Genomic DNA, 144,179 nt, shown 5'->3' with positions numbered 1-144,179 from the left:
ATGGGAGACAAACTGAGAAAAAAAAATCCAGAAAATCACATTGTCTGGGTTTTTTTCATTTTATTTGCATATTATGGTGGAAAATAAGTATTTGGTCAGAAACAAAATTTCATCTCAATACTTTGTGATATATCCTTTGTTGGCAATGACAGAGGTCAAACGTTTTCTGTAAGTCTTCACAAGGTTGCCACACACTGTTGTTGGTATGTTGGCCCATTCCTCCATGCAGATCTCCTCTAGAGCAGTGATGTTTTTGGCTTTTCGCTTGGCAACACGGACTTTCAACTCCCTCCAAAGGTTTTCTATAGGGTTGAGATCTGGAGACTGGCTAGGCCACTCCAGGACCTTGAAATGCTTCTTACGAAGCCACTCCTTCGTTGCCCTGGCGGTGTGCTTTGGATCATTGTCATGTTGAAAGACCCAGCCACGTTTCATCTTCAATGCCCTCGCTGATGGAAGGAGGTTTGCACTCAAAATCTCACGATACATGGCCCCATTCATTCTTTCATGTACCCGGATCAGTCGTCCTGGCCCCTTTGCAGAGAAACAGCCCCAAAGCATGATGTTTCCACCACCATGCTTTACAGTAGGTATGGTGTTTGATGGATGCAACTCAGTATTCTTTTTCCTCCAAACACGACAAGTTGTGTTTCTACCAAACAGTTCCAGTTTGGTTTCATCAGACCATAGGACATTCTCCCAAAACTCCTCTGGATCATCCAAATGCTCTCTAGCAAACTTCAGACGGGCCCGGACATGTACAGGCTTAAGCAGTGGGACACGTCTGGCACTGCAGGATCTGAGTCCATGGTGGCGTAGTGTGTTACTTATGGTAGGCCTTGTTACATTGGTCCCAGCTCTCTGCAGTTCATTCACTAGGTCCCCCCGCGTGGTTCTGGGATTTTTGCTCACCGTTCTTGTGATCATTCTGACTCCACGGGGTGGGATTTTGCGTGGAGCACCAGATCGAGGGAGATTATCATTGGTCTTGTATGTCTTCCATTTTCTAATTATTGCTCCCACAGTTGATTTCTTCACTCCAAGCTGGTTGGCTATTGCAGATTCAGTCTTCCCAGCCTGGTGCAGGGCTACAATTTTGTTTCTGGTGTCCTTTGACAGCTCTTTGGTCTTCACCATAGTGGAGTTTGGAGTCAGACTGTTTGAGGGTGTGCACAGGTGTCTTTTTATACTGATAACAAGTTTAAAAAGGTGCCATTACTACAGGTAATGAGTGGAGGAAAGAGGAGACTCTTAAAGAAGAAGTTACAGGTCTGTGAGAGCCAGAAATCTTGATTGCTTGTTTCTGACCAAATACTTATTTTCCACCATAATATGCAAATAAAATGAAAACAAAACAGACAATGTGATTTTCTGGATTTTTTTTTCTCAGTTTGTCTCCCATAGTTGAGGTCTACCTATGATGTAAATTACAGACGCCTCTCATCTTTTTAAGTGGTGGAACTTGCACTATTGCTGACTGACTAAATACTTTTTTTCCCCACTGTATATACAACATATATACTACATGCAACATACATACTACATATATACTACATGCATGCAACATACATATATGCCACATGCAGCATGCATATTACATATATACTACATGCATGCAACATACATATATAATACATGCAACATACATACTACATGCATGCAACATACATATATACTACTTGCAACATGCATACTACATATATACTACATGCATGCAACATACATACATACATACTACATATATACCACATGCATGCAACATGCATACTACTTATATACTACATATATACTACATGCATGCAACATACATATATACTACATACAACACATTTATACAATACATACATATAGACATACAGTACATATAACATAGAGTACATACTCACCATCACTTGTCACTTTGATCCCGACGCCATTTTCATATGTGGAATAAATATTAAAATAACAAACCACCAATATACTTACCCCAGATCCGCAGAAGTCCATGAGTGTCCCACGACGATCTTGCGTGGAGAACAGCAGCATCAGCTGATGTTACCGTCCTCTACGGGCTCCAGGAATCCTGTGTCGGGAGGTAGTTATCCTTCCGCACTGTATTCCTCCGCCACTGTACAAAAAAAAAGTCCCTAGTCTCACTTTATGGCAAAAGCTGCGTGGGAAATTTCTCACACAGCAATGCCATAAAATGAGGCTAGGGACTTTTTTTTTGTACAGTGGCGGAGGAATATTGACAAGAGATTTCAACGCAAGATTGCGGATGTTGGATAAAGAACCTCGACTAACATCCAAACAAGTTCAAGCTGCCCTGCAGTCCGAGGGTACAACAGTGTCAACCCGTACTATCCGTCGGCATCTGAATGAAAAGGGACTGTATGGTAGGAGACCCAGGAAGACCCCACTTCTTATCCCGAGATATAAAAAAAAGCCAGGCTGGTGTTTGCCAAAACTTAACTGAAAAAGCCTAAAACATTTTGGAAGAATGTTCTCTGGTCAGATGAGACAAAAGTAGAGCTTTTTGGGCAAAGGCATCAACATAGAGTTTACAGGAGAAAAAAAGAGGTATTAAAAGAAAAGAACATGGTCCCTACAGTCAAACATGGCGGAGGTTCCCTGATGTTTTGGGGTTGCTTTGCTGCCTCTGGCACTGGACTGCTTGACCATGTGCATGGCATTATGAAGTCTGAAGACTACCAACAAATTTTGCAGCATAATGTAGGGCCCAGTGTGAGAAAGCTGGGTCTCCCTCAGAGGTCATGGGTCTTCCAGCAGGACAATGACCCAAAACACACTTCAAAAAGCACTAGAAAATGGTTTGAGAGAAAGCACTGGAGACTTCTAAGGTGGCCAGCAAAGAATCCAGACCTGAATCCCATAGAACACCTGTGGAGAGATCTAAAAATGGCAGTTTGGAGAAGGCACCCTTCAAATATCTGGGACCTGGAGCAGTTTGCCAAAGAAGAATGGTCTAAAATTCCAGCAGAGCATTGTAAGAAACTCATTGATGGTTACCGGAAGCAATTGGTCGCAGTTATTTTGGCTAAAGGTTGTGCAACCAAGTATTAGGCTGAGGGTGCCAATACTTTTGTCTGGCCCACTTTGGGAGTTTTGTGTGAAATGATCAATGTTTTGCTTTTTGCTTCATTCTCTTTTGTGTTTTTTCATTTAAGACAAATTAAATGAAGAGAATAATACCAAAGAATTTGTGTTTGCAATCATTTTCAGGAAGAAACTGAGTATTATCTGACAGAATTGCAGGGGTGTCAATACTTTTGGCCACAACTGTATGTTGCATGCATGTATTATATATGTAGTATGCATGTTGCATGTAGTATATATGTTGCTGCATGTGGTATACTGTATATGTAGTATGTATGTTGCATGCATGTAGTATATATGTAGTATATATGTAGTATGCATGTTGCATGGTGCATGCATGTAGTATATATGTAGTATGCATGTTGCATGCATGTAGTATATATGTAGCATGTATGTAGTATGTATGTAGCATGTATGTAGTATGTATGCAGCATGTAGTATGTATGTAGTATGTATTTTTTATTTTTTTTTGTACATTCAACACATTAGCCGGATGATGGGACTACTACTGTCCCATCATTGGCTAATGTGTCAATCACCGTCATGGTAGCAGGCATCGCCCGATGGGACTTGTAGTCCCATCGGACGATCCTGCACAGACCCCCGCAGCCTACACAGACCCCCGGACAGTCGGTATAGACCACCGGCAGGCCGACACAGCCCCCCGGCAGGCCGGTACAGACCCCCGCAGCCTGTACAGACCCCCGGACAGTCGGTACAGACCACTGGCAGGCCGGCACAGATCCCCAGCAGTCGGCACAGACCCCCGGGCAGTCGGCACAGACCCCCAGAAGGTCCGTACACCCCCCCCCGAGAGGCTGTACAAGGAGAAGAAAAGGGTTTTTCTTATTCCGATACCGGAAGTCCCACAGACTTGAATGGGACTTCCGGTATCGGAATCGGCGATACCCGATACTTTTTTCGTATCAGGCCGATACCATCCGATCCGATATTTTAGGGTATCGGATGTTATCGCTCAACACTAGTCACAATGCCCTACATGCACAAAACACCCTATTATGAGAGCCTTCATGTATCTTTATTAGCCACTGTGCCCCCCATGTAGCCACTATGACCTCCAAGCAGCCACAGTACCCCTTTTCTGAACACAATGTTATTTGCCAGTCAAATACAGTCATGGCCGAAAGAGTTGGCATCCTTGAAATTGTTCCAGAAAATTAAGTATTTTTCCCAGAAAATTATTAACATGTTTTGTTATACACATGTTTATTGCCTTTGTGTGTATTGGAGCAACACAAAAAAAAAACACAGAGAAAAGGCAAACTGGACATAACTTCAACTTCACAGAAAACCCAAAAAATGGTCCTGACAAAATTGTTGGCATCTTCAAGTTAATATTTGGTTGCACATCCTTTGGAATAAATAACTGCAATCAATCGATTCCTATAACCATCAACAAGTTTATTAAACCTCTCAACTTGAATTTTGGACCACTTTTCTTTTGCAAACTGCTCCAGGTCTCTCATATTTGAAGAAGCCTTCTCCCAACAGAAATTTTTAGATCTACCCATAGGTGTTCAATGGGATATAGATCCTAATTATTGCTGGTTACTTCAGAACTCTTCAGCACTTTGCTCGCATCCATTTCTGTGTGCTTTTTGAAGTATGTTTATGGTCATTGTTCTGCTGCAATACCCATAACCTAGGACACAACCCAGCTTGCTGACACTGAGCTTTACATTGCGACTCAAAATCCTTTGAAAATCTTCAGATTTCATGGTGCCATGAACATAGTCAAAGCACCCAGTGTCGAAGGCAGCAAAACAAACTCAAAACATTTTTAGACCTCCACCATACTCAACTGTAGGTACGGTGTTATTTTCTCTTTAGAACTCATTCCATTTTTGCTAAACAGGAGTATTATGTGCTTTATCAAAAAGCTCTATCATAGTCTCATCTGTCCACAAGATGCTTTCTCAGAATGATTTTGGCTTACTCCTGTAAATTTTGGAGAACAGTTGTCTAGCTTTTTTATATCTCTGTGTCAGCAATGGGGTCCTCCCGTGTTTCCTGCTGTAACGTTTAATTTCATTCAAATGTTAATGGATAGTTTGCGCTGACTCTGATGCATACCTAACCTGCAGGGTAGCTAAAATTTCTTTAGAACTTAACTGGGGCTGCTTATCCACCATCTGGACTATCCTGCATTGAAACCTTTCATCAATTCTTCTTTGCCATCTACATCCATGGAGATTCGCTATAGTGCCATAGGTTGTATACTTCTTGATTATGTTGCATGCTGTGGATATCTCTGGAGATGGACCGGTAACCTTGACATTGTTGATATTTTTCAATCATTTTCGCTCTCAAGTCCTCAGACAGTTATCTTCTCTTTCTGTTTTAGGTGTGAATTTCATATTTCCACACCTGTTAGGCTGGTTTCACACTAGCGTTTTATCGCGCAGTACATCGTGCGCTATTGGTTGCACGCGCACTTGTCCCCTATGCGTGCCTCAGTGTTTTTGTGCTCTGCACAATTTCCAGGTGTGTGACCAGACGCGCCGGACACTACATGTTGCATTTTTTGCTCCGCCCAACATCGTTAAAAAATCGCATGCGCACGTGTGCGCACAAAATGCACAAAAAAAAATCAAAAAATTGCATTAGAGTCTATGGGGTTGCTGACGTGCGCTGTGAAGTGCGCAAGTCAGCGCTTTGTGAGCATGCGAGATTTCAGAGTAAACAATGTCCAGACACTTGATTAATCCACTCCCTAAACAAGCAACATTGTTTTGGAGGAGTGTACATAAAAGAAGGGGTCTGTAGTGCCAGACCACACTCTACAAACAGTCTGCAAGAGATAAGAAGCCCTGCAAGAGAGAATACACCCACCCAGCAAGAGACAAGACTCAAGTTTGGATTACAGCTTCAGCAGCTAAAATGTGAGTATTATAAAATCTATATATGTGTGCCTGTCCTTTAAAATATATTATGTACTACTGTTTTTTCTTTTTTTTTATTCCAGCATGTCTTCTGGATCCGAATATTCGCCATCCCAAGAAGAACTGGCCCAAGCAGACCGGGAGATGAGGATTTTGCTGCCTTTGTGTAAATATAGCTGCCTCTACAAATGGGTAATAATTTGTGTTCTTTTTCAGACCTCAACATCGGAATCGGCAAGTGAGGTGGAACAGCAGGAGCAGCCTAGCCAAGTCACGGCGAGGAGACGCCATGTAAGTATCATGTCTTTGAAGGTCCCCTTTTAAAAAATTTTTTTTTCTATTCCTTTTTTTTGTCCTGTTTTTCATCTTCTATATCTTTCTTCTTTTCTGTTTCCTGTTTTTTCTATGTGATTCTCATCAATTTCCAAGATTATAATTTTTTTTTTCTAGGTTCCACACCGGGATGAAGACATCTATCTTGACAACGAGCACCTGATACGCCTTGTCCAGGAACGTGTCCCATTGCGGGAAAGCCGTGACCAGCAGTTCAAAGACATTGTGGTGACCCGGCAGCTCTGGAATGAGGTGGCCGCAGCGTTGATGGAGGGCTGGGACAGCGCCTCTGCAGCTTCAAAAAAGGCATTTAGTAAGTATTTCCCTGCTGTTTGATGCTGCATTGAGTCTTGTTCCTGAGGATACTGTTGTGTTTCCTGATAGATATATTCTTGCAGTAAACACACCAGTGTCATCAGGATTGACAGTGAATGCATTGTGTATTGTAATGCTGTATTGATCATGCTTTCACTCTTGATGCTGTTGATACTGGTGTGCTTCTTGCAAGATATATTCTTGCAGTAAACACACCAGTGTCATCAGGATCAACAGTGAATGCATTGTATATTGTAATGCTGTATTGATCATGCTTTCACTCTTGATGCTGTTGATACTGGTGTGTTTCTTGCAAGATATATTCTTGCAGTAAACACACCAGTGACATCAGGATCAACACTGACTACATTGTGTATTAAATTCTTTTGTGATGCCGCATTGAATGTTTGCCACGTTAACTCAGGTGTGTGTGATGATACAGATGTTGCCATCAGTGCATTGTATAACATTTTTTCTTTGCTTTTTCTACAGTGAACAAAGTCTGCACACCTTGGCGCTCAATGAAGGACCGCTTCAACACTGATGTTCGTGCTGAGGGACAGGTTCGCAGTGGTTCAGTGGCAAGGGCAAGAACAAAGTACTGCTATCATCGCGAGTTGGCTTTCCTGAGACCAATCCTTGCCTCTAGAGCGTAAGTATTATATATTTTTTTATTATATATTTTTTTTAATAACCTGTGCTTTTCTATTCCACAGCTGATGCTTCTAGTAAATGCATGATAATAATGTTTTACTTTTCTTTCCACAGCACCTGGAGCAGCACCCTGCACCCTGTCCCTGGAGCGGTCCTTCATCGATCGACCTCGGACCCGTCCCAGCCATCCGACAGCCATCCAACAACCAGGAAGCAACTTGCAGGTCAGCAACACGGACAGCTGCTGACCAGGAAGCTGGTCCATCAGGTGTTTCCCTGTCCCACTGGTTATGCGGCAGAGGGCCTCGGACAGGCCTGTCTTGCCCGAGTTCATGCATTTGAGCGAGGCCTTTCATGCCAGCCTCAAGTCGCTGTCCGACAGAATGGAAAGCGGTTTTTCACTCATGAAACGCGGTTTTACCCACATGGAACACAGCTTCCACTCTGTCGACCAGCGCGTTGACTGGCTGGAGGCCGACCTCAACAGACCAGCGCACCATTTCTTTAGTAAAATTGAACAGGGCATGGCGGAACACCTTAGTCCTGAGCAACAGCTGAATGTGTTACAGGCCTGCAACACTGCTTTCTTACAGGCTATGCAGCAGAACCAGTATGTGCAGCACTCAGTGGTGTCATTCCCACCTGTGCCACCACTGACTCACTTCACCACAGTACCGACTTCTGCTGCATACCACTGCACGGCCACCTGCATTCCTGGCCAAGCCGCCCAACAATACACCACACCAATGCCGAGTGCTGCTGGACACTCCACCCCCACCACCAGCATGGCAAGCACTGCTCCTGTCTGGAGCACCACTACCACCACCGTTCCACCATCTTGGCACACCACCACCGCACACCACCACCGCACAACCAGCTTGGGCCACCACCACCTATTCTCCTGGTCAGAGCACCGACACAACATCTCCATCTAGGAGCACCGCCACCACTCAGCATCAGCATGGGAGCACCACCACCACTCCCCATCATTCCAGGAGCACCGCCACCACTCATCATCATAGGAGCACCGCCACCACTTCGCCTCATAAGAGCACTGCCACCACTCCTCATCATCGGAGCACCGCCACCACTTCACCTCCTAGGAGCACCGCCACCACTCCTCATCACAGGAGCACCGCCACCACTTTGCCTCCTAGGAGCACCGCCACAACTTCTCCTACTAGGAGCACCGCCACCACTTCTCCTCGTAGGAGCACCGCCACCACTTCTCCAACAAGAAGCACCAAGAGCACTTCTCCTTCTAGGAGCACCGACACCACATATTCTCCTTCAAGGAGCACGGCCACCGCCACCACTGAGCAGCAGAGGGGTGACCCAAATTCCCTCTTTTTCTCATCACAGACACGTCCACCATCTCCAGGCGGTCAAGCAATGTAAGGCGGTGACACGGTGGTAGTCGGTCCAGGCAAGTTACTCCTGCCCCAAAGAAGAACAAGAAGCAAAAAACTTTGTTTGTCAGTCCCCCTCTCCTTCTAATGTTTCTCAACCTGCCTCCGTTTCCATCCCTGAGCTCCCTTCCCCCACTACTTTAGTTGCCCCTTCACCTAGAACCCCTTCCTCAACTTCCAGCCATTCCTCATCTCTCCACACCCACAAAGTATCCCACTCTTCTCCCAAATGTCCTTCAAAATATTTTTTTTAAAATAAATGTGCAATTCTGCTTTAACAAAATACTGTTTCATTAATGTGTCTTTCGCCGTCTACACATACTGTGCCGTACACACACTGCGCCGTACACTAAGCGTTTTTGCCACCACATAGCTCCATTACTGACACATGTTTCTTGTGTCAGGCTTGGAGATATGTGTAGTCAAAAGCACAAAACTATATGACTTGTATTTTCCCCACCAGTCTCTTGAGTCTGCTAATATTACATAGACTGAATAGAGGATGTTGTTGAGTGCAAGGTGTATCTATTGTTACCTTGCCAGGTATCATAAAAATTTAAATGACTATGGTGTGTTTTTACCATTATCATTTAGCTTTTTGTGATACAAGGCAAGGTGATTCTAGATATACCTTGTAAATAACCACATCCTCTATTGGTGTGTGTCACTTCAGAATGACACCAGGCCTGGATATTGTATTAGTTGTATAAACTTTATTAAGTCTACTGTGTATGTTCAAACTGAAGCCACAGTGATGATACTACAAATAATATTTATAGTCACAGCATTAGTTGCCATAAATAGTGAGGGATGCAACTGCATTCCCAAATCACGATTGATAACATCATGCCAGGTGACGCAAAAATTATTTGTATTATCTCCACCATTGCAGCAAATTGAACTCAAAGTGTAGAGATGATAAAGATCATACAACTTGTGTGTATGTATAGTCACCTGGTCAGGAGTACTAGTAAATTCATGATGCACAAAACACAGCATCATTAATTCACTGGTACACCGGGCCAGATGATTATTGTATTGAAGTGTAAGAAGACAGAGTGCACTCCGGTACAGGTATCAACACAGGTTTTTTATTAACATACAAACAAAAGAAAACTTTGTTACACCATTTGATTTTGCCATTCCACCCATCCCACATCTGAGCTGAAGTAGGCCGCAAATTGGTCCCTCATTTGGCCAACTTCAACGGATGACCTGAGAGAGTGCTGAGTAAATTCAGGCAATGGGTTAGGAGCTGCATCATCAAGTTCAAAGTTCGGGTGCTCTCTAACCAGATTTCAGATTAATGGCTGTGCTGAGAATGCGCCATCTGGAGACAAGTATACCAAAGGCACACACCACAGTTCTTCTGGCCCTGGTCAGCCTGTAATTAAAAAATTTTTTGGTGTGGTCCAAGTCCCGTCTGGAGTAGGGCTTGAGCAGGTTTTGGCACATCTGGAGTGCCTCATCCCCAACCATTACAAAGGGCTGTGGGGGACCTTCGGTGTTGGGAAGAGGCCGTGGCATGGGGAAATTGAACTTGTTGCCATACAGCCTCCGGCCCATGTCAAAGTTCTTAAAAGCCTGGGAGTCATTCCCACGGCCAAATGCCCCAATGTCCACTGCAACAAACATACAGTCTGCATCCGAAATGGCCATGAGTACTGTAGAAAAGTACTTTTTATAGTTATAGTACTCAGAGCCTGTTCTTTTTGGTTTTATAATACGGATGTGTTTCCCATCAACTGCACCCAAACAGTTAGGGAAATTGCAGACTGTCCAGAATCTTTCAGCAATTTCAAACCACTTTTCCACGGTGGGCAGGGGCATAAATTCGGGACAGAGAATGTCCCACAAAGCCCGGCAGGTGTCTGCAACTATTCCAGACAAGGTTGATATTCCAATATGGTACTGGAAGTGCAGTGAAGAGAGGCTCTCACCAGGAGCCAGGAATCTGTGAAACCAAGAAACAACAAAAATTAATATTTTTGTATATGGAGTGTTACAACAGCAAAAATACAATTAAACACAAGAAAAAAAAAGGCATACAAAAATACAGTATATGCAGCCTTTTCTTTACTACATGTCATAAAAAAATACTGCAGCCTTTGGTTAACTACATGGCAGAACAATAATTCTGCCAGCTTTGGAATAGTCCATGTGAGAACAAAGAAAATTATGCAGGCATTGTTTTTGCAATACTACGTACCGCGATATGACCAGGACCCTTTCCTCGGGAGGAATCGCACGACGGAGCTGTGTGTCCTGTCTCCGGATGGCATCTTGGACACGACCAAGCAAATACCTGAAGGTTTGTTGGGACATCCGTGTGTAATCAGTAAATTTATCTGGGTTTGCCTGGAGCTCGCTGTAGAGGGTGTGTTACGCTCCACAGGTCTCCCGGAGTTCAATAATCGGATGTAACCACAAACGCCACCGCTGCCGTTTTCACTGTCTCTCTCTCTCCCTTTGTTGTTGGCAAGCAACTGCATAATCCTGAGCCATCCTGATGTCTGTCACGGTCACGCGTGTCATCTAAATCCACCCTGCTGGAGGCGCTGTGTCCAGCCGCACGTGACCATGACAGAATTACCAACCATACATTTTTTCTGGTGAGCCTCGGGCCATGTTCAGACCTGTGAGCATTTGCTGCTGGGCCTCACAGAAGTGAGTGAGGAGCTGCATGGTGTGTAAGCAGTTCCAGCAACAGTAATCAAGGTCTGGGGCCTTCCCTCTGTCTCAACCGGAAAATCAAATAGCAGCTGGCAAAGAAGCCCCCTGGAGTCGCTGCTGGGGAGCAGGACTTGTTCATACAGGCGGACGTACCCAGACAGGTGGGTGGAGTTGGTCCCCATGGTGCTGTCTGGGGTTCCCCGAGGTGAAGGGGTGCGTCCCTGTAGTGAGAAGACGGGTGTTATAATCCGTGGGGCTCACGCCAAATCTTTCATACCACCAAAGAAGCCACCCCCTCCTTGTCATGTGGAGGAAGACGACCAGAGTGTGTATTTTTCCTCCATATCCCGGGCCCCTCCCTCTCCGGTGTGAGCAGCAGGTGTGCTGCGGGGGAGTAGGGGCAAATCTCTACCCTCGCCATTAGCCAACCCTGGGAGGTGCAGACCTTGTGGTGTAAAGGGTTTCAAGGGTGTTGTTCCCTTGGTGAATAGCAGGGGTGTGAGTGTGGTGACACAGGGGGATGCCTCCGTTGTCGATCCCAGAATGAGTTCACCGAATTATGACAAACGAATGTGTGGCAATAAACGTTCAGGTCCGGACCTGTGTGTGAATGAGCATGTATGGGTGGCCACCAAAAAACATTCTGTGGAAGTGTGCGGCGGAGTCTTACCAGCTCATACCGAACATACACATACATAACTCGTTCCCCAGGTCGGCGCTTTGGAGATGTGTGGTGCCTCCAGAACATACATTGCCTATACCAGCGGTGCGTTTGTCATTAACCTGAAATGCCAGGTAGTGGTTGGGGTGAACTCTGGATCTGGGCATTCCCACTTAAGGTGGTTCCCTAATGAGGAGCGGTCTTGAGGGTCCAGAGGCCCCTCATTAAGGGGAGGGTCCTGTCATGCTCCAGGTTGGATCTGACAGATAAATGCACAAAGTAACCTTTTTTTCCTTTGGCTGTGTGCCAAGGTTTGGTTTTTGCCCCCGGTGGCCATTAGGATTATTGCACGGTGGTGTCTTTTGTTCTAAATTTTCCCCCCGGTGGTGGTGAGCGTCATTGCACTTGGTTACTTTAGTTTGTGCACGCAATTATGTAACAGGTGTGATTGCTCTATAAGAGGGCGTCAAGTGTGTCAATCACTGTTGGTGATTAGTCCTCAGTTACTAGCAAGCCTGGGTGAAGGATGGAGCTGAAAGAGAGTCCCGGGCAGCTCAGTGAGAGTCCTGGAGTGGCAGCTATGGTGTCTGCGAGGAGGGCTGGCATGGCTTGGTGGAGTTGCAGCTATGGTGTCAGCAAGGAGTTCTTGCATGGCTTGGTGGAGTGGCAGCTATGGTGTAGAGCTGCACTCAGGATGCTGGATTCGGTTGCTGAAAAGCTGAACTCAAGATGCTGGACTCATATGCTGGACTCTGTTTTCTGGACAGCTGCATGTAGGTGGTGGACTCTGTTTGCTCCAAGGCTGCACTATGGTGTTGGACCCGGTCAGAGGAAAAGATGCACGCAGGTGGTGGGCTCTGTTGCTGGGAGCATAAGCAACAGAGCAAAGCTAAGTGGTGTTCCCCTGTTTTGTCTCTTTTCCTTATGTGTGTTTAGTGCAGTGGTGGGATTAGTTTCCGCACCATCCACTTCACTAGTGAGGGTTTAGGTGGAGGGCGAGCTAGGGTTTGAAGGTATCCTGAGTGACGCCCGGTGCGGAACCGACCTAGGGAATGCTAGGAGTGTAGAGACACTGACTCAGGGGAGTGCAGGAGGTCTCCTCGTCTCCATTCCCTATCGCAGGGGCACCATTGTTATTGTTACACAGGTTTTCCCTTTTTATTGTTTAAATTCGCCTTACTGGTGGCGGGGTTTCCAGACTTACGTGTATTTCCGAAATTCGCCTGTTGGAGGCGGCGTATCCAGCTGCACGTGTTATTATTTAAATTCGCCCAACTGGAGGCGTGTATCCAGGGTCACGCGTGTCATCTAAATTCGCCCTGCTGGAGGCGCTGTGACCAGCCACTCGTGACCATGACAATGTCCAGATCCAAGTTGAAGTGAAAACTCTTCCAGCGCAGATCCATGTTGTCAAGAGAAAATCCATGCAAATGTGAAGAATTCAGCTGTAAACTGGGTCTATATAAAGAATTTCCAAAACACAAGCCCACTGCTGTCCAATTGGTGGAGTCTGTTGCAAGAATTTTTCAAGGATTTTCCTCCTGGGATTGTGACACCATGCGCATAAGAAATGCAAACTCATGGAAAAATGCATAAAAACGCATACAAACGCAGAGTTTTTTGTCATAATGCGCATGATGATCCGACGAAAAAAACGCAGCGTTTACAAGCGATTGTAAGCTTTTTTTTCATGCGTTTCATGTGCGCTCGAAACGCTGCGCAAAACGGTGCAAGTGTGAAACTAGCCTTACTTGCCACAAGTGAGTTTGAACGGGCATCACATGCTTGAAACAAAGTTGTTTACCCACAATTTAGGAAAGGTACCAAAAATAACAATTTTTGTTGGGCCCAGTTTTCTGTGAAATTATGTCCAATGTGCTTGTTTTCACTGTTTTTTATGTTGCTCCAATACACATAAAGGAAATAAACATGTGGATAACAAAACATGGAAAAGAAAAACATTTCTGGGAGAGATACAGCTGTGCTCAAAGGTTTACATACCAGGCAGGATTTTTGCTTTCTTGGCATTTTTTCAGACAATATGAATGATAACACCACAACTTTCTCTCCACTCATGGTTAGTTGTTGGGTGAAGCCATTTATTGTTAAACTACTGTGCTTTCTCTTTTTAAATCATAATAACTCAAAACATCCAAATAACCAAGATCAAAAGTTTACATACCCTGATGATTTTGACCTGATAACATGCACAGAAGTTGACACAAATGGGTTTAAAATGGCTACTAACAGTAACACCCTTACCTGTGACCAGTTTGCTTGTGATCAGTGTGTGTGCGTAAAAGCTGAGTGAGTTTCTGAGATGCAGACAGACTCTTGCATTTTTCAGCCAGCCACTGATGTTTCTGGATTGTGAGTCATGGGTAAAGCAAAAGAATTGTCAATGGATCTATGGGAAAAGGTAGTTGAAAAGTATAAAACAGGAAAGGGATACAAAAAGATATCCAAGGAATTGATAATGCCAGTCAGCAGCGTTCAAACTGTGATTAACAAATGGAAAATCAGGGTCTTTGTAAAAACAAAACCACTGTCAGGTAGACCAACAAAAATTTAATCCATGACTGCCAGGAAAATTGTTCGGGATGCAAAGAAAAACCCACAAATAACATCAGCTGAAATACTGGACTCTCTGAAAACTAGCAGAGTGGCTGTTTCAAGAAGCACAATAAGGAGGCACTTGAAGAAAAATAGGCTGCATAGTTGAATAGCCAGAAAAAAGCCATTACTGTGCAAATGCCACAAAGTACCTCGCCTACAATACGCAGAACAGCACAGAGACAAGCATCAAAACTTTTGGAACAAGGTAATTTGGAGTGATGAAACCAAAATTGAACTTTTGTTCACAACCATAAACATTACATTTGGAGAGAGGTCAACAAGGCCTATGATGAAAGGAACACCATTCCTACTGTAAAGCACAGAGGTAGATTGCTGATGTTTTTGGGATGTGTGAGCTACAAAGGCACAGAAAATTTGGTCAAAGTTGAAGAAAAGATGAATACATCATGTTATCAGCAAATACTGGAGGCAAATTTGCAATCATCAGTCCAGAAGCTGCACATGGGACATACTTGGACGTTCCAACATGACAACAATCCAAAACACAAGGACAAGTCGACCTGTCATTGGCTACAGCAGAACAAAGTGAAGGTTCTGGAGTGGCCATCTCAGTCTCCTGACCTCAATATCATTGAGCCACTCTGGGGAGATCTCAAGTGCTCAGTTCATGCTAGACAGCCCAGGAGTTTATAGGAACTGGAGGCTTTTTGCCAAGAAGAATGGGCAGCTTTACCATCTGAGAAAATAGAGAACCTCATCCACAACTACCACAAAAGACTTCAAGCTGTCATTGATGTTAGAGGGGGCAATACACGGTATTAAGAAATGAGGTATGTAAACTTTTGATCAGGGTCATTTGGATGTTTTGGGTTGTCATTATGATTTAAAAAGAGAAAACACATTAGTTTGATAATAAATGGCTTCACCCAACCACTAACCATGAGTGGAGAAAAAGTTTTGGTGTTGTCACTTATATTCCCTGAAAAAACGCCAAGAAAGCAAAAATTCTGGTAGGCTATGTAAACTTTTGAGCACAACTGTACTTCATTTTCTGGAACAATTTCAAGTGTGTCAACACTTTTGGTCATGACTATCCCTAAGTGGCAGCATTATGCTTTTATTCCGTCTATTCAAGGCACAATACCCCAAATTCTAACCACTAAATCCCCTGCCAGCAATAATATCACATGAACTAAGCACCATGGATCATAGCAGTCAAAATGCCTCCATGACAGTCACAATGCTGTTGATGACACCTATGTCAGAATGATAGTCCCCACAGCTTACTTTATACAATATCATGTCCCTTACAGGTCTCCTATATGCAGCACAAAGCCCCCATAGGTCAATATATACAGTATGAAGCCCCACAGTTCCCTATATTCAGCATGATGTCCCCCACAGTGCCCTATATACAGTATGCTGTCCCCACAGCTCTCCATATATCATATGATTGCTCTCACAGGTCCATATGTACAGTATGATGACTACACAACTCGCTGTATACAGTATGATGGCCCTCACAGATTCCTAAAAATAGTATGATGTCCCCCACAGCTTCCATTTATTTTTATTTATTTATTTTACTCATATAGTGCCATTAATTCCACAGCGCTTTACAGACATTATTGGCCCTATACCCGAAGTGGCTCACAATCTAAATTCCCTATCAGTATGTCTTTGTAATGTGGGAGGAAACCGGAGAACCAGGAGGAAACCCACGCAAACACGGGGAGAACATATAAACTCCTTGCAGATGTTGTCCTTGGTGAGATTTGAAACCAGGACCCCAGCGCTGGAAGGCTGCAGTGCTAATCACTGAGCCACCGTGCCGCCCATTTCCTTATTTTGTAACATTTGATGGTCTGAAAGCTTCTGTTATACAGTATGTGTAGTGCCGGCATACCTGAATGTTTCCCCTTTCTACCAAGAGGGATGCCGACATACTCACCACCGCAGCCCCCATCCTGTACTTCCTTCCACTCCAGCTGTTGACTGGTGTTTTCACAACTCTAGCGCTCCCTCCTTTAAGGAACAGCGCACGCCATCCTAAAGGGTCTCTAGGAAAGGGCTGGGAGACACTTATTAAAGGCATGTCCACCTGCGCAGCATGTAATGTCAGTTGTCTGCATGCTTGCTAGTTCTCAGGTCCCCTGTACCTGCCAGTCAGTTTACCTGTCCTGTACCTGTTTGCCTTGTGTTCCGGTATTGCAGCCATGTCTGCCAGCACCTGCCTGTCTGTATATCAGCTGTGCAAACCAGCACTTTGTGCCTACCTGTACACTAGCCATATCAGCCTGCACCTGCCGTGCTCTCCTGTATAACAGTCACACCTACTTGCACTTGCCATGCTCTACTGTATATCAGGGGAACCTGCCTGCACTTGCCGTGCCCATCTGTTTATCAGCTGTACCTTCTAAGCTGTTCCTGTTTCCTGCCCCTTGAGAATCAGCTGCAGTGTATCCAAGGTCCATCCTGCTGTAGCACCTGGTATTCATCTGGGGCTAAGTCTAACACCACCATCAGAGCCTCTAGCATAGAGTCAATAGTTCACCTAGGTACATTCCATGTGCTGGCATAAGCTGCCAAATTATACCCAACCAGCTCCCACAATCCCTCTCTCCTGACCCTGTAGTGTGGCCTATATATGTAGTAGTTCCTAAGGGGAAGCACGCAGTGTGGGGTGCAGCACGCAAGCATCCCATAAGCAAAGCATCACAGAAGCTAAGCATAGGAAAATAGGCAGAAAATAGGCAGAAAATAGGCAGTTACAGTTAGTCTGGGAAGGAGTCGGGTAACCCAACCTTTGCTCTCCCCTTTAACCATGTGCTTTATTTTTATCCTCCTGTGTTCCCTTGCCATCCACATTCACCACCCTATCCCCCCTCCATTCATGACTCATACACATCAGCCCCTCTATACTTCCCTTTCCCATGTACAGCTCCCATGCACTCCTCACCTTCCTGAGAAACCTCAGCCCATCTTGCCCAAACACATCGCAGAAAAAAACTACTTACAATTATTACTATTATTATTATTATGCATTTATATAGCGCCATTTATTCCATGGTGCTTTACATGTGAAAAGGGGAAATATAGACAAGTATAATAAACATGTGTAAGACAAGGGAAACACAAGTACATAAGGAGAGGGGACCCTGCCCGTGAGGGCTCACAGTCTACAGGGATGGGTGAGGATACAGTAGGAGAGGGTAGAGCAGGTCATGCGGTGGTTCAGTAGACCGAGGATCATTGCAGGCTGTAGGCTTGTCGGAACAGGTGGGTGTTCAGGTTCTTCTTGAATGTTTCCGTTGATGGTGAGAGTCTGATGTGTTGCGGCAGGGAGTTCCAGGGTATGGGGGAAGCACGGGAGAAGTCTTGTATGCGGTTGTGGGAAGAAGAGATAAGGGGGGAGTAGAGAAGGAGATCTTGAGATGATCGAAGGTTGCGTGCGGGTAGGTACCTAGAGACCATGTCACAGATGTATGGAGGAGACAGGTTATGGATGCCTTTGTATGTCATGGTTAGGGTTTTGAATTGTAGCCTCTGGGCAATAGGAAGCCAGTGAAGGGCCTTGCATAGGGGGGAGGCTGGGGAATAGCGGGGAGACATGTGGATTAGTCGGGCAGCAGAGTGTAGGATGGACTGGAACGGAGCCAGAGTGCTAGAGGGGAGGCCAGAGAGTAGGAGGTTGCAGTAGTCGAGGCAGGAGATGATAAGAGCATGCACTAGTGTTTTTGTGGTTTCGTGGTTGAGGAATGAGCGGATCCGGGAAATATTTTTGAGTTTGAGGCGGCAGGAGGAGGCGAGGGCTTGGATATGTGGTTTGAAAGAGAGCGCAGAGTCGAGGATCACCCCAAGGCACCAAGCGTGTGGGACTTGGGTAAGAGAGCAGCCGTTGACATTGATGGATAGGTCTGGTGGAGGGGTAGAGTGAGATGGAGAAAGATGATGAATTCTGTTTTGTTCATGTTCAGTTTGAGAAAGCGAGCAGAGAAGAAGACTGAGATAGCAGACAGACATTGTGGGATTTCAGTCAGTAAGGAGGCGAGGTCGGGTCCAGATAGGTAGATCTGCGTGTCATCGTCATTCCAACAACTATTTACTCTTTATCTTCCTACTACTGATTTCAGGTGACATCTCCCCCAACCCTGGTCCACCATCTCCCATCCTCAACCCCTTCCCTACCTTATATCGAAACCATAATAATCTTATTAATATTACTTGCACTCCCTCATCTCCATCTTTTAATTGTGCCTCTGGAATCCACAGTCTGCTTGTAACAAGCTTCCTTTCCTACACAACTACTTTCTGAACAACTCACTTAATCTATTGGCCCTCACTGAAACCTGGATTCAGGATTCTGACACTGTCTCTCCTGCTGCCATTTCCTACGGTGACTTACAATTCTCTCACTCCCCAAGACGCACAAACAGACATGGTGGTGGAGTCGGCATACTCCTGTCCCCACAATGCACTTTCCAGGTCATCCCCCCAGACTTCAACATCCCCATTAACAGCCCTACTTCCACATTTGCATCCCAGCTTCTATCACTAACCACCTCTCTAGGCCTTTCGCAGTTTTCAACCTCTGAGACACACAAGGACGGTAACACCCTTGATCTCGTCTTCGGCCGGCTCTGTTCAATCTCCCACCTAAATAGCTCACCACTTCCACTCTCTGACCACAACATTCTCTCCTTCACGCTCACAAATCCTCGCCCACCCCAGCTCACTCCTACCTACCACACAGTATGAAATCTAAAAGACATTAACCCTCAGACACTTTCCGATTCCCTACACTCATCACTGTCCACAATCTCCTCTTTTTCCTGTCCTAATCTGGCTGTTCATCACTACAATGATACTCTTAGAAGCATACTTGACCAAGTAGCTCCCCTCACCCTCAGAACCTCCAAGCACAGAACAAAACAGCCCCGGCTCACATCGCAAACTCAACTTCTAGAGTGATGCTCTAGGAGTGCTGAACGCCTATGGAGAAAAACCCGCCCACCAGAAGACTTCATCCACTTCAAATTTATGTTAAGAACCTATAACACTGGCCTTCACCTAGCCAAACAGACCTACTTCACCACCCTGATCTCTTCACTAGCCAACAACTCCAAGAAACTTTTTGACACTTTTCACTCCCTCCTCAGGCCAAAAGCACAAGCCCCCATCACAGACATTTGTGTTGATGACCTGGCCTCCCACTTTACAGAAAAAATAGATAATATCCGTCAGGAAATCTGCACCCAACCACCAAGTGCTGTGACTCCCATCCCTTCCTGCATCTCCCCTGGCTCACTTTCCACATTTGATCCCATCACAGAAGAAGAAGTCTCCAGACTCTTCTCTTCTTCTTGTCCGACTACATGCACTACCGACCCCATTCCCTCACATCTCCTCCAGTCTCTCTCTCCAGTCGTCACAGCCCACCTAACTACAATCTTTAATCTCTCCCTCTCCTCGGGCATTTTCCCATCCTCCTTCAAACACTCCATTGTTACTCCATTACTAAAGAAACCTGCTCTCGACCCATCCTGCACAAAAAACTACAGACCAGTCTCCAATCTCCCCTTCATCTCTATACTTTTGGAATGCCTACATTACTCCCACCTTACCCGTTACCTCTCCACTCACTCCCTTCTAGACCCTTCCCAGTCTGGCTTCCGCCCCCTACATTTGACTGAAACTGCACTCATCAAAGTGACCATTGACCTACTGACAGCAAAACGTAACGATGACCACTCTCTGATCATAATTCTTGACCTATCTGCAGCTTTCGATACTGTTGACCACCATCTCCTACTCTCTAGGCTCCAGTCACTAGGCATTAAGGACACTGCTCTCTCCTGGTTCTCTTCCTATCTCTCTGACCGCTCCTTCAGTGTTTTGTTCTCTGGCTCCACGTCATCTCCTCTTCCTCTTGCTGTCGGGGTACCTCAAGGCTCAGTCCTTGGCCCCCTTCTTTTCTCTTTCTACACAGCCCCAATTGGACCGACCATCCGCAGATTTAACTTTCAGTACCATCTTTATGCTGATGACACACAACTATATACATCTTACCCCGACCTTACCCCCGCTGTACTACAGAATGCCAGTGACTGTCTGTCCGCAGTCTCCAATATCATGTCCACTCTCTATCGGAAACTCAACCTCTCCAAAACTGAACTTCTTCTGCTCCCGCCGTCTACTAACCTCCCTAAATCTGACAATTCCCTCTCCGTGGGTGGTACCGCAATAACACCTCGGCAGCAGGCGCACTGTCTGGGTGTTATGTTTGACACCAATCTCTCCTTCACATCCCATATACAATCTCTTGCCCGCTCTTGCCGCTTACACCTAAAGAACATCTCTAGAATCCGCCCTTTTCTCACCATGGAAATAACAAAAACCCTCACTGTAGCATTGATCCACTCCCGCCTGGATTACTGCAACTCTCTATTAATTGGCCTCCCCGTCACTCGACTATCCCCTCTCCAGTCCATACTTAATGCAGCGGCCAGGGTCGTCCATCTGGCTAATCGGTACTCGGAACTGTTCATCAGTCATTACACTGGCTGCCCATTCATTATAGAATCCAATTCAAAGTACTTGTTCTCACCCACAAAGCTCTCCACAGTGCAGCACCCCCCTTCATCTCCTCCCTCATTTCTGTCTATCGGCCTAGCCGATCGCTGCGCTCTGCAAACGACTTTCAACTAAGCACTGCACTAATCCATACCTCCCACTCCAGACCCGACTCCAAGACTTCTCCCGTGCTGCTCCTATCCTCTGGAATGCTCTATCCCAAGAAATTAGGACTAACCACAATTTGCATAGTTTAGGCGCTCCCTCAAGAAACATTTGTTCAGAGCGGCCTATCACGTTCACTAATCAAAGTCATTCTATGTGTAAGTGTGCATGTGTAGCCCATTCACTATCTCCATCCATCCTTCACTCCCTCAAGATGGCTGGACCTTCATTGTAAATACACCATTGTAAATACACACCTGTACTTTGTATCTCCCTCACCTCATTGTAGAGTGTAATCTCTCACGAGCAGGGTCGTCTTATTTCGTCTTATTTTGCTTTAATTATTGCATTGTTAACGTTGTTACTTATGACTTGTGTTTTGAAACTGTTAAACTGTAAAGCGCTGTGGAATATATTGGCGCTATATAAATAAAGATTATTATTATTATTATTATTATTATCCCTACAGGTTCTCCTCGAATCATGACACAGTGGTTCCACCACTCCCATTACAGTTTGCTCAGACCATGGAATCCACTAGCTCCCAATCTTCTATACCCAACCTGTACCAGGAGGTCTCCCACAAGAAAGATAGATAGGACAAGATCTTGTCTTATCTGCGGACAGTTACCACCTGCCTGGACACACTGCCACATCTGCCCCTCCCCAAGCTGCAGCAACTCGGTGGTAACCCTCCAGTCTGCCAACTATGTTCCTGGTCCCAGACCCCATTTGTCTGATTCACCACATTATGAAGGTGATCATGCTTTATGTCGAGGGTTCATCAATCAATGCATGCTGCTGTTTAAATTCTTGGCACACCAGTTCACTTTGGATTGAGCCAAAGTGGCTTTTATCATGTCCCATCTCACTGGCAAAGCTTTGGCATGGCTCAATCCCTTATGTGAGAAAGGGGATACTCTTGTCTCCAACCTTTAGACCTTCTTAGAAGCCGTCCACAAGGTCTTTGATGAGCCAGATTGTGCTTCCTCTGTAGCATCTTCTCTCCTCACGTTGCATCAGGATAATGTCACAGTGGGTCAGTACGCTGTCTGCTTCCAGACTCAGTCCGCTCAACTCACCTGTAACAACAAGTCACTGGTGACCACCTTCTTGGGGGGGCTTTTCCAGAAGAATTAATTATGAGTTGGATGCTCATGATATTCCCACCTCATTGTATGACCTGGTGTCCATGGCTACCTGGATCGATATCAGGTTCAAGGAGCACTCCAAGGAGGTGACCCATGAGAAAAGAGCTATGCACTTGGCTCCTAACTTTCAGAGGCTGGTCATGCCGCAGACCTCAGCTTTGACACCCTCCTCTGGGTGATGCTGGCCAAACATTGTCATGAGGTCTGTCATGCCGAGGGAAAGTGATTCTATTGTGGCAGTTCAGAACATTTATCCACTCCTGATCTGAACAATCAGGAAACTCCAGAGCCTAGGGTTTGTTAAAGAGGGTACCCTGGGCAAGGGCCACTCCCCTCCTTCTCTGATTCTGTCAGTATTCATTTCCTTAGGCAAAATCCTTTTTTTCTGAATCGTCATATTTGGACTCTGGTTGCACAGGAAATTTAATTCAAGAAGCGTTTGTGCAGCAGTGTCAAATATCGATCCAATGTCTGCAGAATCTGCTGGTGGTATCATCCACAGATGGGAGAGATCTATCTGAAGTCGTTCTTTATATTTCTGAGCCTGTGGAACTTCGGGTCGGAATGTAGCACTTGGAGAGAATATCTCTTTATGCTTGGTAGCTCTGTCCCATACCCTGCTCCTGGGACTAACTTGGCTATGAAAACATGAGCCTATCTTAGATTGGAGATCCAGATAAGTTCTCCATCTGGGCACTACCTGTCACGGGAGTTGCAGTATCGCCGTTTGTCCTGTTAGACCTCCAGCTATTGCATTAAATTTACCTAGCCTGGCCCTAGCTTATTGTACGCTCACAGATATTTTCGATAAAAAGGAGGCGGATAAACTACCACCACACAAGCCGTACACTTCCCCTATAGTCCTCCTTTCTGGCTCTTCTCCTCCAAGAAGCCGTATCTGCCCTCTGACCAAGCCTGAGATCTGAGCCATGTTTGAATATATCAGGGAGAACTTAGCCAGGGGATCTATCTGGAAGACCACAACACTGTCTGGAGCTGGGTCCTTCTTTATTAAGAAAATGGACTGTTCACTTCATCCCTGTATAAACTATAGGGGTCTCCATCTAATAAAGGTCAAAAATAAATATCCTCTGCCTCTCATACCAGAGCTGTTTGATCATATCAAAGGTCCAGAGTCTTTACCAAACTTGACCTGCGTCGTATGGTGACTAGTGTTGAGCAATACCTTCTGATTTCGGGAAATATCGGATCGGATAGGATCGGACCGATACCCAAAAAGTATCGGATATCGTCGATTCCGATACCGGAAACCAATGCAAGTCAATGGGACAGAAATATTGAAATTAAAATAAACCCTTTCTTTCCTTGTAGGTTAATTCTACATGAAGGAAAACAACTAAGAATAATGTAGAATGTATTGGGGGAGGTGGAGGAGACATTAAAGGCATAGAGGTTTAGCCCAATCAAATGGAATAGCAGGAATTAATTTTTTTTTAAGACGTTCGTAGTTACAAAGATATTGACTATGTTAAAGGGGTTGTGTAGCAATAGAGGGAGATGTTTAGAAAAGGCACATGTTGGCGGAGTGTTGGAACGGAGTCCTTCATCTAGCTTGGAGGCTGACTGAGCCCCTGACCTGGAGGACACGGCATGGATGCGGACACCTGTATGTACAACAGACAGTGACTAAAGCTTTAGAACTACATGCCCTGGTGTCCTCCAGTTATTCCTGCGCCAACACACTCAGCACTGCTACATCTCTGTGCCTGGCACTGCACCATCTATGTCTCTTCACTACCTCTCTATCTACACTGCCCTGGGACTACAGCCCTACCTGTGGAGCGCCACAACATCAAAGCTGCACCACACCATCTGTCCCAGAGGATCTGTCTGCAGCGTCGGCTTAACATCTTCATTGCCGAACACCACAGGTGGCGTCACGAATCATTCACTCATAAACTTTAATCATCATCCACGAGTTCAACATTTCCCTTTTACAATGGGCGCCCAGGGCCACGGACTGGGTCACAGCTACCGTGACAGCTCCCATTGAAACCAACGGGCCCGATACCGAGTACCCCACCAGCCCTGGTGGGCGATCCAACTTGGCGGAAATACATAACAGAACAGGTTGTCCGGGCTGTTCGCATAATCTCAGTGCATATCTAGGCAGCAGAATGCTGACAATAAGTAATTTGCCTTCTGTAGCTAGTCTGCACGGTTTCCAAGATATCTTCTCTTGCTTCTAAGATAAAACGTCCAGGGGGGGTGTTCTGGCATTGAAATGAGAACTGGTCGTTTCCTCCTCCCTCACTAGTTTCACTTTCCATAGATCACTGTTCAGCCTGTGTCTGGGGGAGGAGCAGCTGGGTGGTCTGCTCGCAGCCAATCACAGTCATGCCATTTGTTAACATGCCAAAATGCCTAACAGGATGTGCCCACACTTCTTAGGATTCCTCATTGGCTGAATCATATCAAACTGGCTCATAGCATTATGGGAACTTCCGATTCCGGTATTCGATATGCAAAAAGTATCGGAACTCAGTATCGGAATTCCGATACCGCGAATATCGGCCAATACCCGATATTTGCAGTATCGGAAAGCTCAATACTAATGGTGACCTGCAGTTTCTTCTCTAAAACCTTATTGACTCTAGAATACACCTATTCAATAGGCGATCGAGAACTGTTGGTGATAAAACAGGCTTTGGAGGAATGGTGCTTTCTAACTGAGGGAGCAGTTCATCCTGTAATTATCTATGTGGACCACAAGAACTCAGCCTGTGCACAATTCATAGATTAATAATATAGAATAGTCCCATTATAAATTTACTAAAGAGTTATAAATGATGGAACAACGCTAATTAAAGGGTTAACAAATACTCCAGCTACTGGGTTTGATGTCATAGGACTGTACGGAGCTCTCACGGCCGGCTGCTGCTTAACATAAGCTTGTTTCATGCTTCACTATTAGAGAGGAATAGCAGGTTATTCAATCACACCAAAAAGCCGACAGAAAATGAATCACCTCCTGGAGCCAAGAATAATGGAAAAGTATTCTAAGATCGGAGAACAAGAGGAGAACATTGATCTTAAAACTTGTATTTGTACTAAGTGAAAAATTGGGCTGTAACTGACTTTAATTAACCTCAACCACAATACATAAGGCAGGAAAAAACTTTTCATCTATCGCACTGCTTAAGTGTACACAGAGATCATTTTTTCTATTATTACTTGTGCTTGTTTTGTGATGGCAGAAAACAATCAGGACTCAATTTATCTATCTGTCTATCTATCTATCTATTATCTATCGATCTATCTATTATCTATCTAATTATCTATGTATTATCTATGTATTATCTATCTCTATATCTATTATCTATCTATCTATTTCTCTATCATCTATCTATCTATAATCTATCTATCTACCTATCTCTATATACTGTATATTATCTATCTATCTATCTATCTATATCTATTTCTCTATCATCTATCTATCATCTATCTATCCATTATCTCTATCTACTGTATCTGTCGATTGATCAATCTATATGTCTATCTGTTTGTACACATAACAAATATTACTGCAATCCACAGGTCCAAGCCCATTAGCACCTCTACAGAAACCACACCACATAACATATACTGCAAACATGGAAGACAAGTCCAAAAAGATAATTACTTTATTGGTTCATTATTAAAAAAATCATTCCAGAGACATATTAATGAGAGCACCTGGAATTTTACTATCCAGCATTATAAGTAGAATAGCATCAACACACCCTTCAGGTGTCTCCAAGTCTTTCTTTTGATTGCTGTCCTTTTGTTTTGTGTTGGCACTTTATACAGTGGCATGTAAAAGTTTGGGCACCCCTGGTCAAAATTACAGTTAAGCAAGTTGAAGATGAAACAATCTCTAAAAGGCCCAAAGTTACAGATGACACGTTTCCTTTGTATTGTAGGCAAAAACAAAAATACAAATTGTTATTTTTTACATTTTAAATATGACAAAAAGGAAAATGGGCTGATGTAAAAGTTTGGGTACCCTGCATGGTTAATACCCAGTAGCACCCCCTTTTGCAAGAATCACAGCTTGTAAATGCTTTTTGTAGCCAGACAGGAGTCTTTCAATTCTTGTTTAAGAGATTTTCATCCATTCTTCCTTGGGAAATTCTTCCAGTTCTGTGAGATTCTTGGGTCGTCTTGCTTCCTCTGCTATTTTGAGGTCTAGCCACAGATTTTCAATGATGTTCAGATCAGGGGACGGTGAGGGCCATTGTAATACCTTCAGTTTGCACTTTTTGAGGTCGTCTATTGTGGATTTTGTTATGTGTTTAGGATCATTAGCCATTTGTAGAAGCCATCCTCTTCTCAACTTCAGGTTTTTTTTACAGATGATGTTTTGTTTGCATCAAAAATTTGTTGAAATTTCAGTAAATTTATTTATTTATTTTACTCACTTATATAGCGCCATTAATTCCACAGCGCTTTACAGACATTATCGGAACTGTCCCCATTGGGGCGCATAATTTAAATTCCCTATCGCTATGACTTTGGAATGTGGGAAGAAACCGGAGTACACAGAGGAAAGCCACGCAAACACAGGGATAAATTCTTCCCTCCACCAATAAAGTGTTCCCAATGCCATTGGCTGCAAAACAACTCCAAAGCATTATTGATCCACCCCCATGCCTAATGTTTGGTGAGATGTTCTTTTCCTGAAATTCTGTGCCCTTTTTTCTCCACACATACCTTTGATCATTGTGGCCAGAGTTCTATTTTAACTTCATCAGTCCACAGGACTTGTTTCCAAGATATATCAGGCTTGTTTAGATGTTCTTTTGCATACTTCTGACACTGAATTTTATGGTGAGGACACAGGAGAGGTTTTCTTCTGATGACTCTTCCATGAAAGACATATTTGTGCAGGTGTCTCTGAACAGTAGCACAATGTGCCACAACTCCAGAGTCTGCTAAATCTGTTTGAAGATCTTTTGCAGTCAAGCAGGGGTTCTGATTTGCCTCTCTAGCAATCCTATGAGTAGCTCCCACTGAAATTTTGCTTCATCTTCCAGATCTTTTCTTGATCTCCATTCTGTCTTTTACTGCCATTTCTTAATTACATTTCAAAATGAGGGAAGGACAACTTGAAAGTGCTTTGCTATCTTCTTATAGCCTTCTCCTGCTTTGTGGGCCTCCACCATTTTAATTTTCAGAGTACCAGGGAGCTGCTTAGAAGAACCCATGGCTGTTGTTTTTTGGTTCAAGATTAGAGGAGGCTGGGTTTTTATAAAATTGGGGTGCGCAAACTTTCATATGACACTGCATATACTTTTTCAAATGATATGTCTTTTTATTTTTTTTAATGAACAAATAAATTAATTTTCTTTTGCCTTGCATTTATTTATGCCATATGCTATTTATTTATGCAGTGACAAAGCACTAAAAGGGGCTGTCTAGGACTAACTTATTGATGACTCTCTGGAGTAGGTGAAAAGGTGCAGTACATGCGAGTAGCAAGGTGCTCTCTTCCTGCTCCATACATAGTTTACATTTAGGTGTTGATGGAGAAGATAACATATGATTGGTGGAGGCGCCAAGTGTTGGACCCTCACTGATCTGATATTAGTCATCCATCCGATGGATAGGTCACAAATATGTCAGTCCCGGACAATCCCTTTAAGGCTGGTGAGAGTGACTGGCAGTGCATGAACCAGCAGTAACACAGACATGTACTGTACGTACAGTATATCAACTGTCCTGAATTTGTCAAGATGGTCCCTGCAAATTTGTGGTGTCTAAAGCCAAGTAGGTCAGCCACAAATGGGTGTTTCCTTTGTTTTCTGCCTTGACTGGATATGTCCTCAATGTCACCAGGGAAAGCCTGCAAACTGGAAAGGACAGCCCACTTTAAAACAATATACTCAGACACACACACAAACATATTCGCCAATTCACACACATACACACACATATACACACACATATACACCAATGCACAAACACACAAACATATACTGTACATCGATTCACACATACCTACACAGACATATACAACCATACACACATGTGCACCCATATATACACACATATGCGCCCATACACATGTGGGGAAGGTGACCTGACGGATATACTTGTCAGAAAGAAGAAGGGATGGTTTGTGCACTTTAGACAGATGTTAGTTATGACAGAAGGGAAACAGCTGGAAAAGTGTAAATTGAGTGCAGTACCTTGGGTTGACCACAAGAAAGCAGGGGAGAGTGTGAGTTCAGGACTTGACAGCAGCTTATAGCTAGGGAAACCATTGGTCATGGGAGGCGGAGTTACAGGGAACTGGGAAGGTTATAAAAAGAACAGGAGGGTTCCAGAAAGTTCCAGTCCCGGGAGGAGCTCTGAGGAGAGGAGTCAGTGAAGGAGTACATGCTGTGAGGGGAGCTCAACTAGGGGACTGAGGAAAAAGGAAGTCAGGGGGGTGGCACCGACACGAAGAACCGCAGTACAGACGAGGCCTCGGGGGAAACATACCAAATTGACGACAATCTCTGACTGGTAAAGTGCTGTTGGTGAACAGGCCTAAGGCGGCCACAGTGACCGAGCTGGGAGGAATGTCACTACGCTAAAAGTACGGTGTATGTAACCGTGCCTGTAAACGGAGGGCTGTGGAAGAATTGCGGTGTACTGCTGAGGTCGTCAGGTGGTTGACTTAATAAACTAGGACCTGTTGTACCAGAAATCTGCCTCCATCTTGCATCTGTGACGTCTGTGCGCGGTAAATGAGGGAACACCCCCCCCCCCTGTGCGGACGACCCCTGCTGCACACACATACAGTAGATAAAAAAAGTCTACACCACTATTAAAATGACAGGTTTTTGTCATGTTAAAAAACATACCAAGAAGAATCATTGTAGACCATTGTAGGACATTGTTTCCACCTTTAGTGTGATCCATGATCTGTACAAAACCTTTGAGAATCAAATTGAAATCATTTTGAAGGAAAACAATAAATTAATAAAAATAAAATAATCTGAATGCATAAGAGTGGACACGACCTTATTATTGGGGATGTGATTGTGTTCAGAATTAGCCAATTAGTTTTATACTCATGTTACATAGGAGTCAGTGCACTGCTGTCATCATTTACAGTGATTCTGATTAATTCTAAGTAAAGTTTCACTGTTCTAGTAGGATTTTCCTAGTTGCATTTTACAGGAAAAGCCATAGTCCATAAACAGCTGACTACACAGCAAAGGGTTCCCATTGTTTAAAGTTATCAGTCAAGAAAAGGGCACAAAAAATTTACAATGCATTAGATATACCATGAAAGAATGTGAAGACGGCATCAAGAAGTGGCTTAAATTTGGCAAAACATTGACATTACCTAGAATTCCTCAAAAATTGGAGAAAATAAAAGAACAAAATTGGTCTGGGAAAATGTCAAGAGACCTATACCAACAGTAAAAGAGCTGCAGGAATTTCTGGCAAGTACTGGTTTTGCACTACGTTACAATAATTTACCATATTTTTCATATGTCTGACCTGTGGGGTAGGATGACAAGATGGAAGCCTTTTCTTACAAAGAAAAACATCCAAGCCTGACTGTGTTTTGCCAAAACCCACATCAAGTTTGCCAAAACGACGTGGAAAAATATGCTATAGTGTGATGAGACCAAGGTTTAACTTTTTAACTTTTTAGCCATAATTCCAAAAGGTATGTTTGTGTCAAAGTCAACATTGCAAATCACCAAAATAACACCAAACCCACAGTGAAGCATGGTGAAGGCAGTATTAAGCTTTGGCACTGTTTTTCAGTAGCAGGAACTGGGGCTTTAAGTCAAGGTGGAGGGAATATTGAACAGTGCCTAATATCAGTCAATTTTGCAAAAAGCTAAAGATGAGGAGGAATTTCATGTTTGAGCACAACAACTCTGATCCACCTCCAAATCAACAAAAAACTGGTTTCACCTTAAGAAGAACAAAATTTTGGAATGGCCCAGCCAAAGCCCAGACCTGAATTTAACTGAAAATCTGTGGGTGACCTGGAGAGGGTGACACCCTCACAATCTGACTGGTTTTTTGCTACTGCAGGAAGAGGGTGGAAATATTGCCAATTCTAGATGTATCATCCTGATAGACTCCTTCCCAAGAAGACTGAATGCTGTCATAACTTCAAGAGGTACTTCAACAAAATATTAGTTTAAGGGCATGTTTCCACGGTCAGGAAATGCTGCGTGTTTGACGCTGCGTACAGCTGCAGCGTCAAACACTCAGCATCCAGATGCAAAGCATAGTGGAGGGGATTTCATGAAATCCTGTCTCCACTATGCGTTAAAAGATGCAGGCGGCATACCCACGTAAACAGACATGCGGCGCGTCTTTCCAGAACACAGCTTGTCTGTTTACAATGCAATGATGCTCCATCGCCGCACCGTAAATTTACCATAGACTATCATTAGATGCGTTAAAACCGCATCTAATGATTAGTCACATGCGTAATAACTGCGTAAATGCAGCTAACTATGCATATCTACTAATTTAAATAAGGTCTTACCTCCTCCCACCGCCGGAAGTCCCCGTCCACTGCAGTTCTTGCAAAAACATAGCTTACTGTGAGAACTGCCGTGTTACTGTGAGAACTGCCATGCACGGTTATCTCCGGTCACTAGGCTAGTTCTCACAGTCAGTCTATCACGAGAACTGCCGTGCATGTGACCGGGGGTTATCTCCGGTCACTAGGCTAACTCTCATGGTCAGCTGACAGTGAGAACTACAGTGTAGGTGACCGCCGGAGATCTCCGGTGGTCATCTACAAACTCTGCTATATCCGGATCTCATGCATCCAGATGTAGCAGAGCTGGACTTGTCGTGGGACACTCATGATTAAATGGACTACGCAGGAACAGGGAGTATACGGTTGGTTTGTTATTTTTTTTTTTTTTTCAGGTGATCGAAGGCCTTGCTTGGATTTGGACAGGCAATAAAAATATGGAAAACTGTGTAGTGTTTTATTTCAATAAAATAATTTTTTCTGGCCGTGTCTTTTTTAACCCTTTCATACTATAGGATTAATAATGGATAGGTGTCTTATTGACACCTATCCATTATTAACCGAGGTTAATGTCACCTGACTATCAAAGGTGACATTAACCCCTTATTACCCCATATGCCACCACTACACGGCAGTGAGAAGAGAGAGGCTAAGCGTTAAGTGCCGAAATTGGTGCATCTTACAGATGCGCCATTTCAGGGGCAGCTGCTGGCTGGTGTTTGTAGCCAGGGGGGTCCAATATCCAGGGACCCTCTCTAGGCTATGAATATCAGCCCGTAGCTGTCTGTGTAGCCTTTCTGGCTATAAAATATAGGAGGACCCCACGTAATTTTTTGGGGTCCCCCTATTTTAATAGTAAAGGCTATGCAGACAGCTTTGGGCTGATATTCATAGCCTGGGAAGATCCATGGGTATTACCCCCTTCCCAGGCTACAAATATTGGCCTCCAGCCATCGGCTTTCCCTCTCTGGTGCAGGAAATTGTGCGGGAACCCATGCCATTTTTTGGGGGGCCACCCTATTTTAATAGCCAGATAGATAGATATATCTATATGCAATTTTCTATGTATAGATCTATCTATCTATAGATCTGTCTGTCTATCTAGCTATCTATCTATCTATCTATCTCATTCCATCTATCTATCTATAGATCTGTCTGTCTATCTAGCTATCTATCTCATTCCATCTATCTATCCCATATCTATCTAAAAACGCAGGTGATCTGCTTGTGACCTCAGGTGCAGATTTGGTGCAGATTTTACCTGCATCAAATCCTGAGCAAATCATGATGCAATCCTGACCGTGGAATCATACCCTGAGGCTATGTGCACACGCTGCGGTTTTTGCTGCGGACCTGCTGCGGTTTTGGCCGCTGCGGATCTGCAGCAGTTCTGCAGACAGTGTACAGTACCATGTAAGTCTATGTGATTTACATTCTGCTGTGCACACGCTGCGGGTTTTCAAATGCGGAAAAGCTGCGGTTTTGAATCCGCAGAAAGAATTGACATGTCAATTCTTTCTGCGGATTCCGCTGCGGTTTGCCACCAATTCCATTGTCCAGGTGGCAAATTGCAGGGGAAAACGGCAGGCCAAACCGCAGGTAAAACCGCAGGTCATTTTACCTGCGGTTTTACCAGCGGATCCGCAGATACAAATCCGCGGGTGAATCCGCAGCTTGTGCACATAGCCTAAGGGTAAGTTCACACAGGACTTTTTTGCTGCGTTTTTTTTTCATTTCTCTATGCTAATTTTCAGCTGCTTTTTCCGTTACCAGCAAAACCTATGAGATTTCAGAAATCTCACGCTCACACATTGTTTTTTTGTGTGATCCGGATTTTGTGCTTTGCTGCATTTCTTTGGACACAGGGCTTGTCACTTCTTTCAGCGTTTTTGCTGCGTTTTTTCAGCATTTTTCACCCATTGACTTGAATGGGAGTTGAAAAAAACGCTGCAAAAACGTATCAAAAAACGCACCTAAACCTGCTTTTTTGCCGCAGCTTCTTTCCTGCCAAGAAAATCGGGTTTTGCTGCAGAACAAAAAAAGCTGCAAAAAATTCCTGTGTGAACTTACCCTAAGAGTGTGTGTATTTATGGAACCACATTATGTTAGTTCTTTATTTTTTATTTTTGCAGATTTCAGTTAATGTTTCAATTTGATTGTACAGATTATGGGTGACATTATATTTGAAAAAGTTTCGAAATAATTTTTCTTGGCATTTTTTACAGGGGTGTGCAGACTTTTTTTTTATCCACTGTACATATAGACCCACACACAAATACAAACACATTCACACATCTGTATCTCAAACCAAGTCAAAGGTCAGACAATTAAGGACATTTACCTCCTTCCCCCTCGGTGATGCCAAGCAGAAATTCGCACTACTGAGAAAATGACAAACAATACGCTGATAAGATTGAAATGTACTATGTAAAATATCTGGATGGCACACGTAGCGCTCCGTCTCAAGGCCTACAATCAGCAGCCTGCCAGGTTATTTGTAAACTCAACACTCCCAATCTCCGCCGCTCAGCACTAATGTGGCTTCTATCTGCTAAATTAAAAGCTGAAGAAACACAGAACTTTGATCCCTCGGACCTTTCTATGATACAAGGGCTTCTGTTGAGTTGCCAAATGCTCACTTGCCCTATCACTAATGCCTCAAAGAAAAATCTTAGGAAGATAAATGGCAGCAGGTCACCCAGAAGAAATCGTGTGCAGGTCACCACGTTTGGTTTAATAAAGTCAACAGAAATGGAAAAAAAAATCTACAACTTCCAGGCAAATAACGAACAGAGGTGCCATTTATATACATTTCACTTCCTACTAGTATTTATTTCCTTTGTCCCAACCTCTTTTTCTATACTTTTTACCTTCTTTCCTTCCTCATTGCACTTTGTATAATATAGCTTTGTAACCAGCTGAGCTGAAAAAGTAAATTAATGTGTATGCAAAACGTAAATGCACATTAACACATGACCTTTACACAGAGAAAACCAAAAGCAAAAAACAAATATCCTAAAATAAAAAAGTAAAAAATAAATTGCAAAAATTGCATGAAGGTAGTAATAATAATAAGGGTATTTAGTAAACATAATTTTGATCAAAATAATGTAGAAGCCATCCCGCCACGTCACGGCAACCCTTGTGGGACAATCCCTACACTAGTATTTAAAACCTTTTCACTTGTCAAGTGACGTAAATGTGAACAAGGACCGAGGGACTGAACCACCAGTAATAGTATAGGCCAGACAGGATGGATTTTCCAACTCAGAAGCAGGGCGGTCACACCCTTATATGCACAGAATGCACAATGAAACAAATGAGAAACTGGGTCTGAGCTGAAAAAGTGAATTAATGTGTATGCAAAATGTAAATGCATATAAACACATAACATTACATAGAGAAAACCAAAAAACAAAAACACAAATATCCTAGTTGGGAAATCCATCCTAAAAGTTGAGAGTCTGAAATGGATGACAATAATTGGCTAACTGCAAAGGTGATGACAAATACTTGGGTCTCTTAATCAGACATAGTGTTTCTTTCTTTCTTTCTTTCTTTCTTTCTTTCTTTCTTTCTTTCTTTCTCCTTCCCTTTCCTTACCTCCTCCTTTTTCCCTCCATTCTATCTTTATTACGTACCTTCCTTGCTTAATTATCTCACTTCTATACTTCCTTCTTTCTTTCCCTCCCTCCCTTTTATTCTGTCCATCCTCAACTCTTTATTTCCCTTCCTTCTATCCTTCCTTCGCTTCCTTCCTTTTGCCTTATTCTTTCCATTCTATTTTTCTCTTTTCTTTCCTTCTTCATACCGCTCCACTACTTACAGTAACTCCTTCTTTCTTTCCTGTTTCCCTAATTGTTCCCTTCTCTTCCTTTATTTCGCTCTGTTTAAACCTCACGTCACACTCTTTCTATCCTTTTAGTCCACCTTATTTTACACATTTTCTTCCACATTTTACGTACTTCACTTATTACCTCCTTCCTTCCTTATTTATCTTCCTTTTGTTCTTCTTTCTTTGTTCTCCCTCAATTCTTTTTTTGCTTCCCTTAATCTCATTCTTCCTTCTCTTCCTTCCTTCCTCCCTCCTTCCTTCTCTTACTCCTTTACTCTTTCATTTTTTTTAACCAGACATGTTGATCTACTTGGTTTTATAACTAGTAAACCTAAAAACTGGGAGATGTTTTAAAGAAACCAGGAAAAAATATATGTATCTGTTTATAAATAAATTAATAGATAAATATCCAGACAGGGAGAATTTAGTTAATATAAAATAATGCCTTTATTAGAAGTATTGGCAACAAAACAAGTGCTATAAAAAGGTGCACCACACAAATAACAAAAATACATACAAAACAAATAAAGATAAAATATAGTCGGAGCAAATATTAAAATATTTAATCTAAGGTGCAAAAATTGTTATTTCTATATAAATAATTAAATTATTAAATAAATATATTTGTATGACCTTAGATAAAGGTTTTTATGTACCCTTACATAAAATTACATGCTGAATATATTATAAAAGAATTACTAATAAATACTGATGAGCCATGTAGCAATATAATTATGAATAGTGCATATAAATAAATAATAGTTAAACCAGAAAATACAACAATTAATATACATCAAAATAGTGCATAATAAAAAATATGTGAAATAGCTCAAGAGTAAAAACCAAAAATGCTAAATAATGCTATTGCTATATCGCAAAAGCTAAACCAAGTGGATATGGCCTTAAGGCATGAGATTAGGAATGGCCAACATCAATAAAAGGTATCAGATTAAATTGAATGTTTGCAGCATGAAAAAGATTACCTAAGACAAGTGGTTGTCCCAGGAAGGCGCGGATGCACGCCCCGACGCACGTTTCGGTAGATTCCTTTGTTAGTTTTATAACTAGAATGGTCAAGAGTTTTTTTTTCCCATCTTCCACACCAGGACAGGAAAGCCAGATTCAGAACATTAATGCCTACTACTTGGATCTCTAAGCCACTTTCAGTAAGTCTCTACAATAATAGTCCATGGTCCATCGGTGACCTGACCTGGTCATGAATATCTCTACTACACCTTTGTTTCACTCCCCCCTATTCCATTTACATCGTAGGCTCTTTGGCCAGAAGCCCCTCTCTTTATATCTCATTGCTCATTTGTTATTGCCATTTCACTTGTTTATTACTTTCCCAATTGTTAAAAGAAAGCCCCAATGAAATCCTCACCGGCCTTACCATGTGTTATTTTACAGTATTTTTTGTAGAAATCCTGCTGATCACTTCCATCTTCACCTGGAGGTCAGCAGAAGTCCTGACCCTTTAGCCAAGGTGGGAGGGAGGTAATAAGTAATATTGTGTCCTGCTACAAAAAGGGCAGAGGGGAGAGGCTCCTGCTGCAGTCATACACATGAAATTAAGGAGGAGTAAGAGGGCATGATTGAGCTGCTGGGACACACAGAGAGGGTTTCTTTATATATTTCTCAGGTTGTTACATGATGCAAATATAGTCAAGAAAAAAAAGGAAATGAGGAGTGTGAGTGGTCTACAATTTGGGCAAATTTTGGTGCGCATCTGGTATTTAATTTTCTCACTTATGGACAGTACAAAATGTGCCAGACTTATTCAGAAATGGGTCACTAGTATATACAGTATATTGTGGATAACTTGTAATATATTCAGAGTAATTCAGCCCCCCAACTCCCCCCCAAAAAAAATAGCAGGAATATTGGGTCTAAGTTCCTTGAACATTATGGTCAAGAGATTTGCTCTGCCCTACGTCTTCTCGAATTAGAAGGAACATTTACTTTGAGAATTTTCTTTTTCCTTCATTCCAAGATCTATTCTTTTTGGGTCCCAAAAGATCTATGGAAAGGCAAATCTCCAATTGTATTGTAATGTAGCAATTCTTACTGGACAGCAAAGAATATCACCGGCCTTTGTTCCATGAAGAATGACTCTTTTTTTACCATTAGGAGCAGCCACAGACCTTTTGTCATAGTTTGAACTGATTAGATAAAGAAGAAAAATGAAATTCCCCTGGCCTTAAATAAGACAACTTTACCAACTCCTCCTAATATATTGAATTTCAGACATTTAATTGCAGGAAAATTAAAAATGACATTGATGATAGATATCGGTCTCCTGTGTCTTCTATGCTGTATTCATATCGTAAAATATCTCCAATGAGATATTTCTCACAAGGCTTATTGTTTAATATTACCAACAAGAACATTCTCAGTAAAGTAATGGAAACTGAAGGAGATAAGCAAATTGGAAATTAAAAACAGGTACCTTGAGGTAGAGCGGAGGAGAAAATCACTCAGCGGAATTACCTAATGTTAGATAAATGTGAGATACAATTTACAGTTGTGTCACCCCCTAGATACATTTATCATACATATTTCTTCTGTCAAATCAAGATTTAAAGCAAAGATAATTTAATAAAAGATAAAATTAGATAGTTTCAAAAAATAACTCTAGGTTAAAAAAAAAAAATTCACAATTTTAATCTATATTCAATTCATTCCAGAGATTTAGTCACACTTCAAAATGTATATATTATCAAATAGATATCTTAGACTTGATGGGAATGCAATATTCACTTTGAAAAATCAATGTAGGGATGGCTGTATAATCCTTTTTGAAAGGTTGAATTGTATGACTCTTCCTCAGTGTCCCTCCTCCCTTCTCAGATCTCACACCGTTCAGTATCAGCTGCAGCTGTTAATCAGGCTGAGTGAATGGAGACAAAATACACTTGGACTCATAAGTAGAGGTGAGCGAACCCGAACTTAAAAGTTTGGGCTTTGTACCTGAAAGTTAGTGTCCAGTGTTAAATGCTGAACATGAACGTCTCCCGGAAGTCATTTGAAATGTTCGGTGTTCCGGGGAAAGAGAGAGAGAAATTTTTTTTTACAGATCCAAAGTTTGGCTCTCTGTTGTTTTCAATAGGGTTTGGGTTCTAGTTCAAGTTCGGGCACAATTCTGATATCCGAACCAAACTTTGGACTAAAGTTTGGGACGTGTACCAGAACCAGACCTTCCATGAGTCCGCTCATCCCTACTCATGAGCTCTCTCTCTCACTGTATAACGAGACTCAAAAAATGCCTATCTTAAAGGGATTCTCCAAGAAGTAATCCAAGATGGCTGATGTCACCTTTTCATGCTTCACCTTGTCCTTACCATGACTAAGACCGCAAGAGGTTGAAACGCGTTGGTTGTTATGGGGACCCCATGCTTCCTTCCCTTTGTATTTTTGATACATAAATCTTAATATGTCTTGAATAAAAGAGTTGATTTTATTGGATTACACGCTGGAGATTTTTTTTTTTTTCCTCTTCCATTTTTCATTATGAACCACGCCTCTGATCAAGGCGGCTTCGTGCGTGCTCAATCAGAGAAACCTGCAGAAGACTGGTGAGCTGACTATTTTCCTTTTCCCCTTTACCCATTCTATTCACCTTGTCCTCGGCGTGTATTAGGATGAATTGAAGACTGAAAAGCTGCTGCTTGAGACAGATTTCTCCGAACATCTTTTTTTCTTCTGTTTCACATCCCAGTACAACTGGATTACACCACAAAGAAAAAAAGCAGCTTGAAAAAGCTGAGTGAGGCTATGTGCACACGTTGCGGAATTCCTGCAGAAGTTACAGCGGGAATTCCGGAACTCCATTCCGCGGGAAAACCACATTTTAAATTCCCGTGATTTTCCCACGTAAAAACTAGCGATTTGCAAGTGTAATAAGCTTGCAAAATGTTAACGTTTTCCAAGCGATCTGTAGCATCGCTTGGAAAACTGATTGACAGGTTGGTCACACTTGTCAAGCATAGTGTTTGACGAGTGTGACCAACTTTTTACTATTGAGGCTGCCTATGCGGCATCAGTAGTAAAAAGATATCATGTTAAAAATAATTTTTTTTAAAAATCGTGTTTTTCTCACCTTCCGACGTCCCACGCAGCGTTCCTGATCATCGCGATACTGCCGGCAGGTTCCATTCCCAGCGATGCCTTGCGACAATAACCTTTGATGACATCGCGGTCTCGCGATACCGCTACGGTGTCGCGAGACCGCGGCGTTATCAAAGGTCATTATCGCAATGCATCACTGGGAAGAGGACCTGCCGGCAGCATCGCTGAAGCCTGGTGACGCTGCGAGGGACATCGGAAGGTGAGAATATGATGATTTTTTAATTTTAATTCTATTTTTTACAGGGATATGGTGCCCAGAGCCCGGAGGACAGTCTCCTCTCCTCCGGACCGTGGGTACCATCCGCAAATGTTCTGCTAACTTTTCGCATGGTGGACACAGCCACATGCAGAAAGTAAGCAGAACAATGCATTCCTATGGGTGCGGGAGCGCCACGATTCCGCAAAATTAATGAGCATGCTGCGTATTTTTCCGCAATGTGATCCCGCCACTGAAAAATCCGCAGCATTAGCACAGCATAGTGCAATCCCATAGGATTGCATGGGATGCTTCTTTGTGTGTCTTTGAGGCAAAATTGCGCATTTAAAATCGCCGCAAAAACGCAAAAAACGCTACGTGTGAACACAGCCTGAGTCTCTGCTCTGCAGAAAACAGTCATTATTGCTGCAAGGCATTAGAGGGAAAATGGTGTGGTCGTACCTGTGGTCGTATCAGCCTACGGTGACTTATGCAATCTATGCAGAAGTATGATGATTGCTGGATTTAATCGTAGATAACCATTTACACTTGATTTTATACATCATGACCAAAGAGTGTTCCAAACATGGTTCCATCTAACCAAATATGTTACAGAGCATTAGGGACTGGCTTGCAAAGAATAATATGGCTACACCGACACTTCATGATCCAAAAATCAGGGTTTGGTGCGCAGCTATGGATCACAAGTTGTGGGTCCAATATCGTTTATGACAATGTGAATACAGCCATGAAGACAAGTGGAGGATTGTGTTTTTCATCAATAAACACAGTTATATTTGGCTCTTTAGGATACTGGTGTCTTATGTGGCGAAGGGGCTTTTAGAACTCATGGCCATAATTATAGGGAACAAATGGCCAGTTTATGGTCTATATCTCATTTTTAAATAGACTTCATATGAGCATCATCCATTGTCAGCAAATCCAATAAATGTTATAGTATCCCTCATACCCAGGGTTTGCATCATCAAGCCTCAAAACCGGGCAAGTGTAGGGGAGCCATGGAAACTGGGAGGAACATTTTACGTAGGGCGCAACTTGTACTTGATATGTACAATATATTTAAGGAATGTTCTTGGAAGATGAGACCACCCATACAGCATGGCTTCCAGCTGCGTTGCACATCTTTCATCAGAGTCAAACTTCTCCAATTGCAGCAATTTAATTTCCTAGATTCCACTATTATTAGTGACAGCATCATTTAGGAGGTTAGAAATGGGGGAATGTGTCTCTTTCAAACCCCATCGCCTCCCCGCAACATGAATGCAGGGTGCCAATGTGATTATCATTTATGACACTCGATTTTTTACATTTGAGAGAAGCCTTGGTGTGAATAAAAAACTTGCTTATAGATTCAAGATCTCATCCATTCCATGAGCACAGCCATGATGGAATTATTATGGCAGCCAGAGGGCCTTATTACGGTCCCCAAGCATGCTATGCTTGTACAACCGTGAACCACTGGGCTGGGCAACATTGGAGAATGGTAGTTTTACAATACTCTTTAATATTACAATATTTCAGTGTATTCTACAAGCAATTAAGTGACTCGGAATTCACGTTTCATAGAGGGACCACCAAAAAAAGTTCTAAAAAAAATGAAAAATAAATTTAATAGGGAAAAATTTTTTTTTAAAAAAAGTTCATAACAACCCACTTTTCCCAAAAAGTAAATAAAATCTAATAAAAATACAAAAAAAAAAATCAGCAAGTAATAATAAAATACCATAATATGTATACTACATGGTCAATAACAAAAGAAAAAGAAATAGAAATGACAAAGTCGTTGTTTATTGTTAACTCCGCCTCCTAAAAAATAAGAGAAAAAAAAAGGTTCCCAAAATGGTAATGATGAAAATGAAAGCTCGTTTGGCAAAAAAACAAAAAACAAGTCCTGATAGAATTCTTCGGACTGACAAATAAAAAAAAGCTTTAGCAATTGGAAGGCGATGAGGGAAAATAAAAAGCAAAAAGTTGCTCAGGGAGAGGGAAGACGTGTTGTTAATGTTACATGGACATGTGCACCGTTGACTGCCTCTGGGATTGGGCTGGTGGCACTTACAGATGAGCAGAGCTGAGTTTTTAATTTGTCACATTTATATGGATCTTAAAATGGTTTAAAGGAAAACTGATGCAGTTTCCCACCGTAGCCGATATGGTTGCTGCTTACATATTCCAAAGCTGAGATGTAATTGCTCTTTTTGGGGGCAGCTACATTTCTACCCTTGTACTTGGTGGTCTCGCAGCTGAGGTCAGGAGAGCGCACCTGGAATATGCAACTTGTGAAGGCAGAGATGATGACATGTGTGCGCCTGTCATATATCCTACTCTCTGATCGCTTTCATTCGACACCAAAAAAATGTTACAAGTCTAAAAACGTATGGGATATTATTATAGAGAGATTCCTGAAATAGGCTGGCATCTGATAATCTATTATTGGCTTATGGGGATGTCCACGATAATCTGCACAGCATCGGCAAATCTGCACCAAAAAACATGGACTTTAGTGCAGATCTTGCTGCAAAATTACATGAGAAAAACTGCACATAAAAAACAACAAAAAAAAACATGGAACATTTTAGACCTACAGTTGTGGCCAAAAGTATTGACTCCCCTGCAATTCTGTCAGATAATACTCAGTTTCTTCCTGAAAATGATTGCAATCACAAATTCTTTGGTATTATTATCTTCATTTAATTTGTCTTAAATGAAAAAAAGCAAAAAGGATTGTCCTAAAGCCAAATTAACAGCATCTGTAACTTACCTGTGGCACCTAACAGGTGTTGGCAATAACTAAATCACACTTGCAGCCAGTTGACATGGATTAAAGTTGACTCAACCTCTGTCCTGTGTCCTTGTGTTTACCACATTGAGCATGGAGAAAAGAAAGAAGACCAAAGAACTGTCTGAGGACTTGAGAAACCAAATTGTGAGGAAGCATGAGCAATCTCAAGGCTACAAGTCCATCTCCAAAGACCTGAATGTTTCTGTGTCTACCGTGCGCAGTGTCATCAAGAAGTTTAAAGCCCATGGCACTGTGGCTAACCTCCCTAGATGTGGACGGAGAAGAAAAATTGACAAGAGATTTCAACGCAAGATTGTGCGGATGTTGGAAAAAGAACCTCGACTAACATCCAAACAAGTTCAAGCTGACCTGCAGTCCGAGGGTACAACAGTGTCAACCCGTACTATCCATTGGCGTCTGAATGAAAAGGGACTGTATGGTAGGAGACCCAGGAAGACCCCACTTCTTACCCCGAGGCATAAAAAAGCCAGGCTGGAGTTTGCCAAAACTAACCTGAAAAAGCCTAAAACGTTTTGGAAGAATGTTCTCTGGTCAGAGACAAAAGTAGAGCTTTTTGGGCAAAGGCATCAACATAGAGTTTACAGGAGAAAAAAAGAGGCATTCAAAGAAAAGAACACGGTCCCTACCGTCAAACATGGCGGAGGTTCCCTGATGTTTTGGGGTTGCTTTGCTTCCTCTGGCACTGGACTGCTTGACCGTGTGCATGGCATTATGAAGTCTGAAGACTACCAACAAATTTTGCAGCATAATGTAGGGCCCAGTGTGAGAAAGCTGGGTCTCCCTCAGAGGTCATGGGTCTTCCAGCAGGACAATGACCCAAAAGACACTTCAAAAAGCACTAGAAAATGGTTTGAGAGAAAGCACTGGAAACTTCTTAGGTGGCCAGCAATGATTCCAGACCTGAATCCCATAGAACACCTGTGGAGAGATCTAAAAATGGCAGTTTGGAGAAGGCACCCTTCATAATATCAGGGACCTGGAGCAGTTTGCCAAAGAAGAATGGTCTAAATTTCCAGCAGAGCATTGTAAGAAACTCATTGATGGTTACCGGAAGCGGTTGGTCGCAGTTATTTTGGCTAAAGGTTGTGCAACCAAGTATTAGGCTGAGGGTGCTAATACTTTTGTCTGGCCCATTTTTGGAGTTTTGTGTGAAATGATCAATGTTTTGCTTTTTGCTTCATTCTCGTTTGTGTTTTTTCATTTAAGACAAATTAAATGAAGATAATAATACCAAAGAATTTGTGTTTGCAATCATTTTCAGGAAGAAACTGAGTGTTATCTGACAGAATTGCAGGGGTGTCAATACTTTTAGCCACAACTGTATACATTTTGTACTATGGATCGTGTAATGTGGATCCCTAATACAGTGTGCAGATACATTTATGGGCTTGTTCCTGTGTGTGTATCCATGTGTTTAGTAATAAGGGAAAGACAGTTTTTCCCCAGATAGTTATACAGAATAGAAAGAACAAAAATGATATTATAACATCCCCAATACTATGCTGTATTGGGAGGACGGTCCAATCAAGTTTCATCCAGCTTTATGACATTTCTTTTTAACAGTGTTATAGAGGCCGGTGAGGGTGTGATTGGTCAGGCCCCTCTAGACAGGAGCGGCACATATCAGGTAAAATGTCCCATGACAGGTTACATGTTGAACATACGTCTTCAGATGTAAATTTGGGCAACAATATAAGGAGGAGACGAAGCTCTCCTGCCATATGCATTACCGCTCTATGACAAGTGACTTGGTTCACAACAATGACTTACCGTGATGGTATAATAGAAGTTCCTCTCATTTATTCTCTACCTGATTCAGATCTTCATGTCAACTTCTTCCAGCCACAACTTGTGTTTACAGTGTGACACACACATCTACTTCTCCTCACTTTATCAGCAGGGCGCTGCTTCCCATATATATATGTACACACTGTATATACATACAGTGCCTTGCAAAAGTATTCGGCCCCCTGGAACTTTTCAACCTTTTCCCACATGTCATGGTTCAAACATAAATATACCAAATTTAATTTTTTTGTGAAGAATCAACAACAAGTGGAACACAATTGTGAAATTGAACGAAATTTTTGTGGAAATTCAAAAACTGAAAAGTGGGGCGTGCAATATTATTCGGCCCCTTTAACTTAATACTTCGTTGCACCACCTTTTGCTGCGATTACAGCTGCAAGTCACTTGGGGTATGTCTCTATCAGTTTTGTACATCAAGAGACTGAAATTCTTGCCCATTCTTCCTTGGCAAACAGCTCGAGCTCAGTGAGGTTGGATGGAGATAGTTTGTGAACAGCAGTTTTCAGCTCTTTCCACAGATTCTCGATTGAATTCAGGTCTGGACTTTGACTTGGCCATTCTAACACCTGGATACGTTTATTTGTGAACCATTCCATTGTAGATTTTGCTTTATGCTTGAGATCATTGTCTTGTTGGAAGACAAATCTCCGTCCCAGTCTCAGGTCTTTTGCAGACTCCCAACAGGTTTTCTTCAAGAATGGTCCTGTATTTGGCTCCATCCATCTTCCCATCAATTTTAACCAGCTTCCCTGTCCCTGCTGAAGAAAAGCATGCCCAAACCATGATGCTGCCACTGCCTTGTTTGACAGTGGGGATGGTATGTTCAGGGTGATGAGCTGTGTTGACTTTACGCCAAACATATCGTTTGGCATTGTTGCCAAAAAGTTCGATTTTGGTTTCATCTGACCAGAGCACCTTCTTCCACATGTTTGGTGTGTCTCCCAGGTGGCTTGTTGCAAACTTCAAACGACACTTTTTATGAATATCTTTGAGAAATGGCTTTCTTCTTGCCACTCTTCCATAAAGGCCAGATTTGTGCAGGGTAAGACTGATTGTTGTCCTATGGACAGACTGTCCCACCTCAGCTGTAGATCTCTGCAGTTCATCCAGAGTGATCATGGACCTCTTGGCTGCATCTCTGATCAGTCTTCTCCTTCGCTGAGATGAAAGTTTAGAGTGTCGGCCAGGTCTTCGTAGATTTGCAGTGGTATGATACTCCTTCCTTTTCAATATGATCGCTTGCACAGTGCTCCTTGGGATGTTTAAAGTTTTGGAAACCATTTTGTACCCAAATCCGGCTTTAAACTTCTCCACAACAGTATCACAGACCTGCCTGTTGTGTTCCTTGGTCTTCATGATGTTCTCTATGCTTCAAACAGAACCTTGAGGCCATCACAGAGCAGGTTCATTTATACGGAGACTTGATTACACAGGTGGATTATATTTGTCATCATTAGTCATTTAGGACAGCATTGGATCATTCAGAGATCCACAATGAACTTCTGGAGTGAGTTTGCTGCACTGAAAGTAAAGGGGCCGAATAATATTGCACGCCCCACTTTTCAGTTTTTGACTTTCCACAAAAATTTAAAAATGAGCAATTAATTTCGTTCAACTTCACAATTGTGTCCCACTTGTTGTTGATTCTTCACCAAAAATTTACATTTGGTATCTTTATGTTTGAAGCATGATATGTGGGAAAAGGTTGAAAAGTTCCAGGGACCGAATACTTTTGCAAGGCACTGTATATACACTGAATAAAAAATCTCCCATGCTGCACCTCTATGTACAAATAGGCACCACATCATTAAAGTATATTTAGACATTGTGTACCTATATTAAAATTATAAATAAATGTTATGCAGCACACCACGGGGAGTGTCAGGTGAAGACAAGAGCCTCATCACACTGCTCTACACAGTGACATTATTTTGCCGTTTATGGAAGGAAACTCGGGATAGCTTCCTGCAACACTGCACATATCTTCAAATCTAATTTTAAAAATGTCTCCGAAAACCATATTTCCTCAATCCCTCCTAATAATGTAGGTAATGGGTAATGTGCTACGCACGCTCTCAGGACTGTTAACCGCGAGAGTGGATCATGGTCCCACTGTGCGGTGGGCCAAGTAGAGGCTGGATTGAAGTGACTAAGTTCCTCCCCAAGATGGACCCCAGATGCACAGCATCTAATGGTGTCGAGATCCGAGGAGAGCCCGGTGAGGCATGACAAGGTGCTATACTAGCACTGACCTCGGTCACACAGCAGCTGTGCCCTCAACAAGATATGAAGGTAATGGCGAACATGACTGTTATACAAGGAGGTATGGGACCCAGTTCAGACAGGATGGGCAGGAATAGCTTCAGGAAGAACTGGGTCTTTGTAAGGGGGTACAGGACCGCAAGTGCAGACAGACAGGGAAACACAGATGCGGATACACAGGGAACCACAGATGCAGACAGGCAGGGAGCCGCAGGTTCCCAAAGGACATACAGGTTCACATAGAACAGACTGGGTCAGGTAAGGACAAATACATCCTGGATTCCCCTGTATTTTTGATAGCCAGTCAGCCAAAACTTACACCTGGGGGCTGCAACCCTCAGCTGTAAGTGTTTGCAGAGCTTGTTATCAAGAATAGAGGGGTTCCGATGCTGTTTTTTTTAAATTAATTAAATTAATAAATCATATAAAAAATGCTGTGGAGTACCCCCATTTTTGTTAACCAGCCTTTCTAAAGCTGACAGCTGGGGGCTGGTATTCTCAAGCTGGTAAGGGGCCATGGATATTGGCTCACCTCAGCCTAAAAATAGCAGTCCACAGCCGCCCAGAAAAGGCACATCTATTAGATACACCAATTCTGGTGCCTTGCCTGGCTCTTTCCACTTGCGCTGTAGCGATGGCAAGTGGGGTTTATATTTGTGAGGTTGTTCTCACCTTTGTATTGTCGAGTGATTTCAAGCCCAAGGCTTAGTAATGGAGAGGCATCAATAAGACACCTATCCATTACTAATCCTATAGTTGCATTGAAAATAAACACACAGCAAGTATAAAGTCTTTCATCTGAAATAAAAACAAAACAACTTTTCCTTTCTTTATTTAAAACTAATCACAGTTATACTAACCTAATGCCTAATTCCATTGAATCCCTCATCTCTTGTAATAAAACAAAAATAAGAAAACAAAATCCCTTGTTCTGTCCCACGCCATAATCCATGTCTGGGGATTAAAAGTTTTCAATCTGGATGGTGCCAAGATGCGACTATCCAGGCTGAGAACCACTGAGCAATGAGCTGCTGCCAGTGCAACATCAGTGACTAGTGGTGACATCATCAAGGTTACCTCTGGTCACTGAGGCTGTGTTCCCAGCCGGGCTGATCTAGGGTGACCTCAGTGAGATCCCCGCTAGCACTGTGAGAAAGTCTCACGGTGCAGAGTTCACCTCGAGTTCATGACAGCTTGGCAAACACTAGATGTTCGGTCCCCCCATTCAAGTAAATGGGGTCTGAGTTTGAGTTTCGGTCGGGGTACTGTTCTGGTACCTGATCCCGAACTTTTCGTAACTGTTAACAGTGTAGAAGTATATCAACTACACTTTGTTAATTTTTTATGAGTCACTCCAATTGTTACCTTCAAGGGTGTATGGATAACACGCCTTTTAATTTTTTTCTGGCATAGTACTGTGTGCAGAACCTTTATAAGTATAGAAGCATCACAACTACACTTTGTTCACAATATTTGAATGAGGCACTCCAGCTGATGTCTTCAGTGGTGTATGGATGACCCTTCTTGAATTTTTGGCAGGCTTTGCACTTAATGCATAGCCTTTATGAGTCTAGGCTTACCACTAGATGACAATTTAAACATAATATGTAGGAGGTGCTCCTTTATATCTAATACAATGTGTATCCGAGTCCCTCTCCCATCTTATTTTTTACAGTTCTTGTTTCCTTTCTAAATTACACTGAAATTTCCATTTTTTAAATAAAAAGTAATACAAATATATTAGCAATTAATAAAAAATTTAATTTTTGATTTCTTAAATTATTTTTTTAATCCTTTTTAAAATTTTGCATTATACACAATTCATTATACAGGAAAGATTGTTTCTTATTTTTTTTCTGTAATCTCCAACTTCTCATTGATGTTGAATGTTTCATTGTCAGTTCTTAAAGTGGAGCAAAAGTGTGACACAATTCTTCTCAGCAGTGATCTGGGAGTCAGAGATACTTACAGGAGACTTTCCCATGCTGTTCTCCTTCTATTCAGCACTTTTTCCATCCGTTTCAACATTTTATCTCCCCCCAGACCTCCTTGTAGGGTCTGAGGGAAAAATGCTCAGATTTCCCATTATCTCCCACTATACTCGTTACTTGAAACGTGTACCTGAGCATCAGGAATTGCTCAGCTCGAGTAACGAGCATACGAACATTTTAGTGCTCGCTCAACCCTAATAATGACACACCATTGATATTAGAAAAGTGGGTATTCAACTTCAGCGGAATGCTACACATCAATGAGTAATCCCTTTAAAAAGGACCTGTCACGAAGTTAAAACTAGCCACTTTATTATTTTGTTCCCGCTGTGACTTTTTTTTTATTTTTATAAATCCGCCACACGGTTCCAGAGATATGGTACTTTTCACTTAGTGCTAATTTTTATGGTCCTCGAGGGCGTGGCTCACAGGATATTTATACAGAGCAGAATAAAGTCACGCCCCTGAGGAATCCTGCAAGCCCAGCTCCCTTGACAAAGACCATAAAATCAGCCTTAAATTAAAAGTCTCCTATCTCTGGAACCAGAGAATCCACGATACATGGACCCATCACAATCCAATAGTTATCATAATGCACAATTCCACCTGCTTTCAAGGTGGTAGTGGGTCCCCTTATCTTTTGGTCCCCTGTATAGGCACACAGGTTGCACCAATGGTGTGTTCGCGACTGTCTGGACCCATATTAGAGTTTTAAAAAATAAACCTGAATACTGAAGGAATCAGTGGGAACAAAATAAAAACAAGAACTGGCAACTTTTAAGCCGGTGACAGGTCCTCTTTAACACAGCTCTTTGGCTCAGACTGCTCGGATGAGTGCAGAAGTAATGATTTCTTTTGTTATTTGCTTAAATCCATTGTGGAAAAAATTCACTGCATATTTTGAAAGCTTCATTAACTTACTTTCTACCTAGTTGCATGTTTTCAGTGCTGAATCTGAATCTATTATCGCTGCAATAGTCCAGACTGTATAGACGTAACCTATAGATTCCTCTGTGATACATAGATGTGGGATTTATTGGTTGTCGGAAATATCAGTGCTGCCATCTTTTCTCCAATCCGGTTACTTTCAAAGAAATCCCTTAAATCTCTTTTATTAATTTAACGTGTGAAGTCGGCTCTGGGAAGAACATTACATTGTTTGATGGTGTCTAATGTTCCTCTGAAGCCTAGTTGTGCTGTGGCATTGTGCCCTCTACCAGCCATTGTGGGAACTACACCCTTATGTGATAAAAAAAAAACAATCCAAGCAAAGAACCCCATACTGTTAGGCCGCTTTCACACTTCAGGCTTTTGGTATCCGGCATTGGGCGGCAAAAAAACGAACTACCGGATCCGGCTGCATACGCAGACACCGGATCCTTCTTTCTGCCAGATATATTCCTGGCAAAGAAGGTTTCCGGGCATGCACAGTGCGAAAAACCAGTCCGGTGTTGGGAAAAAACGTTGCATGCAATGTTTTTTCCAGACACTGGACAGACTATTTTCTCCGGATCCGTAAAAAAACGGACGCGCCACATTGCCATCCGGCGCAATGCGGCAGCAATGAAACAGCACGGGGAAAAAGCCGGATCTGGTCGTAACAGGCGCCGGATCCGGCAGTCCGGTTTTTCGCCGCACCATGCCGGATACCGAAAGCCTGAAGTGTGAAAGCGGCCTTACTTGTCATCATTCGATATTTAAGAACAGGTTGAAAAAATACAAATGTCTAAAGTCAAGATCAGATGTGTATGGGTCATAAGAGAAGGCAAAGGAAATAAAAGCCAATGTTATGTCACTGAAAAGAGAAAAAAAATCCTTCCTCCATCCACAACGGCTCACACACCCGAGTACAGGTGGCGCTATAGAGTTCAAGTCCTCTTTCTCTCTGAAGAGGCAATTTGCTCACCTGACTACGGACATGCACAGTGGGACCAGGGCTCTCGAGTTGAAGCTGTTGAATTTAGGTCAGGAGACCCTCAACTATGTGTTTACCCGGTCTTAGGGTTAATATGAAATCATTCTTTCATCTCCTTGATGCTATCTCTCAGCATTTTTTCAAATGATGACATGTTGTATGATTTTGACATCATGTATTTCATTATCTTTTGCGGGAAGATATTTGAAACTACTGCTCTAACTGTGAAGAATCCTTTCCTAGTTTAATATTTGACTTGCTCCTTTGTCAATTCCTAACCTATTGTTTCTTGAGGAGATCCGCTTGTTCCCCTCTTTAGATAGTGTAATTTTGTGGTGTTATTTTGGTGATCTAATAAAAATTTGCATATTTTAAATGGCTAAATTTAGTATTGCTATATATATGATTTTTGGGACAGGTAAAAGGTGGAAATGTCCAGGGTCCCTTCTATTGTAGGAAAATGGATGCTGGAGGTATTATATAGAGGTATTATGTTAACAACAAATAGCAGTATTGCTTGGAGTATATGGAATTATTAACATAAAATGTTCTATAAGATGAATATACAGTATGTAAGTATAACATATTTGTCCATATTTGGTATACATTATTGGGTTTTATCGCATGAACCGGTCAGACGACTATAATAATATATAGTTAAGTAGATGTCAGAAACAGTGTCTTGCAAAAATATTCAATTCCCATAAACTGTTCTACATTTTTTCACATTACATTCACAAGTATAAATGTATTTTATTGGGATGTTATGTGATATACCAACACTGAGGGGCAAGAATCTTTTAAGCAAAAAGGAAATGATAAATGGTTTTCTAATTATTTTAAAAATAAATCTTAAAATTGTGACGTACATTTGTATTGAGCCCCCTGTAGGACTGGCTTCCATAGCAATTACTGCTGCGAGTCTTCTGTGATCTGTCTTGCACATCTAGAGGTGACAATTTTGCCCTTCTTTGCACACTCGGTAGCTCATTGAGATTGGATGGAGACGTCTGTGAATGGCAATTTTCGAGTCTCCCCACAGATTCTCAATGAGATTTAGGTCTGGACTGTGACTGAGTCATTCACACACATGAATATGCTTTGATCTAAACCCTCCATTCTAGAACCCCCGTCACACTAAGCGAGATCGCTAGCGAGAACGCTGCTGAGTCACAAGTTTTGTGATGCACCAGCGACCTCAGCAGCGATCTCGCTACGTTTGACAGGTAGCAGCGACCAGTCCCCTCCTGTGAGATCGCTGGTCGTGTCGGAATGCCCTGGACATTTTTTTGATTGTTGAGGTCCCACTGGGTAGCATGCACTGGTATGTTTGACACCTTACCAATGACCTCGTTAGCCATTTTGAACCGAGACACTATAGGCGTGGACCGCCGACATCGTTACAAAGGTCGCTACGGGTCGCCGTATCATTGCTGCGTCGTTGGGAAGATTTGACTGTTTGGCATCTCACCAGCGACCACATAGCGAAGCAGCAACAATCCCTACCAGGTCGTATCGTTGTTGGGATCGTTATAGCGTCGCTGAGTGTGACGGGGCCTTAGGTCTCCAGGATATTTAGGGTTGTTGTCCTGCTGGAAAGAGAGCCTATACCCCAGTTTTCCCTTAGAATTGTCCTGTAATTAGCTCCATTCGTCTCCCCATTAACTCTTACCAGCTTCCTGTCCCTGCTGAAGAAAAGCTTCCTCCCAGCAAGATGCTGCCAACCATTGTTTGAAGGTGGGGATTGTGTTTTTATAGAGATGTGTAGTGTTAGTTTTCCACCACACATAGAGTTTTGCATTTAGTCCAAAAAGTTCTGCTCTGGACTCATCTGACCAGAGCACAGCTTGCATGTGGAAGAAGGTGCTCTGGTCAGATGAGCCCATGGTAGAACTTTTTTCGCTATATGCAAAACTCTGTGGTGGAAAACTAACACTACACATCACCCTGATAACACCATTCCCACCGTCAAACATGGTGGTGGCATCGTCATACTGTGGGGATGCTTTCCATTCAACAGGGACAGGTAAGCTGGTCAGAGTTGATGGGAAGATGGATAGAGCTTAATACAGGGTAATCCTTCAAAAGACTTGAGACTGTTTAAGCCTGCCCTAAAAATGCATTTCTTTAGACTTGCTTGTCACCTCACCACACTTATCTAACCCTGTTTTGCCCATACAAAATTTTCTTCAAAATCAGATCCTCCATGCGCTCAGTAGCCTTCTGTGTCTGTACTTGTACACATAGTGGCTGGTGACCGGTTCATGCAGTATTATGTGAGTACCCTATTTATTGTATTGATTGCTGGACCGTACAGTACAAGCACTTTTTACGATTCACCTTTTGTAACTCCCCTATTTCCTAATAGATTGTTAGCTTGCGAGCAGGAACTTCACTCCTTTAGGTATCTGTTGAGTTATGTGTTATTCTGTAATATCTTTACTGTCTGTACAAGTCTCCTCAAAATGTAAAGTGCTGTGGAATATGTTGGTGCTATAGAAATAAAAATTATTATTATTAGACTGGGTGTACGTTCACCTACCAGCAGGACAAAGACCCTAAACACACTATAGCTACACTGGATGGAGATTTTCTCACGGTGCTAGCGGGAATCTCACCGAGGTCACTGCAGTTCAGCATCAATGACCGGCAGTAACCTCAATGACATCACCCTAGTCACTGATGCTGCACTGGCAGCCGCTCATTCACCAGTGGTTCTCAGCCTGAATGGTCACATCTTGGCACCTTCCAGGTTGAAAACTATTTATCCCCAAACATGGATTATGGAGTGGGTAAGAACATTAGACAGGTGAGGGATATTGTTGTGTTTTTATTTTTGTTTTATTACAGGAGACGAGGGATTCAACAGAATGGGCGATGACGTGAATATGGTTTAATTTAGAATCATTAAAGGAGTTAGTGTCATTTTTTCATTTAAATGACTTTATTCTGGCTTTGTGTTTACTTACAATATAACTATAAGATTAGTAAAGGATAGGTGTCTTACAGACGCCTCTCCATTATGTTAACTAAATACCCTTATTATTACTATTATTACTACCTTCATGCAATTTTTGCAATATATTTTTTTACTTTTTTATTCCAGGATATTTGTTTTGTGTTTTGCTTTTGGTTTTCTCTGTGTAAAGGTCATGTGTTCATATGCAATTACACTTTGCATGCACATTAATTTACTTTTTCTGCTCAGACCCAGTTTCTCATTTGTTTCATTGTGCATTCTGTGCATATAAGGGTGTGACCGCCCTGTTTCTGAGTTGGAAAATCCATCTTGTCTGGCCTATACTATTACTGGTGGTTCAGTCCCTCTGTCCTTGTTCACATTTACGTCACTTGACAAGTGGAAAGGTTTTAAATACAAGAGTTAGGACTGTCCCACAAGGGTTGCCGTGACGTGGCGGGATGGCTTCTACATTATTTTGATCAAAATTATGTTAACTAAATACCCTTATTATTACTATTATTACTACCTTCATGCAATTTTTGCAATATATTTTTTTACTTTTTTATTCCAGGATATTTGTTTTGTGTTTTGCTTTTGGTTTTCTCTGTGTAAAGGTCATGTGTTCATATGCAATTACATTTTGCATGCACATTAATTTACTTTTTCTGCTCAGACCCAGTTTCACACCTAAGGATAGGTAGCGAATTATGGTCTTTATACTAGAAAGCAGAGATTAAGAACAGATTCTTCTACTTATAGGAACCGTGATATCTCTAGGGATAGTGACCAGTAATCTTAGTCTTGTGAACAGAAGCTAATGACTGACATCTGTGATTGGAACAAGTGGTGCACAATGTGGATGTGAACTGGTTTCACGCAGACATCAATAGCAAATCCTGAAGGATGGGCAGCCTCTAACTGTGGAGAATAAATAAAGTGATCAAAGCTTGGATGTATGTCCACTGGAAGTTGTTGGAAAATCACTCACATAAAAGAAGCTGAGTCAACTCTCTAGGGTTTGTAGAGAAATATTCTACTCAAAGTTCTGCACTGGGAATCATCAATCACAGACATTGACCCTCTCTTCAAAGTCCAATCTATATCGGAGTAATATAGACAATTTTTCTTTTTGGATTGGATTTTTCCTAGCTCGTTATGTAGATCTCCAGCAATCAAAAAAATATTATTAGTAGCTTTCCCCAGAGGTGCCATGAAGGATCACAGACTTAACATCAGTAGCCATCTACCTAGACCTGCATCATCACACCACGACGATCTCATGATCATACTCATAGATTTGAAAAAAGTACAGAGGCGTCCAACTGTCCATTTTGGCATGTTTTTCAATTGCGTTACGGTATGTAATTTGTAATGATACCAGTTCCCTACAATCTCACACCATTTTTTATCATAGAAACTGGTGATGTGTGGACTTCAAATGGCACTGAATTTCTGATCATACCAATATGTATTGTTTTTAAGTTAATATAACAATCTCACTCTATACATCATGAGATATGTAGGCTTATCCCATTTGACGATTTGACGACGGCATCTCTGGACGCATCTCTGGGACAGCCTTTCGACCCTGCTCTCCTTCACCCTCCATCTGGTATCATATCACCCTATGCAATATTGTGGCAGTACATTTATTCCTCATTTCTGCAATGTTTTTCACCCACTGACTTCAACTGAGTCAGTCAAATCTGCTGCAAAAACACAGATATAAAAATGTTTGCAGATTTGCTGCGGATTTGCTGTTTTTGTTTTGCATTTTACTGGCTTCCTATAGTGTTTCCCACACTGTCATCTGTGTGGCAGCATGGGAAACACAGGCACGGTAGTTCTTACTGGCGGTAACGCTACCGCTGGTAAGACAGTCAGGCCTGCGGGGTTATGCTGTCAGATGCCAGCATGACTCCACAGCTGTGATGGTGACCTGTGGTAATGCTACCACAGACTGTCAGTCAGAGCGCTGCGGGGTCATGCTGTCAGATGTCAGCGTGACCCCGTAGCTGTGACTGTGACCCGCAGTGGTGAGCTTAATGCTGGTCAGCAGGCATGGGCCGATGAGACTAATGCTCCCATCGAGCTACATCTGCTGTCACTGATAACAGTGACAGCAGGTGCCGCTGATGGGAGACATAGTCTCATTTGCCAAGGCCTGTGATCACAGTTAAAAAAAATAGTAAAACAATTACATACACTTTCATGTAAAAATAAAAACCCATTATACTCACCTAACATCAAATCCCCAATGCCCATGTCTCCCAGAAATAATGTAAGATAATAAACCTCCATATACCCACCCGTCCGCCGTAATCCACATAATCTCCAGAGTCCGGTTGTCACAGTGACATTACCTCCCTCTATTGGGTAAAGTCATGCTTGGTGGCAGAAAAGGGACCCCCATGCCAGGCAGCATAGATTTAATCACAATTTCCTGCTGCAGGTCAGAAAAGGGAGATGCCTTATAAATTCTATCCAGCAGAGGGGGTTGGTGAGTCAGCTAGAAATCAGCTGAGGGAGTTGTCATGGAAATGAAACAGCTGTGAGCTGTAAGAAGAAATTACAGTTAAATGTGAGGACGTGAGGTAAAAGGATCTTTCTGGAAGATACTGTCAGATGAAGACAGGGAGTTGATCAGAGAGGAACTCGATAGGCAGAGCTGATCTGTGAAGAGGGAAAGGACAAGAGCAGAGACTGAGAGACTCTGGGGAAGCTAAAATACTGCATATAGCAGACCCCTGAGTGAAGCGCTAATAAAGAGAAAAGGGACATCAGAGTCTTAGGCTGACAGGAGCTGTACGCCCTGATAGCCGAATCTGAACTTACAGGGGATTGTAAATTCCTGTGCACATTGAACACCTGAGGGCACGGCAGCGGATAAGGAGCCCAGGGCCGATGGTGAAGAGAGCGGTACCCGTGGAATAGGCTCACGCTGGCAGCCATACAGGTTAGTGAAACCATCACGAATAGAGGGTCGCAGCATAGTTATAAACAGCAGAGACCCACACACAAAGCGCAGAAAGGAAGGTCCTAAATCCCCACCTGGCAAGGTGGATCCCCTGAATGCCTCCAGGTGAGCCGGACTCATTCCATCACCTGTATGTGGTACTCCAGACTGCAACCTATTACCAGTTAAAGGTAAAGAAACTGCACCTCTCTGTGTCTTTCTCTCATTTATCTGCACCCCAACGTTTACAGCCACTTTTACTATTTATTTAACATCTTCGCCCTGTAACTACAGCCCTACCTGTGGAGGGCTACAACATCATAGCTGCGCCCAACATCCATCCCAGAGAAGCAACACCGCAGCGCTGGTCACCTCTGACTAGAATACCACATGTGGCGTCACGTATTTCACCATTTAGTAATAACTTTATTTTCATTTATTTTTACCACATAAATACCACACAGCTTTCCCCTATTTTATTGCTGGATGCCTCTGGGCCATGGACCGGGTCGCCGCCACCGTGACACCGTCCCGGACTGAAGTCGACCGGCCCGGTACCGAGTACCCCCAGGCCCCGCGGGGCGCTCCATCTGCTCTACCCGGCCGCAAGAGTGACGCAGCAGTGGTACCTTAAAGGAGAGCACCGGAGCTGATCAGATGTTGATCTCCAATGAACTCTCTCACAGCAGATAAGTGCTTTATATTGCTGGAGTGATTACCTCCTGTAAGTATATCGCCGGCTGTCTTTGAGAGCAGTCACATCACTGATGTGTCTGGTATCAAAGTGATCAGGATTGTCGTGGGACATTATGGTTTATCTTCTCGACAGACAGGTGAAGAATATTGAGGTTCATAATTTTATTTTTGTTGCAGAAGATGTTGGATTAGGCGTCGGTAAGTATGGTTTAACCATTTTCCGACATTGGGTGTACATTCATGCTGATGTCGGACTCCCTCCCTTTGATGTTGGCTCTGATGGTGAGCCCACATATTTGCTGACACATGTCAGCTGTTTTGAACAGCTGACATGTGACTGGAACAGCCGCGGGTGGAATTGCGATCCTCCGGCGGCTATTAATCCGTTAAATACCGCTGTCAAATGCTGACAGCTGCATTTACCATGCGCTTCCCGCACTGGAAATTCGCCCACGAGTGACTTCCATCACGTGATCGCGGGTCACCGGTGGGTTGGCAAGACAACCGGAGGTCTCCTGGAGACCTCTATGGTTGTCACTGCCAGCTTGCTGTGAGCGTCGCCCAGTGGTCGGTGCTCATAGCAAGTGAGTAATTCTACTACATGCAGGTGAACTGATCATTGCCTGTATGTAGCAGAGCCAATTGGGCTATGGCATCTTCTAGTCTCCCATGGTGACTATTGAAGCATGCCAAAAGAAAAAAAAAAAGAAAAAAAAAAATAAAAAAATATAAAAGTTCAAATCACCCCCCCTTTCGCCCCATTCAAAATAAAACAATTAATTGTCTTCATAGCGGTACAGAAGATCAGACTGTACCCTAAATTCACATGAATGGAAATTCATACTTGTCATAGCAGCTAAACTGGACATTGTATTCAGAGTCTGGGCAACTGAGAACTGGAATCAAATATCCATGAATCAGTTTCTTACATGTAAGTAAGCAGATGTTATTCTCTAAAGTCTTAAAGGTAGACCCAATGGCTATTAACCCTAATATCCTGTTCCCATATGTAGCAGATTGTCTAAAAAAGAGAAGTATGGAGAATTATTTGGCAGAGTTCATACATTGGAAGACTGGTGGTTATTGGGTATTATATTTCTATGGATTACAAAAAAGTAGCATCTCTGAGAGGCTAAGGACACCGTCCAAGGAATGTACTGATTTTCTGCCCCCTTGCTAGCAGTCCATGTTTGCATAGATAATTTGGGACATTATATAGCAAAAAGTAAAACCCTTTATTGAATCCTCCATGGCTCATTTACCAGATTCTATTGGAAAATGGAGAGTGAGAAAGTTTTTATTGTTGAAGCAGACTTGTCATTTCCTTGGAGAGAAGACTAAAATATAAAACCTTTCTCAAACATATAATTATGAGAAAAAATATTAGAGATTAAAGCTTTGACCCTTCAAGAAAGAAAGCCTAGAGTAAGACTTTCCACTGTCTTACTATTTTGATGTTTCTGTGAGACTTCTTGCTTATGAGCTCTGAGTGGGCGGACTGTGATCATGCAGCATATAAAATGAGTGAACATCTATTCTGCTCTGCTGTCTTACTTCATGTTCATTGTAGTTATGCAATAAGCACTGTTAGATAGACTCATGTGTATCATGAAGCTTCAGGAGAATAAAGCTAGAAGAGGCAACAGAGATAATATCTATGGCAGTATTTCTCTTTACTGCTTCTGCTTTTGGCAGTGTATGTACAATATGTAATGAGAGACTCAGAGTATATCTTTGCAGGCATCTGTTTTATTCTCTTGCTGTTTTACCCTTTAGAAGTAGCTATGTCCTCCTCTTGCAGATTAACCATTCAGAAGCAGCTGTATTTTCCTAATTGGCACACAATGACAGTGGCAAGCCCCTGTGCGGGACTTGTGTCTGGGACCCCCTTCATCAGGTTCCACTTATGTAAATAAATGCACATTTACATTCATTTTCACACAAGGCAAAGATGTATACAATATAGATGTATACAATATGTACATGCTAATATATTACACACATATACATAGCAAAAACATTCATACAAGCATATAAACAAAACACTGATTTGCACATAACATAAAGCTATGTATTGTCTATACACCCAGACATTTTTTCTGTTCATTCATAGTTTAAGCAGAATAAATATATATTTTTATTTAAACTACGCTATATGGTGTCTTGTATTTTTCTGTGACAAAATGTAGCTTTTTAAGTGCAATTTTGCCAGATCTGTAAATAAGAATTACATTTGTGTCAACCTTTTATCAATTCAATTGAGAAAATAAAAGTTGCACCATTTTAGCGACATTTACCCATCACCATAAATAATCTGTCCACTGTATTATACAAGTTGTCAAGATTTCAGGGATACCAAACTTATCCATATTATTTACTGATTTGTGGCATTTACTGAATTTGAAAAAAAATATTAAAAAAAGCTGACTTTTATTTTACCCCTGATACACAGGTGCATAGAGATGCAATGATATTTAGAGATGTATTTCTCGGTATCAATACAATGTGACTATAAAGAAGAAGAATGCTATTTATATCTTTAGGCAGATAAAATTCTCCGATACTTAGCAGAGCAGCCTGTGACTCACTGCTATGTTTTGGTTTTTGCCTGCCATGGTAGAGGTTGTAAGTTTGAAGACCACACTTCAAGCAACGCGAGTATTTAGTTAAATACTGTATATATAAAAGAATCCTGCTAACTTAAAGTGGTTTTCCAATCTTGGTGCACAAGTCTGCTTTCTCTCTATGTGACTGCAGACTTGTGAATCCACACAGTGTTCACAATGTGTGATGTCAGGATTCTCAAGTGACAGCTTTGGGAGCAGGCGGTCATGTAACCACAAGTATGTCTCACTCAATTCACTTATATTGAGTCAGTTGCACAACTCACTGTCTCAAAGTGACTTCATGTATTCAAAATGCATATTTGTGGTCACGCGCCTGCTTTCTTCCGGCACAGATGAATCCTGACAGTGCTCACACTGCACACAATGAGGATTCACAAGTTTGCAATCACTTAGCGTATCTGCAGACTTATCCACAAGCCTGAACAACCCCTTGTAGCACTCAATTTACCAGTAATATGTTGTACAAAATTGATAGGGGGCACCGAGCTTTGGACCTTGACCAATTACATTTTTTTCTTTTTTTAAATTCGTTTATTGAACTCAAACAAGAAAAGGATGTAATGTACAGCATACATATTTGCTCATGGTTATGCACATTATGCAGAGCATAAACACTCTTATTAATATGCGAGTAATACATGCATAATCCCCCAAGCATATACAAAGAGCAATGGCCAATATATTATAAACATGTACATCAATTATATCTCACAGGCCTCTATCATGTCGCTTAGATAATGCAGATTGATTATAAATTCCTAAACTAAACTACAACTACATCAACTATTTACCAATTCGCAGCCTACTATCCTTCACCATAGTGTCACACATGCAATGTCTCCGTCCTACAATGTAAGATGAGAAGAATTCCATTTCTCCCAGATCTTTTCAAATTTACCTGGGCATCCCCTATTCTGATACAGTGTGCGCTCGTTTGGAACAATCGTATTTACTAGATCAATCCAGGTTCTGAGAGAGGGACATGAATTGCCCATCCACCGTAGTGCCAATACTTTCCGTGCCATGAACAGCGTTTCACTTAGAAATATCCCAACATGGTGACCCCAAATCTCCTCCCCCCACACCCCAAACCAGCAGACCAGTGGCTCAAGAGGGACAGGAGCTTGCACCAGTGATGACAAGAATAGCGTCACTTCTTTCCAGTACTGCAGGACAGTGGGACATTGCCATATCATATGGACAAAGTCTGCATCTGGTGCATGACAACGCAAGCATTCTGATGATTGGAATCGACTCATCTTAAAAAGTCGTATCGGAGTCAAATATGATTGGTTTATTATATACAGCTGTATCATTCTATTATAAATAGATGGTGAAAATGGGTCGCCCTCACACCCAGGGCTGCGGGGTACTCGGTACCGGGCCCAATGAGCTTCAATGGGAGAGGTCACGGTAGCTGGGACCCAGCCCTTGGCCCTGAGTGCCCATTGTAAAATGGGGATGTTCAGTGTGCTGATGATGAGTGATTTGTGACGCCACCTGTGGTGTTCGGCAATGGAGATGTAAGCCGACGCTGCAGACAGATCCTCTGGGACAGATGGTGTGGTGCAGCAATGATGTTATAGCCCTCCACAGGCAGGGCTGTAGTCCCAGGGCAGTGTAGATGAAGTGACACTTAGATGGTGTAGTGTCAGGCGCAAGGGTTGTAGCAGTGCCGGGCAGGTGGGCACAGGAATAAGTGTAGGACACTAGGGCATGCAGCTCCAAAGCTTTACTCACAGTCTGTTGCAGGTACAGGTGCCCGCCTCAGTACTGTGTCCTCTGGGTCAGGAGCTCAGCCAACCTCCAGGCAAGATGAAGTACTCCTTTCTAACACTCCGCCAACATATGTGCCTTTTCTGAACGTCTCCTCTCATAGCGCCTTTGAGTGAAGTATTCCTAGTACTGAGTTACACTGGAGTTCCTCCTGTCAGATGTTCCTATGAACTCTACTTGTACGGCAGACAGCTGTAGCCTGCTTCGGGGACTCTTTGTTGATGAATCCCGGCTCACTAATATGTTGCTGTTGTGCCCCCAAGTCTTGTGTGGGAATAATGTGGTCACTACTTCTATTCCTCCGGTGTCTGCTGCAGGACCATTAGTATCCATGCAACCTCGGGGACCGGGCCCCGGCCTTGCGCTTAGAATTTGAAAAGAGTTCTCCTCTAACCCTGGTCCTTGTTCTCTTATTCTCCTTACGTTCCGTACTAATCCTTCTTCCCAATGGAGAATCAAGCTTCATTTCTCTGTCTCTTTCCTGTGCCAGCAGACCCAGGTCACTGTGGTCAGATGCAGCACTCCCTTCTTCCATCCCTCTCCCGGGGATCTTCTCTGTCTCACACTCTGTCCTTCTACATCCTCACTCACTGACTGAGTCAGAGGACTGACTGACTAACTCAACTCTTCGCGCTCTTTTGTGCCAACTAAACTCCACCCACCTCCCAGCATGTTTCGTGTTCCAAGCAGGGAGCCACCAAGGGGTGCTATGCTATACTCCCAGCAGAAATCCCTCTACTACCATGCTCCATACTATCCACCCACATCGCCAGACCGCTGGTTCCGAATATGTAATCTATGCGCGATAGGGAGCGCTTAGTGGATGAGTGGCAGGTATACTCTCTCAACTCAGGGTGCCGCACTCTCCACAAATCCAGCCATCCGCTACTCTCCATAAACAATGACATTTGGGTTGTTGTCGGCGAAGGAACCCCCCCAGCTGCTCCATCATCCAATCTCAACTTGTCAAGACAATTGCCCATAACCATATTAAAGTCCTCCATACATATAACATCCGCGTCTGGATAATTTAGGGCAAAACTCACCGCCTTCTGAAGAATGGACAAATTAGCCGGAGGCGGATTGTAAACACATAAAATTGCATATTTCCTGGTATTTATTGATGCATATACGAAGACAAATTGTCCCTCAGGATCCCTCCGGGTTACCCTGGCTTCCCATCTAACATCTCTGTGTATCAGCAGTGAAACCCCTCTCGAGTAGCTTGTATGGAATGCATGAACAGACCATTGTACCCAAGGTTTCTGCATGCACCGGGCTGTATCCCTGGTCAGATGTGTCTCCACCAAGGCCACAATGTGAGGGCGGTAATGTCTAATCTGTGAAAAAAGACCAATTACATTTTGATGATCTATCTCATCAATGATCTAAATCTGGAGAACTCTTTTAAGTTCAGGACACCCTGTATATATTCATGCACATAGTTCTCGCTAGAGGTTATTGCACAGATATGAAATTATATCATTTATCAAATCAGAAATACAGGACTATATTGAAATTATTGAACACCAGAATTTGGACCTAAAAATGGTGCAAATTAACTTTAACAAAGGCATAATACATTCATCAAAGTTCTGGACAGCGAGCAGGGCTTACTTTCAGCATTGCCATGGGGCCCTATGAATTCTATGTATGCTTATGCTCCTACTTAATAACCTAATTTTAGCTTTCAATTGGATTTTTTTGTCTCTGCCAGCAATGTGTTCATGTTTCTGTCTACGAAAAGCTAAATTATGTAAACGCATGTTAATATGTAGTTAAAGAAATGTAGTTTTCTTCCATGAAACATGCTGTCCTTAATCATTTTCAAATGTTGGCAATGCTCAACCTTTGAATGAAGTTCAACCAAAACCCAATTCAGACATCTCATTTAGACTTCATTAGCATTTCAGTGTTTTTATACCCACGATTCTAGATGTCAGCTGGTTGACAAACTATTATTAATATTAACCCCTTAATGCACCATGACATACATGGGCTGGAAGCATTTTCCACACCATGCCATACACATGCATGTCATGGTGATCACATAGACTGTAATGGTGTGACCTTTACTGCACAACTAGTCCATAGCCATTACACACCCCTCAAGTCCACCAGTACGTAAACCACTGAGCACTTCCAATGTGGCTCAATGTATATCACTCAAGGGTACTGTGACAAATAGGGAGCACACTATCAGACATTTCACTAATTGCAGAACATCCAGGGTGGTCTACTTGTGTACCTGTTCATGTCCTGTGGACTACATAGGCAAGACTAAAAGTCAATTATGTATGTGAATTAGCAAGCACTTAGGGGATATTCATAATGGTAGGGATACTCCCCTTGCATGCGATGTAAATCAGGTACTTAAGGGGAACTCAGGTTAATTTAGGGTCATCAAGATAATCCCTCCTCTGCTGAGACTGGAGGATTTGTTAAAAAAAAATCTTACAACTTGAAACAAGATGGATATTTTTTGTCTCGAGTCTGTAGCTTTGGGAGGACTGAACAAGCAGTTGAGCTTTGTCAATTTCTACAAAAACATTTAACCTTTATGATTCATGTCCTAAACCTAAACTAAAAACACAATAATGTTTTTCATTGGAAATATGGCTCTTGTAAACCTCAACAAATCTGGCATCGGCTACACTTAGGTGCAAAGTCCAAGATATCTAATGATTCCTCAACTTTTAACAACCAAAAAGAAAATATGGACTTTTCCATTGAAAATTACAGATTTCTTGTGATCTTCAATACTCCCAATAGCATTATTACGATTACTTACAATTGAATCCAGAAATTTACATTTACTATATAAAAAGACACGTATGCATGTTTCTCTCAGTCTCTGACATAAAATCAGAATAAACCTTTCCTGTTTTAGGTCAATTAGGATTATTAATATTTGCCAAATGCCAGAATAATGAGAGAGAGAGAATGTTTTAAGGCATTATTACTTTTTGCAAAGTCAAAAGTTTACATACACTAAGATTACTATGCCTTTAAACAATTCTGGACTGCCCATATGATGCCATGTGTTTGGAAGCCTCTGTTTTTTCAGCAATATCTGAGTTAAATAGAGACACACCTGTGGATGTGTTTTAATGCACACCTAAAACACACTGCTTCTTTGTGTAACATCATGGGAAAGTCTCAAGAAATCGGCCAAGATATCAGGAAGAGAATTGTGGACTTGCACAAGTCTGGCTCATCCTTGGGTACAATTTCAAGAGATAGTATGCCCCCAGCTAGTGGCCCGCAACATAATTACATCTACCCGGTCTATGGGGGAACTATGTACTATGTACTAATATCCCAAGAAGGATGTACTAGCTTAACCTAACTATACATAGACAACAGACACATAATTGTCACGTCGCCGTTGGACTCAGTGGCTGGTGCTCTGGCCTCATCTGCTGGGAGGCGCCGGACTCCTGTCACATTGCCGTTGGACTCGGTGGCTGGTGCTCTGGCCTCGTCTGCTGGGAGGCGCCGGACTCCTGTCACATTGCCGTTGGACTCGGTGGCTGGTGCTCCGGCCTCGGCCACTGGGAGGAGCCAGACTCCTGTCACGTCGCCGTTGGACTTTGTGGCTGGTGCTTCGGCCTCGGCCGCTGGGAGGCGCCGGACTCCTTCGACTGGTGGTGCCGGTGATAGCAGGGCCATATCCTCATATGGTCCGGCTCCTTTTATGCATGCCTCTGTTGTTGGGCATCACCGTGTTTCTCCTGTGGGTGATGGTGGTGACAGAGAAGGGGTCCCTGCACAGGCGTCTGGTGGGCGCAGGCTTCGCTCTTCTGTCAGAGGTGAAGTGGTTGGGGCCAGTTGTGCATTGCCATCTGGCCTGGTTCTGGGTGCGGTCCAAATTAGGTCATCAAGCTGTGAGCCTATGAGAGGTAGCCGTGTCCTTCAAATACTTTGGAGCCTGTCCTGCAGGCCGCCAGATATAGTCTTGGTTTCCCCAGTGATCTAGTGTGAATTACTATTTTGACTCTGACCTTAGCTTGGATTTTTTGACCCTTCTACAGCCTGCCGATTTTGTACCTCTGCTGCTCGCCCGGTTTTGACTTGGACTCCTGACTATGCTTTCAGTTCCGTTTAATAGTCCCTTCCTAGTGACCGTCCTGCTCCGGTCTGCTGATCTCATAGGCAGCTACCTCTTGGGCTCCACTGTAATTCCAGATCCCTGAATAGGGGTAAAGGGTCTCGGGGTTTCTCGGGGTGCTGTCTTACTTGCAGCTCAGACTCGCAACAGACGGACGTTACAATAATATTATACAATACACAATGGTAACAGGTACATATGGCAATACCACTAAATACTGGCAATAATACATATTTCTATGTATCAGTACTGCAGACATTAATCAGAAACACTATAATACAGCAATATATACATAGTAACATAGGAGGGGTAACTCTGAGGAAGGAAACAAGAGAACATCACATTTCAGTTCCTTACATATGTACAAGGCCACTACACATGTAAAGGATCTCGAGTTCCGGCTTTTTGGAAGTTTGTAGAACTGGGGATATTATATCCTAGAAACAATATAGGCTAGGTTTTTGCAATTTTTGGATGTTCTCAAGGATCTTAATTGAATCTTGTACAACAAGTTGAGCACATTATTTAGATGGTCTTATCAGTATAACAAGTTTACAATGTTTGCCTCAAATCAAAGAGTAAATGAACTTGGACTTCTTTCAGGTCTAGTTCTGTTTCTACTAATAACTTTTTGGAAATAGTATTGTTTTTGTTGAACAAAAGTAGCTTTTTCCCAGAAGCAGTCTCCCGACTTCAGCCAAGCTGCTGGTCTTAGTGGAAGCTGGAAAAGCTAGAATCCTGTCAGTCTCAATAGAGAGAATCAGAACAGTTGATATTTTCCCACCATTATGCGGATCATGCTGGCTCATGGAAACCTGGTGTCTAAAAAAAAGTGTATAGGAATAATTCTGCCTTATAAATTTAGGACTTACATCTTACAGCACAATCCATAGAGTAATTTTAGAGGCAAAATACCCCCATCAACTTGACATCATAACACATCTCCTTATAAATTGTAAAACGGGGTTCATTGCACAAATAAGTATCTTTTAAAGCATCCAATTTTTAATGAAAAATTAAAAAAATATATATTATTGCAATAAAAATTCAATCAGAAGGAACTATATGATAACAGTGCATCAATAATGGTGCGCTCTATTCAAGTAAATTAATACCACATATTAAAAATAAATTCACACTATATTTTCATATAATTGTCAAACTCTAAAAGGGGTTAGAAGATATTAGTTCTTCCCACTGATACGTGCTGCAAAATCTCAAATAGCTAGGTTGTAAAGTGCAAGTGAGTTATTGTATGGTTTGATACAGGAAAGATGTATATCTTTGTACCGTGTTAGCCAGTGGATAGAAAAATATTCAGGATTGAGAGTCCTCAGTAGTTGATACCTTTTAATGGCTAACTGAAAAGATGGTAATACATTGCAAGCTTTCGAGACTACGCAGGTCTCTTCATCAGGCTAGACTAATACAAAATCTGAAGTCACATATTTATGCACAATACAGCCTAGAAAAAATGCAATAGATAAGACAAGTGACGTGAAGCAGAACCATCAATATGGGAGAGGGAGAAACATAAATATAAACATTGGACCAGTTCATAGATAAGGAGTCTGGATGTTTTATGGTCCTCTGATTGGGGTCTAGTTCTGTAGGCTGTATTGTGCATAAATATGTGACTTCAGATTTTGTATTAGTCTAGCCTGATGAAGAGACCTGAGTAGTCTCGAAAGCTTGCAATGTATTACCATCTTTTCAGTTAGCCATTAAAAGGTATCAACTACTGAGGACTCTCAATCCTGAATATTTTTGTATGGTTTGAGAGACCCCATCCCTCTCTTGTGTGGCATGCACAAAAGAGCTGTCTTGCACCACAAGCCCATACTAAGAAGCGCCTGTCCAAATCCTGTTCATTTTAGACACTGTTCAGATGTTCAGGTTTTAAATACATTAGATAGGGACTGCTTCAATACGGGTTACCTTGACGCGGTGAAGCAGCTTGGTATACATTTTTTTGCAAAAAAACGTATCGACTAAATACCCTGTATTTGTTATCCAGCACTTGCTGATTACTGTCATATATTTTACTGCAGAGTATTTTTGCAAATCTGTTTTCTTGTTGTGTCTCAGTTAGTGGGTGGTGTGAACGTTGTCTTACCGACTTGTTCACACTTGTGCATGTCACATATGTTTTTAATATATATGATAACAGTGTATCAATAATGGTGCGCTGTATTCAAGTAAATTAATACCACATATTAAAAATAAATTCACACTATATTTTCATATAATTGTCAAACTCTAAAAGGGGTTAGAAGATATTAGTTCTTCCCACTGATACGTGCTGCAAAATCTCAAATAGCTAGGTTGTAAAGTGCAAGTGAGTTATTGTATGGCTAGAGATTTCCTTGATATTAGAGGAGAGTATATATAAAAGTTATATCAAATGACCTGCTGGTTTTAAGTACTGGGGATCACATATATCACTGCAGCATTACATTAAATAAAAAAAGGTAAAGGAGTTGATCAAAAAGTAAAACTCATGTATTTACAAAGTTTCTTGTGCTTTATGAGGTAGATACAGTGCACCACCACCCTGACGATACTGTTTCACCTATGCTTTCTCAAAAGGGGTGCTTGCAGTGAATATTCATTTCACTTATAGTGCACACAATTACAGCCACAGCCGCCGGCTTTCAGCACGCATCCTACTTACCTTCGCTGCGCACCATCGCTGCATCTTGTTACGGCGCCAGCAGCTCTTCCGGCCGTGCAATCACATGGCCCCACTCATTAAGGTAATGAATATTCATGCCTCTCCACTCGCATAGGCGTGGAGTGAATATGCATTACCTTAATGAGTGGGGCCATGTGATTGCTCAGCAGGAAGAGCTGCTGGTGCCGTAACGAGATGCAGCGAGGATGCACAGGAAGGTAAGTAGGATGTGTTTTTTTTTTCATAGGAACCATGCATACATGGATAGGGTATAAGAAGCCATGCATACAAGGCTAGGGATTAGGAGCCATTCATACAAGGACAGGGAAGGAGGAGCTATGCATACCAGGACAGGGATGAGGGAACAATGCATACCCGGCTAATACTCGAGTCAATACGTTTACCTAGTTTTTTGTGGCAAAATTAGGTGCTTTCTGCTTATACTCGGGTCGACTTATACTCAAGTATACAGCTCTGTCAAAAATTAAGAGACCACTTCCAAATTGTTCAGTTTGTCTGATTTTTCTCTTTATAGGTTAATTTTTGAATAAAATGTAAATTTTTCTTTTAGTCTACAAACTTCTGACAACATGTCTCCGAATCTACAAGCAATAAATTTTGTTTTTTTTTCTGAAAAGGAGAAATGGTAAAAATGAAAAAAAACAACAGTGCTTTCAGATCTCAAATAGTGCAAAGAAAACAAGTTCTTAATCATTTAGGAACAACAATACTAATATTTTAACTGAGGAAGAAGAGTTCAGAAATCAATATTTTGTGGAATATCCATGATTTTTAAAAACAGCTTTCATGGATCTTGGCATGTTTGCCATCAGTCTTTCACACTGCTCCTGGCGCAAAAATTTAGGCAGTTCTTCTTTGCTTGATGGCTTGTGACTATCCATCATCCTCTTGATTACATTCCAGAGGTTTTCAATGGGGTTCAGATCTGGAGACTGGGCTGCCCACAACAGGGTTTTGAGGTGGTGGTCTCTTGTCTCTTAATTTTTGCCAGAGCTGTATATGGAAGATTAATTCCAATTACTCACAGTTTTAAGCATGGCCTAAAAACACATTTCTTTAGACTGGACTATTGCCTCACCTCACTTATGTAACTATCCCCATTTTGCCTGTACAAATTTTTTTTTCAGATCAGGACCCTCATCGCATCTGTTCACACACTCACCATGCACTTAATAGCCCTTTGTGTCTGTACTGTACACTGACTACTGACTGGTTCATGCAGTGTTATATACATTCCCTATTTATTATATTGATGGCTGGACTGTATGATACAAGTTAATTTTACCATTTACCCTTAATGTCTCCCCTATTTCCTCATAGATTTCAGCAGCAGGACCCTCACTCCTTTTCATATCTGTTGAGTTTTCTTTTATTCTGTAATGTCTTTATTGTTTGTACAAGTTCCCTCTTAAATTGTTAAGTACTGCGAAATAAGTTTGCGATCTAAAAATAAAAAAATTATATTATTATTACATATCCCAAGTACATTTTCAGCATTGTATCCAAGTAAAACTCCTGACTTATCCAACTGTATACCAAATGCCTATATATATATATATACAGTTGTGGCCAAAAGTATTGACACACCTGCAATTCTGTCAGATAATACTCAGTTTCTTCCTGAAAATGATTGCAAACACAAATTCTTTGGTATTATTCTCTTCATTTCATTTGTCTTAAATGAAAAAACACAAAAGAGAATGAAGCAAAAAGCAAAACATTGATCATTTCACACAAAACTCCAAAAATGGGCCAGACAAAAGTAATGGCACCCCCAGCCTAATACTTGGTTGCACAACCTTTAGCCAAAATAACTGTGACTAACCGCTTCCGGTAACCATCAATGAGTTTCTTACAATGCTCTGCTGGAATTTTAGACCATTCTTCTTTAGCAAACTGCTCCAGGTCCCTGATATTTGAAGGGTGCCTTCTCCAAACTGCCATTTTTAGATCTCTCCACAGGTGTTCTATGGGATTCAGGTCTGGACTCATTGCTGGCCAGCTTAGAAGTCTCCAGTGCTTTCTCTCAAACCATTTTCTAGTGCTTTTTGAAGTGTGTTTTGGGTCATTGTCCTGCTGGAAGACCCATGACCTCTGAGGGAGACCCAGCTTTCTCACACTGGGCCCTACATTATGCTGCAAAATTTGTTGGTAGTCTTCAGACTTCATAATGCCATGCACACGGTCAAGCAGTCCAGTGCCAGAGGCAGCAAAGCAACCCCAAAACATCAGGGAACCTCCGCCATGTTTGACTGTAAGGACCGTGTTGTTTTCTTTGAATGCCTCTTTTTTTCTCCTGTAAACTCTATGTTGATGCCTTTGCCCAAAAAGCTCCACTTTTGTCTCATCTGACCAGAGAACATTCTTCCAAAACGTTTTAGACTTTTTCAGGTAAGTTTTGTCAAACTCCAGCCTGGCTTTTTTATGTCTCGGGGTAAGAAGTGGGGTCTTCCTGGGTCTCCTACCATACAGTCCCTTTTCATTCAGATGCCGATGGATAGTATGGGTTGACACTGTTGTACCCTCGGACTGCAGGGCAGCTTGAACCTGTTTGGATGTTAGTGGAGGTTCTTTATCCAACATCCGCACAATCTTGCGTTGAAATCTCTTGTCAATTTTTCTTTTCTGTCCACATCTAGTGAGGTTAGCCACAGTGCCATGGGCTTTAAACTTCTTGATGACACTGCGCACGGTAGACACAGGAACATTCAGGTTTTGGAGATGGACTTGTAGCCTTGACATTGCTCATGCTGCCTCACAATTTGGATTCTCAAGTCCTCAGACAGTTCTTTGGTCTTCTTTCTTTTCTCCATGCTTAATGTGGTACACACAAGGACACAGGACAGAGGTTGATTCAACTTTAATCCATGTCAACTGGCTGCAAGTGTGATTTAGTTATTGCCAACACCTGTTAGGTGCCACAGGTAAGTTACAGGTGCTGTTAATTACACAAATTAGAGAAGCATTAGTGCCAACACTTTTGTCCACCCTCTTTTTTATGTTTGGTGTGGAATTATGTCCAATTTGGCTTTAGGACAAATCTTTTTGTGTTTTTCCTTTAAGACAAATTAAATGAAGATAATAATACCAAAGAATTTGTGTTTGAAATCATTTTCAGGAAGAAACTGAGTATTATCTGATAGAATTGCAGGGGTGTCAATACTTTTGGCCATAACTATATGAAGCATTTTATGGGGCTCTTGATTCAATATGGATATTCAAAAACATTTAAACTACTGATGTCTCAATTAATTTTACTTTTATTGGTATCTATTTTTATTTTTGAAATTTACCAGTAGCTGCTGCATTTTTCACCCTAGGCTTATACACAAGTCAATAAGTTTTCCCAGTTTTTTGTGGCAAAATTATACTCGGGTCGGCTTAACATGCCCATACACAACACATAGTTTCCTTTGCAGTGAGGCACAGGACACCATTTCCACTTCTAAAGACACCAGTGCAAACAGGTCGTCGGTTGGATAGCAGATAATACTTCAGCATACTTACTAGCACCACCCAGTCTTCCACACTGTCCAGTTTCACTAGTCAACTATCTGGATCACTTCATCCTCACCCTGATCCTCCTTCCTACCACCATGTTGAGTCCCAGGAGACCAGTGATCCCACACTAGGATACTTCGAAGAGCTCTATACAACATAATTTCTTGATTGTGGCTTCTCACCCTCCACAGGTTTACTGTGATAAAAAGGAGCAAAGCCTGGATTAGACACGCCTTTTCCACACCATCAGATGACAGTAGCAAATAAATTGTTTTTAATCTTCAATGTTTGACTGAAGCCCGCCAGTTGTTGCCTTCAAGGGTCTTTGGATGACTGCACTTTGTGCAAAACCTTTATGAATATAGGAGTACATCAACCACACATTCAAAATATTTTATTGAGGCCCTCCATTTGTTGCCTTACAGGGTGTACAGATGACTCTCCTTATAATTTGTTTTCCTGTTTTTTCACTCTGTGCAAAGTCTTTATGAGTGTAGGAGTACATGAACTACACTTTCAAAATATTTTAATGAGGTCCAAAAGTTCTTGCCTTCAGTGGTCTATGGATGACTGTATTGCCCTCCTTATCATTTTCTCCTGGCTTTGCACTTTGTGTACAACCTTTATGAGTGTGGAAGTACATCAAGTACACTTTCAAAATATTTTAATGAGGCCTGCCAGTTATTTCCTTCAATGGTCTTAAAATTTTTTCCTGGCTTTCCAAAGTGTAGAATGTAGATGTTCCACAACTACATTTTCTTGTGTTTTTATGAGGCACTCCAGTTGGTGCCTTCAGGGGTACATGGATGACCCTTCTTATAATTTTTCTCTGGCTTTGCACTATGTGCAGAGCCTTTATAAGTGTAGGAGTACCACAACTATACTTTCTTAATATTCAAATGAGTCACTTCATTTGGTGCCTTCAAGGGTGTATGGATGACCCTGCTTGTATTTTTAGCAGGCTTTGCACTGTGTTGAGAACTTTTAGGAGTGTAAGAGTACCATAACTAGACTTTGTTCACAACATTTGAATAAGGGACTACAGTTGGTGCCTTCAAGGGTGTATGAATGACCCTACTTGTAATTTTTTGCAGGCTTTTCACTTAGTGCAGAACTTTTATGAGTGTGGGAGTACCTCAACTACACTTTGCTCAAAATATTTGAATGAGATACTACAGTTGTTGCCTTGAATAATGTATGCATGACTCTCCTTGTAATGTTTTGCGGGCTTTGTACTTAGTGAAGATCTTTTTTGAGTGTGAGAGTGCAACTATACTTTGTTTGCAATATTTAAATGTGACACTACAGTTGGTGCCTTCAAGGGTATATGGATGACCCTGCTTGTAATTTCCGACAGGCTTTGCACTGTGTGCAGAGCTTTTATGAGTGTGGGAGTACTACAACTACACATTGTTCACAATATTTGAATGAGATTCTACAGTTGGTGCCTTCAAGGGTGTATGGATGACCCTGCTTGTAATTCTTGGTGATTCTGGAGACTCTATGGGGAACGTTCTGCTACCTGCAACATCCTCCAGCATGACCAGTTTGGCAGTGGGTCAGTAATGGCGTAGGGACACATTTGTTTGGAGGCCCACACAGCCCTTCATGTGCTAGCCAGAGGTACCCTGACTGCCATTAGGTACCAAGATGAGATCCTCATACCCATTGTGAGACCATATGCAGGTGCAGTGGGCTCTAGGTTTCTTCTGATGCATGGCAATGCTAGGCATTATGTGACTGAAGTGTGTCAGCAGTTCCTGCATGATGAAGACATGGATGCTATGGACAGGCCTGCCCATTCCCCAGACCTGAATGCTATCAAGCACATCTGGGACATCATGTATCATTTCATCCACCAACGCCACGTTGCACCACAGACTGTTCAAGAGTTGACTGATGATTTAATCCAGGTCTGGGTTGAGATTCCTCAAGAGAATATCTGCCACCTAATCAGGAGCATGCCCAGGCATTTTAGGGAGGTCATACAAGCACGTGGAGGCTATACACACTACTGAGCATCATTTTCTTGTCTTGAGGCGTTTCCACTGAAGTTGAATCAGCCTGTAACTAGAATTTCCATTTTAATTTTGAGCATCAATCCAAATCCAGACCTGCATGGGATATTAATTTTGATTTACATTGATCATTTTTATGTTTTATTGTTGTCAACGCATTCCACTATGTAACAAAGATTTGCAAATGGAATAATTCATTCAGTGATATCTAGGATGTGGTCTTTTAGTGTTCCCTTTAGTTTTTTGAGTAGTGTAGTTGAAATGCCTAGCTCAGAAAGGGGGACCATTCCCCTGTTTGTACAAAGTACAAGAAACTACAGCAAAACAAAAGAATTGAGCAGGAGCATAAGTTTTTATAGGTGTGCTGCATAACAGCATGTTCACACTGTGGCCATTTCACAGGGAAAAAAAAACAAGAAAAAAACCTCCAGCTGTATCTCTAGGAAAATACAAAGCTTGTCTTGCCCTTTTGTATCCATTCCTGGTTAGTGCAAGGCAATGATCTCCTGTTTTAACTCTTTGGACTACATTCTTGACAACCTAGAAATATTAGTAAACTGGAGACCATTGCCCATGAAGAACAGGCTAAGATTCCTCAGGAACACTACCAGATGCTGATGTCCGGCTATGCACCACGTTCACAGCAGGTCATAATAGCCGTAGGTGCTCTACCAAGTACTAAAGATGTTTGACATGAAGGGGGTGAATAATTCTGAGACTGTATTAGTGAAAGTGGCATTTTTTAAACTGAATTTGGAGAAACAACTTTTTATGCTAGTTGTTTTGAACTATTTATATTGTTTTTGTTTATTTTACACAGTGGAAATGTAGACACTTTTGCTAATAAACCTAATTTGCAATGAATAATGAATAATTTTGATTGCAACAGTATGTATCCTCCAGCCTCAGCTCCTATATGGGTAAGAGACCAGAACACAAACCTGAAGTACATCTGCTTTAAATAATCAATTTCACCCCTATACTAACCTACAGCAAAGGGCCATGTTTAATGAGTTTCAACAATGTCGCTATTAAATCTAATGCTTGACTGACATTTAGTGAAAAAGCAAAAATCCATTATGCCTACTCTTAATACCACCCCAATAACAGAGCCGGTTATTGATATATCATGGACAAGCCGACAAATCCACAATTTCCCCTACTGCAGGGAGTTGCCGTGACACGCTCTGATAGCTTGTGACTCGGTACTAACCACATCGGGTTTTTTCCTGACACTTTTATTGGTGATGTAAGCCTAAAAGGTTCAGCTCTGTGCCCACTCGTAGACTGAAAAGTAATATAAGTGATCATGTTTTTTGTTCAGGGGTATAAAAAGTGACACTAAATAAAATGAGGTTCAGCTCACGAGAGGCTCCCAGTTTATGACTTTACTCTAGTTTTAATTGCCGACTTAGGTAGAACATTTATATGAAAAGGTCTTGTATTTTTCAATAGCACTATGGGATATATAGAATATGTGGACTTACTGACACAACATAGTATTACCTTGTCAAACCTCTTCTCGGCTTATTTTTGCGTCTATCCCTTGACCCCAAACATGACCCCTTACACAAGGATGTTGCCTCGACTGATCCAGACGATCGATTCAGACACAAGAATTGATCCAAATGTGATGTTCTCCAGCACCAAGAAAAGTAGTTAAAACTTAGCCTTTACTCATATAAGATAAAACATAAATTGTGAAAATGTGCACATACTAAAAAAGAAAACACATAATGCTAACGTGTAAAAAAAAATTCTTAATAACATACAGTATGTGCAAATTTTCCAATTTTTTATGGTATATCATTAAAGGCTAAGTTTTAACTTTTTCCCCTTGGAGCTGGAGAACATCCCCTTTCGGATCATTGCAAGCTATTTGACTTGGAAGCCAGATCAGTACACAAGCTGAGAACCACACACAGGCCACAGACTGTCTACCCTGAAAGTCTTCGGGGATACTTATCTCTAACACGTTAGTGGTGAGCTGAATTGACACTCTTATTTTCAGGGTTATATTGAAACTGGATTTTATTAAATTTGAGGCAGCTCAGCTTAATGGTCGCATCACAGTCTCCCCTGTGAGGGCACAAGATTAATAGTTGCACAAGAGTGTAGGCACAGATCTTCCAACTGGAGGTTAGATAGCAGGAAGGTTATACACACGTAGTTCAAAACCATGGATAATCCAGTTTGGTATTGGACATGGATTTTGCTGAACATTTTTTACAGATTTGCCATGATTTTCAAATAATAAGGGCGAAATCCTTACGAATTTCACACTAAGAATTGATGTGAGGCAGATTATTTACAGTTCGTGTAGCAGAAATTTACAAAATAGAATTTACTTGGCCAGCACTTTTTTTCCTTGGGAATTTTTGTCCCACAAATCAGTAATGAAAATCCAAAGCAGCCAAACAGCCTTGAAGTTTGGTGGTTGCACTGCTACTGTAGCATCTATCTAGGTGTGTAGGAGGATTCCCGGTAATATTGTTTCACTGAGCTTTGGATAGTTGCATAATAGATCTTGAGGGTTCGTGATACAACAGGAATAGTCTTTTAATGTACATTACAATAAAAGACAAACATAGTACAGGGCAGACAACACAGGACAAACCCTGTACAATCCACAGTTTCTTTCATAGAAGCAGTCTGCAGTATTACTTATGTTACGCCCAATGATGGCGCAAGTGAGTTTGTGGACCCACTGTGGCACAGGGCCAAGCTTGCCTGGGCAGATCCGGTACTGCAGCAGCTGATGCCAGGGGTCAGGTTCGCTGACATGGACTTGGACTATGTACAGACACACCGGTCTAGGTCTAGGATACTGGATCAGGGACTGGACACACATGGACTGGGGCACAACGTTCAGGCACTGGCCACACTGGGACCAGGGAACTTCAGGAACAGAACAGGTTGCACCAGGACCAGGGGACAATATTCAGGTTGTGGCCACAACGGGACCAGGGGATTTCAGAAACAGGGGATGAGGTTCAGGGCTGCACTGGGACCAGGGATTTGAGTAAAGGATACTGGCCACACTGAGACCAGTGGACCTCACAACTGAACTGGTAGAACAACAACTACCTAATGATTTACCTCGTTGCTTGGCTACTCCCTAAAGGAGCAATACAGGATGACTCCCAGCAATTGGCTGGGAGCCATTTTGCAGGTGTACTACTTATACTAAATTCCTCTCAGCTACAATCTGATGCCATTTACAATATGTGCACTGCCCTTTTAAAACCAGGGAATCGTCTGTGCCCTCACACTAGGCAGCACACTGCAGGAAGAACGGCGGAGACCTATGCCGCGGGGCAGGGACAATGAGTAAGCTGGAGTCCCTGCATGGAGTGAGAAGGGGACACCATGCAGGGGTGCCTGCCATTGCGCTACAGTACCCCATCTTACGCCACCTGTTCTTCAAGCCTGTGAAGAGAAGTTGGAAGACAGCACCTCTTCATAGGCTCCTATGACTTCTCTTCAGGACCACAACTTCTTCTATCCACTAATAGAAAAATGAAATGACTCACCATCTTAGGATGCTTCTCAGCATAGGATGAAGTAGGCATAGTATCAGGAACTGGGCATTGGGAAGCTACTCTCCATTCGTTGAGATCAGCTACCACCCCGGAGGATTCAAGGACAGACTGGAGTTCCTCCGCGTGGTTGGTGGATAGAAGAGACTTGGAAAATTCCACCACCTTGATGTTCTCTACACCAAACCCACTAGAGACTGAATAAACCTGCACTGAGTCCGTCTTCCACATGGTATTCAAGATGACGTCCACAATGCGGGAAAGTTCCTGGGAGCAGATCACTGGTACAATCATCCGGACTGTGTTGCTTCCCTTCCTTCAGAGACACCAGCACACAGCAACTCGGCAACCAGGATACCTGGTGGAGAAAATGGTGACACTGCTGGCTGAACTGGACAAATAAGGACCAGACACCTCTTGTGACTCGGCTGACCCCAGCGAAGCACTACATGGGTTCTCCAGACTCGAGCAGGCATTTGAGTTCTCAGTTGTGGACATCCAATTGGAATACCAGCAAACACATAGAAGGCGATCTTGTCCGCGCTTTGATCTAGAGCTCAAGTTGTTCAGACATGACTTGACTGTTTCATAGTAGGGCTTGCCCTTCACTTGACAACACGCTCACGAGATTCTGGAGCTGTCGGACTGGAATCTGACACCGACTCGTCACGGCTTGCAGCACAAACTCTACTACCGAACCAAAGCCTCCACTTGCCAGGGATACAGTCACAGTCATCTGTGGAGAGGGAATACTATCGCCAAGAGCAGCCTCTCCCACTGGCCCAAGGTTTTGGAGTTTTTAAACTTCACAGGATAAAGACTCTCAGGATGTTCCACATAACCACAACGATACCTCAATCCCATCTCTTGACTGAGTTCCAGCTTCTGTTCAGCCCGCCAAACATGGTTGACCTTTACGGATTCTACACTGGTAGCTGCCTCAACAGGTTGGGAAACAGGTGGTCTTAGAAAGGACAGGGCCAGACATGTCCTCACATGCGTCACTTGTCTGATCTGCTGCTGGAAGCTAGTAAAGGAAATTTTTGTAGAAGATTCTGGGTTCAGCTTGTCGAAGACCTTTTGGAAGTCCACCAGAAAGGCCTGAAGGTCTGAGTTGATAGGAGCCCCTTTTTCCCACAGAGGGTTGAGCCATCCTAAGGCATCTCCTGCTAGATAGGACACCAGGAATCTCATCATGGCCTGATCAGAGGAAAACTGCTTTCTGAAAACTTCATAGTGCTGTATGCACTGCTCCAAGAATCCCTGGCACTGCTTCGGATCCCCATTGTACTGAGGAGGATCAGACAGGATTGATTTTTTTTTCCGGAAGAACAGATTTCAGGTTATCCAGATGTCAAGTCTTCCAATCGGGCACCTAGTGTCGTCGGATGAAGCAAACATTTTTCCTGGCTTTCTCGCTAGTAGTGCAGCTGCCGACACAGCTCCGAGTGCAGAGTGGACTGGGGATCAGCGGGGCCCATGGCCAAGGAAACTGTTACTCACAACAATGGTGCAAGTGGATTTGTGGACCCACTGTGCCACAGGGCTGTGACTACCTAGCAAGGGGCATAGCTAAGTGACTACCAGGTGTTCACTGGAGCTCCTGATGGTGGAGATAGACTGGAATGCCGATAGCCGCCAGGTACCATTCTTAGGAAAATCACAGTACTACAGCTGCTGACCCCTGGAGGTCCGCATGACCCCGCATGCAACCTGGTGGTCAACCCATCATTTACAGTAAGCATTCTAAAATGTTATTTACTATGTTGCATTCATCTTAGCAAACTCCTGAGATTTCTATAAACTCTCAGACCTATTGGATTACCCATCATTTGCTGTAGCATCACAAACTGTTAGAGACTGCTCATATTAAGTTACTACTTGCTGTGGATCCTGTTACCACATCTGTGTACTGCTTCAGACCTTCCATTTTCACCTTCATCTGTCCTGTTAGTTCCGTGGCTCCCAGTGTGTTCTTCCTCACTTGTTTGTCTGCTATCTAGCATAGTATGTTGGATGCGTCCATCCTTGTGCAGTCCAGCCTACTGAACCAATGCCATGGCTTTGTGAATCCACCCCACCAGGTGAGCCTAACATCATGTTTTTTAATCAGTCCGTAAGTAGAAAATTACTGTTGAGAGACATCTGATAAAACATAATACCTGAGCTGGAGTCCCCATGTGCTGACTGACCAGAATTTCATTACTTCTATGTCAACCTGTTATGTTATACACTTCTTTTCTTATAGAAATCAATTCAATTTTTTTAATATAAGTAATTTGTAACTAATTGACTATTACAAGAATTTGAATGTGTCCATAGATCTCTATATCACCACGGTCACTAGGACTTTTATGTTAGCAGATTTACAGCCCTGTGATGACAGAAACAAATTTTACAACCAGTTTCCATGGTACAAAATCAAAATATTCATTACCAGACTATTAATGTGCAACTTATAAATGAACAAAGTTACATTGTGATTACCTACATGCTTTTATGAGCATGGGACAATAACATTCTAGTGAATGACAGGTCACCGAGAAGTTACTTAGCTTTTACAGACGGAGAAACCAAATGCAAAATATGAATTTTTCTGGAATTTGACACTTGCTTTGCCTTGTCGTGTGATGCATTGGGCAGCCTCACAGGGTCTCCCAACACTGCAGATTTTAATGCATCTTCACAACAAAATGTTAAATTTTCAAAAAATGGAATTAGACATAGGGTTAATCTGCAGGTTAACTACGTTCCAGTTCTGTCCAGCCACCTTATTGGAAGTGCGGCAACTGGGAGGAATTTTACTTTATTCTTCCCTGGAGCCGCCAGTTGTCGATCATAGAGGTTTGTCCAAAGTGGCTTCTGTCACCGCTCAGTACACAATGAGTGGCAGCTGTAAGCGCTTTGATTGACTTCTCGTAAGTTATCTGTGCATTTATTTCTCTGCATTGTAGCCTATGCCACACTCTGTAACTATCTTTTCCTTTTTTTCATCAACTACAATGAATATAGCAGCAGCACTCATGGATAGCCACTTTTTTTTCTCATTTATTTCTTTTTTGCTACAGGAGTTAAGACCATTTTGCAAAAAATATGGCTGCTACAGAAATGACCACGCGGCACACCACTCACAATCACCAATCCTTATGGTTCAAAGGTGGTCTTGTCTAATGCATGGAAAATACATGCGCTATGCAGATGGTTGAGCACCACACAGAAAGGCACATAAGGCCCCTTGATCATAAGTATTGCCCCCCCCACCATGGTCAATAAGCAGCATACAATGCAGTCTGTGCCTGCGCTATCTATGCCCATTCTTATGTATCTAATCTGACCATCCCTTTTCACTTTTTCTGCGCTGTAAGAAGTTGCCGAAAACCCAATTTCTTGCTGCAATTCAACTTCCACTGTTGTTATTATCACTATTCCTTATAAACGAGACAGGTACAGTTAAATGTTAATCCGCGCCGTTCTGTAACAGAGTCCAGACAGAATACTTTACATGTGTGACTATAATAGGATAGGAAGCATTTTATGAAGTTACAAGTAACATTCAATTTTTCGACATATCCTGCAATGATTACACATGCACAGTACACGGCCCATGATGTGGAATGTGTTTTTTTTATGACTGCGACATTTAAACTGCCTTTTATGAAGATTTATGCTTCTTTTAACCCTGGTTTAATTATCCTGAAATATGACCAGAAATGCTTCTACTTCACACTTGGTTTTATAGGTTTTGGAAAACCACCCTACATGCAGATTTTCAGCAACAATTAAAGTAAGCAGGCTCCTCCTTTACCGTAACATTTGATTAAGGCAAAATAAGAGACAGGATATTTTCAGGATATGACAATATTAGCCCGTGGTTGAAGGAACACTCCTGGAATTACCTGATACATTTGTGCTGTATCTTGTGATAAGCATGTGCGCAGCTTTCACCATAAATTTGGCATCAGACTGAAATGTTGCAAAATTTTGCACAATTCGTAGATTTTCCGGGTTTTTTTTACACCTCTCTACTTTTAGAAAGATGGGATAACTTGGTGAAGAGGGACGTGATCCTGCGTGTCCAACAAATTTAATATAATTTATTCCAACTTTAGTGCAAAGCACAACTAACATGTCCCTCACTGGAGAACATTTCTTTCAATGGCACATGACAGCAAAAATTTTATTTTGTCTTATTTAACTCCAGTAGACTGTTTGTCAAGAATGGCATGCAAAACGCCAGTGTTCACGGAATTGGGGCTATGAGGTTTATCATGCATTGTTCTTTGTAGAGAATGCCAGGTGGCATAGGGAGAACTATGACTCAGGACAGGTCAGGCAAGTAGTTAGCAAGTACCTGCCGGTAAGTTCTTAGCCCAATAGCCAAAAGTCCCAAAGATCTGGACAACCCCTTTAATATTGATGGCTCATCCTTAATTTAGGTCATGAATATAAAATAGGTCTCGGTGCGATACCCGGCACCATTGTTGATCAGCTGCTCCTGGTGTCAGCGGCAGCTAGATGTGCTTAGTTGTGGAGTGGACAAGCATAACCCCATCAATTGCATAGTGGCAGAAGCGGGGTACTGCAGATCCACCCCAATTCACTTGAGTAGGGGTGAAATGTGCATTACTCAGACGCAGCCATTGTGCAGTTGATGTAGCTGTCCTGTGCAGCTCTGCAACTGATCACAACTGGTTGCTGCTGGGACCGGGAAGAGTAGATTAGTGGGGGTAACGGATTTCATACAATGACCGATCTGATATTAATGACATTTCCTAATGATTGACCATCAATATTATACTACCAAACAAACCCTTTAGCAATAAATAGCAATGTACAAAACAAGCATCAATGAACACTTACAGGGTATTAAAGACCTACTCACAATGGCTTACAGGAGACAGTAGGCAAGGGTAAAATATATATTATGGTCTTTCAATTTAAGACTTTAATTTATAAGAGCACAGTGATAATGTCACAGTTTCATAACTGACTGTGGTATAGGAATGCTGTGAGTGACAGCTCAGTCGCCCTGTGGAATCTGCAGTGCTCTGGACTGTGGGTTGTGTGAGTGACAGTCTGGTCATCCAATCTGATCCTGGGGTGTGCTAATGGCTGTCAGCATTCTGATTAACAGCCCTGCTGCTCTGTTTTAATCTGCAGGTGTTTTCCCACGTGCCTACCATCCTTAATCATTTACAAGGTATTTAGCTGGCTAGCTGTTAGTAGTCAATGTCAGTTGTAGCTCTGGTTAAGCTAGATGTGTCTGCTTAGGTCTGTGTCTCTTTCCTTTGACCCTGTTGCTGGAGCTAAGATTTGTCATATTATTCTTGTGGATTCTTCATTCCGCTTTTGACACTCTCTGACTTCAAGTATCTGTCCCGGACTTGGCCTCTGACTATCCACTTGTTGTACTCCGTGGTTTTGATGTACCCTTCTGGCATTTGACCTCTGACTGTTTCCTGACCATGCATTGATTCTGTACTACGAGCCCTCCTGGTATCTGACCCCGCACCTCCTGGCTACCGTATCTCATGGCTTGCCAGTGAGTAATAACTCAGTGTCACAGATGACTAGTCTTTTCTACCAATTTGCTAAAGTAGATTTGGCATTATTAATTATTATTGATTAGCCATTTATAAAGGACGTGGAGCTGGGGTTGGACTCAGATTTGGAAAAGAGAAAAATATAAGAGTAGGAAGTTTGTCTCTCTGATTTTACAACCCTGTCTTCAATCAGCCGCAGTGTTGCAAAGTATTTTCTAATCTGAGGAAATTTTAACCGAAATCTAATGTTATTCTTTTAGCATGACTTATTCTTTCCATCCAAGATGCCTAAAAATATTCATTGCAAAGTCTACATTACATGATTTCAGTAAGAAGTTGAAAAAATTGATTAATACGTTAGGAAACCAACTTACAACTCCAGGGTAATAACGAACGCAATGATCAAAGACTCATCCACTGCCAAAAAGTAGTTAAGCCATTTTTCCCATCTATTTACAAAACCTCTAAGTCCTTTATTTAATTAGTCCAGAAGCAACTGGTCACAATGTTCTGCAAAGCTATCCACAGCGGCATCTGTGACTTTACCCATATAATTGTTTTATGGATCTGCTCTACCTCATTTGTATGGTACGTAGGTCAACATACAATTAAAAATTGCTTGTGTTAAATGGGTTCCATCACTTTGAGTGATAGGCTATGTAATGTTGTCTGCAAAGAGACCTCTGAGCAATTGTTTTTGGCTAAGCAAGTCTTTTTCATCAAACATTTTTGAAATATTTTTCTATCCCTGGGTTTAAGTAACGCTTTCCTTCTGACTGCCGACATCATATTTCCGCAGCCTGTTACTAATTTGAACTGACTTGAAGGACCTTATCATTCAGGGCAGACTTGAGCAGCTGCAGACCTTTGTGTTGTACTTGGAGTGTAGGCAACATATGACCTCAGCAGATGTTTCTGTAAAGGTGCAATTAGGATTTCCTTCTTCCTAATTACTGGAATTGACATAAAAAATCAAAACATAGAAGCGAAAGTTGCTTAGAAGGACCTGAGGTCTTGGCTTTTCATGATGTAATATCTCAATAGCATTGCAGATCTGGTCTCTGCAGAACAGCAATCAAAGCTAGAAGCCTCCATGAGGTTAAAATAATATTGATAAAATGGAAAAAAAAGTGTGAAAGAATCAGAAGCTTTGACAAAAGGGGATATGAGAATAGTTGCTGTATAAAGGGTTGCATAAAGAATTTCTGGAAATTGAGAAATACATTCTTACCGGTCATTGAAATGCCAAACTAGATGACTGTTCAATCATTAACTATCTATATCATTGTTATAAAGGGATTTCTAAAAAGAAGTCCACATTTATTTTATTAAGAATGTGGAAACACGCCACAAATAAAGTTAGTTTAGACCTAGCAGTAACTAACACATCCTGACTATTGTAACACAACATCCTCCTTCTAGGTGCCTTAAAGGTGTCCCAGTTGGATAAATCACACTTTTTTCTCTGTCATGTGAATTGAGAAACCTTGGGTCCTGATGTCAATTTGAAAGGTAGCATCTACCTAAATATAGTAGAGACCAAGTACACACTTTTATAGTCAATATATTCCCCAAATGACAGACATAATTGTGTTCATTTGGCCTCCATATTTCCTAAATTGCAAAGAGAATCATTGGTGGAATTTTCATATTAAACAACTCTAAGGCTGACCATATACATAAGATGGCTGTTGGCCAAATGATGCTTCAGCCGATCATTCGACGGACAGCCATCTTAGCCAGCTCTCTGTTTTCCAGAAAAATCAATGCAATCGGCAGTTTGAAATTGTGCATGCCCAATCAACATCTCTCTCGACGATCAGTCAGCCAGCTCCGCCTTACACATTAGATAGTCGTCCTGACCCATCGATATCGGCGGGTTCAGCCAACTTTAGTCTAATGTGTATGGGGGCCTTTAGATATGGATTCCTCACTATTATTGGGGGTGTGCATAACTCAATTTATTAATACAGACTAAAGTATGACTACATTCACTTACCAGCTATTCTACAATCATTACTTTAAAACAAGAGAGCTTAAAGAGCTTGACTGGTAGATAAGTTATCACATATCCACAGTAGAGTTGCTAACTCATAGACCAGTGGGGAGTCTGAATGTTAGGACCCACCATGAGTGGTTGAATGGGGGACTTTTATCCCCATTAGAATAGAGTTTAAAGTACACATTCGAATGCCATTTTTTTCATTCCCTATGGGATGATCGAGAGCCATGCAAAGCTTTTTCTTTTTCTGGTAGAACCATGGACAATGAATGGAACGGAGGTTGGGCATGCACTTTAGAACTTAGATCAAAGTTTCAAAGTTCTGCTAATTTTCCAGGCCTTGAATCCCCATCGATCTATAAGTTACCTATCCTTCTCATAGTTGATAACATTTTCAACGGACAACCTCTTTAAAGCCATCTTAAACAAAGCTGATAGCAGACAAAATATTTTACCCATAGCCGGTGTCACGTGGTTAATTCTAGAAGTGTTTGTACAGAAAAGTCACCTGGCAGGCATAAAAGTAGTACACAATAGCTCCCGCTCTTTCATAAGTGTCTAATCAAGGTTGGGATTGAATACTGTATAAGGCTGACTCCCAGTTAGACTACTCATACTCACTGGGTGATACATTAGGTCTGGGACACCTGAGGACATTATAGAGGAGAATGGAAATGGAACAGGTGCCAAACAGAAAGGATGTACCATCACACCCCAGCAAGAAATTACATTTCCCTTGTCCAGTTGTACTTATTACTACCAAATTATGGCCACGATGCTTGTAGAATTCCTTATTAACACGAGACAGACTCACAATTGAATGATGTGTGGTAAGGAGGTAAAGAAAACGATCTATGTGTAAAATGGAATGGCTGTGTTGCAGCTGGTGACTAACCAAAGACACCATTGTAATACTAGTAGGCAAAGTATTTACTGGCATGGATTTGGTGCAATGACCCTCATTGCAAGAGAAGCCAGATCAAAGTTTAGAACTGATGCATATTCTCCCTGACATCAGGAAGTCATAGAATGCACCCTTTCACCCACCAGGGTATCAAGGTATGCGAGTGTTTCAACCACCTACAACTATGCCTAGGAACCCCTAAAGAACAAGGAACAAAGCAATTCAATGACCTGGTCTACAACTATAATTCTCATAAAATGACAAGGTATGCCCTTACTACATGTAAAAAACCACAAGACAACTTCAGAGTTCTCATGAAGTCCATAGGAATGTTAGGGACTGCGGAACGCACCAAATAATATGAAAGGAGATATGAGGTGCGTTCGCAGCCCGTGGTCCACCATGCAGAGATGGAACCTGCTGCTGAGTAATGGTGGAACAAGATGGTGGCTAAACGCTTATTTACACGTGGGTTGACTTCACCCAGTGTGAATAGAGGCGAACTCTGTTGCTCCACAGAGCCGCTACAACAAAATGCTGGAGCCTGTTGAACTCACAGAGCTCGGCTGAGTGAATGCTAATTAGGGTCACAGAGCCCTGTCCTAGAGTCACCAGACTAGAGCTCCTCTAGACCATCAGCGCTCGGCGCCGCGGCTGCGGTGCCAGCAAGGGTTAATAATATATTTAATTGCACCAAGTGCATACAGTGCCGCTTTGGCGTATCAAAGGGAGCGGAGTCTTAATGAGTCAGTCACCAGATACATGCATCCATCCTCATACACACAAATAAGCATAAGAGTCTTATACTAGCGCATGGCCGTGCGGCCATGCAGCTCTTTTATAGCCGCGTCCTTCCGGGACCTTCCTGACCTTTCAGATGGTCCAATCTGAGCTGGAGAAGGACCTGAGCATGTGACCTTCGCTCTCCAATGAGAGATCATCCCACGGGCATGCTCAGTGGAGCGAAAGGAGGACTTAGTCCCTGGAGTGGCTCACTACAGGCCAGCATGCGTTGCTATAGCTTGACCAAAGGTGGCAGCAGCAACCGATCCTACACTGCTTTTCTGGGCAGAGCGCCTGGACCGACGAGTCTGCTGAGCAGGCTCCACTATGGCCGAAGAAGAATGAGAGACTGCTGCGTGCAAGGCTCTGGATTCCTGTTGTAGTGGCAGGAACCTGATGCCTAACAAGGGAACTACACAATAAAAGGGAGATGGTGGTAATGTTATGGCTGATCTGATATTTCTATATGTAGCATGACATGTGTATTGTATTTTATTACTTACTGATTTCTCTGAAGATGTGCATTTTATTTATTTTCTTAACATGTTATATTTAATTTTATACATTTTTGGGGAGTGGAATAATTGAAGAGTTTGAACAATCGTACCAATTTTTGTAACAATTTTACAGCATTTATATTACAATAAAACATTTATATTTCCTGTAACTTTTACAAAAGAAAGTACTGGTAATTGAAAAAATTATAAACTGTTCAGGGTAAATCTTTAAAATATGCTTTATCATTATGACGTTAATGTAAAGACTATATAGAAAACTACTTACTTCTATGCAGTGATTGACTCAAGGCACACGCATACTGTACCATAGATTAATTCAATTTGCTTAAAAGCAGCAGAAGTATGACAACAACTCTATTACATTCCCATAAAGCAAGGTAGTTATAGCCATCAAATACTTATTGGTATCAAACCCTCCATAATTGGTCAAAATTACTGTCAAAATGACCAATTACCATCAACTTTGCATCGGGAATATGGCTTGAATTTAGCTTGTGACAAATTGAAAAGAGCATTAAATATGATGACTACCTTTTTAAAGCTCTAAATGGTTTCATCACTTTAACTGGTTCCAGAAAGTATTATACAAAATGTTCTTTTGCTTGCAAAGACTGGAAAATTTTCAATTCACCATCATTTACACAAGCCGATTTACACAAGCCTACCGAGTGTGGTAAACGATCGCTTGCTATATGCGAGCCAAATGGCACTCGTTTACTGAACAGAATTCTATACCTACAGTATGATTCTTAAAGGGAAATTTTCAAGTTGTCTCTTGAGCATCTCAGAGCTTTGCAGTCTCCTCACTTCCTGATTTCTGGCTGGGCGGGCTCTCCTCCTTGGGTGACAGTTCTCGTGATTGGTGTTGCATTAGTAGAACTGTAAATCTCAGTACAAGTTCTGCTGTAACACATTCAGCTATGAGTGGTTTGTTCTGATTCTTTACTGTTATCACTGTATTTATAGAGGTAACAGGTCATTTGAACAAGCACACGGCTGCAGACAGTGAGGGCAGCGTGCCGAGATTAGCAGACCTGCATGGTGATTTTGCAATAGTTAGAATATCTTCAGAAAATGAGAGAGAGTAGGGAAGGAGTTGAGCAACTATCTACTGTATTAATGGGCTGAAGAGAGTTGACTAGGATGTTAAGTGTTATCCCCTCTCTTGCAATATAATTACTGCTCACTCCCGGCCAGGGTTTGGAGGACAATCTCCATAGAAAAGAGCTGTACGCTATCAAAGATAAAAGTTGTTTTTGCAAGAGAATTACAGCAGATAGAAAAAAGCAAGTCAATTGAAAACTTGCTTTTTTCATGTTGGCTAAGTTAAGCGATTTTAAAACTAGAGAAAATCACTTTAATACAATTGTTCTGCATGCATAAAATAGCAGGACATTGCCTATTGACACTAGATAAAGCTCTACTGAAAATTATTTTTAAATCTTGCCACAAAGTCACTGGTAAAGTACTGGATTATTATTATTACTCATTTTTCTAGCGCTATTTATTCCAAGGTGCTTTACATGTATGGGAGATATGTATCACTGAGGTTGTTAGCTTCAGTGATATGAACCTAGGGAAAATGCTTCAGCACACTAAGTGCTGAGAGAGGTTAATTGGTCATCTTAAGGGCTAGTTTTTTTGTGAACAGATGAAGAGCGAGTGGGAAGATATTCACCATATCTCCACTCCATGGTGTGGTTTATGAGGTAAATAGTCAGCTTTCTGAATCATTCAGTGTTGTGTGTGTCTGGAGTCAGGAGCTCCAAGGCTTTATGTTAAACTGAGCTCAGCTCGGTTGTTGATCCTGAGCGGGTGGATACCCACAACGACATGGACTGTGCTTTTCGTTATCTTTTGTTTTCCCATTATGTCAGAAATGCCATGTTGATTTTGATGAACTTTGCACTGATATGACGTACTTTTTAATATACCAGCAAAAGATGCAAAAAAGAAATGTTCCTGTGTCTACCTCTATGAGCAGCCGAGTGAGTCAATCTTGCACAGTTGGTGGAGAATGTGGACAAGATCCCCAGGAAGCAAGTGTGATGGCTGTGGACAAACTACACGTCCTGGGCGAAGGTCAGTGGCGGATTAAGTGGACTATGGGCCCGGGGCTGTTCATAAAACCTGGGCCCCTGTACCCCCCTTCCCACCTGAGCGCTGCGGTCCCCGTGCGGGAATTGACAGCCGTACGGACCGCAGCACTTGGTTTGCTGCGGGTCCATACGGAAAACCCGCCACCATTCCACCACGTGTGGACATGGCCTAAAAAGACGTTGCACATAAGCTGTAGGCCTACGGCCAATACGCACAAAATCGCCCAACGTGATCCTGGCCATAGGGGATCCACTTTAATGTCCCTACTTTAATTTGAAGTCCCCTTACTTCATCCATTGCAGTCCCCTATCACCCACTCACTTCATCTGCAGTGCCACTTCATCATTTGCAGCCCCTTATCCCCCCTTCCATTTCATCATGTGCAGTCCCCTTCGCCCCAACTTCATGTGCAGCCCCACTCCCCCATCATCATGTGCAGTTAATTTTACCCCCACATCATGTGCAGTCCCCCTTACCCCCACTTCATGTGCAGTGCCCCTTACCCCCAATTCATCATGTTCAGTCCCTCTTACCCCCAATTCATCATGTGCAGTCCCACTTACCCCTTAATTCATCATGTGCAGTCCCACTTACCCCTTAATTCATCATGTGCAGTCCCACTTACCCCTTAATTCATCATGCGCAGTCCCCCTCACCCCTTAATTCATCATGTGCAGTCCCCCTTATCCCCCACTTCATCATGTGCAGCCCCACTTATCCCCCACTTCATCATGTGCAGCCCCACTTATCCCCCACTTCATCATGTGCAGCCCCACTCACCCCCCACTTCATCATGTGCAGCCCCACTCACCCCCCCCTTCATCATATGCAGCCCCACTCACCCCCCTTCATCATGTGAAGCCCCCACTCATCCCCCCTTCATCCTGTGAAGCCCCCACTCACCCCCTTCATCCTGTACAACCCCAGTCACCCCCCTTCATCATATACAGCCCCCAGTCACCCCCCGTCATCATATACAGCCCCCAGTCACCCCCCCGTCATCATATACAGGCCCCAGTCACCCCCCTTCATCATATACAGGCCCCAGTCACCCCCCGTCATCATATACAGCCCCCAGTCACCCCCCGTCATCATATACAGCCCCCAGTCACCCCCGTCATCATATACAGCCCCCAGTAACCCCCCCGTCATCATATACAGGCCCCAGTCACCCCCCCTTCATCATATACAGCCCCCAGTCACCCCCCTTCATCATATACAGCCCCCAGTCACCCCCCCTTCATCATATACAGCCCCCACTCACCCCCCTTCATCATATACAGCCCCCACTCACCCCCCTTCATCATATACAGCCCCCACTCACCCCCCTTCATCATATACAGGCCCCAGTCACCCCCCCTTCATCATATACAGCCCCCAGTCACCCCCACGTCATCATATACAGGCCCCAGTCACCCCCCCTTCATTGTGTACAGCCCCCACTCACCCCCTCCCCCATTTAATTCATTTTATAAATAAAAAAAATAAAAAAAGTTCCTCATACTTACCTCACAGCCGGCTCGCTCCCCAGCAGCGCCTCTGCTTTCAGCATCCTCCGGGACATGTCGGCGCGTGCACGATGACGTCATCGCGCACGCCCGACATCTGACCCGGAAGTACAGCCGGAGCTGAGCAGCCGTCAAGGTGACGGCCGTGCACAGCTCCCGGCCCCTCATAGAATGTGACACGGGCGGCTGTCTGCTGCCGGCGTCACAGCACAGGGCACGGCCGGCCCTGTACAGGTGCTGGGGGAGCGGTCCGGGTGGCATTTGTCTCTCTGCCACCCGGCCCAGCCCGCCCCTGCCCCTGGGCCCCCAAAAAACCTTGGGCCCGGGGCGACCGCCCCATCCGCCCCTATTAAGATCCGCCATTGGCGAAGGTTATAGGGATGGAACAGCAGTCAAATAAAATGGAAGAGCTGATCAAGCTCCTGATCCCAAGCTTGCAGCAGCACCAGCAGCAGCTTTAGCAGAAACAGCAAGCCCAGCAGGTGACAACGAAACTTCTGATGCAGCAGATCCAACCACAGCAATGGCAGATGGAACTCCTGGCTGGGGATTTCCGCAGCAGAGAAGTCACGCCTCCGCCAAGTACACGTGATGGCTCATACGTCCAGAAGTCAGTAAGACAAGCAATTCAAAAGATGATCCTAGGCGATGACGTTGAGACATTTTTGACTGTATTTGAAAGGATAGTGTAAGGTATCAAGTAGGAATGTGGGATGCAGTGACGGGACGCAGAAAGAGCAAGGGTTAACAGGTTTATTTATAGGGGAATACTCCACGCAGGGATGTAAAGAGTTAAACAGCATAAATGGAAAAGGATATTGGGAAATAAAGGGTTAGACAGGGGAGGCAAATGGTACATTAAGACAAAGGATATCTTGAGGTGAAATACAACGGTTCAAATAACGGCAGTTTGTCAGCACAGATGTCAGGCAGTCCTTAAACTGCAGCTCCTACTGTGAACTCGATGGCGCCGGCAACGGCCGAAGTGGTGTCCTTATTAATGGGGTCCAGCAAATAACAATACTGCATCTTCTGGTGACAGTGGTCGGTCTCCGATACCTTTCACTGCCCCTAGTCCATATACTGCAGATGCCTACAAGGGTACGGGCAATGGTACTGTCTAAGCCCGACATGTCTCCTGCACAACTCTCCTCACAGTTACGGTCAAACGAGCCCAAAGTGGCTGACGGTAATGCGGGTCATGGTCTTGACGAGCCCAACGTAGCTCAGCAGGCATATACTGGCACAGTCAGGGTGCAAGTGTCTGTCTTGTCCCCGGTCACTCTTTTGGGGCACGTGTGTTGTACTCACGGACATGGTACGTTCTGCATCTTGCTTTCTGGTAGTCACCGGCACACCCTGCACAATCATCTCCCCCTCTGGTCCATGCTGATGGTGACGGGGCTGTTACTTCTTCGACGGGGCACTTCTCTCTCTGTGTCTGCTGCCCAGCCGGCTTTGCTCTCTCCCGTGTGCACGGCTCTGCTCTGTCCTGTATGCATGGCTCTGCTTTGTTCTGCACCCGGCTTCTCTCCTGGCAGTGGTTCCGCTCTAGAAGGTTGGACCCTGTCACAATGCCAGTACTTGGTGAGGGAAGGAGCAGCCCAGCACACCGCTCACCACTCTGCGCGCTGCTCTGCGTTCGCGCCAAATTCCAGTCCTTCATGCATTTTTCCCTTTTATCCCCTTGCTGCTGCATGCGTTTTTCTCTCTCTCCCCCCTCCTAGGTCTGCAGGAAGGTCTGCTTCACTCTCGCTTCCCCCAGGCAATAAGGGAAGGTCCTCCTCACTCAGGCTTCCCCCCGGAAGCCTGATTGACCTAGCTTTACAAGATGCACAAGAGTATGCCAAGATAAAAGCTGAAATATTATGAACATAAGGATGAGTGACCTCATGGAGATCAACATCCAACACTGCGGAGACACCATCACATGTTTCTCAACGCAGTGATCTAGAGCAATGCCCCCATCCCTTATGGGAAATATGCAAAAGCATGTAAATCAACAGCCGCGGAGACACCATCACATGTTTCTCAACGCAAGCAATGACTAGCCAGGTCTTTCCCTGGGAAGGAACAACCACGGGAAGGGCAGTCTCCAATGAAGGAAACCACCTATGCCAAAACATGGTATCCATCCACAGACAGCTGTTTCGGGGTATTGCCCCTCATCAGTGTGGAGTAGGAAACTGGCTAGTAGGAGCAATGCCTAGTGAAAGGCTATGAACATAAGGATGAGTGACCTCATGGAGATCAACATCCAACACTGCGGAGACACCATCACATGTTTCTCAACTCAGTGATCTAGAGCAATGCCCCCATCCCTTATGGGAAAAATGCAAAAGCATGTAAATCAACAGCCGCGGAGACACCATCACATGTTTCTCAACGCAAGCAATGACTAGCCAGGTCTTTCACCGGGAAGGAACAACCACGGGAAGGGGCATTGCTCTAGAATCACTGCGTTGAGAAACATGTGATGGTGTCTCCGCAGTGTTGGATGTTGATCTCCATGAGGTCACTCATCCTTATGTTCATAGCCTTTCACTAGGCATTGCTCCTACTAGCCTGTTTCCTACTCCACACTGATGAGGGGCAATACCCCGAAACAGCTGTCTGTGGATGGATACCATGTTTTGGCATAGGTGGTTTCCTTCATTGGAGACTGCCCTTCCCGTGGTTGTTCCTTCCTGGGGAAAGACCTGGCTAGTCATTGCTTGCATTGAGAAACATGTGATGGTGTCTCCGCGGCTGTTGATTTACATGCTTTTGCATATTTCCCATAAGGGATGGGGGCATTGCTCTAGATCACTGCGTTGAGAAACATGTGATGGTGTCTCCGCAGTGTTGGATGTTGATCTCCATGAGGTCACTCATCGTTATGTTCATAGCCTTTCACTAGGCATTGCTCCTACTAGCCAGTTTCCTACTCCACACTGATGAGGGGCAATACCCCGAAACAGCTGTCTGTGGATGGATACCATGTTTTGGCATAGGTGGTTTCCTTCATTGGAGACTGCCCTTCCCGTGGTTGTTCCTTCCCGGGGAAAGACCTGGCTAGTCATTGCTTGCGTTGAGAAACATGTGATGGTGTCTCCGCGGCTGTTGATTTAAAAGCTGAAATATTGGCACACTCAGTAGTGACTATGTCTGTCAGAGCACAAAGGGTCCACCACTGGGAGTATTGCGGTGACAAACCCCCTCACTCCCAAATTTGACCTGCTTCACTTTGTACAGAAATGGTTGCAGCCGGAGTCCTCCACACCAGCCCAGATGATCGATCGTGTTGTTATGGAAAGGTTTGTCAACTTCCTTTTCATGCCGGTGCAGACCTCTGTTGACCAGGGAGACCCCCCCAGAATGCGGATTACCTGTTTGGCCTGGTGGAAGGGTATTAGGTGGTCAAGATGTCCTTAAAGAAACCGGGCATTGTGACATCCCGGTACTGGAGTACCCAGAAGGAGTCCAAGTCTCGAAAAAGTAGTAGTAGAACCACATCTGGGGCAGTCCCAAAAAGCTTGTGGGTGGGTACTTAATGTGTTGGAGGTGTCACGGTCCTAGGCACATAGCCGCCCATTGTCCTATGTCTACTGAACTGATGGACTGCAGTATAGGGAGGCACTGTTTGTATTATGCCTATCCAGCCTGCAGTGTGGACTATCAGCTCAGTGAGGAGCCATTAGCATGTCCCATGACGATAAATGGGATATTGGTGTCGAGACTCTGGGGCTCAGGGAGTTTGGTGACTTTGGTAAAGGCAACACTCCTCCACCAATTAATTTCAGGTACACATGTGGGCGTCCATAGTATTCAAGAGGTGGCCAAGTACTACCCCGTTGCTAGAGTGACTATAAAAAAGAACTGTGGAACTGAGTCCTATGAGGTCAGAGTAGTTACAGATCTGCTACACCCAGGCATAAAAGGGCAGGATTTTAACTTTTTCTGGGACTCATGGCAAAAAGAGGTGTGAAAAATGAGGATGAATGAACTCATGGAGATCAACATCCAACACTGCGGAGACACCATCACATGTTTCTCAATGCAGAATCACTGCGTTGAGAAACATGTGATGGTGTCTCCGCAGTGTTGGATGTTGATCTCCATGAGTTCATTCATCCTCATTTTTCACAGTCTTCTACTAGGCATTGCTCCTACTGGCCAGTTTCCTACTCCACACTGATGAGGGGCAATACCCCGAAACAGCTGTCTGTGGATGGATACCATGTTTTGGCATAGGTGGTTTCCTTCATTGGAGACTGCCCTTCCCGTGGTTGTTCCTTCCCGGGGAAAGACCTGGCTAGTCATTGCTTGCGTTGAGAAACATGTGATGGTGTCTCCGCGGCTTGTGTTTTGCATATTTTTACATATTTCCCATAAGGGATGGGGGCATTGCTCTAGAATCACTGCGTTGAGAAACATGCGATGGTGTCTCCGCAGTGTTGGATGTTGATCTCCATGAGTTCATTCATCATCATTTTTCATAGTCTTCTACTAGGCATTGCTCCTACTGGCCAGTTTCCTACTCCACACTGATGAGGGGCAATACCCCGAAACAGCTGTCTGTGGATGGACACCATGTTTTGGCATAGGTGGTTTCCTTCATTGGAGACTGCCCTTCCCATGGTTGTTCCTTCTCTGGGAAAGACCTGGCTAATCATTGCTTGCGTTGAGAAACATGTGATGGTGTCTCCGCGGCTTGTGTTTTGTATATTTTTACATATTTCCCATAAGGGATGGGGGCATTGCTCTAGAATCACTGCGTTGAGAAACATGTGATGGTGTTTCAGCAGTGTTGGATGTTGATCTCCATGAGTTCATTCATCCTCATTTTTCACAGTCTTCTACTAGGCATTGCTTCTACTGGCCAGTTTCCTACTCCACACTGATGAGGGGCAATACCCCAAAACAGCTGTCTGTGGATGGATACCATGTTTTGGCATAGGTGGTTTCCTTCATTGGGGACTGCCCTTCCCGTGGTTGTTCCTTCTCGGGGAACGACCTGGCTAATCATTGCTTGCGTTGAGAAACATGTGATGGTGTCTCCGCGGCTTGTGTTTTGTATATTTTTACATATTTCCCATAAGGGATGGGGGCATTGCTCTTGAATCACTGCGTTGAGAAACATGTGATGGTGTCTCAGCAGTGTTGGATGTTGATCTCCATGAGTTCATTCATCCTCATTTTTCACAGTCTTCTACTAGGCATTGCTCCTACTGGCCAGTTTCCTACTCCACACTGATGAGGGGCAATACCCCGAAACAGCTGTCTGTGGATGGATATCATGTTTTGGCATAGGTGGTTTGCTTCATTGGAGACTGCCCTTCCCGTGGTTGTTCCTTCCCGGGGAAAGACCTGGCTAGTCATTGCTTGCGTTGAGAAACATGTGATGGTGTCTCCGCGGCTTGTGTTTTGTATATTATGTCAAAAAGAGGGGCTGACAAGTCATTCAGGCAGGAGTTGGTCCAAGCATGAAGAGTTCCCATTGCAGTAAGAGGCAGGTGAATTTCTGCTGTGTGTTCTTGCTGGCGACAAGGATGAGACGGTGACTCATGAGGCCGAAATTCCTGAGTTGGGAGTTTCTGGGGGAAATTTTGGGACCACTCAAAAGCAGGATCTTATGTTAAAAGGGGCATTTGACAATATGACTGTGATAAATGCTCAAGAGCCGGAGGCCGACACCAGGTTTCCATAATTCGCAGTAAATGAGAAGCTGCTAAATCAGGTCACTAAACTGAAATAACAGAGCAGTTGTTAGTATCGGGTCCTTATAGGCGTAAGGTACTAGACCTAGCCGATTCTCATGTCTTGGTTGGCCATCTGGGTGTAGACAAAACTCAGAGTGTGTCCTTCAGAGGTTCTACTGGTCTGGATGTCACCAAGAGATTTTTAATTACTGCCTGTCCTACCCTATCTGTCAGCTATCTGCTCCTGTATCCCATTTCCACAGTTCCTTAGTGCCGCTGCCTATTATAGAGGTCCCATTTGACCTGATTGCCTTGGACCTGGTCAGGCCCCTAGTTAAGATCCCAGGGGGCTCCAATAAATCCTGGTGGTGATGGACTATGCAACACGGTATCCGGAGGTGGTACCACTGAGAAACTCCTCAGCCAGGAGTATAACCTCAGAGCTAGTCTATATTTTCTCCTTGCTGGCCAAACGGGATCCTAACAGACCAAGGAACTCCTTTCATGTCCCAAGTGATGAGGGAGTTGTGTAAAGCTCTCTAAATTACACAACTCAGGACACCGATGTACAACTGCAGATGGACGGTCTAGTGGGGAGGTCCATTCAATATCTATATAGTATTAGCTGTGAATTTGAGATTTACAATGATTTCTGTGAGCTTAAAATATAACTTTTATTGCTACTTATATAAAAATATGTTTTGAAAGTGCAAAGTGCAAGGCAAACAACACATAAGTGATGCTCAGTAACACAAATTAGTCTCTTCAAAGATTGGCATATACTGCTCAATGCCAGATGAGTCAGGCTTACACTTGTAATTTTGCAATTATTAATAAAACGTTATACTCTTGGGGGGGCTGCATTATACTGTGTGTGGGGCTGCATTATACTCTGAGGGGGCTTCTTTATACTGTGTGTGGGGGGCTGGTTTATACTCTGAGGGGCCTACATTATACTCTGAGGCTGCATTATACTCTGAAGGGGCAGCATTATACTGTGTGTATGTGTGTGTGAGGGGCTACATTAGACAGTGTGTGGGGGTTGCATTGTACTGTGTGTGGGGGGCTGCATTATACTGTGTGTGGGGGGCTTCATTACAATCTGAGGTGGCTGCATTATAAAGTGAGGGGCTGCATTATACTCTGAGGGTGCTGCTTTATACTATGGGGGCTGTATTATACTGTGTGTGAGGGGCTGCATTATACTCGAAGGAGCTGCATTATACTCGGGGGCTGCATTATACTCTAAGGGGGCTACATTATAGTTTGAAGGGGATGCATTATACTCTGAGGGGGGCGCATTATACTCTGAGTGGGCTGCGTTATGCTCTATGAGGGGAATATATTGTACTCTATGAGGGGGGGCTGCATTATACTCTGAGGGAGCTGCATTATACTCTGAGGGGGGCTGCATTATGGTCTATGAGGGAACTACATTATACTCTATGAGGGGACTACATTATACTTTATGAGGGGGTTGCAGTATACTCTGAGGGGGATGAAGTATACTGTGAGGGGGCTGCATTATACTCTATGAGGGGGGCTCCATGAGGGGGGCAGCAATATACTCTGAGGGAGCTGCATTATACTCTGAGGGAGCTGCATTATACTCTGAGGGGAGCTGCATTATACTCTGAGGGGAGCTGCATTATACTCTATCAAGGACCATGGGGATTGCATTCTATGATATGTACTATATGGGACCTGCATTATACTGTACCCATCACTCTTCCTCAGCCAGAGTAAAGAGGCCAGGAAACAAGCGTCAAATGACTTCAATATTGTCGATCGCTCTCGTTTAGTGGCCTGAACTCAGCGCATGTAAATACAACCGAAATGTTTCTGTGTGATGGTGCAATGTGTGAGCATTTGGGACCCCACTTTAAACTTTTGCCCAGGGTCCCACTTTTTCTAAAACCGGCCCAGACAGCATTGTGCACTTACAATTTCTCATTTTGCCTTTCTACCCAGATAATTCATCTCTTTTCCATTAAGTCTATGACATCATGTGATTTAAAACTAGCTGAATCCTTCTAATCTCTATGTAGAAACAGGAAGTCTATTTTCTCTACATGAGTCATCACTGTAAAATCCCTGGTGGGGGGAGCGGAGCAGCTAGGCAAGGAGTTAAAGTGGGGGATGACTCATGCAGGGAAAAGAGACTTCCTGTTTCTACATAGAGCTTAGAAGGATTCTGCTAGTTTTAAATCACATGATGTCATAGACCTAATAGAAAAGAGAAGAATTAATTTGGTAGAAGAGCAAAATGAGCAATTGTAAGTACACAGTGCTGTATAATATGATGATTGCAATATATTAAGCTGATAGAAATTTTGATGGGAGGAGGAGGCATGCTTCTTTAATTTAGCAGTCTCCACTAAATTGCTCCTAATCTTAGAAACTTCTTTAGGATTCTGGGCCTGCAATAGATGACACCACAAAATCAACACAGTACTTTCCATCTACTGTCTTCAGCCTAGATTGATTGGGGTACCCTTTTCCAGAGAGGCCGTACTGGGCCGCAGGCCTTAAAAGGGAAGCCGATATGACAGGGTTGAGTGGGAATATAGTGAGCTGGAGTTAGGGATTAGGATGGTACTACGGGGTTAATGTATTTGGATAAGGTGGGGGCTAGTGCTGGGATGAGGAGGAGGTGGGGTCAGAGCTGGAGTACAAGTTATCATTATAAAGACAGTGACCAGCTTAGTGGGGCAACCATTTTAGGTTCCCCCACATAGTGACAAGAAGCTGTGGGGTCTCTTCTGTAGAACCTTAATTATGGAGGTGGAAACAATGCTCCAACAACTGAGGTATGCTGAGGAGTCGCTGGGTGCTAGCTGGATGCAAGCTGCCTTCCAAGGCTTTCTACAGGGAGCTGTGACCGAGTCACCTCAGGCACTGCAGGATGGATGTCGGCCGCAGAGAGCTAATTCTCCAGCATACCTTAGTCCGCAGGTCCCCTTCTGGTTTGGCATCACATCAGGAGCCCCTACTGGGACCCTCCGGCTCGGGGTGTGAGCTGTAAGCCGGCAGCTCACGTTATGAGAACCGGGAGGAATCCGATTAGGCAGTGGGGCCTGCAATGGCGGACGAGTCAGCCTCCCTCTCTACATCATTACAATAGGCTTACGGTCTGAGTGCGGAGGACGCCCTATCGGGTGGCAGATTCGCTCGGCGTGGTCAGCAGGATACGGTGAGAGGATGGGGGCCTGGTACGCAGGCCCCTCAGCGAGGATACCATCGCGTGTGGCAGCCAGCCGGCACCACCCATTCAGCAGCAGGAGCGGCGCTTCAACAAGATGGCGGGCAGTGTCAGGTTGGCCTGGGGGCAAAAACAAGGGGGAGCCTGATGGAACATGCAGGCAGCAGATCGATCACCACAATGGCGTGAAGCATTAGGACACCGCAACATTTCGGGGACCAGCATGAATCGATTCAACCGGATTCAGGATCTGCGGCTGCTGGGATCACAGCACCCAGGCAGCCAGGTGAGACTGATAATTTTTTCCTTACTCTTAACCGTTTGCTAGCCTTTTATGTGTGTATGTGTTAGAAACTTTGTTCTATTAAAGGGGGGCTAGCAGAGGCATAATGTTTATTTTGCATGGGCTACAGAATTTTGTCCGGTTATAGGGATCTGGGATCCATACGGTATTTAGTAAGGTTATGGGGATCTGGGATCACTACGGGTTATGGGGATCCGGAACTCCTCAAGGCAGGGTAGCACCTTCCGCAGCAAGGCTGGGTAGTGCTAAGGATAGGTGTTTTTTAAGGCGATATGAGTGGGTGAGATACATACATCCAGTTTGGCATGGAGTGCAGCCCATTAGTGAAGGCAGGAGGCAAGGAGGAAAGAGTGGATTCATTGCTATTAGATGAGTATGCTAAGGGTGAGGTTTGTGTTTGAGGGGACTTTGGGAGTGCACTTGAAACATGGGGTAGGGGACACGATTTGGAAAGGACAATATGTTGAGATATTTTCATTGCTTCAAGTGGAACGTTTTAAATTAGACAAGGTGAGGTGAGGATAAAAAGAGGGTTAATTTAATTTGGAGAATCTTCTCTAATGGGTACAGTTATCCGCTATGCTAGCTATCGTTATTTACAAAAGGTCCCGGACAACTGCTTGGGATTTGTGGTTACATGAATGTGATTGGTGAGGTTTTTTAGGCTAAATATGTTGAGCAGTTTCAACAGTGAAAAGCAGGATAAGGGCCCCGGGTAGGCTGGGGCAGAGGAAACAATGGTTTCCTGTATGCATCGGGACTTTGTAGAGGTCAGGAGACTCGGTGGCAATGGAGAAAGGGTCGTGTTTATTATTTAAGTAGGTCATGGGGTGGTAAAGTGTTTCATGGGAAGAAAGCAAAGGGGATAATGATGGAATTGAAAAAAGGGTCGAGGTTATTGTGTCAGGAAGAGAGGCTTCCTAAATAGGTGTCTTAATAAGTCGGCAGCCCACGGGTAAGAGAGGGTTTTAGGGACGGTTTTCAGGATTCCTCTTGTTGACGTTAAAATTTGGTTGTCTACTGTTTCGCTTTGCTTTCTAAACAATTAAATAAAGATGTGGCTTTGGGTAAAAGGGCTGGACTGTTTAAATAGGCTCTCCTTCAATAATTTCAGGGTTTCAACGATTTGGGTGGTGGTAAATGGAGGGGCCTAGTACATTTAAAGAAATTCATCACAATTCTTTTACGTAAAGGTCATCGGTAACTGAGGGTATCGACCCTCAGTTGGGTTTGGTGTTGCACACTTCTTTTGTTGCTGCTATGGATTGGGTACGGTTGTGTTGAAAGGGAACTAGGCCAAAACGGATAGTATGCATTGGTTGGGTTGTTTTTGGGGATTGGGTCTCTTTGTTGATCATTGTCTACCTATGGGGTGTTCCCTTTTATGTTCATATTCTTGTGATGCTTGGTTTGTTTTTTGGAATGGTGGCTTACAGAGATGTTTGTTTTCAATTCCTCTATTCATTAATTGGATGAATTTTTGGTCACTAGTTTGGTGCAGGATCCTTATTGTTCATTCTATTATGGACAATGGAGAGCATAGCCAGGAAGTTTCGGCCCCTTAAGTGGCCCAAAACACGGTGGGCCTTGTGACAGTATTGAGTTTTTCTTGGGTATCAAATTGTTACAATTTGTGTTGGACGGCAGGTCGCCGGTTAAAATGATGGGTGACATGAAGGCAGAAGCGAGTCGGGTTAATGATTTGTAGATGGTGACGTTGCGTGAGGCTCAATCTCTACTGGACAAGCTAATTTTGCGTGTAAGATTATGCCGTTGGGCAAAGCGTTCTGCCGTCGGCTATCTATGGCGACAGTGTCTACGCATTTATTTGCCTCAAAAGAGAGTTGTATACGGTCGGGTTGGATACGTGGCATTTGGTAGAACCAGAGGACATTAAAAAGAGGCTCGGAAGTGTGGAGGGACATAAAGGTTTGAGGGATCAAAACATTTATGTTGGTGGCGTGTGGAGGAGGTCCTCGAAGTTGGTGGTGCTGGTAAATAGCGGTTCGGGGGGGATCTCAAGTGGTCCTGGACTCCCCCCTGGGTGGATTCAAGTGGACGGGTAATTGAATTATCCCGCGGAAGGGATTAAAGTGGACCCGTTCTTAATGGTAATGGAAACTGGCCAGGTGGGTTGATATGTGTCTCTGAGCTGGTGCTTAGCGGCTAGAGGCAAGACTCGACCTGGGGACAAAGTTGGGAATATCAAATCTGAGTTTTATGGTTTGGGGCTTCGAGGACCACCCCTTCTAGGACGTTGTGTTTAAAATGTTATGTTATATGTTTAATAAAAGGCTGCTGAGGCCAATTTATCCAAATATCTCTGGAGTGTTTATTTTGTTGGTGTATGAATCGATGGGGTTCGGTGGCCAATAAGAGTTTTAAATAACTAGGTACGGAAGCTCACATGAATCACGAATACCCATTTGTCATGACTAGAGTTGAGCGACTTTTGGTTTTTTAGGGTCGCATTTCGTTTCGTGAAACCCGACTTTTCCAAAAGTCGGGTCGAGCAAGATCGTCCGATTATAGGGAAAAGTCGGGGTCGTCCTGAAACACGAAACCCAATGTAAGTCAATGGGGAATAAAAGTCGGCAGTGAGAGGAGGACAGGAAACACACCTACAGTGCCCATTTGAATGCCAAAAGCATCAATTCTTCTTTCTTAAGCTTGTCAACCTTAATTAACTTCATAATACAAGTTACGCACTGAAAAATGGGGGTTATTTGGCTACAAACTGTGGGGGGGGAGGGCTGGCTCCAGGTTTTCATGTGCCCTGGGCGAAAGAGCGCCCCTTTAACACATACCACAACTCATCATGCTCCGATACGGCAGAGAAATAGCGGTATAGTACAATGAAAAATACCTCACTTTTTACATCTCATGACGAGGCCCATCTATTTCTCCATACAGAATCATTGGTCCCATATAATGTTTGAAACAGTATATGATGAGCTCCACATAATGCTACAGTATATGTTGGTCCCCATGGATGAAGCTCCACTGTCTTATGGGCCCAAATGATGCTCCAAACATAATGGGCCCCATTTCTAATGCTCTAGTGTATAATGGGCACTGTAAATGCTGCTCCAGTGTGTGATGTCCACCTTTGGAATGTTCCAGTGTATGGTGGGCCCCATCTATCATTCTCCAGAGTATAGTGCTCCCCAAAAATTGCTGTCCCAACATTGAAAACAATCAAATAAGTCTCCTCGCTAGGGAATCCCTGTACTTGTCTGGACAGGTGCTGTAGCTTGCTTAACAGCTCGCCAGCCGCTCTCACGCCCAGTATGGATTACACGTGATTGCACAAAGGTGAGAAAGGGTACCGTATCCCCAGATAACATGTATGGATAGCGTACACATTCAAAATATTTGTCTCAGGAGGCAGGCTCAGACGGTGTTAGGCCCAGTATGGATTGCACGTGATTGCACAAAGGTTAGAAAGGGTACCGTATCCCCGGATAACATGTATGGATAGCGTACACATTCAAAATATATGTCTATACAGCATGAGGCAGGCTCAGACGGTGTTAGGCCCAGTATGGATTGCACGTGATTGCACAAAGGTTAGAAAGGGTACCGTATCCCCGGATAACATGTATGGATAGCGTACACATTCAAAATATATGTCTATACAGCATGAGGCAGGCTCAGACGGTGTTAGGCCCAGTATGGATTGCACGTGATTGCACAAAGGTTAGAAAGGGTACCGTATCCCTGAATAACATGTATGGATAGCGTACACATTCAAAATATATGTCTATACAGCATGAGGCAGGCTCAGATGGTGTTAGGCCCAGTATGGATTGCACGTGATTGCACAAAGGTTAGAAAGGGTACCGTATCCCTGGATAACATGTATGGATAGCGTACACATTCAAAATATATGTCTCAGGAGGCAGGCTCAGACGGTGTTAGGCCCAGTATGGATTGCACGTGATTGCACAAAGGTTAGAAAGGGTACCGTATCCCCGGATAACATGTATGGATAGCGTACACATTCAAAATATATGTCTATACAGCATGAGGCAGGCTCAGATGGTGTTAGGCCCAGTATGGATTGCACGTGATTGCACAAAGGTTAGAAAGGGTACCGTATCCCTGGATAACATGTATGGATAGCGTACACATTCAAAATATATGTCTATACAGCATGAGGCAGGCTCAGACGGTGTTAGGCCCAGTATGGATTGCACATGATTGCACAAAGGTTAGAAAGGGTACCGTATCCCTGGATAACATGTATGGATAGCATACACATTCAAAATATATGTCTCAGGAGGCAGGCTCAGACGGTGTTAGGCCCAGTATGGATCGCACGTGATTGCACAAAGGTTAGAAAGGGTACCGTATCCCTGGATAACAAGTATGGATAGCGTACACATTCAAAATATATGTCTCAGGAGGCAGGCTCAGACGGTGTTAGGCCCAGTATGGATTGCACGTGATTGCACAAAGGTTAGAAAGGGTACCGTATCCCTGGATAACAAGTATGGATAGCGTACACATTCAAAATATATGTCTCAGGAGGCAGGCTCAGACGGTGTTAGGCCCAGTATGGATTGCACGTGATTGCACAAAGGTTAGAAAGGGTACCGTATCCCTGGATAACATGTATGGATAGCGTACACATTCAAAATATATGTCTCAGGAGGCAGGTTCAGACGGTGTTAGGCCCAGTATGGATTGCACGTCATTGCACAAAGGTTAGAAAGGGTACCGTATCCCTGGATAACATGTATGGATAGCGTACACATTCAAAATATATGTCTATACAGCATGAGGCAGGCTCAGACGGTGTTAGGCCCAGTATGGATTGCACGTGATTGCACAAAGGTTAGAAAGGGTACCGTATCCCTGGATAACATGTATGGATAGCGTACACATTCAAAATATATATCTATACACCATGAGGCAGGCTCAGACGGTGTTAGGCCCAGTATGCATTGCACGTGATTGCACAAAGGTTAGAAAGGGTACCGTATCCCTGGATAACATGTATGGATAGCGTACACATTCAAAATATATGTCTATACAGCATGAGGCAGGCTCAGACGGTGTTAGGCCCAGTATGGATTGCACGTGATTGCACAAAGGTTAGAAAGGGTACCGTATCCCTGGATAACATGTATGGATAGCATACACATTCAAAATATATGTCTATACAGCATGAGGCAGGCTCAGACGGTGTTAGGCCCAGTATGGATTGCACGTGATTGCACAAAGGTTAGAAAGGGTACCGTATCCCTGGATAACATGTATGGATAGCGTACACATTCAAAATATATGTCTCAGGAGGCAGGCTCAGACGGTGTCAGGCACAGTATGGATTTGACGGCCCAGATTACACAGCAGAGGAGCAGGGAGAGGTAAAGATTGCAAATGCTGGGGCCCTGCCCAAGCAAGGGGGGCCCACTCGTGGGCGTCGGTACTGGCACTGGGCCCCTCATAGTACAGCAGTGTGTCTGACGGCGGGTGTGCACCACCACCGTCAGAGACACTTGATTGCACTATGAGGGACCCTGTGCCAGTGCTCGCGCCCAAGAGTTGGCCTTCCCACCCGTCCAGGGCAACGGCACTCACACGGTGTCGTGCGGTAGGTGGTGACCCCGGCCATGGGGGGGGAGGCAGCACAGTTAGGGAGTTTTAGAAAGTGGCATATGTTGATGTTGGACATTCAACTGATGCAAAAGGCGAAATAGGTGAAGTACCAGGAAGAGGTGGACCAAAGCAAGCCATTTTTCTGTCACCCTATGTGTCATCAGGGGAAGGTGGGACAAAATCCTTGGAAACCCATGCGTGGTTCATTTTAATGAAGGTTAGATCATCCACATTTTGGGTTAACAGACGGGTCCTTTTTTCTGTCAGGATTGATCCAGCTGCACTGAAGACTCTTTCCGATAGCACACTTGCAGCTGGGCAAGCGAGCTCCTGTAAGGCATATTGGGCCAATTCAGGCCAGGTGTCCAGATTAGCGGCCCAATAGTCAAAGGGGAATGACCTGTGTGGGAGAACATCGATATGGGAGGAAAAGTAGTTTGTTACCATAGTTGACAACTGCTGTCTCCTGTCACTTTCCATCGATGCAGTATTACCAGTTGTGTGAGCGGTATTTGAAAAATCAGTCCACAACATTGTCATGAAACCCCTGTCTCCAACGCCACTTCTGCTGTGTGCACCACGAACACCTCTGCCAAGCTGCCCCCGGCCCGTACGGCTCGTGTGAGAACCATCACCGCTGCTGTATGCTGGGAATGCCTCAAGCAACCGATTTACCAGAGTTGCTTGTTTATTAGCCAATATTAGGTCAAGGTTCTCCTGTGGCATGATGTTTTGTAATTTGCCTTTATAGCGTGGATCCAGGATGCTGGCCAACCAGTAGTCGTCATCGTTAGAGTTGAGCGAAACGGGTCGAAAAAATTCAAAAGTCGCCGACTTTTGGCAAAGTCGGGTTTCATGAGATGAAACCCGACCCTAGGATGAGGTCGGCCACGAGGCCGGCGACTTACGCGCCAAAGTCGCGTTTCAAAAGTTTGTTTTGCGCTCTTTTTCAGCCAATCAGGATCCACGGACACTGTGGGCAACGTGATGACCTAGGCACGGGTCACCACCATCTTTCAGAAGGGCATGCAAGTGATTGGCTTGCTTTGGTGGGCGTCACAGGGGGTATAAAAGGGCGTGCACGCCGACCGCCATCTTACTTCTGCCGATCTTAGTATAGGGAGAGGTTGCTGCTGATTCTGTAGGGAGAGCGTTAGGCAGGGAAGAAGACAAAAAAACTGCTTCTGCTGCTAGCGATTTGGCCTGCACAACACACAAGTCACTGTGTGTGCAGTGCAAGGGGATGCTATATTGTGGTGTATCAGTGGTGGTTGTTGGGCTGCCTTTTAAGGCTTCCTGACACGCTAGCATTGCTGTTTACCCACTGCTCCGCAAACTGCTTTTTTAAAAGCAATCCAATCTCCCTTATCCTCTAGTCACTTTTGTCACAGCTGTGCCATCGAGCCTGTCACATAGCGCTCAGATATCAGTGGGCCTCACACAATCCATAAGTGTCCAGTGTCAAAAAGTGTGCGCAGAGATTCGAAATCTCAATTATCCTCTCGTCACTTTGGTCACAGGCAGCTGTGCCATCGAGCGTGTCACATAGCGCTCAGATATCAGTGGGCCTCACACAATCCACAAGTGTCCAGTGTCCAAAAGTGTGCGCAGAGATTCAAAATCTCCATTATCCTCTCGTCACTTTGGTCACAGGCAGCTGTGCCATCGAGCGTGTCACATAGCGCTCAGATATCAGTGGGCCTAACACAATCCACAAGTGTCCAGTGTCCAAAAGTGTGCGCAGACATTCAAAATCTCCATTATCCTCTCGTCACTTTGGTCCCAGGCAGCTGTGCCATCGAGCGTGTCACATAGCGCTCAGATATCAGTGGGCCTCACACAGTCCACAAGTGTCCAGTGTCCAAAAGTGTGCGCAGAGATTCAAAATCTCCATTATCCTCTCGTCACTTTGGTCACAGGCAGCTGTGCCATCGAGCCTGTCACATAGCGCTCAGATATCAGTGAGCCTCACACAATCCACAAGTGTCCAGTGTCCAAAAGTGTGCGCAGAGATTCAAAATCTCCATTATCCTCTCGTCACTTTGGTCACAGGCAGCTGTGCCATCGAGCGTGTCACATAGCGCTCAGATATCAGTGGGCCTCACACAATCCACAAGTGTCCAGTGTCCAAAATTGTGCGCAGAGATTCAAAATCTCCATTATCCTCTCGTCACTTTGGTCACAGCTGTTCCATTGAGCCTGTCACATAGCGCTCAGATATCAGTGGGCCTCACACAATCCACAAGTGTCCAGTGTCCAAAAGTGTGCGCAGAGATTCAAAATCTCCATTATCCTCTCGTCACTTTGGTCACAGGCAGCTGTGCCATCGAGCGTGTCACATAGCGCTCAGATATCAGTGGGCCTCACACAATCCACAAGTGTCCAGTGTCCAAAAGTGTGCGCAGAGATTCAAAATCTCCATTATCCTCTCGTCACTTTGGTCACAGCTGTGCCATCGAGCGTGTCACATAGCGCTCAGATATCAGTGGGCCTCACACAATCCACAAGTGTCCAGTGTCCAAAAGTGTGCGCAGAGATTCAAAATCTCCATTATCCTCTCGTCACTTTTGTCACAGGGAGCTGTGCCATCGAGCCTGTCACATAGCACTCAGATATCAGTGGGCCTCACACAATCCACAAGTGTCCAGTGTCCAAAAGTGTGCGGAGAGATTCAAAATCTCCATTATCCTCTCGTCACTTTGGTCACAGCTGTGCCATCGAGCCTGTCACATAGCGCACAGATATCAGTGGGCCTCACACAATCCACAAGTGTCCAGTGTCCAAAAGTGTGCGCAGAGATTCAAAATCTCCATTATCCTCTCGTCACTTTGGTCACAGGCAGCTGTGCCATCGAGCGTGTCACATAGCGCTCAGATATCAGTGGGCCTCACACAATCCACAAGTGTCCAGTGTCCAAAAGTGTGCGCAGAGATTCAAAATCTCCATTATCCTCTCGTCACTTTGGTCACAGGCAGCTGTGTCATCGAGCGTGTCACATAGCGCTCAGATATCAGTGGGCCTCACACAATCCACAAGTGTCCAGTGTCCAAAAGTGTGCGCAGAGATTCAAAATCTCCATTATCCTCTCGTTACTTTGGTCACAGGCAGCTGTGCCATCGAGCGTGTCACATAGCGCTCAGATATCAGTGGGCCTCACACAATCCACAAGTGTCCAGTGTCCAAAAGTGTGCGCAGAGATTCAAAATCTCCATTATCCTCTCGTCACTTTGGTCACAGGCAGCTGTGCCATCGAGCCTGTCACATAGCGCTCAGATATCAGTGGGCCTCACACAATCCACAAGTGTCCAGTGTCCAAAAGTGTGCGCAGAGATTTAAAATCTCCATTATCCTCTCGTCACTTTGGTCACAGGCAGCTGTGCCATCGAGCGTGTCACATAGCGCTCAGATATCAGTGGGCCTCACACAATCCACAAGTGTCCAGTGTCCAAAAGTGTGCGCAGAGATTCAAAATCTCCATTATCCTCTCGTCACTTTGGTCACAGGCAGCTGTGCCATCGAGCCTGTCACATAGCGCTCAGATATCAGTGGGCCTCACACAATCCAAAAGTGTCCACTGTCCACAAGTGTGTGCAGAAATTCTAAATCTCCCCTGTCCTATAGACACCTTGTACCTTGTTTTACATTACTATATAGTTTGTTGGATTTTGTCTACATTTCTACCAAAAATGAGGAAGGCTGGTGGAAGAGGCCGTGGAATTGGGCGGGGGTTGGCAGCTGGTAATGATGGTGTTGGTGGTGGATCTGATGGTAGTGGCAAGAGCAAAATATGACCGAATGCAGGAGGTGCTGACCCTGCGTCATCGTCTGGCTACATAAGGCCTCGAAGGCTTAGTTTTCTAGGAGTTGGCAAACCGCTATTAAAGGCAGAGCATCAGGAAAAAGTTTTGTCTTACATTGCTGACTCAGCCTCCAGCTCTATCGCCTCCTCTTCTTCAGTTGTAAAAAGTAAAAGCACTGAGTCGTCATTGGAGGCTCATGTTCATGAACCACACCTTTCCTTGTGTCCTTCACCCCAACCAAGATTGAAGGATGACGCAGGCCATACTACTGATTACTCCATGGAGCTGTTTTCACATACCATGCCTGGATTATCAAGTGAAATGGTGAATTACCCAGGCCAAGATGAATCTGACATGGAGTGCACTGATGCACAGCCGCTGATGGATGATTCTGCTGGTATATTCACTCAGAGCACTACATTGTCCTCGCAGTGTACAGAGACAGATTTTGACCCTGATGAGACTCAGGTGCCCCTTCCCGCACACTATACCACCATACACGGTGACATAGAGAAAGGTGCACATGACATAGAAGAGGAGGTGATGGATGACCCAGTTGTTGACCCAGATTGGCATCCATTGGGGGAAGAGGGTGCTGCTTCCAATAGCTCAGATGAGGAGCATCCACAGCAGACATCGACATCGCAACAGCTGTTATCTGGCAGGCCCGGAGCACTCCAAAGACAGGTTCCAAACATCAAAAGAGTTGCTGGACAGCTTGTCCAGAGGGTCAAAAGATCACAGCGTGCTAGGCCGCAAAATGTCTGCCAAAGTAGGAAGAGTGCAGTGTCGCACTTTTTTGAACAAAATCCTCATGATCAGGCCAAGGTTATCTGTAAGAACTGCGCAAAGACCTTTAGCCGAGGGAAAAATCTGAAAAATTTGAATACCAGTTGCATGCTTAGACATTTAACCAGCATGCACTTGCAAGCGTGGACACAACACCAAACCTCAAGTGCCACATGTGCAACTGATCATAACGAAGGTAGTCAGCAACGCTACATTGTTTCCCCCACTGTAAGCCCACCGGTTAGCACAGCAGCAAATGTTGAGGTGTCGTTGCAAGGCCACAGCAGTCAGGGAATCACACTGTTATATCAACGAAAGACTGATTCTAGGCCATCAGAAAGAACACCAACTCCATCACCATCATCAACCCTCTCTCAGTCCGCCCTGTCCACCGCTACTTCCACCATATGCAGCTCTCAAGTCCAGCTCACCCTCCCAGACACTATGAGTAGGTCAAGAAAGTACTCAGTCTCTCATCCGCGTACACTTGGTTTGAACGCCCACATTGCCAAACTAATCTCGTTTGAGATGATGCCCTTTCGGTTGGTGGAAAGCACAGCTTTCCGCGAACTCATGGCCTATGCAGTACCATGCTATGACCTACCCAGTCGCCACTTCTTCTCTCGCAAAGCCATCCCAGCCCTCCACCATCATGTGAAAGACCGCATTGTCCATGCACTCAAGCAGTCAGTGAGCGGAAAGGTGCACCTCACAACTGATGCATGGTCCAGTCGGCATGGCCAGGGCCGTTACGTGTCCATCACTGCGCACTGGGTTAATGTGGTGGATGCAGGGTCCACAGGGGACAGCGGTGGTGGGACAGTGCTGCCTAGCCCACGGTATAGGAAACAGTTGGCTGTAGGCGTTCGACCCTCCTCCTCCTCCTCCTCCTCCAGAAGCGAAAGCTCGTCCACAGAGCGCAGTCGTACGAGCACTCCATCTGCAGCTGCCACTGTTGCACACGATGTGTCCCCCTATCGAGCAGCTAGTGGAAAGCGTCAGCAGGCTGTGTTGCAGATGATGTGTTTGGGCGACAGACACACCGCCGAGGTGCTGGCCGAGTACTTGAAGCGACAAACTGAGTCATGGCTGGGCAGTGTACATCTTGAGGCAGGCAAGGTAGTTAGTGATAACGGCCGTAATTTTGTGGCAGCCATAGCCCTTTCAAAACTCAGCCACATACTTTGCTTGGCTCACACCTTGAACCTGGTGGTGCAGTGCTTCCTCAAAAATTATCCGGAGTTAACAGCCCTGCTCCAGAAGGTGCGAAGACTGTGCGCGCACATCCGCCGGTCGCCTGTACACTCCGTTCGTATGCAGAAGCTGCAGCGATTGCTCCACCTTCCCAACCACCGCCTCATTATCGACATTGCAACAAGGTGGAACTCCACCCTGCACATGGTGGAGCGGCTGTGCGAGCAGAGGCAGGCCATAATGCATTTGTGGGAGGATACACGGCCAGGCACTTTGAGAGCAGACATGGAGTTGACAGGCGTGCAGTGGTCGAAGCTGAAAGACCTTTGTAAAGTCCTTCAGTGTTTTGAGGAATGCACACGGCTGGTAAGCGCAGACGACGCCATCCTAAGCATGAGCATCCCACTTAAGTGTCTGCTCATGCAAACTTTGACGCACCTTAAGGAGCAGGCGTCTGCAGCCAATGTTGATGAGGAGGAAGAGGAGGAGGGAATCCTTGATGACATTCAGCCATTGTCTGCTCAGGGACCTCTCCTGGACGAGGTGGAGGAAGAAGAGGAGGAGGAGGAGGATGATGGGGATGATTACTTAGGGGAGGAGGATGCATCTCGTGGGGCTAGTGAAAATGTTGGCGTGGCAAGGTCTGGAACAGGGTTTGTGCGTGACTGGAGGGATGTGGATTTGCCAGAAAGTGCTCCTCCACCCAGCACTCGCAGTGCATCATTGACACCGGGAACATTGGCCCACATGTCAGATTATGCCTTGCGGATCCTAAAAAGGGACCCCCGCATTGCCAAAATGGCCAGCATCCTGGATCCACGCTATAAAGGCAAATTACAAAACATCATGCCACAGGAGAACCTTGACCTAATATTGGCTAATAAACAAGCAACTCTGGTAAATCGGTTGCTTGAGGCATTCCCAGCACACAGCAGCGGTGATGGTTCTCACACGAGCCGTACTTGCCGGGGGCAGCTTGGCAGAGGTGTTCGTGGTGCACACAGCAGAAGTGGTGTTGGAGACAGGGGTTTCATGACAATGTTGTGGACTGATTTTTCAAATACCGCTCACACAACTGGTAATACTGCATCGATGGAAAGTGACAGGAGACAGCAGTTGTCAACTATGGTTACAAACTACTTTTCCTCCCATATCGATGTTCTCCCACACAGGTCATTCCCCTTTGACTATTGGGCCGCTAAACTGGACACCTGGCCTGAATTGGCCCAATATGCCTTACAGGAGCTCGCTTGCCCAGCTGCAAGTGTGCTATCGGAAAGAGTCTTCAGTGCAGCTGGATCAATCCTGACAGAAAAAAGGACCCGTCTGTCAACCCAAAATGTGGATGATCTAACCTTCATTAAAATGAACCACGTATGGGTTTCCAAGGATTTTGTCCCACCTTCCCCTGATGACACATAGGGTGACAGAAAAATGGCTTGCTTTGGTCCACCTCTTCCTGGTACTTCACCTATTTCGCCTTTTGCATCAGCTGAATGTCCAAAATCAACATATGCCACTTTCTAAAACTCCCTAACTGTGCTGCCTCCCCCCCCATGGCCGGGGTCACCACCTACCGCACGACACCGTGCGAGTGCCGTTGCCCTGGACAGGTGGGTAGGCCGACTCTTGGGCGCGGGCACTGGCACAGGGTTCCTCATAGTGCAATCAAGTGTCTCTGACGGTGGTGGTGCACACCCGCCATCAGACACATCGCTGTACTATGAGGGGGCCAGTGCCAGTACCGACTCCCACGAGTGGGCCCCCCTTGCTTGGGCAGGGCCCCAGCATTTGCAATCTTTACCTCTCCCTGCTCCTCCGCTGTGTAATCTGGGCCGTCAAATCCATACTGTGCCTGACATCGTCTGAGCCTGCCTCCTGAGACATATATTTTGAATGTGTACGCTATCCATACATGTTATCCGGGGATACGGTACCCTTTCTAACCTTTGTGCAATCACGTGCAATCCATACTGTGCCTGACACCGTCTGAGCCTGCCTCCTGAGACATATATTTTGAATGTGTACGCTATCCATACATGTTATCCAGGGATACGGTACCCTTTCTAACCTTTGTGCAATCACGTGCAATCCATACTGGGCCTGACATCGTCTGAGCCTGCCTCTTGAGACATATATTTTGAATGTGTAAGCTATCCATACATGTTATCCAGGGATACGGTACCCTTTCTAACCTTTGTGCAATCACGTGCAATCCATACTGGGCCTAACACCGTCTGAGCCTGCCTCCTGAGACATATATTTTGAATGTGTACGCTATCCATACATGTTATCCGGGGATACGGTACCCTTTCTAACCTTTGTGCAATCACGTGCAATCCATACTGGGCCTAACACCGTCTGAGCCTGCCTCCTGATACATATATTTTGAATGTGTACGATATCCATACATGTTATCCGGGGATACGGTACCCTTTCTAACCTTTGTGCAATCACGTGCAATCCATACTGGGCCTAACACCGTCTGAGCCTGCCTCCTGAGACATATATTTTGAATGTGTACGCTATCCATACATGTTATCCTGGGATACGGTACCCTTTCTAAACTTTGTGCAATCACGTGCAATCCATACTGTGCCTGACACCGTCTGAGCCTGCGTCCTGAGACATATATTTTGAATGTGTACGCTATCCATACATGTTATCCAGGGATACGGTACCCTTTCTAACCTTTGTGCAATCACGTGCAATCCATACTGGGCCTAACACCGTCTGAGTCTGCCTCCTGAGACATATATTTTGAATGTGTACGCTATCCATACATGTTATCCGGGGATACGGTACCCTTTCTAACCTTTGTGCAATCACGTGCAATCCATACTGGGCCTAACACCGTCTGAGCCTGCCTCCTGAGACATATATTTTGAATGTGTACGCTATCCATACATGTTATCCGGGGATACGGTACCCTTTCTAACCTTTGTGCAATCACGTGCAATCCATACTGGGCCTGACACCGTCTGAGCCTGCCTCCTGAGACATATATTTTGAATGTGTACGCTATCCATACATGTTATCCAGGGATACGGTACCCTTTCTAACCTTTGTGCAATCACGTGCAATCCATACTGGGCGTGAGAACGGCTGGCGAGCTGTTAAGCAAGCTACAGCACCTGTCCAGACAAGTACAGGGATTCCCTAGCGAGGAGACTTATTTGATTGTTTTCAATGTTGGGACAGCAATTTTTGGGGAGCACTATACTCTGGAGAATGATAGATGGGGCCCACCATACACTGGAACATTCCAAAGGTGGACATCAGACACTGGAGCAGCATTTACAGGGCCCATTATACACTAGAGCATTAGAAATGGGGCCCATTATGTTTGGAGCATTATTTGGGCCCATAAGACAGTGGAGCTTCATCCATGGGGACCAACATATACTGTAGCATTATGTGGAGCTCATCATATACTGTTTCAGACATTATATGGGACCAATGATTCTGTATGGAGAAATAGATGGGCCTCGTCATGAGATGTAAAAAGTGAGGTATTTTTCATTGTACTATACCGCTATTTATCTGCCGTATCGGAGCATGATGAGTTGTGGTATGTGTTAAAGGGGCGCTCTTTCGCCCAGGGCACATGAAAACCTGCAGCCAGCCCTCCCCCCCCCACAACTTTAGCCAAATAACCCCCATTTTTCAGTGCGTAACTTGTATTATGAAGTTAATTAAGGTTGACAAGCTTAAGTAAGAAGAATTGATGCTTTTGGCATTCAAATGGGCACTGTAGGTGTGTTTCCTGTCCTCCTCTCGCTGCCGACTTTTATTCCCCATTGACTTACATTGGGTTTCGTGTTTCGGGACGACCCCGACTTTTCCCTATAATCGGACGATCTTGCTCGACCCGACTTTTGGAAAAGTCGGGTTTCACGAAACGTAACGCGACCCTAAAAAACCAAAAGTCGCTCAACTCTAGTCATCGTTCATCATTTTGGCAATGCGGGGGTCCCTTTTTAGGATCTGCAAGGCATAATCTGACATGTGGGCCAATGTTCCCGGTTTCAATGATGCACTGCGAGTGCTGGGTGGAGGAGCACTTTCTGGCAAATCCACATCCCTCCAGTCACGCACAAACCCTGTACCAGACCTTGCCACGCCAACATTTTCACTTGCCCCACGAGATGCATCCTCCTCCCCTAAGTAATCATCCCCATCATCCTCCTCCTCCTCCTCTTCTTCCTCCACCTCGTCCAGGAGAGGTCCCTGAGCAGACAATGGCTGAATGTCATCAAGGATTCCCTCCTCCTCTTCCTCCTCATCAACATTGGCTGCAGACGCCTGCTCCTTAAGGTGCGTCAAAGTTTGCATGAGCAGACGCATAAGTGGGATGCTCATGCTTAGGATGGCGTCGTCTGCGCTTACCAGCCGTGTGCATTCCTCAAAACACTGAAGGACTTTACAAAGGTCTTTCAGCTTCGACCACTGCACACCTGTCAACTCCATGTCTGCTCTCAAAGTGCCTGGCCGTGTATCCTCCCACAAATGCATTATGGCCTGCCTCTGCTCGCACAGCCGCTCCACCATGTGCAGGGTGGAGTTCCACCTTGTTTCAATGTCGATAATGAAGCGGTGGTTGGGAAGGTGGAGCAATCGCTGCAGCTTCTGCATACGAACGGAGTGTACAGGCGACCGGCGGATGTGCGCGCACAGTCTTCGCACCTTCTGGAGCAGGGCTGTTAACTCCGGATAATTTTTGAGGAAGCACTGCACCACCAGGTTCAAGGTGTGAGCCAAGCAAGGTATGTGGCTGAGTTTTGAAAGGGCTATGGCTGCCACAAAATTACGGCCGTTATCACTAACTACCTTGCCTGCCTCAAGATGTACACTGCCCAGCCATGACTCAGTTTGTCGCTTCAAGTACTCGGCCAGTACCTCGGCGGTGTGTCTGTCGCCCAAACACATCATCTGCAACACAGCCTCCTGACGCTTTCCACTAGCTGCTCGATAGGGGGACACATCGTGTGCAACAGTGGCAGCTGCAGATGGAGTGCTCGTACGACTGCGCTCTGTGGACGAGCTTTCGCTTCTGGAGGAGGAGGAAGAGGAGGAGGAGGGTCGAACGCCTACAGCCAACTGTTTCCTATACCGTGGGCTAGGCAGCACTGTCCCACCACCGCTGTCCCCTGTGGACCCTGCATCCACCACATTAACCCAGTGCGCAGTGATGGACACGTAACGGCCCTGGCCATGCCGACTGGACCATGCATCAGTTGTGAGGTTCACCTTTCCGCTCACTGACTGCTTGAGTGCATGGACAATGCGGTCTTTCACATGATGGTGGAGGGCTGGGATGGCTTTGTGAGAGAAGAAGTGGCAACTGGGTAGGTCATAGCGTGGTACTGCATAGGCCATGAGTTCGCGGAAAGCTGTGCTTTCCACCAACCGAAAGGGCATCATCTCAAACGAGATTAGTTTGGCAATGTGGGCGTTCAAACCCAGTGTACGCGGATGAGAGACTGAGTCCTTTCTTGACCTACTCATAGTGTCTGGGAGGGTGAGCTGGACTTGAGAGCTGCATATGGTGGAAGTAGCGGTGGACAGGGCGGACTGAGAGAGGGTTGATGATGGTGATGGAGTTGGTGTTCTTTCTGATGGCCTAGAATCAGTCTTTCGTTGATATAACAGTGTGATTCCCTGACTGCTGTGGCCTTGCAACGACACCTCAACATTTGCTGCTGTGCTAACCGGTGGGCTTACAGTGGGGGAAACAATGTAGCGTTGCTGACTACCTTCGTTGTGATCAGTTGCACATGTGGCACTTGAGGTTTGGTGTTGTGTCCACGCTTGCAAGTGCATGCTGGTTAAATGTCTAAGCATGCAACTGGTATTCAAATTTTTCAGATTTTTCCCTCGGCTAAAGGTCTTTGCGCAGTTCTTACAGATAACCTTGGCCTGATCATGAGGATTTTGTTCAAAAAAGTGCGACACTGCACTCTTCCTACTTTGGCAGACATTTTGCGGCCTAGCACGCTGTGATCTTTTGACCCTCTGGACAAGCTGTCCAGCAACTCTTTTGATGTTTGGAACCTGTCTTTGGAGTGCTCCGGGCCTGCCAGATAACAGCTGTTGCGATGTCGATGTCTGCTGTGGATGCTCCTCATCTGAGCTATTGGAAGCAGCACCCTCTTCCCCCAATGGATGCCAATCTGGGTCAACAACTGGGTCATCCATCACCTCCTCTTCTATGTCATGTGCACCTTCCTCTGTGTCACCGTGTATGGTGGTATAGTGTGCGGGAAGGGGCACCTGAGTCTCATCAGGGTCAGAATCTGGCTCTGTACACTGCGAGGACAATGTAGTGCTCTGAGTGAATGTACCAGCAGAATCATCCATCAGCGGCTGTGCATCAGTGCACTCCATGTCAGATTCATCTTGGCCTGGGTAATTCACCATTTCACTTGATAATCCAGGCATGGTATGTGAAAACAGCTCCATGGAGTAATCAGTAGTATGGACACAAGGAAAGGTGTGGTTCATGAACATGAGCCTCCAATGACGACTCAGTGCTTTTACTTTTTACAACTGAAGAAGAGGAGGCGATAGAGCTGGAGGCTGAGTCAGCAATGTAAGACAAAACTTTTTCCTGATGCTCTGGCTTTAAAAGCGGTTTGCCAACTCCTAGAAAACTAAGCGTTCGAGGCCTTATGTAGCCAGACGATGACGCAGGCTCAACACCTCCTGCATTCGGTCCTATTTTGCTCTTGCCACTACCATCAGATCCACCACAAACACCATCATTACCAGCTGCCAACCCCCGCCCAATTCCACGGCCTCTTCCACCAGCCTTCCTCATTTTTGGTAGAAATGTAGACAAAATCCAACAAACTATATAGTATGTAAAACAAGGTGTCTATAGGACAGGGGAGATTTTGAATTTCTGCACACACTTTTGGACACTGGACACTTTTGGATTGTGTGAGGCCCACTGATATCTGAGCGCTATGTGACAGGCTCGATGGCACAGCTGTGACCCAAGTGACTAGAGAATAAGTGAGATTTTGAATCTCTGCACACACTTTTGGACACTGGACACTTTTGGATTGTGTGAGGCCCAATGAATATCTGAGCGCTATGTGACAAGCTCGATGGTACAGCTGTGACCTAAGTGACTAGAGGATAAGTGAGAGTTTGAATCTCTTCACACACTTTTGGACACTGGACACTTTTGGATTGTGTGAGGCCCAATGAATATCTGAGCGCTATGTGACAAGCTCGATGGCACAGCTGTGACCTAAGTGACTAGAGGATAAGTGAGAGTTTGAATCTCTGCACACACTTTTGGACACTGGACACTTTTGGATTGTGTGAGGCCCAATGAATATCCAAGCGCTATGTGACAAGCTCGATGGCACAGCTGTGACCAAAGTGACTAGAGGATAAGTGAGAGTTTGAATCTATGCACACACTTTTGGACACTGGACACTTTTGGATTGTGTGAGGCCCAATGAATATCTGAGCGCTATGTGACAAGCTCGATGGCACAGCTGTGACCTAAGTGACTAGAGAATAAGTGAGATTTTGAATCTCTGCACACACTTTTGGACACTGGACACTTTTGGATTGTGTGAGGCCCAATGAATATCTGAGCGCTATGTGACAAGCTCGAAGGCACAGCTGTGACCTAAGTGACTAGAGGATAAGTGAGAGTTTGAATCTCTGCACACACTTTTGGACACTGGACACTTTTGGATTGTGTGAGGCCCAATGAATATCTGAGCGCTATGTGACAAGCTCGATGGCACAGCTGTGACCTAAGTGACTAGAGGATAAGTGAGAGTTTGAATCTCTGCACACACTTTTGGACACTGGACACTTTTGGATTGTGTGAGGCCCAATGAATATCTGAGCGCTATGTGACAAGCTCGATGGCACAGCTGTGACCTAAGTGACTAGAGAATAAGTGAGATTTTGAATCTCTGCACACACTTTTGGACACTGGACACTTTTGGATTGTGTGAGGCCCAATGAATATCTGAGCGCTATGTGACAAGCTCGATGGCACAGCTGTGACCTAAGTGACTAGAGGATAAGTGAGAGTTTGAATCTCTGCACACACTTTTGGACACTGGACACTTTTGGATTGTGTGAGGCCCAATGAATATCTGAGCGCTATGTGACAAGCTCGATGGCACAGCTGTGACCTAAGTGACTAGAGGATAAGTGAGAGTTTGAATCTCTGCACACACTTTTGGACACTGGACACTTTTGGATTGTGTGAGGCCCAATGAATATCTGAGCGCTATGTGACAAGCTCGATGGCACAGCTGTGACCTAAGTGACTAGAGGATAAGTGAGAGTTTGAATCTCTGCACACACTTTTGGACACTGGACACTTTTGGATTGTGTGAGGCCCAATGAATATCTGAGCGCTATGTGACAAGCTCGATGGCACAGCTGTGACCTAAGTGACTAGAGGATAAGGGAGATTGGATTGCTTTTAAAAAAGCAGTTTGCGGAGCAGTGGGTAAACAGCAATGCCAGCCTGTCAGGAAGCCTTAAAAGGCAGCCCAACAACCAACACCACTGATACACCACTATATAGCCTCCCCTTGCACTGCACACAGTGACTGGTGTGTTGTGCAGGCCAAATTGCTATCAGCAGCAGAAGCAGTTTTTTTTTCTTCTCAGCAGGACAAAAAAAAAAAATTGGGATTGCTTTTAAAAAAGCAGTTTGAGGCCCAATGAATATCTGAGCGCTATATATACAAAATATACAAAAAAATGCGATGTATAAAAAATATCATTTATTAGAAATCATATCGAAAACACACAATAATAACGGTAATTACAGATGAAGTAATTTTTAGAGGAAACAAAAATAACACCTGGACCCCACTCAAAATGGACACTAAATAAGCACCACAAATCCTAAAAGAAGCTACCCAGGGAATAATAATATGCTAAGTAGACAAACTGCAAAAGAGCCTCATTAGTTATTATTCCGCTGTCCAAAGACAAATCTTGCCGTAATATATATTTTTATATTTTTATTAACCTCAAGTGAAAGAAGTTCATGAACACTGATAGGAGCTAAGAGCAGCAGAGTTATGATGGAGTATTTAATAATATGGCCCTGGCAGAAAGAAAAAAACCCAGGAAGCATTATGTAAATGGTGTCAGCAGACACCATATAATGCTGACCAGTTTGGTCAGACAGTAATCCAGGAGCATCCCCCGACGCACTTTTCGCCGGTCTGGCCCTCCGAAGAAGCCAGACTGGCGAAACATACGTCGGGGCACGCTTCTGGAACCCTTACATTCGCCCAGATGGGTAAGTAAGCACTAGCGGCACTTTGGCGCAGGATCCTGATTGTTCATTCTATTATGGGCAATGGAGAGCATGGCCAGGAAGTTTCGGCCCCTTAAGTGGCCCAAAATATGGTGGGCCCTGTGACAGTATTGAGTTTTTCTTGGGTATCAAATTGATACAATTTGTGTTGGACGGCAGGTCGCCGGTTAAAATGATGGTTGACATGAAGGCAGAAGCGAGTCGGGTTAATGATTTGTAGATGGTGATATTGCATGAGGCTCAATCTCTACTGGACAAGCTAATTTTGCCTGTAAGATTATGCCGTTGGGCAAAGCATTCTGCCGTCGGCTATCTATGGCGACAGTGTCTACGCATTTATTTGCCTCAAAAGAAAGCTGTATAATAGCAGGTCCATCTGGATTGCACTGGTGGATTTAGGTCCTTTTGTTGGTTTGACGGGTCAGCATGGTTTCGGTTTGTACATTTCAGTTTGGGTGGTTGGTAGAGTAAGGGCAAAAGGTTTGGTTTAGTAATGGTGGTTGGTAGAGTCAGGGCCAAATGTTGGGAGTAATAATAGTCTGGCGTATAATGGGGTTTGGTGTCAGGTATTCCCAATCATTGTGGAACTATCATTATACATTAATGGAGTTCTTTACAGGGTGGAAGATTCGGTTTGGTTTCGATTTCAAAGGTATGGGAGGATAGGCCCCTAAAATTCCTTACTTCCTCCAGAGCGGCCATTGGACAGGGTGCTACAGCATTTGGTTTGGTTGGACCTAATTTGACTTGTGGTTATCAGCTGAGGTTGGGCATGGCGGGAGTTACTCTATTCTATTCTTGAAGCTTTTTCTGGTCCACAGTAGGAGCGAGTTTAGCAAGGTGGATATGTCCGGTGGAGTTCTGGAACTTTCCATCAGGCAGTAATGGCAGTAAGCGATTTATTGTCTAGGTCTTTAATGTATGTGGACATAATATGTTTAGGCATGTGGTAATTGGGAGGATTGGAGGTCGGCATTGGGCAAAGGGCTGGAGGAGGAGAGCAATTCGGTGTTATTGGTTGGGTATAGTCGGGAGAAGAGTTGGTCTGTTCCTAAATTGAATAAATTAATGTCGGATATAGCGGATCCGCAGCGGATTTGGCCCTGCGGATTCGCAGTAGAACTGCATGTGATGTCCAGTAGCATTAAAGGCTATGTAAAATAAAATCCGCAGTGCATGTCACTTCTTTTGAGCGGTTTTGCTGAAGTTTTTCACCTGCTCCATTCTAGAAATCTGCAGGGGAAAACCGAACAAAACATGCAGTAAAACAGTACAAAAAATGCACTAAATCCACAGGAAAAATGCAGGTCATTTGACCTGTGGATTTAGTAAATTCTGCGCGGAAAATTCCAAAGCAGAATATGCACTGTGTGCACATAGCCTTATTAGGATGCTCTGGAAAAAAATGTGAAAAAAAAAAACGCACTAAAAACGCAAAAAAAACGCAAATTAAAAATTGCAGATTTCCTGGGAAAGATTTTCTCAGGAAATTTCTGCATATGTGGGCACATAGCCTTAATCTATCATGTGTGCTAGGATTAGATACATGGATCAGTAGACTATCATGTGTGATACAGTCTGCTGGACCATGTACCTAATCAAATCATGTGTGATACAGCCAATAAGCCATGTATCTAATCCTATCATGTGTAAAATTGTCTGTTTTCTAATGCTATCATGTGTGATACAGTCCACTAAGTTGCATATCTAATCCTATAATGTGTGTTACAGATGCCTCTCACACAGCCAAACCAGATCTCACACTTTGCACTGATGAGGGGCAGTACCCCGAAACACAGTGTCTGCAAATTGAGATTCTGGCTGGGCTTTTATCCTAAGTCATGTAACTAGGCTCGTTAAAGGGTCGACATTGACTTTTAGGATTGCTACTTCCAATAGGTGGCACTAGAGTTCTAGTCCTCTTCCTCTCTGAAGAGACAATTTGCATAATTAGCATATTTCCCAGAGGAGCATTGCGGCTTTAAGTCTCCTCATCTTGACATGCTTAGCATGTCATGCTCCGCAAGGAGAAATGATACTTCTTAGATAACAGTCTCCTGAGTCATGTATCTAATCCAATCATGTGCGATACAATGAGTAGCACAGTAGAAACTAACTGAATCGTCACTGCCAGCCATCTTTGGTGACACTGTCCACATGTCAGATCACATTGCAGTCACCAACAAAATGTCTCCACACTGTGATTATCCTTTTACAAACACCCAAAAGAGGAGGGAGAAAACATCGGACACGTGAGCAAACCCCTGCCACATTTACTGCAGTCGTAATGCGAGCTAGCACTAAGCTAGGTTTTCATGGCAAATTTCAGCAGCTTCTCCCCCTAGTGTTTAAATTTGAAAATATCAAAACTTTTTACATTCTTGTTCATATTTTATACCATTAACCCTTTCAGGTTGGTTAAGTACTTACCGATCTTTGACGTATGGATACGTCCAGGCAATTTTGCACGCAAAGGAGCTGTGCATGTGCGATTGCCGCCAGATGTTCAGAGATTCTGAGAGCTGAAACCTGGCACTCATTGCCAGGAGCAGTGCCCGCACAGCTTCCGGCACTTTAACCCCCCTATGATTGATATTGATCACAGCATTCAGAAGGCAGGCAGATGGAGGGGGGATTCCCTCTGCAGTGGTGTAGCGCCAAAGGTGGCAGGGCAGGCCACACGACTGCATGGAGCCCATAATCTGGGAGGGCCTGCTGTTAGTGCCCGCACAGGGCCTCCTCTCTCCCTGTCTCCGCTGGCACTTCGCACGTCAGCACCCGCACTGCCCACCCCCTCTGTCCGTCAGCGCGAGCAATGATGATGAAGGAGGGAGCATCTGCTGACAGTGCATCAGTGCAGTGGGCATGGTGACGTCATTACAGCTTGACCGCTGTACTGAGATGTGCGGCGCTACACAACATGCTCAGGAGTAAGGAGCACTGGGTGGAAAGAGGAGAGGTGAGTATTGTATTTTTTAACCCTTTCAAGACCTTTGTTGTATCACTACCTCCAGGTCGTACCACTGATGGAACGTAAACCCCTAAAAGGTGCAATCGATATTGTTCACAGCATTTAGACAGCGGGCAAAGGGAGGAAGGGACCCGATCGTTGCCATAGGGTCACCAGAGCTAGCAAACTTGCTACAACATGCTCAGAGCATGGTGTAGCAAGTTTGTATGTCAGTGCAGCGCTGACTGTTTGTAAAGCAAAGCAAAGCTCCCGCATTGCTATGCTTTATAACCGATCAGCCTGCAACAAGTGAAAGTCCAATTGTCACGGCTTTGTTGTTGGGCGTCCCGGGACCAGATGCTCCTACCCTGTCCCAAGGGGATTGTGCAGGTGCTACTACAGGACTGACCTTGGGTAGATGGCAGCTGACCCACAGGAACGGGTAGCTGGGGCAGCCTAAGAAAATGTCAAATAGATGCAGACAGGTGGAGTAAGATGACAGGTACCACAGATGCAGATGAGACCGGCTGATGGAGAGATGAGCACCGGCAAGTGCAACTGTGCCGGATAACATACAGTGGGGGAAAAAAGTATTTAGTCAGTCAGCAATAGTGCAAGTTCCACCACTTAAAAAGATGAGAGGCGTCTGTAATTTACATCATAGGTAGACCTCAACTATGGGAGACAAACTGAGAAAAAAAAATCCAGAAAATCACATTGTCTGTTTTTTTTTCATTTTATTTGCATATTATGGTGGAAAATAAGTATTTGGTCAGAAACAAGCAATCAAGATTTCTGTCTCTCTCAGACCTGTAACTTCTTCTTTAAGAGTCTCCTCTTTCTTCCACTCATTACCTGTAGTAATGGCACCTGTTTAAACTTGTTATCAGTATAAAAAGACACCTGTGCACACCCTCAAACAGTCTGACTCCAAACTCCACTATGGTGAAGACCAAAGAGCTGTCAAAGGACACCAGAAACAAAATTGTAGCCCTGCACCAGGCTGGGAAGACTGAATCTGCAATAGCCAACCAGCTTGGAGTGAAGAAATCAACTGTGGGAGCAATAATTAGAAAATGGAAGACATACAAGACCACTGATAATCTCCCTCGATCTGGTGCTCCACGCAAAATCCCACCCCGTGGGGTCAGAATGATCACAAGAACGGTGAGCAAAAATCCCAGAACCACGCGGGGGGACCTAGTGAATGAACTGCAGAGAGCTGGGACCAATGTAACAAGGCTTACCATAAGTAACACACTACGCCACCATGGACTCAGATCCTGCAGTGCCAGACGTGTCCCACTGCTTAAGCCTGTACATGTCCGGGCCCGTCTGAAGTTTGCTAGAGAGCATTTGGATGATCCAGAGGAGTTTTGGGAGAATGTCCTATGGTCTGATGAAACCAAACTGGAACTGTTTGGTAGAAACACAACTTGTCGTGTTTGGAGGAAAAAGAATACTGAGTTGCATCCATCAAACACCATACCTACTGTAAAGCATGGTGGTGGAAACATCATGCTTTGGGGCTGTTTCTCTGCAAAGGGGCCAGGACGACTGATCCGGGTACATGAAAGAATGAATGGGGCCATGTATCGTGAGATTTTGAGTGCAAACCTCCTTCCATCAGCAAGGGCATTGAAGATGAAACGTGGCTGGGTCTTTCAACATGACAATGATCCAAAGCACACCGCCAGGGCAACGAAGGAGTGGCTTCGTAAGAAGCATTTAAAGGTCCTGGAGTGGCCTAGCCAGTCTCCAGATCTCAACCCTATAGAAAACCTTTGGAGGGAGTTGAAAGTCCGTGTTGCCAAGCGAAAAGCCAAAAACATCACTGCTCTAGAGGAGATCTGCATGGAGGAATGGGCCAACATACCAACAACAGTGTGTGGCAACCTTGTGAAGACTTACAGAAAACGTTTGACCTCTGTCATTGCCAACAAAGGATATATCACAAAGTATTGAGATGAAATTTTGTTTCTTACCAAATACTTATTTTCCACCATAATATGCAAATAAAATGAAAAAAAAACAGACAATGTGATTTTCTGGATTTTTTTTTTCTCAGTTTGTCTCCCATAGTTGAGGTCTACCTATGATGTAAATTACAGACGCCTCTCATCTTTTTAAGTGGTGGAACTTGCACTATTGCTGACTGACTAAATACTTTTTTTCCCCACTGTAGAGGTGAGCACTGGCAGGTGGCAGGTGCAGCGGGACTGGCTGACATTGAGATGAGCGCTGGCAGGTGCATCGGGACCAGCTGACGTTGAGATGAGTACTGGCAGATGCAACGAATCGGCTGACATTGAGATGAGCACTGGCAGGGGCAGCGGTAGTGGCTGACAATGAGATGAGGACTGGCAGGTGCAGCTGGACCGGCTAATGTTGATATATACAAAAAAGGTGCACATATTTGGCATCGCCACTTCCGGAATGATCCGAATTATAAAACTGTCTTACTAGTTAACCCCTTTAGTGAACACCATTAAAAAAACTTCTGTTTTATCATCTTATCATCATGCCACAAAACAAAAAGTGGAATAAAACGCAATCAAAAAGACGAATGGTAAAAATGGTACTGCTGAAAACAAAATCAGGTCAGTCAACAAAAAAAACTAAAAAAAAGATAACTATTAGAAAAAAGCAATGCAAACATAATTTTTTTCTATAAAATAGTCCTACAGTGCGCAGGTGTCTGGAGAGGTCCGGCGCCTGCGCACTGCAGAATTCTGCTCTGCTCTCAACAGGGCAACTCTATGCTGGCTTTCATATGTCTGGCACTGAGGAGAGGCTTCTGTAGGGCCACTCTGCCATAAAGGCCCGACTGGTGGAAGGCTGCAGTGATAGTTGACTTTATGGAACTTTCTCCCATCTCCCTACTTCATCTCTGGAGCTCAGCCACAGTGATATTGGGGTTCTTCTTTACCTCTCACCAAGGCTCTTCTCCCACGATTTCTCAGTTTGACTGGACGGCCATGTCTAGAAAGACCTCTGGTGGTTCCAAACATCTTCCATTTAAGGATTAAGGAGGCCACTGTGCTCTTCGCAACATTGAGTACTGCAGAAATTCTTTTGTAACCTTGGCTAGATCTGTGCCTTTCCACAATTCTGTCTCTGAGCTCCTTGGCCAGTTCCTTTGACCTCATGACTCTCATTTGGTCTGACATGCACTGTGAGCTGTGAGGTCTTATACAGACAGGTGTGTGCCTTAAGTCCTATCAGTTTAATTAAACACAGCTGGACTCTAATGAAGGAGTAGAACCATCTCAAGGAGGATCACAAGGATATGGACAGCATGTGACTTAAATATGAGTGCCTGAGCAAAGGGTCTGAATATTTATGACCATGTGATATTACACTTTTTCTTTTTTAATAAATTTGCAAAAATTTCTACATTTCTGTTTTTTTCAGTCAAGATGGGGTGCAGAGTGTGCATTAGGGTGACCGCAAAAAATCGATGTCGGAATTTTGTCCGTCTGGACTCCACAAAACGATTCCCCTTTCCAGATATTGAGATAGCCAAAATTTGAGCTCGATCAAACGACATTAACCCGTGCCGCTCGTCGCTCAAAGTTTGAAAAAATCCAAATTGAGGTATTTTAAGATTTAGGTATTTTGCATAGTCTGTTAGATTATAAAGAATGTGACAACAACATTGCAGAAATAGCCCTGACCAAATTTTTGAACCATTTGTGGTATTTGAATGCAGAGTTGGTGGGATTATCGTTTTTTGATCCCACCATTACAGACAATGAAAAGTTGTTAATGGCTAATAAATTGCTCAGTAGCACAGATGAACCATCAGAGCTCGCTAGGGTTGTAAATCCAAAAGTTAGGAAAGAAAAATTAAAAGAGGTAGGAAGTAACCGACTTTAACGACCTTCTGACACAAGATGAAGAACAAAAGCAATATGTCCAGCAAGTTGTAAGCAAATGCCGAGCATTATATTCTGACGTTTCAAAAACTACTTTAACAAAAGCTCTAGAATAGATTAGATAACTATGTAAAATTATCAACTCATGTAGGTTAGCGTGCTCTGATGGTTCATCTGTGCTACTGAGCAATTTATTAGCCATTAACAACTTTTGATTGTCTGTAATGGTGGGATCAAAAAACGATAATCCCACCAACTCTGCATTCAAATACCACAAATGGTTCGAAAATTTGGTCAGGGCTATTTCTGCAATGTTGTTGTCACATTCTTTATAGTCTAACAGACTATGCAAAATACCTAAATCTTAAAATACCTCAATTTGGATTTTTTCAAACTTTGAGCGACGAGCGGCACGGGTTAACGTCGTTTGATCGAGCTCAAATTTTGGCTCTCTCAATATCTGGAAAGGGGAATCGTTTTGTGGGGTCCAGATGAACAAGATTCTGACATTTTTTCCCCCCCATATGAGATCCGGTCACCCTAGTGTGCATTAATCAGCAAAAAATGAACTTTTTGGAATTTACCAATGGTTGCAATGAGACAAAGAGTGAAAAATTTAAAGGGGTCTATATATACTGTATACAGAGACTGCTAGGAATCTTCAAGATGGAAGGTAGTTTCAAATGAAAAGTGCCCGTTTTGATTTGCCCTGCGATTTTAAAGTGGCCAATGGACCTTGGAGACAGTTTCTTGCAGTGAGTCTTCCAACAAATGTCTTTTATTATTATTATTATTATTATTAGAGTTGAGCGAAACGGGTTGAAAAATGTCAAAAGTCGCCGACTTTTAGTAAAGTCGGGTTTCATGAAACAAAACCCGAACCTAGGGTGAGGTCGGCCACGAGCTCGGTGACTTTAGCGCCAAAGTCGCGTTTCAAAAGTTTGTTTTCCGCCCTTTTTCAGCCAATCAGGATCCACGGACACTGTGGGCAACGTGATGACATAGGCAGGGGTCACCACCATCTTTGAGAAGGGCATGCAAGTGATTGGCTTGCTTTGGGGGGCGTCACAGGGGGTATAAAAGGGCGTGCACGCCGACCGCCATGTTACTCATGCTGATCTCAGAATAGGGAGAGCTGCTGCTGCTGCTGATTCTGTAGGGAGAGCGTTAGGCAGGGAAGAAGACACCAAAAGCTGCTTCTGCTGCTGCTAGCGATTTTGCCTGTACAACACACCAGTCACTGTGTGTGCAGTGCAAGTGGAGGCTATATTTCCCTGGATCAGCTGTGTTGGTTGTTAGGCTGCCTTATAAGGCTTCCTGATAGCTGCATTGCTGTTTTCCCACTGCTCTGCAAACTGCTTTTTTAAAAGCAATCCAAATTTTTTTCTTTTGTCCTGGTGAGGTACTGAGCGTGAATTTTTTCACACCATACAGCGGTGCACGCTCCTCTCTCAGTACCGTGTAATGGCTGTTATCACGGCCACAGCGAAGCTATCTGTGTGTCACTCTGTAAGAATAAGTTGAGGACATGTTCCGTTCTGACAGACCTCCACCTTCTAGTTTTGTCTGCTTTTCAAACAGTTAAGTATATTTGCTGTTTGATCACATTCAAAACTATAGAGAGACAGCGTGTGTCAGTCCGTATACTTAAAAAACACGGAGCTTGACAATTTTACGGACACCGGACAGCGGTGTACGTGCACGCTCCTCTCTCAGTACCGTGTAAGGGCTGTTATCACGGCCACAGCAAAGCTATCTGTGTGTCACTCTGTAAGAATAAGTCGAGGACATGTTCCGTTCTTACAGACCTACACTCTACACAGTGTCCACAAGTGTGTTCAGAAATTCTACATCTCCCCTGTCCTATAGTGACATTTTTCACACCTGCGACATTGAGCCTGCGACATAGCGGTGTGATATTATCTGGGCCTCACACAACAGTGTCCACAAGTGTGTTCAGAAATTCTACATCTCCCCTGTCCTATAGTGACATTTTTCACACCTGCGACATTGAGCCTGTCACATAGCGGTGTGATATTAACTGGGCCTCACACAATCCAACAGTGTCCACAAGTGTGTTCAGAAATTCCACATCTCCCCTGTCCTATAGTGACATTTTTCACACCTACGACATTGAGCCTGTGACATAGCGGTGTGATATTAACTGGGCCTCACACAGCAGTGTCCACAAGTGTGTTCAGAAATTCTACATCTCCCCTGTCCTATAGTGACACTGTTCACACCTGCAACATTGAGCCTCTGACATAGCGGTGTGATATTAACTGGGCCTCACACAACAGTGTCCACAAGTGTGTTCAGAAATTCGACGTCTCCCCTGTCCTATATACACTTTGTACCTTGCTTTACATTACTATATAGTTTGTGGGATTTTGTGTACATTTTTGCCAAAAATGAGGAAGGCTGGTGGAAGAGGCCGTGGAATTGGGCGGGGGTTGCCAGCTGGTAATGATGGTGTTGGTGGTGGATCTGATGGTAGTGGCAAAAGCAAAATAGGACCGAATGCAGGAGGTGTTGAGCCTGCGTCATCGTCTGGCTCCACCAGGCCTCGAAGGCTTAGTTTTCTAGGAGTTGGCAAACCGCTTTTAAAGCCAGAGCATCAGGAAAAAGTTTTGGCTTACATTGCTGACTCAGCCTCCATCTCTATCGCCTCCTCTTCTGAAGTTGTAAAAAATAGAAGCACTGAGTCGTCATTGGAGGGTCATGTTCATGAACCACACCTTTCCTTGTGTCCTTCAGCCCAACCAAGATTGAAGGATGATGCAGGCCATACAACTGATTACTCCATGGAGCTGTTTTCACATACCATGCCTGGGTTATCAAGTGAAATGGTGAATTACCCAGGCCAAGATGAATCTGACATGGAGTGCACTGATGCACAGCCACTGATAGATGATTCTGCTGGTACATTCAGTCAGAGCACTACATTGTCCTCGCAGTGTAATGAGCCAGATTCTGACCCTGATGAGACTCAGGTGCCCCTTCCCGCATACTATACCACCATACACGGTGAAACAGAGGAAGGTGCACATGACATTGAAGAGGAGGTGATGGATGACCCAGTTGTTGACCCAGATTGGCATCCATTGGGGGAAGAGGGTGCTGCTTCCAATAGCTCAGATGAGGAGGAGGAGCATCCACAGCAGACATCGACATCGCAACAGCTGTTATCTGGCAGGCCCGGAGCACTCCAAAGACAGGTTCCAAAAATCAAAAGAGTTGCTGGACAGCTTGTCCAGACGGTCAAAATAGCACAGCGTGCTAGGCCGCAAAATGTCTTCCAAAGTAGGAAGAGTGCAGTGTGGCACTTTTTTGAACAAAATCCTCATGATCAGGCCAAGGTTATCTGTAAGAAGTGCGCAAAGACATTTAGCCGAGGGAAAAATCTGAAAAATTTGAATACCAGTTGCATGCTTAGACATTTAACCAGCATGCACTTGCAAGCGTGGACACAACACCAAACCTCCAGTACCACATGTGCAACTGATCACAAAGAAGGTAGTCAGCAACGCTACATTGTTTACCCCACTGTAAGCCCAGCGGTTAGCCCAGCGGTTAGCCCAGCAGCAAATGTTGAGGTGTCGTTGCAAGGCCAAAGCAGTCAGGGAATCCCACTGTTATATCAACGAAAGACTGAATATAGGCCATCAGAAAGAACACCAACTCCATCAACATCATCAACCCTCTCTCAGTCCGCCCTGTCCACCGCTAGTTCCACCATATGCAGCTCTCAAGTCCAGCTCACCCTCCCAGAGACTATGAGTAGGTCAAGAAAGGACTCAGTATCTCATCCGTGTACACTGGGTTTGAATGCCCACATTGCCAAACTAATCTCGTTAGAGATGATGCCCTATCGGTTGGTGGAAAGTGCAGCTTTCCGCAAACTCATGGCCTATGCAGTACCACGCTATGACCTACCCAGTCACCACTTCTTCTCTCGCAAAGCCATCCCAGCCCTCCACCATCATGTGAAAGACCGCATTGTCCATGCACTCAAGCAGTCAGTGAGTGGAAAGGTGCACCTCACAACAGATGCATGGTCCAGTCGGCATGGCCAGGGCCGTTACGTGTCCATCACTGCACACTGGGTTAATGTGGTGGATGCAGGGTCCACAGGGGACAGCGGTGGTGGTACAGTGCTGCCTAGCCCACGGTATAGGAAACAGTTGGCTGTAGGCGTTCGACCCTCCTCCTCCTCCTCCTCCTCCTCCTCCAGAAGCGAAATCTCGTCCACAGAGCGCAGTCGTACGAGCACTCCATCTGCAGCTGCCACTGTTGCACACGAGGTGTCCCCCTATCGAGCAGCTAGTGGAAAGAGTCAGCAGGCTGTGTTGCAGATGATGTGTTTGGGCGACAGACACACCGCGGAGGTGCTGGCCGAGTACTTTCAGCGACAAACTGAGTCATGGCTGGGCAGTATACATCTTGAGGCAGGCAAGGTTGTTAGTGATAACGGCCGTAATTTTGTGGCAGCCATAGCCCTTTCAAAACTCAGCCACATACCTTGCTTGGCTCACACCTTGAACCTGGTGGTGCAGTGCTTCCTCAACAATTATCCGGAGTTAACAGCCCTGCTCCAGAAGGTGCGAAGACTGTGCGCGCACATCCGCCGGTCGCCTGTACACTCCATTCGTATGCAGAAGCTGCAGCGATTGCTCCACCTTCCCCACCACCGCCTCATTATCGACATTGCAACAAGGTGGAACTCCACCCTGCACATGGTTGAGCGGCTGTGCGAACAGAGGCAGGCCATAATGCATTTGTGGGAGGATACACGGCCAGGCACTTTGAGAGCAGACAAGGAGATGACAGGTGTGCAGTGGTCGAAACTGAAAGACCTCTGTAAAGTCCTTCAGTGTTTTGAGGAATGCACACGGCTGGTAAGCGCAGACGACGCCATCCTAAGCATGAGCATCCCACTTATGCGTCTGCTCATGCAAACTTTGAAGCACCTTAAGGAGCAGGCGTCTGCAGCCAATGTTGACGAGGAGGAAGAGGAGGAGGGAATCCTTGATGACATTCAGCCATTGTCTGCTCAGGGACCTATCCTGGACGAGGTGGAGGAAGAAGAGGAGGAGGAGGATGATGATGGGGATGATTACTTAGGGGAGGAGGATGCATCTCGTGGGGCAAGTGAAAATGTTGGCATGGCAAGGTCTGGTACAGAGTTTGTGCATGACTGGAGGGATGTGGATTTGCCAGAAAGTGCTCCTCCAACCAGCACTCGCAGTGCATCATTGACACTGGGAACATTGGCCCACATGTGAGATTATGCCTTGCAGATCCTAAAAAGGGACCCCCGCATTGCCAAAATGATGAATGATGACGACTACTGGTTGGTCAGCATCCTGGATCCACGCTATAAAGGCAAATTACAAAACATCATGCCACACGAGAACCTTGACCTAATATTGGCTAATAAACAAGCAACTCTGGTAAACCGGTTGGTTGAGGCATTCCCAGCACACAGCAGCGGTGATGGTTCTCACACGAGCCGTACGGGCCGGGGGCAGCTTGGCAGAGGTGTTCGTGGTGCACACAGCAGAAGTGGCGTTGGACACAGGGGTTTCATGACAATGTTGTGGACTGATTTTTCAAGTACCGCTCACACAACTGGCAATACTGCATCGATGGAAAGTGACAGGAGACAGCAGTTGTCAACTATGGTTACAAACTACTTTTCCTCCCATATCGATGTTCTCCCGCACAGGTCATTCCCCTTTGACTATTGGGCCACTAAACTGGACACCTGGCCTGAATTGGCACAATATGCCTTACAGGAGCTCGCTTGCCCAGCTGCAAGTGTGCTATCGGAAAAAGTCTTCAGTGCAGTTGGATCAATCCTGACAGAAAAAAGGACTCGTCTGTCAACCCAAAATGTGGATGATCTAACCTTCATTAAAATGAACCATGCATGGGTTTCCAAGGATTTTGTCCCACCTTCCCCTGATGACACATAGGGTGACAGAAAAATGGCTTGCTTTGGCCCTCCTCTTCCTGGGACTTGAACAATTTCGCCTTTTGCATCAGCTGAATGTCCAACATCAACATATGCCACTTTCTAAAACTCCCTAACTGTGCTGCCTCCCCCCCCATGGCCAGGGTCACCACCTAGCGCACGAAACCGTGCGATTGCCGTTGCCCTGGACAGGTGGGTAGGCCGACTTTTGGGCGCGGGCACTGGCACAGGGTCCTTCATAGTGCAATCAAGTGTCTCTGACGGTGGTGGTGCACACCCGCCGTCAGACATACCGCCGTACTATGAGGGGCCCAGTGCCAGTACCGACACCCATGAGTGTGCCCCCCTTGCTTGGGCAGGGCCCCAGCATTTGCAATCTTTACCTCTCCCTGCTCCTCTGCTGTGTAGTCTGGGCCGTCAAATCCATACTGTGCCTGACACCGTTTGAGCCTGCCTCCTGATCTATAGACATATACACTATGCTATCCATACATGTTATCCGGGGATACGGTACCCTTTCTCACCTTTGTGCAATCACGTGTAATCCATACTGGGCCTGACACCGTTTGAGCCTGCCTCCTGATCTATAGACATATATTTTGAATGTGTACACTATGCTATCCATACATGTTATCCGGGGATATGGTACCCTTTCTCACCTTTGTGCAATCACGTGTAATCCATACTGGGCCTGACACTGTTTGAGCCTGCCTCCTGATCTATAGACATATATTTTGAATGTGTACACTATGCTATCCATACATGTTATCCGGGGATACGGTACCCTTTCTCACCTCTGTGCAATCAAGTGTAATCCATACTGGGCCTGACACCGTTTGAGCCTGCCTCCTGATCTATAGACATATATTTTGAATGTGTACACTATGCTATCCATACATGTTATCCGGGGATACGGTACCCTATCTCACCTTTGTGCAATCAAGTGTAATCCTTACTGGGCCTGACACCGTCTGAGCCTGCCTCCTGATCTATAGACATATATTTTGAATGTGTACACTTTGCTATCCATACATGTTATCCGGTGATACGGTACCTTTTCTCACCTTTGTGCAATCACGTGTAATTCATACTGGGCCTGACACCGTTTGAGCCTGCCTCCTGATCTATAGACATATATTTTGAATGTGTACACTATGCTATCCATACATGTTATCCGGGGATACGGTACCCTTTCTCACCTTTGTGCAATCACGTGTAATCCATACTGGGCCTGACACCGTTTGAGCCTGCCTCCTGATCTATAGACATATATTTTGAATGTGTACACTATGCTATCCATACATGTTATCCGGGGATACGGTACCCTATCTCACCTTCGTGCAATCACGTGTAATCCATACTGGGCCTGACACCGTTTGAGCCTGCCTCCTGATCTATAGACATATATTTTGAATGTGTACACTATGCTATCCATACATGTTATCCGGGGATACGGTACCCTTTCTCACCTTTGTGCAATCACGTGTAATCCATACTGGGCCTGACACCGTTTGAGCCTGCCTCCTGATCTATAGACATATATTTTGAATGTGTACACTATGCTATCCATACATGTTATCCGGGGATACGGTACCCTATCTCACCTTCGTGCAATCACGTGTAATCCATACTGGGCCTGACACCGTTTGAGCCTGCCTCCTGATCTATAGACATATATTTTGAATGTGTACACTATGCTATCCATACATGTTATCCGGGGATACGGTACCCTTTCTCACCTTTGTGCAATCACGTGTAATCCATACTGGGCCTGAGAACGGCTGGCGAGCTGTTAAGCAAGCTACAGCACCTGTGGTTTGCACACGTAAGTTTTTCATTTTTTCAGGAATGACGGCTAGGCCTAATTCCGGAACTGCGGTTGACCTGCACTTACTGGGAAATCATCGTTCGCGGGTAATAATTGTAATCACAGATCCCCTTCACTAACGTTGTTCAGCGGGTTATCTGCACCTGTAAGCGACAAACGCTGGCCTTCTCAGTGTAGCGCACATGCAGCCACGGACATGTAAGGGCATGACACACCAGTTATTGGCCAATCTCATGTGCCAGAGCCTCGCGTGTCCCTCAAGTAAGTCGGATTCGGACCGCGGGGCATGACGGAGTCTCGTTCATTAACGGAATTAAGCTTGCAATGTGTGCATCTTTTTTGTTGCTTGATGGTTGAGGTTGCCCGAGTTGAGTCAAATTATGCCATAGGCTCCACTCCTGGTGGTGCCCTTCTGGACATTCCTTTAAGGTTCAGCTTTGCAACCATACTGCCCACGTAAAACAAACACTTTGCCTTCATGAACGCTGTTTGGAGGGTCGTGACTCGTGGGAATAACGCCGCCCAATCAGTTAACCTGCTAGAGAGATCCTTCGTTGCTCCCAAGAATGACATCACACTCCCTAGGAGGAAGGTAATGCCACTGTGGCGACCGTACTCCTGGGGGCGACACAAGTGCACTGATGCCCAGCCACTGCTCGATGAATCTGCTGGTACATTGACCCAGACCACTACATTCCCCTCGCACGCTACATGGCCTGAATCTGACCCTGATGAAACTCAGGTTACCCTTCCCATATACAGTTCCATCTTACACGGTGACAAAGAGGAAGCTGCAGATGAAAGTGCAGGTTCGGCCCACCCGCCGTCAGACACACCACCGTACTATCAGGGGCCCTGTGCCAGTGCCGTCGCCAATGAGTGGGCCCCCCCCTGCTTGCTCAGGATCACAGCACTTGCAAGTTTGAAATACTGTGCAGTGAGATGGAAGATGGGGACGACGAGGAGTCCAGACTAGTACAGGGATTCCCTAGTGAGGAGACTTATTTCATTGTTTTCAATGTTGGGACAGCAATTTTTGGGGAGCACTATACTCTGGAGAATGATAGATGGGGCCCAACATACACTGGAACATTCCAAAGGTGGACATCAGACACTGGAGCAGCATTTACAGGGCCCATAATACACTAGAGCATTAGAAATGGGGCCCATTATGTTTGGAGCATTATTTGGGCCCTTAAGACAGTGGAGCTTCATCCATGGGGACCAACATATACTGTAGCATTATGTGGAGCTCATCATATACTGTTTCAAACATTATATGGGACCAATGATTCTGTATGGCGAAATAGTTGGGCCTCGTCATGAGATGTAAAAAGTGAAGTATTTTTCATTGTACTATACCGCTATTTCTCTGCCGTATCGGAGCATGATGAGTTGTGGTATGTGTTAAAGGGGCGCTCTTTCACCCAGGGCACATGAAAACCTGCAGCCAGCCCTCCCCCCCACAACTTTAGCCAAATAACCCCCATTTTTCAGTGCGTAACTTGTATTATGAAGTTAATTAAGGTTGACAAGCTTAAGTAAGAAGAATTGATGATTTTGGCATTCATATGGGCACTGTAGGTGTGTTTCCTGTCCTCCTCTCACTGCCGACTTTAATTCCCCATTGACTTACATTGGGTTTCGTGTTTCGGTGGGACCCCGACTTTTCCCTATAGTCGGCCGATTTTCCTCGACCCGACTTTTGGAAAAGTCGGGTTTCATGAAACGAAACTCGACCCTAAAAAAGCAAAAGTCGCTCAACTCTAATTATTATGCATTTATATAGCGCCATTTATTCCATGGCGCTTTACATGTGAAAAGGGGAAATATAGACAAGTATAATAAACATGTGTAAGACAAGGGACACACAAGTACATAAGGAGAGGGGACCCTGCCCGCAAGGGCTCACAGTCTACAGGGATGGGTGAGGATACAGTAGGAGAGGGCAGAGGCGTATCCAGGGGGGAGCAGCCGGGGCAGTTGCCACGGGCGCAGCCAGCAGGGGGGCGCAGTCGGGCTGCCTAATGCAGCGGTCCGCAGTGTCTCCCCCCGGCGGCTGCGTTCTGCCGCTCCCCATCCTGTGAGTCGGCTGTTCTCTGTGACGGCTGTCAAGCTGACAGCCGGCGCAGAGAAGGAGGCTGCGCCGGCTCCCAGGCAGCAATTGTACTGGCGTCTATACAGACGCCTGTACAATTGAAGCTCAGACCGCCGGGTCAGAGCGACGTCAGCAGCATGATCACGTCATGTGATCACGCTGCTGACGTCACTCCCCGGCGCCCAGAGCAAACGCTGGTGGTAAGTGTGCTCCTCTGTGGAGCTGAAGAACCACCGAAGATGGGAGATGGGGGGGTGTTAATGAGTGGGGGGTTATTGAGTGGGGATGGGCGTTAATAAGTCGGGGGGTTAATGCGTGGGGGTTAAAGTGTGGGGGTTAATGAGTGGGGGGTTAATGAGTGGAGATGGGGTTTAATGTGGGGATGGGTGTTAATGAGTGGGGGGTTATTGAGTGGAGATGGGGGTTATTGTGGGGATGGGGGTTAATGAGTGGAGATGGGGGTTAAAGTGTGGGGGTTAATGTGGAGATGGGGGTTAATGTGGGGATGGGGTTAATGAGTGGGGGGGGGGGTTAATGTGGGGGGGTTAAAGTGTTGGGGTTAATGTGGGGATGGGGGTTAATGAGTGGGGGGTTAATGAGTGAAGATGGGGGTTAATGAGTGTGGGGGTTAATGAGTGGAGATGGGGGTTAATGTGGGGATGGGGGTTAATAAGTGGGGGGTTAATGAGTGGAGATGGGGTTTAGTGAGTGGAGATGGGGTTAATGTGTAGGGGGGTTAATGTATGGGGGTTAATGAGTGGAGATGGGGTTAATTAGTGGGAATGGGGGTTAATGAGTGGGGATGGGGGTTAATGAGTGGAGGGATTAATGAGTGGGGATGGGGGTTAATGAGTGGGGGTACATAATGTGTGGGGGGATTTGGGAGTAGGGACGAGGGATTATTGAGTGGGGATGGGGGATACTTAATGTGTGGGGGGATTTGGAGTGGGGATGGGGGGTACTTAATGTGTGTGGTGGATTTGGGATGGGGGATTTGGAGTGGGGATGGTATTTAACGTGTGTGGGGAGATTTGAGGACACAAAATGAAGAGTATGTATGAGGGCATATATGAGGAAGCAGTATGGGGGATGGGTGCAGACAGTAAGGGGTGCGAACGGGTGAATGTATGTGGGCACAGTATGGGGAGTGAGGGTGATGGCATGTGTGCAGACACAGTATGGGGAGTCAGGGGTATGTGTGAGCAGACAGTATAGAGAGTGAGGAGGTAAATATATGAGGAGACAGTATAGTGAACAGGTGGGATGTTAGAGGAGACAGTATGAGGAGGGAGGGGAATAGCGTGAGGCGACAGTATATTGCAGACATTTTTATTTAGGAGCATTATAATGACACTTCTATCTTTAAGGGCATCGTGTGGAGAGTTGCTGCAGAAGACCGGAGAAGATGGAAGTCTGCAGAGACGGCTGTGGATCAGAAAACTCATCATGGGGTCTGGACAAGAAGAAGAAAAGGAGAACGACTACAGAGACGTCATCTATAAGGTACCTGGATGTAAATGTTATTAGTGATACTAATTCTCATATTTTTATTTGTTAGGAACATTAAAAGGGTTGTCCAGGTTTGTGCTGAGTCTGCAAACATTCTATGTGACGGCAGACTTCTGAATTCTCACAGTGCTCACTGAACGCTGTCAGGATTCTCTCATGCCAGTAATTTACATACATGCGGTCACATGCTGACTAGACATGTGTGGCCTCACTCAATGATAATGAACAGAGCGAGGCCGGGCACATCTAGTCGGAATGTGGCCAGAATTATACAAATCACATACTTGTGCTGACATGACTGTACATGGGCAAGGGAGAATCCTAAAAGTGTGCAGTGCATTCGTTGTGAGAATTCAGAAGCTGCAATGTCAGCACTCAGCTCTGCAGGTTCCAGTAGTCATCACATGGACATTTCACTCATATGCGATTTTCATAGTTATGGTCTTGTGACAACGAGCTTCTCATCCTGCTTTCAGTTTTTTACTGAACATTGAGAGGATTAGGGAGAGCAGCTCGTGGCTACATGGCTAAGTGTGCAAGTCACATATGTACTTTTGGGGGGGGGGGGCGCCGAACCAAGTTCTTGCCCTGGGTGCCAGAAAGCCTAGATACGCCTCTGGGAGAGGGTAGTGCAGTTCGCGTGGTGGTTCAGTAGACCTGTGGACAGCTAAACTTTTTTAACAGAAGACATAGGAATTGGTTACCTATATTTATCTGCTCATCTTCTTTTCTTTAGCCACAGCAGTAAAAATATTGGATTGCACCTTGATCCAGATTTCTTGAACGTTTTGACAAACTCTGTTTACTGCTGGAAGTTGACTCTGTGAGGCAATTGCAAAGGTAGACACAGTTCTAGACCAAACACTTTATTGAAAGATAGTTTTCTAGAAGGCTCATAAACTGAATTGTTACGTGCAAATTTAGCCTAAAGGAGCAAATCCATACAGGTGCCTTGGTTGGTACTGGAGAAAATCTGAAGCTATTGTGTCAAAGACTAATTGATCCTTTCAATTTTCCCATTTATTTGAGTGTGAAAGGCAGAGCAGAAGTCAATGAAGACTTTGATTTTCATGCAAAGTGCCCTTAAGAATTTTTAAACTGACTGTACACCTCAGTCAGAGCCTATGAAAGCAAGAAGGCTCGGGAAGCGAAAAATCCCTCTGAAAAAAATTTCGCCCAGCTTTAAAGGAGATGGAAGACCAGACTGGTGAAACGGAGGCCATGGGGGTAGTCGTGGTTGAGAGTGACAGAACTGGCACACGCTGGCCCTCCGCCCTATTAACACATGGTAGTTCACTCACTTGCAAGTCAGAGTCCATTCCACACTGCTGGAGCTCCCTTTCTTTTAACACCACACAATGACAGTCAGAGTCCAGGTTCATCTTCAACAAAACAATTTTACTCAGCTCATCCTGGTTAGTCACAGAAACAGCACAAGATTCTTCGCAGAATATCACCATTCTGTTCCCTGCGCTGTCCCTCACTCCTCCAGAAATATCCACTGGATCCGCCGGTCCCGCAGTTTTCTGACTGGTCAGACTAACCCGCTTCAGGAGTTCCCTGCCCGCTTCCCTCTCCAAAGGTGAAGTTGAAGAATGGTTCTTCCATTCTTTACTGGCCGTAGGCCTCGTACGTTTAGGGCTGTTCACACGAAGTTAGCTGCTACCATTCTTAAGCTGCCCAGATATTCTTCCACCACGTGTGACTGTCAGCTCTTAGGCCTGGACCGCTAGGCTTCTCTCCTTCTCCCTGGATATGACTGTCCTGTCCTTGCTCCCGGCTCACACTGACTAACTCCAGGAAGCTCCCCCAACTACTCTTTTCCTAGCCCCTCCTAAACAGACAAAATCCTATTGTGCTAACTAATCCATATCCTATTCTATTCTATTGTGCTCCCTCTACTGGTTTAAGTCCTACACTATCCCTATATTTTTACAACACATAAACATAAGTACAATGCAATTTACAATATATAAACATTACATGAAATATGAAATATACTATTTTCACCAGGAACATATGAAAGGAGAGTAGGGCATTAAACTGGCCCCCGTACCCTTTACACAGGTAATAAAACAAAACAAGACATCTTTGAAATAAATCCACCACATACCAATTGGCAGAGAACCAAGAGGCATTGAATTAAGTGCATTGAGCCCAAGATGCCTAAAACTGTTTAAAAAGGGCCACAAATATAAACAGAAATGAGTTCAGCAATCCATTAAACACCAGGTTGACCTGAGAGTAGTGATGAATGGGCAAAAGATAAGACCTTCTGGTAAAGTGCTTTAGGGCCCCGTCACACATAGCGACTCACCAGCGATCCCGACAATGATATCAACGTGTCAGGATCGCTGGCGAGTCGCTACATGATCGCTGGTGACTTGAGCTGTCAAACAGACAGCTTCACCAGCGATCAGCACAGCGATGCTGAGCGCGCGGTGTCGCTGATGTAGTGAGCTGGTAACTAAGGTACACATCAGTTTTCTAAGGGGCGTGCGTCACTTAGAAACCCGAGGTGTACCTTGGTTACCAGCTCCCTGCATCAGCGCGCTGGTATCTAAGGTACACATCGGGTTTCTAGGCACAGCGCACCCCCTTAGAAATCCAATGTGTACCTTTGCTACCAGCTCCTGCTCGCTGGTCTCCCACCTGTCACACGCAGCGATGCGTGCTGACCAGCGGGAAACCAGCGACCCCAAAAATGTCCAGGGCTTTCCATCAGCGATCAGCGATACCGGCAGGGGTCCGGTCGCCGATCGCTGTCACACACAGCGATCTTGCTAGTGAGATCGCTATGTGTGACGGGGCCCTAAGGGTACCGTTACACTTAGCGATGCACCAGCGATCCCGACGATATGGATCGCTGGTGCATCGCTAAGTGGTCGCTAGTGAGCTGCCACACAGGCAGATCTCACCAGCGATATAGCAGGGGTCGGGGGTCGCTACTTACCTGTCAGACGCCGCGATCCTGATGTCCTCCCGCCGGCATCCACATGTCGCTCGTCGGCGCCACAGGAAGCCCAGCAGGAAGCGCCTGACGAGAAATGGTCCAGGACATTCTCGCGCGACCAGCAATGAGCAGCGGGGGAGCCGGTCGGAGGTAAGTATCAGACATAGCGATATCGCTAGCAATATCGCTGCTACGTCACAAAATCGGTGACATTACAGCGATATTGCTAACGATATTGCTATGTGTAAAGGGGGCTTTAGCGTCAAGGTATTGTCCTTTTGCTGGACTATTAGATAAAGAAAAGATAGGAGCAAGAAAGCATTCTGGTTTAATTATATGAGAGAGTGATTCTTCAGAGGCATTACAAGGAGAAAAGGATTGGGAAAAAATCCTGCTGCTCAAATGGGAGAAGAAAAGCAACTAACAAGATCGATGAGGATTTAGTCTACATGGAGATTGAAGATTCTCCAGATTTTGAGGTCTGAGCGTATGATCACAAGAAACTTATCTCATTCAAGAAAATATCACCACTCCTCCGAAGCTTATTTTATGGCTATAAGTTCTGTCACCAATGGAGCAATTTCATCCTTCAAAAAACAATTACTGAGAAAATGAAACGTTAGGGATGGGTTCCAGATTCAAGATAGAAAAACTCCTCCATCAATTTAAGAGATATCCACTACAAGAAAAATGTCCTTTTGACATTTGGATTGTGTAAAACAAGACTAGAGAAAAACATGATTTAAATCCATCCTGTTCTGAAAATTTGCACCCTTCCAAGTGAAAGTCATAAGAGGAGCAATGATTTAAGAATAGTTTGTGATGAACTGCATGTAATAGTTGGTGAAGCCAAGGAATCTTTTAAAGACTTTGAGGCCTACAAATTGTGGCAAATCAAGAATAGCTGTAACTTATTCCGGATCCACCTGCATACCTTCAGAAGAAATGATACATTCCAGGAATGGCAATTCATAATGTTTAGAGAGGCAGTTTTCTAGTTTGGAGAATAGATGATTTTGTCGCAATCTAGACATGCTGATGGTGTGAAACCAAATCTTTGGACATCACAGAAAGTTGAATAAACAAAATGTTAAGACATGGCTGAAGAATTACACAGGGCACAGAGCATAACAACACATTCATAGTGACCATCCTGAGAATTGAATGCCGTTTTGCATTTGTCACTTTCTTTAATCCATAACAGATTGTAGGCTACACCAGGTCTAATTGTCAAATTTAGTGAAGGTCTTAGAAGAAAATATTTTACGGCTTATCTGGTCCCTGCCAATAAGTTCATCAGTTACTTCACAAGACAAACCAGCATTGAAACTTGCTAATATAGCTTCCTAGGAGACACTGGGTGGGTAGGCGGGTGCCCCAATCTGTGAGCCGAAAACCGCATGGACCTTTGGTCGTCCCAACGCACGCACGCTCTTCCTTTAATGTGGGCATAATGCTACTCAGACAACACAGGCTGAGAGTAAAACAGTGTTCAAATACTTTATTGAACCACAAAACAGGCCGATAACATATAGAACAGTCCGAGCACAGTACCCAAGATGGTGCACATTACAGAGTCTCACTCTTCCGCTGACCCGCTGGGATAATAGCAGGTGTTACTACAGATCTTCCAGGGCTGATTACCCCACCTGTGGCACACACACAGAGAGGAGGTAGCGACAAGCGTAGGAAGATGACAGTCCATTCAGGTACAAGTCCAGCTGACTGGACGGTCACAATCTGGCTTCACTGACCATCTCCATAGAGCCACGCGACCTGGTTTTCTCCAAATATATCCATAAGTTCCACGTGACCGGCAGGTCCCAATCCCAGTTTTCACAAATGTATCCATGATTCAGCGATGGTCAATGGAGCAGATCTGAATTCTTCCAACAGGGGCTGAGGTCCCCAAAGCTGGCATCCTGTAGAATGATAAACCTGGGTCCCATGTGATGGAGGCATGATGTCTTGGCTGCAGTCCTGTAGAGACTCTCTGGATGTTTGGATGTCTTGGCTGAAGCTCTGTCTGTCTCTCTCTGACTCTTACAGAGGCGCATCACCTCTTTTTATATTTAACAAGTGTCCTTCATTTATTATTTACAGGTAATGCTGATAAGACCAATTCACATTGTTTGTGTTAGGCGTCGGATTTCTGCGTTTACTCTGCAGGGATCCAGACCCTCACATTCTGCAGTTTCCCTGCTGTTTATCTACTGCAGAGGAGATTGCAGAGGAGATTGCCTTGCAGCAAATCTCTCCTGAGGCTAAGTCCTTCTGTCCTCCTACTGAGCATGCTCATGGGACGATCTCCCATTGGAGATCGGGAGTCAAGTGCTCATCTCCCGCTCCAGATCTCATTGGTCCATTTCAGAGATCTGGAGGCTTGCAGAAGGTCCCCGCTGCTATAAAAGGCGCGCATGGCTGTTCCGCCATGAGCTTGCATAGACTTACTTGCTGCTGTGTGTATAAGGACGGATGTATGATTCTGGTGAATGACTCATTATAAAACCCCTTCCCTCTGATATTGCGTATGTGGTTAGGAGCTGAGATAGAATCAGCGCCAGCGCTCCTCTGCTGCAACATCCACAGCTGCTAGCGTCCGACATTGCGCTTGCGTCATAGCTTTGCCGTTTAGCGGCAGTGTCCAAGCCGCGCTGCAGTAGCAGCTCTCCTTAGCGTCCACAGCTGCGACGCCGCACACACGGTAGGACTAGACGGACCTAGTGCCGCCATCTTGGGCTATTCCTATGACCGGATACAGTGTGTGTATTTATACTGAGTACTTTGACCTCGACAGGCTCAGTCTTTGTATTTGTGTTTATTTTGCATCTCTGTGACTTAACTGAGATTGCTCTGCGCACCTTGGTGAAGTTTAAGCCTG

The sequence above is a fragment of the Dendrobates tinctorius genome, unplaced genomic scaffold, assembly GCF_039654945.1.
Source record: "Dendrobates tinctorius isolate UK_male_01 unplaced genomic scaffold, ASM3965494v1 ptg000021l, whole genome shotgun sequence".
NCBI classification, from domain to species: domain Eukaryota; kingdom Metazoa; phylum Chordata; class Amphibia; order Anura; family Dendrobatidae; genus Dendrobates; species Dendrobates tinctorius.
Note: the sequence above shows the minus strand (reverse complement) of the source record.